General features: G+C 40.4%; 3 protein-coding genes across 5 annotated transcripts; all 3 read right to left on the reverse strand.

The window, feature by feature from the left end:
- Positions 1-2,000: 2,000 nt before the first annotated feature.
- LOC131976750 (uncharacterized) lies at positions 2,001-5,109 on the reverse strand. The gene is made up of 5 exons (XM_059339904.1): positions 4,984-5,109; positions 3,963-4,088; positions 3,497-3,768; positions 3,156-3,352; positions 2,001-2,338 (listed from the first exon to the last, which is right to left on the reverse strand). Exons 1-5 carry the CDS (start codon positions 4,990-4,992, stop codon positions 2,001-2,003), a joined length of 942 nt encoding a protein of 313 aa, XP_059195887.1. The 5' UTR covers positions 4,993-5,109.
- Positions 5,110-12,394: 7,285 nt separating this feature from the next.
- On the reverse strand, positions 12,395-16,633 carry LOC131976619 (uncharacterized). 3 transcript variants are annotated; one of them, XR_009394813.1, is made up of 5 exons: positions 15,085-15,398; positions 14,062-14,187; positions 13,593-13,864; positions 12,941-13,448; positions 12,395-12,877 (listed from the first exon to the last, which is right to left on the reverse strand). XR_009394813.1 is itself a non-coding variant. In XM_059339729.1 (4 exons), the coding sequence occupies exons 1-4, from the start codon at positions 16,514-16,516 to the stop codon at positions 13,232-13,234; spliced, it is 624 nt and encodes a 207-aa protein (XP_059195712.1). In that variant the 5' UTR covers positions 16,517-16,633; the 3' UTR covers positions 12,395-13,231. The 3 variants fall into 3 exon arrangements, 2 of the variants coding, with proteins under 2 accessions (XP_059195712.1, XP_059195711.1); XM_059339729.1 differs by lacking the exon at positions 15,085-15,398 and adding an exon at positions 16,508-16,633 and having other exon boundaries at positions 12,395-13,448; XM_059339728.1 differs by having other exon boundaries at positions 12,395-13,448.
- Positions 16,634-30,502: 13,869 nt separating this feature from the next.
- On the reverse strand, positions 30,503-99,738 carry LOC131976564 (nuclear factor of activated T-cells, cytoplasmic 1-like). Its single transcript, XM_059339660.1, has 10 exons — positions 99,605-99,738; positions 95,011-96,109; positions 92,469-92,628; positions 80,627-80,829; positions 76,171-76,343; positions 75,032-75,172; positions 64,710-64,765; positions 61,891-62,023; positions 52,446-53,111; positions 30,503-30,558 (listed from the first exon to the last, which is right to left on the reverse strand). Exons 1-10 carry the CDS (start codon positions 99,723-99,725, stop codon positions 30,503-30,505), a joined length of 2,808 nt encoding a protein of 935 aa, XP_059195643.1. The 5' UTR covers positions 99,726-99,738.
- Positions 99,739-144,179: the final 44,441 nt, after the last annotated feature.

The raw sequence follows: 144,179 nt of genomic DNA on the forward strand, positions 1-144,179 counted from the left end.
ACCCTGATATAGTCATGGACCCCAATGAGAGCGGATGCATCCCTGAGTTGATTAATTATTTGAGTGGTAGAACCCTTTAATTTCATGAGTTTTATATCTGTACGCCTGGTGGCTCATTGTAAAGTGACTAGTTTTTGATGTGAACAGCACCACTGTGTGGCCATTTATAATGTTAACTCCATGAGATTTAACATCAGATTTATTGATGAATCAGTTCAGACCCTAAATGTTTCATTTTCAATTATTAATATTGTGTTGTATCTTTAAATTCTACGGATGGCTTGGGCTTTTCTGCAACACTTGAATTCAGGATTTTTTATTCCTAATGGTTGATAATTTATAAATACTTTACTTGTGTGTTAAAGATTATTAATAAGCCATCTTTTAGGTTGTGGAAAATCCTCCAAAATCAAAGATTGTTTGTACTTTTTAGCTTGCTCCCTATTTATCAGGAAGTTTTTGAAAAACTTCAGTCTTGATCATAACTCCCAAATGTTTATTCATTTTCAAAAATGTAACCCTTAAAATGTTTGTTTAGACAATGCTGCTGTTGTTTCTTTTCTTTTTTTTGGACTTTATTAAGCAAAACAAAATAAAAGATTGAGCTGGCTGGTCGTCTTGTTCAGGGAGCATGTTTGGAAGTGTAAGGCACTAAAATATCAGGTGGAGCGTCTTGGTGGTGAATGCAGAGAGAGGAGGAGATCAGCTCCTGGTGTGTAAGTCTGGGAAGTCCAATAGGGCCTGAAGGAAACACAAATAAAAGTGTTGTTTTAAATATCCATGCATCACCAAATCTGTTTTAAAAATCCCATTGACCTTTATTTAAAGAACATTCAGAACAGAACCAGAACTCATATATCATGAGAAGAAGAGGATGATATAAGTTATATAAACAGAATGGCAGCTATTATTTGTTGTTTTCTATTTGAAAGGTGTATCTCTGGATCCTGCTGTTTCACTGATTTACTCACATGGAAAAAGACGGTAGGAGGAAGTGCAGGTTGCTAGAAGAGGCTGGAGGTGGAGCTGCATTGGCAGGGCAGAATCATCAGGTGGAGGCAGCGGTCCTGATGGCTGTGGGAAGAAGTTCAACTGGCAGCTGTCTGCCAGATACTGCAGGTGGAGGCGGCTGCAAGTATCTGGCAGAGGCTGCGGGTGGAGGTCATAAGGCAGCAGTCTGCCAGATCCTGCAGGTGGAGGTGCCGGCTGCAGGATCTGGCAGAGGCTGCGGGGGGAGGTCATAAGGCAGCAGTCTGCCAGATCCTGCAGGTGAGGCCCCGGCTGCAGGTGTCTGGCTGCAGGTGGAGGCCCCGGCTGCAGGATCTGGCAGAGGCTGCGGGGGGAGGTCATAAGGCAGCAGTCTGCCAGATCCTGCAGGTGGAGACCCCGGCTGCAGGATCTGGCAGAGGCTGCGGGGGGAGGTCATAAGGCAGCAGTCTGCCTGATCCTGCAGGTGGAGGCCCCGGCTGCAGGATCTGGCAGAGGCTGCGGGGGGAGGTCATAAGGCAGCAGTCTGCCAGATCCTGCAGGTGGAGACCCCGGCTGCAGGTGTCTGGCTGCAGGTGGAGGCGCTGGCTGCAGGATCTGGCAGAGGCTGCGGGGGGAGGTCATAAGGCAGCAGTCTGCCAGATCCTGCAGGTGGAGGCGCAGGCTGCAGGATCTGGTAGAGGCTGCGGGGGTAGGTCATAAGGCAGCAGTCTGCCACCTGCAGGTGGAGGCCCTGGCTGCAGCCAGACACCTGCAGCCGGGGCCTCAGGTATCTGGCAGAGGCTGCGGGTGGAGGTCATAAGGCAGCAGTCTGCCAGATCCTGCAGGTGGAGGCCCCGGCTGCAGGTGTCTGGCTGCAGGTGGAGGCCCCGGCTGCAGGATCTGGCAGAGGCTGCGGGGGAGGTCATAAGGCAGCAGTCTGCCAGATCCTGCAGGTGGAGGCCCCGGCTGCAGGTGTCTGGCTGCAGGTGGAGGCCCCGGCTGCAGGATCTGGCAGAGGCTGCGGGGGGAGGTCATAAGGCAGCAGTCTGCCAGATCCTGCAGGTGGAGACCCCGGCTGCAGGTGTCTGGCTGCAGGTGGAGGCGCCGGCTGCAGGATCTGGCAGAGGCTGCGGGGGGAGGTCATAAGGCAGCAGTCTGCCAGATCCTGCAGGTGGAGGCACCGGCTGCAGGATCTGGCAGAGGCTGCGGGGGTAGGTCATAAGGCAGTAGTCTGCCAGATCCTGCAGGTGGAGGCCCCGGCTGCAGGTATCTGGCAGAGGCTGCGGGTGGAAGGTGGAGCAGAGCACTTCAGAGGCTGTAGGTTGTGACGGGCTGAGTTTGTATGTGAATTGGAGGACGGAGGGTGGAGCTGATTTTCAGGGAGGGTGGAGGCTGTTCTGGCAGGTGTATGTTCAAACTGAAGGTGGAGGCTGCATTTCCTGAAACTCAAAAACTGGACAACTCTTTAGTGTGACACTTAAAACTACAAATATTAAAGTAATAACTACAAATCCTAAACTCACCACTAAACTCAACACTATCTAAACTTAAACTAAACAATATTTAACTAAACCTAAACAACATTTCATTAAACCTTAACACAACTAGACTAAACCTTAACAACACTAAACTAAACCTAAGCAATATTAAATTAAACCTTAACACAACTAGACTAAACCTTAACAACACTAAACTAAACCTAAGCAATATTAAATTAAACCTTAACACAACTAGACTAAACCTTAACAACACTAAACTAAACCTAAACAATATTTCGTTAAACCTTAACACAATTAGACTAAACCTTAACAACACTAAACTAAACCTAAACAATATTAAATTAAACCTTAACACAACTAAACTAAACCTTAACACTACTAAACTAAATCTAAACAATATTCAACTAAACATTAACAATACTAAACTAAAACTAAACACAACTAGACTAAACCTTAACACTACTAAACAATATTCAACTAAGCCTTAACAATACTAAACTAAACTAAAACTAAACACAACTAAACTAAACCTTAACAATACTAAACTAAACCTTAACAATACTAAACTAAAACTAAACACAACTAAACTAAACCTTAACAATACTAAACTTAAACTAAACACAACTAGACTAAACCTTAAGAGAACTAAGAATGATAATAAATCATTTTAGTGCTTAGCTCGTTTACTGGGCCCCGGTTCTTCTGATGTGTCCACATCATACTGGGGAGGGTGGTCACCAACCCCGTATGATGTGTCCACATGCACCCGGCCGTCTGCGTCCACTGTCTCGGTGAAGGTCGGACGGTTCAGCCTCTCCCACAGCTTCTGCTTGATGCGGCGACCCAGGGCCAAAGTATATGGACGCTGCCGGCTATTCGTGAACCTTTGATGAGCAGAAGAAACAGAAATTAATATTCATAAAAAGCATGTGACTCAGAAACTAAATATGTAAAAAAACAACAACTGCATGATAGTTTTGAAATGATTGGAAAATGTGATAACTGCTTGATTTTAGACACCAACATACCTCAGCATGTCGTCGACAACTTCATGGTAGAGCTGTTGGTACTCTTCCACGGGGAGGCCGCATATCATCAGGGGCTCGTCTGGGAGAGGTGGAGCAGTGGGCTGGGGGCTAGAGGGCACAGAAGAGACCAAAGGTAAGTCAGCAGGTGAAATTGGAGCGCGAGGCTTCAGGACCTGATTAGATGAAGCTGGAGTATCAGCAGGAGGTGTTGAAGGCTGAGCAGCAGAGGTGCGCCTCCTTTTTTTGGGTGGGTTTGCAGGAGCTTCAGAGTGCTGTAAGCCAAAGACAGAAACCTTCACATATTCTGTTCATTTTATAAGATTTTACAGTCAAAATCTTCATTGTATAGTCACGAGAAGAATTTCAATTCAAGGAAGATACAAATTCTTCTTGAGAATTGCATTGTGAATAATTTGGGACATAAACAGTTTTTTTCTGTCCTTAATAAGAGACTCTAATGTCTCACCTGGTTGTCTCTGCAGCAGGAGCAGTCTCTGCAGGCTGCTGCTCTCTTTGTAGCCTGTGCCAGGCGTGCTGAGACTCTAATAACTTTGTTGTAGGTATGGTCCAACAGGTGGCTCGGAATATTACTCTGCAATAATACACACTCATGTTTGAATCACATGTACAGTAAACAACATGAGGCACAGAATAAAAAGTATTTAATTTCCCTATTTTCAACAAAAAATGTAAGTTTCCTTTAAAAAAAAGAGAAAACATTTCTCTTCACAAGCATGAATGACCAGTTTCTACTCCTGAACTTTATGGAGGCCGGATTCATTTTCAGGGGCCTCCAATACTAAAAATAAGCTGCTGGGCCCCTTTAACCTGTGTTCCTCACACACTGTGTGGAGTGTGGAAAGTTTTTTTCTGTGTTTAGGAGCTGTTCTGTATAATGAGTAGGCCTACTTTTAGTTTTGATACATTAAGTAGTCCACATTTTGGTGATAATGTACTTGATTTGACTTTTTGATTTTTACTGTATATTGGAGCACTTCTACTCTGTGTTATTTCTTCTTTAACTTAAGTAAAGTGTCTGAGTACTTCCTCCACCACTATACTGCATATATTATATTACACATGTTGCTAGAAAGTATATGAAAATGCAAATAATGATAAGTTCAAGTACTTCTAGTACTGCTAGCTTATGGCTACATTTTATTGACAATATCAGTATATGCAGGCTGACAGTTAGGAGATAAATATGTTTTATTCATATTTAAAAAATCCTATACCTATATAAATAGCTATATCTTATAATTTTTGTATTGATTTAATGAATAAATGCGCAGTTTTGTGCATAATTACGGTAAAACGAGCGTCTCCTTTATTATTTATTAATTTCCACGTTAATATATTTCCTGTATGAGACCCCGGGCTGGAGGAGGCTTTAAACAGAGCAGATTAAACATCAATGATCTTTGAGGATCTGTAGTCTCAAAGGTAAAATACATAGAAAACAATTTTAAACAGAGTTCAAATCTCACATTTTCCATGATGGAAGTCAGTTTTCTCGCTGTGACTTTTAACTTTGGGTCTTTAACTCTGGACAGGATGTAAGAAGTGCAGAGTTGAGACGATAATTTCAGAGAAATCGTCGAATGAAAGTTCGAAAATTAACTTTTTTCTAAGAAATTGTTTTTGTTTAAATTCTGATCTGTTATGGTGGAGACAAACGTAGCAACCATGGAATCTAAACGGCCGTTTTATACAACTGTTTTACAGACACATTTCACCTCTGTAAACTGATGTTTTATTATTATATTTAATTATTATTATCCTGAGATTAAGTCCATATAAAAATGTATCCGTCTCATTCCTCAGCTGTCTTGTATAAGTTTTGTTTTAGCTGTTATATTATTAATATTTAAATATACTAGTGTTATTCTGATTTCATTTGTGAGCAATAAATCGAAGCTTTAATTTGTTTTTGTGTTGCTGAATGGTTATCTATAATCATTTGTCATTATAATATTTTGCCTAATTTGTCATTTTTCTAGTCAAACCAGTCAGAACCTTCCTTCATATGAATTGGATATGCAAGCTGCTGGTTCATAGTGCTATTTTTTTATTACTACTCTGCATCATTGCATTGAATAACATGATATAAATAAAACATAATTAAATAAATCAACCAATAAATACATACATATATAACTAAAGAAATGTATGTTTGCAGCTTGCCTGGAATCCCATGGCAATCTATAGATTGAGATAGTGACTACTATGTTCATTTTATTACTTAATCATATATATGCATATACGCTATATATGTTTGTATATCTATATGTCAAATATGAAATTGCACATAATGATATGTACTTCTAGTGCTGCTAGCTTATGGCTACATTATAATTAACAATGTACCATGTAGCTACTTTTACTTGAATTATATTTTGAATTCAGGACTTTTACGGTATAATGGAGCACTTTTACTCTGTGTTATTTCTTCTTTAATTTCAGTAAAGCGTCTGAGTACTTCCTCCTCCACTATACTAAATATACTGCAAGAAACTCTATGAAATTGCAAATAATGATAAGTTCAATTACTTCTAGTACTGCTAGCTTAGGGCTACATTTTAATTGACAATATCAGTATATGCAGGCTGACAGTTAGGAGATAAATATGTTTTATTCATATTTTAAAAATCATATACCTATATGAATTGCTATATCTTATATTTTTTATATTGATGTAATGAATAAATGCGCAGTTTTGTGCATAATTACGGTAAAACGAGCGTCTCCTTTATTATTTTTTAATTTCCATGTTAATATATTTCCTGTATGAGAGCCCGGGCTGGAGGAGGCTTTAAACAGAGCAGATTAAACATCAATGATCTTTGAGGATCTGTAGTCTCAAAGGTAAAATACATAGAAAACAATTTTAAACAGAGTTCAAATCTCACATTTTCCATGATGGAAGTCAGTTTCCTCGCTGTGACTTTTAACTTTGGGTCTTTAACTCTGGACAGGATGTAAGAAGTGCAGAGTTGAGGCGATAATTTCAGAGAAATCATCGATTGAAAGTTCGAAAATTAAGTTTTTGACCGTCTGAGTAATTGTTTTTGTTTAAATTCTGATCTGTTATGGTGGAGACAAACGTAGCAACCATGGAATCTATCTAAACGTTCTATACAACTGTTTTGGCAAATTTGTCATTATAATAAAACCAGTGACAATCCTCCATCATATCAATTGCATGGTGTGTAAACTGCTGGTTCATAGTGCTGATATATTTTTTCTCATTGTTCAGCCATCACTTTTTATTATCCTAAAGCGATCTATGAATTGAGCTAGGGGTGATGTTTTCATGAAGATATATATACACACAGTAATTTTTATTCTTGTTATCTTGGAGGCAGAAGGTAAATAAACCAGCACAGAGGGCAGGATCAGGGATGATCAGTCTGGCCCTTCCCCAGGGGTCCTTAACAACTTAATCTGCCCTTGACTGTATGTGCTTTATACAGATCCTATGAAAAAGAAAGGATCCTAGTAGAATAGAACAAGGTGGGCTTTCATAGTGGATCATAACCATTGATAGTATAATGTACATATCACTGTATTGTTATATCTGGTAAAATGGGGGCTAATTCAATTCCCATTTTATATTCCTAGGTAGCTTAATCTATAAACTATATATATGCATATATACATATGGTGATAGTGATATGTATTTGTTGATAATTTTTGTATTTTTTTCTGCAGTTTACTCCATCTGAGTAGAGTGTAGCGCTTCTTGCATGCCACATTTGATACATAATATAAGCATTAAAGGGCTGCTATAGCAAACATTGTAATACAGAATTTAATGTCAGTAATTTTACCTTCATCTCATAGTTGTAATGTAAACATATTTGTGTTGTCTTTATGCTGTTGTTTTATATTTCTTATATATATATATATATATATATATATATATATATATATATATATATATATTATGGTACACAGCAGGCTCAGCTCCAATGCTAAAGCCCATCAAGGGAACATTGCAGACCAGGGCCTGGATCTCACAGACTCACACACTGTTAAATAATCTGTTTGTGTCAATAGGCCTGGTATCTTTGTGTAATTTAATGTCATGCTAAATAATTTCCGGCTTGTATCTCCCAGATCCTGAAGTGTTTTTTATGAGATAAACAAATCATTATTGAATCAACACCTGAGTTTTCTGTGTTTTTTTGTGTCAGCTGGTAGACCACAGCCATCATCAAAACATCACAACGGTATTGCAGAGCACTCATATACATTTTTTAAAATATTTTTATTGACATGACGTTATTTTGTAGAAGCAATCAGCATTGTGAAAATTTGGACAAAAAGAAAAAATAATTGTTAATAAAAAAATGTTACTGAGGTTAAATAGGATGATAGGCTAACCCACTCTTCAAACTGATCTACATTCAACATGACATCATAACATAGGTTAAATGTAACATTGTAACTTAATAGAAAACATAGGACTAAAACCTAAATGATGAAAAGAAACACAGTAGCATTCTGAATATATGAACACATTTCTCAATTTTTCACATTTTGTATGGACTCAAAATACTTTTTAATTCAGTCCTGAATGGCTCAAACGATGGATGAGACCTTGAGAACTGGAAGTGAAATTTCCCCAGTTGACAGTCCAATTAACTTTCTGTTTTTGTTTTATTACATCCTTGTCTTCCAGCTTAATTAGATATATAGTATAGTATAGTATAGTATAGTATCGTATAGTATAGCAATATCATTTCAGTGTTTTTTCCAGAATCCTAATAAAACTAGATGTGCAGTTTATATCATGTCATCACACTGTTAAAATAATCGCCTAAGTCATTTGGAATTTCTGTCATTTAATTCAAATTGTTTTTCCGGAGCCACAACATCTGGTAAGAGGCGATCTTCGATTAGGAATCTTCAATTAGGAACAAGAACAATTGCCAATAAAGTGATGTTATTTTGAGTAAGTCCAGTTGTAGACGGTACGTTTCTATATGAAACTGGGCCAGGATTGGGTGCACAAGGCATGGGTGCTGGTAGAATGTGAGAAACCATGGGTAGAGAGGGTTTACAGAATCTGAATGTAAAAAAACACCAACAGTGGAAATTACAGTAATTTTAAGAGACATTTTCTTTTCAACAAAACATGAGTTTATCCATTTTTCATGAATAGTTAACTTACATCAATGAATAAAGTGATATTTTAAAAACTAACAGGTTGCATAAATATTTTGTAATATTTTAACAAATACATTTAAAGTGTCTCCAGAAAACAATATTCAAAGTCTCTTCCATGCACATAATCTACACTGTAAAAAAAAAAAAAAAGTTATAGAGAAATTTACTGTTTTATTTTACTGGGTTTTCTCTACATTAAGTGCAAATGCCAATTTAAAAAAAGTAAAATGCTTTTATCACAAATCTCATAAAATAAAAGTTGTAATCTGTAAATGAATGTAATTGGATTTTTTTTTTTTTTTTTACAGTATTAATCAAATAGTTAATGGTTTTGAATGTTAACCCATTTAATCCCAAATTTTTCCCAGACTTGAAAATATCCAAATCATGTGTCATTAGTACTCCTTTGAAATAATCAACCATTAGTTTAAAAGACTTTCATGGAAAAATGGTGAAAAAGTGTGTTTTATGTCTGGACACAATAGTGAGTGGTGGGATAAGATGTTGTATCTACCATTTACCCATCAGGTTGTCTCATTCTTCAGAGTTACCAGACTAACTGAATTTCCCCTCGGGGATAAATAAAGTAATTTTGATTTTTTTAAATTTGATTTATAGACATAATTCTCCTATGCAGTCATAAAAATATGATATTTTTCATTTCCAGTTATTAACAAATGTAGAATTCCATTACTGGTAGTCTCCAACATTGACACTAGAATAACATGACTTTGGTCTACATGATCAAATATACAACTATACCAATATGAATACTGAGAGGACAATACATAGAGCAAACAACAACAAAAAAGCAGTTATCGGTCATTGTTGTTTGACATATTCTACAGGAACAGAGCCTTATAACTAAGAAATATTTTTACTGTCACTATTGTGACCTGTGGGATTAAATGGGTTAAATTACATTGGATTATACGTAAATACAAACAAAAAATACACATCCAGTCGTTTTTGTTTTTTACAGACTTTTTAATGTAAGACAATGTAAGACCAAATTGTGTGTCTAATTATCTAAGGAGAATGAATGAATGAACTTTGTTTGAAAAATGCCATTCTCACATTTTTACACCAGTGTGTATTAGGTCTGAATGCTCCCAGGTGGTCAGTAGATAACTCAAAATATCCACCAGGAGGAGCTCACAGCCCAACTGTTGATTCCCTTCTGTCAGTCTCTGGTCGTCTTTGGGCAGTCCTAAGCATGATGTGTTCACTGGCGTGTCAAAGGGGTGGGTTAAATGCAGAGGTTGAATTTCCCCATTGTGGGACTAATAAGGGAATCTTAATATTTTCTCTTCATAGTTGAGTTTGTGTTTTAAGTCTTATAAAAACACAAATGAGAGCAGCAATACAATTTCATCCTCATTACAAAGTAGTGTGTGTATGTAAACATTTTTCATCTGTGTGTGCTCAGTATGTCAGTGCCCTGTGTTGGCCTACAGAAAATCCTTGGAGAGCTATAGTTGGAACAGAAAATTTGAGTCTATTCTAATACGATATAACACACGGCTTTGTGATGAATAGTGGTATTCTGCAATAAAAGAGTCCATGAAAAAATGTCATCATGAAATAATAATTTAAAAAAACATTTGTTTTTTACATTAAAAACTGCTGGACTGAAATAAAGGAATGTTACTGTGAAAATAAAAAAGAAGCTGAAATAACATTCAATAATACTGAGATGAGATTTTAAAATGTACTGGATTATTTCACTATTTGTGGTTGTATTAAATATTTTGTGTGTATTCATATATTTTATAGTGTTGTATTTATTTAATAGAAACCACTGTGGGGTTTAGTCTCATTGTGCCACCTGGTGGTTTGTGTCTCAGTCTAAATAAAAACAACATCCACCACCTGAGGGTGCAGCAGAACAAATATGGCAGAGAGAATCATGTGTTGGGAGTTGAATACGGAAAAGCAGAGTAAAACACTGATATAGTCATGGACCCCAATGAGAGCGGATGCATCCCTGAGTTGATTAATTATTTGAGTGGTAGAACCCTTTAATTTCATGAGTTTTATATCTGTACGCCTGGTGGCTCATTGTAAAGTGACTAGTTTTTGATGTGAACAGCACCACTGTGTGGCCATTTATAATGTTAACTCCATGAGATTTAACATCAGATTTATTGATGAATCAGTTCAGACCCTAACTGTTTCATTTTCAATTATTAATATTGTGTTGTATCTTTAAATTCTACGGATGGCTTGGGCTTTTCTGCAACACTTGAATTCAGGATTTTTTATTCCTAATGGTTGATCATTTATAAATACTTTACTTGTGTGTTAAAGATTATTAATTAGACATCTTTTAGGTTGTGGAAAATCCTCCAAAATCAAAGATTGTTTGTATTTTTTAGCTTGCTCCCTATTTATCAGGAAGTTTTTGAAAAACTTCAGTCTTGATCATAACTCCCAAATGTTTATTCATTTTCAAAAATGTAACCCTTAAAATGTGTGTTTAGACAATGCTGCTGTTGTTTCTTTTCTTTTTTTTTTTGGACTTTATTAAGCAAAACAAAGTAAAAGATTGAGCTGGCTGGTTGTCTTGTTCAGGAAGCATGTTTGGAAGTGTAAGGCACTAAAATATCAGGTGGAGCGTCTTGGTGGTGAATGCAGAGAGAGGAGGAGATCAGCTCCTGGTGTGTAAGTCTGGGAAGTCCAATAGGGCCTGAAGGAAACAGAAATAAAAGTGTTGTTTTAAATATCCATGCATCACCAAATCTGTTTTAAAAATCCCATTGACCTTTATTTAAAGAACATTCAGAACAGAACCAGAACTCATACATCATGAGAAGAAGAAGATGATATAAGCAATATAAACAGAATGCCAGCTATTATTTGTTGTTTTCTATTTGAAAGGTGTATCTCTGGATCCTGCTGTTTCACTGATTTACTCACATAGAAAAAGACGGTAGGAGGAAGTGCAGGTTGCTAGAAGAGGCTGGAGGTGGAGCTGCATTGGCAGGGCAGAATCATCAGGTGGAGGCAGCGGTCCTGATGGCTGTGGGAAGAAGTTCAACTGGCAGCTGTCTGCCAGATACTGCAGGTAGAGGCGGCTGCAAGTATCTGGCAGAGGCTGCGGGTGGAGGTCATAAGGCAGCAGTCTGCCAGATCCTGCAGGTGGAGGTGCAGGCTGCAGGATCTGGCAGAGGCTGCGGTGGGAGGTCATAAGGCAGCAGTCTGCCAGATCCTGCAGGTGAGGCCCCCGCTGCAGGTGTCTGGCTGCAGGTGGAGGCCCCGGCTGCAGGATCTGGCAGAGGCTGCGGGGGGAGGTCATAAGGCAGCAGTCTGCCAGAACCTGCAGGTGGAGGCACCGACTGCAGGTGTCTGGCTGCAGGTGGAGGTGCCAGCTGCAGGATCTGGCAGAGGCTGCGGGGGGAGGTCATAAGGCAGCAGTCTGCCAGATCCTGCAGGTGGAGGCCCCGGCTGCAGGATCTGGCAGAGGCTGCGGGGGGAGGTCATAAGGCAGCAGTCTGCCAGAACCTGCAGGTGGAGGCCCCGGCTGCAGGTGTCTGGCTGCAGGTGGAGGCGCCAGCTGCAGGATCTGGCAGAGGCTGCGGGGGGAGGTCATAAGGCAGCAGTCTGCCAGATCCTGCAGGTGGAGGCGCCGGCTGCAGGATCTGGCAGAGGCTGCGGGGGGAGGTCATAAGGCAGCAGTCTGCCAGATCCTGCAGGTGGAGGCCCCCGCTGCAGGTATCTGGCAGAGGCTGCGGGTGGAAGGTGGTGGTGGTGACGGGCTGAGTTTTAGTGTGAATTGGAGGACGGAGGGTGGAGCTGGTTTTCAGGGAAGGTGGAGGCTGTTCTGGCAGGTGTATGTTCAAACTGAAGGTGGAGGCTGCATTTCCTGAAACTCAAAAACTGGACAACTCTTTAGTGTGACACTTAAAACTACAAATATTAAAGTTATAACAACAAATCCTAAACTCCCCACTAAACTCAACACTATCTAAACTTAAACTAAACAATATTTAACTAAACCTAAACAATATTTCATTAAACCTTAACACAACTAGACTAAACCTTAACAACACTAAACTAAACCTAAACAATATTAAGTTAAACCTTAACACAACTAAACCAAACCTTAACACTACTAAACTAAATCTAAACAATACTAAACTAAACCTTAACAATACTAAACTAAAACTAAACACAACTAGACTAAACCTTAACAACACTAAACTAAACCTTAACACTACTGAACTAAATCCAAACAATATTCAACTAAACCTTAACAATACTAAACTAAACCTTAACAATACTAAACTAAAACTAAACACAACTAAACTAAACCTTAACACTAATAAACTAAATCTAAACAATATTCAACTAAACCTTAATACTAAACTAAACTAAACTAAAACTAAACACAACTAAACTAAACCTTAACAATACTAAACTAAACCTTAACAATACTAAACTAAAACTAAACACAACTAAACTAAACCTTAACAATACTAAACTAAACCTTAACAATACTAAACTAAAACTAAACACAATTAGACTAAACCTTAAGAGAACTAAGAATGATAATAAATCATTTTAGTGCTTAGCTCGTTTACTGGGCCCCGGTTCTTCTGATGTGTCCACATCATACTGGGGAGGGTGGTCACCAACCCCGTATGATGTGCCCACATGCACCCGGCCGTCTGCGTCGACTGTCTCGGTGAAGGTCGGACGGTTCAGCCTCTCCCACAGCTTCTGCTTGATGCGGCGACCCAGGGCCAAAGTATATGGACGCTGCCGGCTATTCGTGAACCTTTGATGAGCAGAAGAAACAGAAATTAATATTCATAAAAAGCATGTGACTCAGACACTAAATATGTAAAAAAACAACAACTGCATGATAGTTTTGAAATGATTGAAAAATGTGATAACTGCTTGATTTTAGACACCAACATACCTCAGCATGTCGTCGACAACTTCATGGTAGAGCTGTTGGTACTCTTCCACGGGGAGGCCGCATATCATCAGGGGCTCGTCTGGGAGAGGTGGAGCAGTGGGCTGGGGGCTAGAGGGCACAGAAGAGACCAAAGGTAAGTCAGCAGGTGAAATTGGAGCGCGAGGCTTCAGGACCTGATTAGATGAAGCTGGAGTATCAGCAGGAGGTGTTGAAGGCTGAGCAGCAGAGGTGCGCCTCCTTTTTTTGGGTGGGTTTGCAGGAGCTTCAGAGTGCTGTAAGCCAAAGACAGAAACCTTCACATATTCTGTTCATTTTATAAGATTTTACAGTCAAAATCTTCATTGTATTGTAGTCACGAAAATAATTTTAATTCAAGGAAGATACAAATTCTTCTTGAGAATTGCATTGTGAATAATTTGGGACATAAACAGTTTTTTTCTGTCCTTAATAAGAGACTCTAATGTCTCACCTGGTTGTCTCTGCAGCAGGAGCAGTCTCTGCAGGCTGCTGCTCTCTTGGTAGCCTGTGCCTGGCGTGCTGAGACTCTAATAACTTTGTTGTAGGTATGGTCCAACAGGTGGCTCGGAATATTACTCTGCAATAATACACAGTCATGTTTGAATCACATGTACAGTAAACAACATGAGGCACAGAATAAAAAGTATTTAATTTCCCTATTTTCAACAAAAAATGTAAGTTTCCTTTAAAAAAAAAGAGAAAACATTTCTCTTCACAAGCATGAATGACCAGTTTCTACTCCTGAAGTTTATGGAGGCCGGATTCATTTTCAGGGGCCTCCAAGACTAAAATTAAGCTGCTGGGCCCCTTTAACCTGTGTTCCTCACACACTGTGTGGAGTGTGGAAAGTTTTTTTCTGTGTTTAGGAGCTGTTCTGTATAATGAGTACTTTTAGTTTTGATACATTAAGTAGTCCACATTTTGGTTATAATGTACTTGATTTGACTTTTTGATTTTTACTGTATATTGGAGCACTTCTACTCTGTGTTATTTCTTCTTTAACTTAAGTAAAGTGTCTGAGTACTTCCTCCACCACTATACTGCGTATATTAGCCTATATTACACATGTTGCTAGAAACTATATGAAAATGCAAATAATGACAAGTTCAAGTACTTCTAGTACTGCTAGCTTAGGGCTACATTTTAATTGACAATATCAGTATATGCAGGCTGACAGTTAGGAGATAAATATGTTTTATTCATATTTTTAAAATCATATACCTATATAAATAGCTATATCTTATATTTTTTTATATTGATTTAATGAATAAATGCGCAGTTTTGTGCACAATTGCGGTAAAATGAGCGTCTCCTTTATTATTTATTAATTTCCATGTTAATATATTTCCTGTATGAGACCCCGGGCTGGAGGAGGCTTTAAACAGAGCAGATTAAACATCAATGATCTTTGAGGATCTGTAGTCTCAAAGGTAAAATACATAGAAAACAATTTTAAACAGAGTTCAAATCTCACATTTTCCATGATGGAAGTCAGTTTTCTCGCTGTGACTTTTAACTTTGGGTCTTTAACTCTGGACAGGATGTAAGAAGTGCAGAGTCGAGGCGATAATTTCAGAGAAATTGTCGAGTGAAAGTTAGACAATTAAGTTTTTGACCGTCTGAGTTTTGATTGTTTTTGTTTAAATTCTGATCTGTTATGGTGGAGACAAACGTAGCAACCATGGAATCTAAACGGCCGTTTTATACAACTGTTTTACAGACACATTTCACCTCTGTAAACTGATGTTTTATTATTATATTTAATTATTATTATCCTGAGATTAAGTCCATATATCCGTCTCATTCCTCAGCTGTCTTGTATAAGTTTGGTTTTAGCTGTTATATTATTCATATTTAAGTGTTCTGATTTCATTTGTGAGCAAGAAATCGAAACTTTAATTTATTTTTGTGTTGCTGAATGGTTATCTATAATCATTTGTCATTATAATATTTTGCCTGATTTGTCATTTTTCTAGTCAAACCAGTCAGAACCTTCCATATGAATTGGATATGCAAGCTGCTGGTTCATAGTGCTATTTTTTATTACTACTCTACATCATTGCATTGAATAAAATGATATAAATAAAACATAATTAAATAAATCAACCAATAAATACATACATATATAACTAAAGAAAAGTATGTTTGCAGCTTGCCTGGAATCCCATGGCAATCTATAGGCTAGATTGAGATAGTGACTACTATGTTCATTTTATTACTTAATCATATGTATGCATACACTATATATGTTTGTATATCTATATGTCAAATATGAAATTGCACATAATGATATGTACTTCTAGTGCTGCTAACTTATGGCTACATTATAATTAACAATGTACCATGTAGCTACTTTTATTTGAATTATATTTTGAATTCAGGACTTTTACGATATAATGGAGCACTTTTACTCTGTGTAGCCTATTTCTTCTTTAATTTCAGTAAAGCGTCTGAGTACTTCCTCCTCCACTATACTAAATATACTGCAAGAAACTCTATGAAATTGCAAATAATGATAAGTTCAATTACTTCTAGTACTGCTACCTTAGGGCTACATTTTAATTGACAATATCAGTATATGCAGGCTGACAGTTAGGAGATAAATATGTTTTATTCATATTTTTTTTATTTTTTAAATCATATACCTATATAAATAGCTATATCTTATATTTTTTATATTGATTTAATGAATAAATGCGCAGTTTTGTGCATAATTACGGTAAAACGAGCGTCTCCTTTATTATTTTTTAATTTCCACGTTAATATATTTCCTGTATGAGACCCCGGGCTGGAGGAGGCTTTAAACAGAGTAGATTAAACATCAATGATCTTTGAGGATCTGTAGTCTCAAAGGTAAAATACATAGAAAACAATTTTAAACAGAGTTCAAATCTCACATTTTCCATGATGGAAGTCAGTTTCCTCGCTGTGACTTTTAACTTTGGGTCTTTAACTCTGGACAGGATGTAAGAAGTGCAGAGTTGAGGCGATAATTTCAGAGAAATCGTTGAGTGAAAGTTCGAAAATTAAGTATTTGACCGTCTGAGTAATTGTTTTTGTTTAAATTCTGATCTGTTATGGTGGAGACAAACGTAGCAACCATGGAATCTATCTAAACGGCCGTTTTATACAACTGTTTTGGCAAATTTGTCATTCTAATAAAACCAGTGACAATCCTCCATCATATGAATTGAATGTTGTGTAAGCTGCTGGTTAATAGAGCTGATATATTTTTTCTCATTGTTCAGCCATCACTTTTTTATTATCCTATAGCGATCCATGAATTGAGCTAGGGGTGATGTTTTCATGAAGATATACACACAGTAATTTTTATTCTTGTTGAACTTGGAGGCAGAAGGTAAATAGACCAGCACAGAGGGCAGGATCAGGGATGATCAGTCTGGCCCTTCCCCAGGGGTCCTTAACAACTTAATCTGCCCTTGACTGTATGTGCTTTATACAGATCCTATGAAAAAGAAAGGATCCTAGTAGAATAGAACAAGGTGGGCTTTCATAGTGGATCATAACCATTGATAGTATAATGTACATATCACTGTATTGTTATATGTGGTAAAATGGGGGCTAATTCAATTCCCATTTTATATTCCGAGGTAGCTTAATCTATAAACTATTAATATGGCGATAGTGATATTTATTTGTTGATAATTTTTGTATTTTTTTCTGCAGTTTACTCCATCTGAGTGGAGTGTAGCGCTTCTTGCATGTCACATTTGATACATAATATAAGCATCAAAGGGCTGCTATAGCAAACATTGTAATATAGAATTTAATGTCAGTAATTTTACCTTCATCTCATAGTTGTAATGTAAACATATTTGTGTTGTCTTTATGCTGTTGTTTTATATTTCTTATATATATATATATATATTATGGTACACAGCAGGCTCAGCTCCAATGCTAAAGCCCATCAAGGGAACATTGCAGACCAGGGCCTGGATCTCACAGACTCACACACTGTTAAATAATCTGTTTGCGTCAATAGGCCTGGTATCTTTGTGTAATTTAATGTCATGCTAAATAATTTCAGTCTTGTATTTCCCAGATCCTGAAGTGTTTTTATGAGATAAACAAATCATTATTGAATCAACACCTGAGCTTTCTGTGTTTTTTTGTGTCAGCTGGTAGACCACAGCCATCATCAAAAAATCAGAACGGTATTGCAGAGCACTCATATACATTTTAAAAAATATTTTTATTGACATGACGTTATTTTGTGGAAGCAATCAGCATTGTGAACATTTGGACAAAAAGAAAAAATAATTGTTAATAAAAAATTGTTGTTACTGAGGTTAAATAGGATGATAGGCTAACCCACTCTTAAAACTGAACTACATTCAACATGACATCAGAACATAGGTTACATGTAACATTTTAACTTAATAGAAAACATAGGAATAAAACCTAAATGATGAAAAGAAACACAGTAGCATTCTGAATATATGAACACAGGTGGTCTGTAGATAACTCAAAATATCCACCAGGGGGAGCTCACGGCCCAACTGTTGATTCCCTTCTGTCAGTCTCTGGTCGTCTTTGGGCAGTCCTAAGCATGATGTGTTCACTGGCGTGTCAAAGGGATGGGTTAAATGCATAGGTTGAATTTCCCCATTGTTGGACTAATAAGGGAATCTTAATCTTTTCTCTTCAGAGTTGAGTTTGTGTTTTAAGTCTTATAAAAACACTTCAAATGAGAGCAGCAATACAATTTCATCCTCATTACAAAGTAGTGTGTGTATGTAAACATTTTTCATCTGTGTGTGCTCAGTATGTCAGTGCCCTGTGTTGGCTGACAGAAAATCCTTGGAGAGCTACAGTTGGGACAGAAAATTTGAGTCTATTCTAATATGATATAATCTTTATCAAGAAATTAACCTCTGCCCTTTTCATTTGCACCCTAAAGATATAAATCACCAAGCTGCTGGCTGCAGCAGTGACTTGCTAATTGCTGTATAGTTTTAATAACGTCTGACCACAGAGCTGATGTCTAAACTGGTACCTGATCATCTTAAAATGATCTGTTTAATTAAGATTAAGATGGCCACCATGCAGCTCAGTATAGAGTAGACATGTAATCTCTTGTTTTTGCAATACTACTCTACTGCCTAGATGGACAAATGATGCCCTTTACTGTGTTGACTGTTACAAATGTACTAAAATAATGCAATGGCAGATTCTAGATTTTTTTTTCACAGTGAAAATCCACCCTGACACATAAAACAAATCTTTCATATATGTATATCCATATCCATATGTGCTATATGTTTTTATGATGTTTCATATGTGCTCAATTACCTTGTGCACCAGTAAACCCTGCCTCATTTACACTATGAGCTGCCAGGATTCAAGGAGTCCAGTTAAGACAAAACATGTGTGTGTGCATCACAAAATAAAGCTTCTCCTTGACATAGTCGAGGACACCATCTGTTAACGCCTGTGCCTGGGTTTATTTATGTCGGTGAAATGTAAAGAAATGAAGTGGGATCATATAGGGGAAATTCTACGGTGGCCCTGAGAGCTCACAGCACTGCAACTTAAGAAAACACATGCAAATACACAAAACACAAGCAAATTAAGAAAACATCTTCATCAATTTGACAACACAAGCACGGCATTTAGAATACGTGCTGCAAAGACCACAACACAACGTTATTTCAAGATAATGGTAATTTCATGTCATAATGTGAAATGATCACCTTATTTCAAGATAATTATATTTTCATGTTATAACGTGATATATTGTGTTAGCCTGCTAGCGTTAGCTAGCAATCACATTGCAGTTAAACAAATCAAATAAATGAATGATACATGTTTTAGTTGGTCTCTCTCAACGGCACCGAGGTTGTATTGGTCTTGTTAGCCCACTAACGCTAGCACGGTATCGATCGCAGGCTAACGTTAGCATGTCCAGACGTGTGCATCACTTTTAAGGGTCCTCTGACACTTCTGTTGTGTTATGGTCTCTGCAGCGCATTTTCTAAATGCTGCGCTTGTGTTGTCAAATTGATGAAAATGTTTTCTCAATTTCCTTGTGTTTAGTGTATTTGCATGTGTTTTCTCAAGTTGCAGTTGCTGTGAGCTCACAGAGCCACCGTATAATTCAGTTTGTGAATGAGTAAAAAAAATGCAGCCGAAAAAAATATTTTGTGAATGTATGAAAAAAACTTGCACACATACAATTTTCTCGTGTAAAGAAAAAAAGACAGCACCAGTTGTTTTGAAGGATTTAGTTCTTTGCAGGATTTTTTTTCTTCTTTGGGTTGTAATATGTATTTATTTGTAACCAGAACTGATCACGTCTGGCTTGATCAGCGATATCTTGCATTTCCGTAAACGGAAACCTCACCTTCAGATGAAAGGTGAGGTTAACTTATTTGAAAGTCAGTAATGATAGTGGGTGATCCAAGTATGTCATAGGTTGGCATGGCAGTGCAAATTAGTAAATAAAAATACAAAGATGAGACAGGTAAATTATAGAAAACTGATTAAAAAAAATGTTTACTCCGGTTTGTCATTTGGGGAAATTGATTGCTTTATTTCCAATATATAACATTAATCATGAAATAAACCAGTACGTTGTTATGCTAATTTCACTTATGTTGTCATTACATTTCTTTTGGTTCACCTCTTTACACTGTTTTACACATCATAATCAAATGAATGCTTCACAACTATACACACGGTCTGCATATGGTGTGAAACAGCTGAATAACAATGGCTGCATGCACGTCTTTGAAACCAACACTAGATGTCACTGTATGATTAAAAGATCCTAATGAGGAACTGAAGTTGACTCTACATCTGAGCTGCAGTTAAGTTTTGAGATTCTAGTGGTGCTACAGTTTAGATCTGCAGGAGTAGAGTATGAAAAATAAATAAACCAAATATATTGAATAATATTTGCTAAATTAGTCTATTAGAAACATAATTTTGGATGTACTTTAAAGTAAAACTTAACTTCGAATGCAGTTGAAAAACTGAACATAAACATCAACTTCTCTGTTCTAGCTGCCCTCATTTTGTTTTTTTTCACAAAGAGTAATTGCTCAACATCACCGGAGGAGTGATGCATTTCTCTGTGGACTCTGTCCAGGTCACCAGAGTCACGTCTGCATCACATCCTCCTCACACTAAATCAGAGAGAGAGAGTGTCTTATCTGTGTGTTTCTGTGTGTGTGTTTATCCCTCCTCCACGGGGACAAATAGGAATGAGGAACTCATGGCCAGTCAGAGTCTGATTCAGAGCCCAGTGGTTCCTCAGAGACCATCTGGGGTCATCATCTCCTGGTGTCTCACACTTCACCTATTCTCTTTATCTTCCCGTTTTTTTTTTTAAATGACTTATGGTGTGTTGCATTTAAACTCTGCATACCCGATCATAGCTTAAGTTTTGGGGAGACATTCAAAATTAGGTCAGCTTTTAATATGTTTTCTGAAATAGCGTAGTAAACAGGTGTTACAAAATGATCAAAATGCACTTAGATTCCGACAGGTGGACAGTGAGTCCAATATGAATATGGGTGGCAGGATGACAAAAGCCAGATAATGAGAGAAAGTGGGAGACTTCCTTATCTTTCTTCCTGCCTCTGTCTTCCTCCGCTCCAGTCCAACTATTCTGCTATCTCCTTTTCCTCTGAGCTCCTTGTCTTCCTCGATTCATGCATATGGCAGACTTTGTGACCGTAATTTCAATTTAAAACACATGAGGGGAAATCCTAGCCCTCGCTGCTCTTTAATGGGCCGTCATGGGATTGGAGTATGCAGAGAATGATTGAATTTTGTGAGAAGGCCAGGAACGATCACGTCTCGCCTTCCGTTATGCAATCGACCATTCCCCTCTCACAACGCGACGTCTGGTAAAACCTAGAGGAGGAGGAGGGGGGGAGGGGGGCTTAGGGCTGGAAACGTCAACGTCTAGACCGAATGACAAAAAAATATTTTTTCTTCTAAATGACTCAAGACTATATAAAAGACAAAGTCAGCTATCATATATATAAAAAGAGCCAAATAAGATGTGATCCACCACATCAAACGCTGATATGCTGAATCGGGCTGCTTTTAATGCTTGTAAATGAGTCTTTTTACGCTGTAATGCATGACATCCTATATTTCCTCACAGACGGAAACATATGGATCCCATACAACCCTGGCCATATTGTTTTATTTATATGATTGTGTCATGTCTGTTTTCTCTCTTGACTCACTCCACCTGCTTTGACAATGTCAACATTAAAAAACTCACTTCAAGGCACTGAAATTAGCACTTTGTGCAAACTTTTTCACACCCACTGTGTTGGATTACACCACGGCGATATATATCCTTTCAATGAAGCAAGAGAGACTACCTTTCCCGTTAAGTCCATTATATTCAAATGGGCCGGGGCGTTTTTCTTTTTTTTCTTCTTCGCAACAAGACATAAAGTAATCAAAAGTTAAAAGCAAACACTCAAGGAGGCACTTAGCAAAAAAGAAAAGCTTTTATGATAAAACATTCATATACAGTGCAGGAGACAGGTAATCTTCGAGGATGATAGGGTTGTCTTGTGGTCAGTTTCAGTATAGTATGGCTTGGGGAGCTTTGTAGATGAATGCTCCTAATAACATCCCCGCCCACCCATCATCCAGCGGAGCATCGAGGCAGAAGAACTAATACCTGAGTGTATTTCTTCAGTGGTGTGAAGTAGGCCTTAAAGAGCTGTTGGAGGCTGCAGTAAAGTAGGGTTCATTACCTTGACAGACTGATGACAGCTAAGACTGGCTGAGATGCACACATATACATAAATACTAACATAAAGGCTAAATAATTTGCAATCAGTGCTTCTTTTACTATGCACGCACAGTAGGATATTTTCTATATAACAAAAAAACCCTTAGCTACAGTTATAAATGCAATAATGTTTTCTGAAGATGTTCTTACAAGTCCTTTGAAAGTTATTTGCTGAAGGCGTGTAAATCAATATGTGATAAACATGCTGCAGGTGCAGAAAACATATCTGTAAGTGTAGTGGGAAAAGGTTTGAAAAGAATGCCTCAATATTTTGGGAAATGCTTTCTTGTTTGCTGTCTAACCAAGAGTTGTATGACAAGACTAATACTTAGCTCATGTCTGGCTTAGCATAAAGGCTAAGAGTAAAAAAAAAAACACCTAACAGAACCGAGTTAGAGTCGAAGTCACAAAACAAGGCATTTCTGTTGTTTTGGTTCAACTGGTAACCGTGTTAACTGGTGACATTCAGGTTTCAACAGCTGCTGTCACACTGAAACTGGAACACTGGTTGTTAGCTCGGCTAAAAACAAGCCTTACCTGGTCTGTCGGAGGCCACTTCGGCTTGGCTCAAAAACTGACATCCAATGAAAAGTTTGGTCTCATTTTGAACCAGAGCATCTGCAGATTAATTATGTATCTAATATGTTCTGATTCACTAAAGCTAGGCACAAAACCAGATGAATAAATAACTGTTTTTGTTATCTTTGCTGCCATCTTGACTGTATGGAAGTCTGGTGGGACAATTGAGTGAAATTCAAATCTGCTTTGTTTGGTAAGGGAGATATGGAGTTTTGTGAGTTTAACTATATAACTTACATTAGAAACCATCTTGCAATAGTATTACACCAGCCCTCAACGCCAAAGACCAGGGGCATAAAGTAATTCAGTGACATGCCGTGCTAAATCAATATTTATAGATCACATGGAATTTGTGGTTCAACATGTTTTATCCTCCTATTTGGACAAATCATAACCAACCCACTAAAAAGAGCCAAATAACTAAAGCAGCAAACTCTCACTCCTTTATGTCGGGAAGTCAGTTCACATGGGTTGCGTGTGGGGTCATCTTTAGGTCACGCTGGGCATCCATTAGTGGCCTTATTTAGAGTTTTATTCCTTTAAGAGGAGTGATTGGCCAGCAAAGACAAAGAATCATTACCTTTGCCCGCCCCCTCCCTGCCAGCAGTCAATAATGAGGGATCATTAAAATGAATAGATGGACATTCCCCTTTTCTCCGGATCCTTATTGCAAAATCAGTGTCAGGGGAAATGAAGATTGAGCTTGGAGAAGGCGTCTAAAAGCCTTACAGTGATTGTCGTGAACTCATCTTCAGTGCCAGGCTCCTTTATCTACTGTAAGAGTCTGCACCTGCCTGAACTCTTGACTAGCAAGGGCTTTTACTGTAGCCCATTAAGAGCATCCCTAATGTGCGCTACAATGTACTTCAACATAAACATTCTGCGTATGTACCGAAACGTTTACAGCAAACAATGGAAGAATGATTGCTTGGGATGTCTTGGAATTTTTTTTTTCTTGTTGAAGAAATAGAGCTCTCAGAGTGAACGAGAAAGGGATATCGACTTTGATGTGGAGAATAGAGAACTCACGTGTTGTGATCATATAAACAGACTCTTAAAGATAATTCTCACTTTTCACATTTCCTAAGCTCAAACATCTGTCCCGCCGCTACAATTTTATAAATCCTTGCACAACATTTCACGCATCACAAAAGAGCGAGCGAATCAAGCTGAATGATTGCAGATGGAGAATAAAAAGACAGCACAAGATTTTCCAGACCCCATCTGGTTGCCTCTCTTAAAGTGTCTTTTAAAAAGGTGATTTGTCTGTGGCTCCACAAACGATGTGACCATGTCAGCGTGTCAGAGGGTCATCTGCTGGGGCCTGTCACATGTGGAACGGTCCCATGAAAGGGGTCCGTGTACACCTGTGCAGCCCCCCAAAAAGCCCATCCTAAACAGATTTTAAAAACACATGTAAACACATGCTCGTATCCACACACATATGGTCCTCATCTTCTTTCTTTATCATCCAAAAGGAAATTGATAAGACGGTCTGTTTATAGACATCTGAAGAAAAAAAATACAAAAACTGACTCAAGGGACCGAAAAAGATCAAATGTAGAACTGGCTCATGGGACAGAACTATCAAAGGTCCCTTGGTATGGCTAAGCAATTATCTCTTAAAGCATCTCTTAAAGCCACCCCCATGGTTCTCTCAACATGCCCTTCATAACAGAGGTATATTGAGGATTTACTGCTCGCAGATGGCCGATGAGAGACGAGGGCAGCAGCTCCAGCACTGTGCCTATGCACTCACTTTATAAAAGCCCAAATCAAGGGCTCTGTGGGAATTCAATGGGGGAGGAAGCAGAGCCGTAAAGACGCAATAAATCCGTACAATGAAACTTCTGAGTCGTGCCCTCTGCCAGGTGCTGCGAGCATGTGGACCCTAGGGAGAAAATGGCACGCGCTGCAATCATTATGATCAGGGAATGATTTTTGCATGTTTGTCCTGTTGTGTTCACTGCTGTTGAGTCAGATCACCAGTCTGTCATGTTATTTGATCATTTGATCGTCATTGGAATCTTTATCTGAGTTCAGTCACAGCTCCTATGTGCATCAGACAGCTGTATATAAAGAAATCATTTGTACACTATACGAGTAGCTGAAGCCAAAGAGGCCCAAAGTCCAAATAGGAAGAGTAAGCATGACTATTTTTTATTAAAATTTCTGTTCAGTATCAGATAAGAAGTGCAATAATAGTGCAATGTTTTCTTGGAAAACTGAAAGAATAGAGGTACACATACAGTCATTTTCAGTCTTAAAATGAAAAGAATATTGAATCCTACTCTCAAACTCTTATTGTCGTACAATTCTTCAAGCTCTTGTTTATACAGCACCTTAAAGGGAGTAAATTGATATTTTGGAGGATAAGGTTATTCACTTTTCTTGGCAAAAGTTAGATGAGAAGATTAATATCGCTTTTATATGGGTCTTTTCAATATGAAGCTACAGACAGGAGTGTATTACGTTGATTCTGAGTCGGACTTCCTGTCTGGTGCGATCTGCTCTGTTGAGATTTACGAGGTTTAGCAGCGGCTCGCGGAGAAAATAGAAATGCTACCTAATGCTTGCGCTGCAGGGCGGAGAGCCGCGGCTGGGATATTGCTGAAACGTTCCGCATTGCGCCCGGTGGAAATGCTCTCATTGATTAGAGTGGCAACGATCAGCAACGGCGACCGCGGCACAGCCTTTCCGCGGCTGTAACGCTCCCGGTGGAAATCAGGCTTAAATGTCGTAGTTTATGGATCCAACTGCTATTTTCTAAGAAGACACACCCCTGCAGCATGAGGAGCAGCGGTGCCAGAAATCCTGCGTTACACAGTGTTGTGTCGCCGCATTGGGTGTGCTTGTGCTAAACTATTAAAACCACCGTAAACCACCTAAAATTACCATTATCTGTTAGTCGTTAGTTTTGCTAACTAGCGTTACCATTAAGCAGCAGGGACGTAAGGCAGTGTTGGTATTGTTAGGAAATGCAGTTGGATCCATTATAACACACAGTTTACATGTTGTTGGTATAAACTGTACATAGAGATGGATGACAAGACAGTGCCCCAAAAGTAAAAGAAAAATCTTGATCACCCCCTGGTGGCAGTATAGTTGATAAACCCCACACCCTCCATGTTAGCGGATGGAACATGTGCCAACCACATGTCAAATATATTTTCACCCAACACTGGTGTAGGTGTTTGTTTTTAATTAGTTATCTCATGCTAAAAAAAGGGGAGTGTCAGGTCCTGATTGACAGCTGAAGATGGAAGCGTGAGTATCCAGGATATTTTAGTTTTACTTTTGTACAGTGGGAGGGAGTATCTTCTTCTTTATAAACAGCCTATGGTTACGGGCCACCGGCTGTTGTTAGTGGTATTGAAGAGTGAAAACCACATCGGCATCTAACCGGACCCAAGTGATTTTTGCAGGTATGTTTATATGCTGTTTAATGTGCTGCAGCTGAGCAGCTAATGAGCCTGCAAACTGATGTTAGCCGCATATTTTTCCCTGCTGAATGTTTGTAAAACACAAAAAGTGATATTAGTCTACACAGCATATATGTTATGTGCTATAAAAAAATTATAATTTAATTTGGAATTTAATAGAAGTTAGATGTACTGGTAGGCACAAATGGTTACTTTCAAACATGTTGCCTCTGTTTCAAGAGCTGGCATTATTAATTAACATACTGTATAAGTGGTATCAGTCTTCTCATATGACTGTTGGCAAGATTGCAAATTAGAAAAAAAATAAAATGTGCAAATGTTAGCCTAGATACTCTCCTACATATTTCAAGCAGAAAAAACTATTGAGTATTCATTGTTGAAGCATGCATAATTCAGTTTTACCCTTACAAATGAAAGATTATAAACAAAATATAATGCAATGATGCAAAATGCTGAAATTCCACAAAGTATTTCAAAAATGCACTCCTGTGTGCAGGTTCTGTATTATTCATTATCAGAAAATAAATGCAGGCCTTTCAACAGATGTCAATAGATTGTGCAGCTCCATTTGCTTTCATATCATGGATATTCCACTGGTTTAGTTAGTGTCGCTGCTTGACTGACTGCTGCTTCGGTGGAAACTATTGCCCGGAGTCATCTCTCCACTGTGTCAAAGGGTACGGCGCCGTCAGAGGAAGACTAAGGTAAGAAGGACAGGCTGCCAGGAAAAAGGGGCGTGACTGCATCTGTAAATAGTGGGGCTATTTTGGGCTTACCACGTTCGTACAGGGGAGCACCGCCTAGGCCTGCCTTCTGTCACTATGGGGATGGGCGCTTCATAACTTTGCTGGATGGAAAAAGTCTGGAGGACTGGCAGGTGGTACACAGGAGCGTGGCACAGCTCCCATGGCGAGGAGCTGTTTCACTCATAACTACCCACCACTAACAATACTCACCGGAAAACACACAGGCCTCTGCTTGTACTTGGCATATCAGCGGCTTGGTGCATTTTATCCTGCTAAAGTACAGTGGTTTGTTTGTATTTCACTTTGAAACAAAAGTGGAAAACCAAATACCATCTCATGATTGATTTAAGTGCACTCTTTGCTGGCAGTTGTAAAGGAAAATGGTGTAATAATGTAGGATGTAAAACACAGAGTAGCTACAACTATTTTATACCAATTTGAATAGCAATAAAATGTAATAATTGAATGCATGTCAATGTTCAGTCCAAAAACTGTGTGATACTCTATTTTGGGGGATAATAACAAACAAAAAGCAGAAAAATAAAACAATATTTTTCCTACTCTTGTGAGTGTCTGTCTCCATTTCAGGTTTTATGAGGGGTATAGATACAGGTTGGACCAGTCCGAGGTTTAGTAAGGTCAAACCATATAACACAAGAAAATCAAAGTGAAGGCCTTAAAACTAAAGCATAGCCATATGGACCATACGTGTAATTGTCAAAGAATGCTTTTAGAGGGAAAAAGTGAAGAAAAATGACTGAATCTCTGACCAGCTGATTTTGAGTTGAATCATAAAAAACGTCTTTCTACAGAATGTTGGGAAGTCACAGGTTTGACGTTATGGCAAATAAATCTATGCATTGTGTTGCAGATGTCACTGAAATTAGCCTGCTAACCAGCTAGCCCCAACCTGTCCTGTCTTTTAATACCACTTGTGCCTTGAGAGGCAGTAGTGTAGCGTTCATTTTGCCCTCAAAGAGAAAGAAGATAGATGCTGCTACATCGTTACCTTTACAACTAAAACTTGACTGTATGTTACACACAAACTGAAATTCCGCATTTAATAAACTGTCAGAATGGTAAAGTCCCTGGACTGTTTAGCTCCATTTCGGTGCAGACTGCTTGCTCAGAGAAGTGTAGTTCCTAATTTTAGTTTTGAAATTTCGCAATACATATTTGAGGATATTGCAGGTTTATTGCATGTCTAACTGTACACAATCTTTGCAGTTGTCATTGCTGCATTTAGGAAATTGTGGAAAAAGTTGTCAGAAAAAAATCTTATCCCCTATTGTTTTAGAGCATGTGGCCAATAATTACAAATTGCATCAAATAAATTGTATAATCTCAGATACATGCTCCAATACATTAATAAATCAATTATCTTAACCGTTTATCTGAACTCAGGTGGACTGGAGTTGATCCCAGCTGACACTGGGCAAGGTAGACCTTGTACAGGTAGCCAGACTATCCCAGGGCCAATAAAAAAAATAAAAAAAAAACCCTAAAAAGTCTTGCTTTAACATTGATACAACACCAAAATAAATAAGAACTTAGGTTATATATGGTCACCATTATGCCATTTATTAATTCATTGTTGAGAACACATTAAATGCACTTAAAACACATTTCATTTTTCATAAATATTTCATATTAAAGAGAAATATGTTTCACCTTGTGCCTACACAGAAAAGCATTATAGAGTTGCAACCATCTTGTAGCCAAGAAAGAGAGTAAGGCACAAAATGGAAACCTTATTCATACAGTTTAGTCATGCTATTAATTATACTATATATCCAAAAATGTATTAGGAAGCTATATTGTAAGCTACTGTCAGCTAAATGATCCCCAACATTAGTACGATGTGCATGCTCCAAAAGACAGATAACATGGTAAAGACTGCAGCTGTGTGAAGGAAGAGTGGACGTAGGTACGTTTATGATGGTGGAAATCTACAATATTTGGTCTGGAAGCAAGGAAACCTGTCTACGGTAAAGTGCATAATGTTTTTTTTGTACTGGGGAACCGCTATACGCTAAAGTCTCCGACAGAAAAAGGAAACTTGGACAATAATTTCACCAAAGATAAAATCCTTTGGTTAACTCACATCAATTATTGCCAGCTGTAAGTAACAGTCCTGCCAACTCCTCTGTGGAATCACCCAAATGACGAGGAAAAACTGCTGCAGACTTCGGTCATTGTGCCTATTTACATGCAAACCTGCAGTGCAAGAAGTAACAGACAAATATATATTGTCATCTAAATTCAGCAGGTAGGCATACCATTGTTCAACTATCTAATAGCTGGGGGAGAAGAAAACTCTGATACCTGCCTTTAAAAGCCCCTGCAGCCAGGAGCTGTTGTCATAGGATATGTACTATATATTTCTCTGATTGTCTGTGCATCTCATGGTTTGGGTGGGAGAGGGTTGGAAGACCGTGGCAGGATGATTAAAAAATAGGCACTAAGGTGAAAAGCATAATGCAGGGTAGTAGAAATGGTACAAATCATATCAGGGGAAGACAAATGGAACAAAAAGCTAAATAGCAAACTGCATGATATAAGCATAAGGCATACATAAGTACATTTTCAAATACATGTTTATACAAAAGAATATCATACAGTAACATTCAGTATAAATGAACAATGACATAATAATGAGGAAGCAAGAAAAAATACAATTCTAATCTATTCACATACTCCCTACATATTTTCCAGCCTTTTATTCTGTTTCCCTGTAAACAAATCATTGAAATGATACAAAACTGTCATATAAAAAACTTCCACTTTGGGTTACAATGAACCATTTGCATTTGCTGCTGTTGTTTGCTGTCAATATCACTGCTGTAAGGCACCGATTCGGTTGTTGCGGACTGACTGCACAAACAAATGAACCAAAGTGATGAAGCGTGACACTTATTGTCCCATTAGCTTGTCCATGCATTAACATACAGATCACACTCGAAAATGAAGATTGTCATTTGTCAACGATAGAAGTAATTCAGTCTCATTGAGCTGTTTGGTCCACTAAAGAACATCTGGTGTGAATTAAGGCAAGTGTAGCTGTATACTTTGCCCCTGATATCACTTCCCTTTTTTGTAAATATAACATTCATCTGTTTATTCAAATGGAGCTTGCCAGTGATTGTCAATGTGAATCTGCAGCGAGTCTTTGAGTAAGAAGGAGCTGATGGTCAGGTGGAAGATCCTGGTTGTAACTTTATTCTTCATCATCTGGATCTCTGTTTTTTTTTGTCCTCTTTGTTGTTGATGCTGCTGCTGTTTGCGTGTGTGTGTGTGTGTGTGTGTGTGTGTGTGCTGCTGCAGAACACTTCTGGACGTCTATGCATGAGTGTGCACGGAAATGCTGGAGAGGTCGTTCCTGATGATCTCGTTAACTGTGGAAAGAAAAGAAAAGTGGATCATTATTAACTAGTCACTGTGAATAGCATTTCAGATCATTAAAACACTATTACATTTAATGAAGAGAGGTTGTCTTGATGTTTTAGGCTCATGATAGGTAGGTTGTCATTTTCAGGTGAGACTAATATCTGAGTTTCTTCGAGGACATGTTTAAAAGCTTTAATGTTCAGAAATACATTATTTTTCTCAAACTGTGTGTGAATAAACCTGTATTCACCTCCTGCTTGACTCTTTAGGCCCATGTTTACTGGCATGCAATCAAAGCACGTTGATTGGTCAATACTACTCAAACTACAAACAGCCTACCAGAATGCTTCTGATACTCAAATCTTGTCCTATTGCCAACAGATTCTGCATTCATATGCAGATATCTGTTTATAGTGATAAGGGAGTGTTGAACGAAAGTTGCTGCCAAATTGCATGATGGGATATGTAGGAGCTAGGGTTGTGGGGGTGTGTGTAATAGGGACTAAATGTCATTAACCTCTGCTGCTCAATTTTGACCTTTTTTTTTATCTCTCTCTCTCTCTCTCTCTCTCTCTCTCTCTTTATTCAAGTACCATATTGAATTGACTGAGGTACCTCCTTAATCAAAATTGCTTTTGAATATGCAACACAAAAATACAATGAATGATATGATAAGGGCCCTGCTTTATTACCTATTCTTGACAGGGCCTCACTGTGTCTATATCTGGTTTTAAGGCCTTTTTGGATTTCAGTTTTTTTGCTTGAATGTTGCAGTCTTAAATGATTGTCATGAATCAAAATACCATGAACAGCAGGAAATATGGGAGATGGTAGTATTGTAGTGTAGACAAGCTTTTGCATAGTGGGACTGAGAGATATTCATCCATCCAGTGGCATCACATCAAATACAGCATTATTTTTCCTAACAGACAGCACTAGACTTTGACTGAAGACGATGCAACTCTTTCAACTCTAAAACAAATAATGTCACATGAGGCTATGCTGCTCTGAATTCTGGGCATAGATGTGGTCGAGTTGAAAAAATAGTGGATATCAGTCGCTGCAATCCAAACATATCACTGTCATTAGCAGCCTTTAAAACTCGTATCGGCCCCACACACACATCTCAGTTTTGAAGTCATCGTCTTGTCTTTCCTGCACTAGTTCCTGTGCCCGCGCCTTTCCCACAGTCGGGCAGACACACATCAGTCCCCTGCCTTTATCTCCTCTGTGTTCTTTGGCAAAACAGAGGGAAGTGACTGGGAAGATGGCGAGGACTCCGAGCCCTTTAGCTCAACACAAACAAGAAGCTCCTCAGTCACAGAGCATGCCGTGATAAAGTGGGCTGATGTAGACAGAGAGAGTGAGAGAGAGAGAGAAAGTCTGGTGAAACCACCACCCGCAGTAAGGAGCTGAGACAGGAAGTCCACCCACTCTGAGGCCCCGAGTAGACCTGCAGTTTGTTATCACTAGATACTGTGTCGTGAATGGTGAAGCATCTGCACTGATCAAGACGAAAACATCACAGAGAGAAAACAAGATGGAGATATTTAAAAACCCAACCGTTACAATGCTTTGAAATGTTATCGCTAAAATGTCATACTGATAAATGGTGCTGATAAAAATGAATGAAATATACTTTTTCTTGTAGCACATCCAAATGTAGACTTTTAAGCAAAAATGGGGAAAAATACATAAACAAATAAATAAATAATGCATCATATAGTGCACTTTTTTATAGAAGTAGGCCACACACCTATAATAGCATGCCCTGCTTTCTATATGCAGGCAAACACCCACCTATCCACACTCACTCACACACACATACACACATACACACACACACACACACACACACACACACACACACACACACACACACAAACACACACACACACACGCACACACATTGGTTGGGACTCACCTCCCTAAACAGGAGGAACTCCCATTGGAAAAATCCCACCTGTGCCAACACTGCTGGCTGTTTTCAACTCTATTCCGCTCCGGGCTAAACAGGCATTTACACGCCGAGATTATTTTTAGCTCTGCCATCAGCAGGACATAAAGGAAGTTGCATGCACATGTAATAATTACATGATCAAACTTTAAAGTTGCTGCTCTTCTGTGTTAGCCGAGGTGAGACACAGCTCCAGGTAATTTTTTTAAAGAAAGGAACGGGAAAACCCAACAGCCACAAATGTACTCTTCTGTTTTTCTCAGAGGGAAAGCAGTGGCTTCCTTTCTTCTTTTCAGTCACTGTTAAAAAAAAGATAGTGACGTCTCCTCCGCCCACATATCAACTGTGGTGTTATTTTGCGCTTTATCAACTAATATTTTCCATCGGCATGCCCGGTGATGTTCCATTCTGAGGAAACAATAGAGTGATAGAGAGAAGAAAAGGTAAAAACTCTGGCCGCTGTGTTTTCATCTATGTACTCTGTCAGCGATGTGAGAATCTCAGAAGCAGGATGTGGCCAACTGTTACACCACAAGACAACACCAAGCTGCTATTTATAGCTGTTTAATGGGGTAGCTATTTAGTTTGCAACAACTTCTGGGAAACACAGACATTTTTAAAGAATAGTTGATGACACCTGAATGACACAGGTAATGACTGTGAAAGATGTGAACTATTGTGGGCTGATTTTGGCAGCAGCTCTTAGAATGCATTTAACTTCATTTTGTAAAACTATGTTGTTTATTTAATTGATTTGAAGATTGCTGTTCTGCCAGTGCATATTTTTCTGTTTTTCCTTTTAAAAAGTCAAACTGTCCCACATGACAGCTTTTCTTTTTTGAGTCCGTCTCACCTTCCATGAAGAGACTAGATAACCACAAATATGCAGAATAAGCGAAGACATTAAGACATGGGGAACATTTTGTCCCGAGTGGAATTTGGCTCAAAAAAATCAACCACTTGCATAATATGAGCAGACAGGGGTATAGTACACCATCTCCTCTGTAAATTATGCCTTGTAAAGCTAGTTCCAGTCTTTTAAAAAACATGCCAGGCGATTATTTTCCTCTTTCCAGGTCTCTACATACTATTGTAAAAGAACGCTCGGTTATGTTACACAATAATATGTTTGTTGTTTGTTGATGTGTTCATAAATGAACTCTCTGTGGCCTGGCATCCCTCGCAACAGCACTGGAAACTTATTTTGTTATTTCTTTTTTCAGTTGCCCAGGTTAATAATGGAAAGCTGTAACTGGGAGGATACCCTCTCATGAATAAACAAAAACAGCGGAAAATTAAACTCCAAATATTCCCCTGTTGAAAAAAAAAACCCTGTGCCCTGCTAGTCTTAGTTAAACAGAGTGACATCCTTTATTAGCAGTAGTGCCAGTGCAATCAGTGAACCGCAGTCCGGACCTGTCAGGACTTATAGTTAGGGCTGGGCGGCTGGGAGATCTATTTCAGGCAGGTGTGAGAGTGACACAGAAATATGACTTTACTCTGATGCCAGCTCTGTTCAACAGTTCAATGGACAATTCAGCTCCTTTGTATAGGCCTACCAGTGTTTCTTGGCAGTGAACCCTCCCACCCCGTCTCCATCGGGTGTGACTGCTGGCTCAATGAATGTTGACATCGCTAAAATAATGTCTGTATCAACTGTGATGGGAAATGATTTGCTTCTACCTGCCAGAGGGAGTGGTGCACATGCTGCCCGTGTGGTACATACTGTACATCAACATTACAGTACAGGTCAGCTTTTATAAACTGCATAAACAACCTTACATGCAGAGATGGGGCAAGAAATTGCTCAATGTGTGACAGGTTGTCTTAGTCCAACCATAGCAGAAGGCTCAGACTAAGCGGGTTCTCTGACCAAAAATAGCACAGCTTTAAAAAAACAAAAAAAACATGTAGGTGTGGGCATGTTGCTACAGGTACTGGTGAGAAGACACAGTCTAAGCCAGGGACTCCAGTTGGAGTAGTATATGACTTAAAGTATAATATGTAATATTCCCACATTAAACTACAACTATGTAAATTTAAAATAATAAAAATCTGTAATTGTATTCAAGGTAATTTGTTAATTTGGGTATTTGTCTGCCAATGTGCCATATCCCCTTTACCCCCTAGAACTACTTGTTCTAACCTGAGTAGACATGGAAACACCGGATATGTCAGAATAATTATAGAATTATACTAATTATACTACTTTTTTTGCCAAAGCATAATTTTCCATTACTGCCTGTCTTTTTGCAATAAAGTAACCCAGCAGGGACTGAATTTACAGATATTATATTTATTTACTAGAATCCTTGCTCATGCCAGCAGCCAAGTTAATTTGTATTGTAATATTTTAATAACATTCAACAGGCTTGAAAAGTTACTTTTAGTATGATTGTTTAGTTAAGTTCATCACATAACGTTAGCTACAGTTGCTATGTTGGTAGTCAACTCATCTAATGCTAAGCTAGCAAGTTGTTAGCTGACAGATTTTCATCGGCAATGCTGGTTGTTTAACAATGAAGACAACAAATCCCATGATCCCACTCTACTTCACAAAATCATTGAGGTTCGTCTTTGTTATTGTTTTGACTGAGAGAACTCTAGTGGCAGAAATTACATACTGTGTGTTTAACAGACAGCAAAACACTGCACAGCACCTTATAATGCTATGGAACCAGGATGTTACAACTACAGAAAGTTACCACAGGGACATTTTCAGGCTTAAAAACACTACGTCTGGACATAACTTCCAAAAGGTAAGGTGAGATATGTGGATGTGCATTACCTTTAGTAGGACATCATACAAACCAACGCTTCTTTATCTTACATGAGAAGATAAAGAAATGTTGCACACTGTATAGCTTGGTAGTTTTGACTGAAGGAACAAGAACTTATGGTGCTGGCCTCCTATTTAAGTAATCCAAGCATGGGCTTGATGGGCTGATGACTTCATTTGGCTACTCTGAGAGTTCAGTGTGAACCTGACCTGCACTGGGGATTTAGTTAGCATTGTTAGAGGAGAGCGCTGTGCATTGGGGTTCGATAACAGCCGGGCTTCCTCCGAGAACAGAGGATGCCCTATGGTGTGGTGAGAAGCGGAGCCTCGAGGCCTTCTGAGGTTCCTGCTGCCGTAACATAATCTCCTTCGGTCAAACCAGGCCTGACTGGCAATGACCTGGCAGAGAGTGACTTCACCTTCCCCCGGCATCCCTCAGCTGACTATCCAAAACACAACCTCTGAACTCAAGGTTGTACGGGAGGCTTCCTGCCAAGGACTTCTGTTCTCACTTGAAGTCTCTTGATACCAAAGAAGCGGAGGGCACCTTCCTGAACTTCTCTCACTTTCACTACATGAATAAGCTGCAGCTGTGTTAGGGTCAAGGACCTTCACGCTGTAGCAAAGAGGGGATGTTTCCTATGCTGAATCCTGTAGTAGCACATCAGGTTTGTGAGAAAGAGGAGGCAGCTTCCTTCAATTGTAGCACTCAGACTCTTTGAGGAAGTAAGTCTGAGTCATAGAAGGTCTTTCATATAAACACAGATAAACACTGGCATCAAATCTGTGCATAGAGTAAAAAGGGAGGGTGGCTGCAAGACAGACTTAGAGTTCAACCTCATCTGAACTGCTTTCATGTGATTTGGTAGAGAAGCCAAACTAAAGCTCAAACTTGCTGGAGAGAGACAATTGAATTTCCTGGTACATATTACTTTTGTTTCCCCACTATATCAAATCTTCTCTCGGCCTCAGCAGAAACACTTAATGGACAATTTGCTGCCTCCTACGCACGGCTCAAACGGCTGGACGGAGAGAGAGGCTCCGACAATGTCACTTATCTTGCACTGATAACCAGCGTCAGAGGGGGTCAAAGGTCAGAACACACACATAAACGACATAGAGAAATAAAGATGGAGAGACTGGAAGAGAATAAGTGAAATGGAGGGAGACACCATCATTATTCCCACAGATAAACACAAATGGAAAGAGACAAAGTGTTCCACTAATGCTTCATCATGATAAAGTGCTTCATAAATTCATCTGAGCCTTGCAGGTAGACAGCTTCTAATCCATCGCAGGGATCCCTTTGGGCCTAATGATGTGATGATATGTACAGACAGCATATTTCATCCCCACAGCTAGGCTGATGTGTGAAGCTCTGGGCTTTCCCATGTGGAACCACTCAGTCTCTACAACTGACAGAGGGGATGTGGAGAAGAAAAAAGAGCGTGAAAGAGATAGGGCTGCAGAGCCACAGTTTACCCCGAGAGCTGAGGTTTTACAACTGCCCCTCAGCAGCAGCAGCAGCAGCAGCTGTGTGGTACTGTGAAAACACTGCTGTGCCACAGGCTGCAGCCAGTCATCTCCTCACACTGCTGAGGTGAACAATGACGCCACAATATATATGATTTAGACGTGGAGCCAAGGGTGTAATTTCCACTGGGGAAATCCTACTTGTCACTTTTTTACTCACTTTCATAGTTTAAGCTTGATTTCTTCTTTTTTTTTTTTAACACTGTCCTGTTCTTACTGTGCTGCTGCCACAGACCACATGAGAGGTCTGAGTTCATAAGATCATAAGATAATTAAAAATGATAAAAAGACGAACATTAATAAAATAATATAAATAACAGCATATGCAGAGGAGGCTAAAAGCCTATACGGCTTAATATGGGACTCCCCTTGATTAGAAAAAATACATATAATAAACATACAAATTACACAAATATGAATACAACGGATTACTTTCAAGATATGAAGTCCTTATCATGTAACAAAAAGTCGCACAGGAATCAGAAAAGTAATATGAATGCAAATAATCATAATACGATACACCAATATCTTCTAGGAAATGAACCCTTTATGAGAGACCACTTTATACCTAAATGCCAGTTAAAAGAGTATCTCTAAAAGTTTTTTGTTTTATGTTTTATAACATGTCCACATACTTCCATGTGTCCTTTATATTGGAGGCAGTGCAGCTCAGACAAAACCTCCTGTTAACAAACATGGTGGCGGTGGATGAAGGTGTTATAATATGCCTCTTTAGGCTAAACTCAAGGAAGCATACAGACAAAGACTATTTATTACTAATATCTGCTCAAAAAGTTCCGCCATTTTTAGAATTTCTTTGTCGTCTTTGGGTTGTGTCGTTCTTGACTATTTGCTACAGCCCCCATGTTTTCCAGTGATGTCTGTACGCTTTGGGAAAAATATGGATGAAATGAACAGTATACTCCATCTGTATATGTATCCATCTGTATATGTATCTAACACTGAGTGATACTGTCCTTCCCCTGAATCCCCCCACAAGTTGGTTGTACTGTAGTTTATTAGGACCCGTAGTTACATTTGTAGCCCTCTAGTGGCTGTAGTAATTATAAAGGACACAAAGGCTGGAGGGACATCACAAGTGTTAAGGCAAAGTGGGAAGCAAGGATACAGAGTATAAAGAATGATAAGGGCCACTTAGGAAGGGTGTGAGGGGTGGTGGATGGGTCAAATAAACACTGGACTTTCACCCAGGAGACGAGTTCTGGTGTCTCCAGTGTACAAGCAAGAGTGAACTAAAGCAACTTAACTTACATGCCTCACATTTTTTTCATCACTACCTCACTTTGGACAGTTTTGAGCATTTATTTTACCCTTTTGTCTGTTGTTTGTAACGCCTTACCATGTATTTTTTGGGAATTTGGTAGCCTAAACAAAACTGCGACTGAAAATATAACCTAGTTTTTTTCATCTTGGGTCTAGCCTCTTAGGCAACATACAGAGTCAGAGTCATGGAAAGCAAGAATGCTAGGCAGTTGAAGAAAAATGAGAGGGAAGAAAAAAGGTAAGACAGTTGAGACACAGAGGGACAATGAAATATATTGAAGCAAAAACTGTGTGGAACTGTGTTTTTGTAAAGCAGCGGCAAATCTTACACCTGATTCAATGGCACAATAGGGGGCCTGAGCGGGGATGCCAAAATATAAGTGATACCATCCCTCTTTTAGAGAGCTGAAGAGAAAAGAAGAAATAAAGTACGGAGTGTAAACAGTAAGTGCTCTGATGTCACTGAAGAGATTTCCAATCAATATGTCTGCTGCTGTTTTTAGACAAGGGCTCCTGGCTCAGTTGGGTAAGAGAGCTGGAGCAGCCTTGAGAAATAACGATGACATACTCTCTGTGCCTCGTGTGGAGAGTCTGGGTCTAATCTGCACCTGCGAGTCTCTAATGTGCCTTACTTTTTAGAGGACATGCTTCATGGCTGTCTATAGTCAGCTGAATCTGACATGTTGCCAAAGTAAATACGAATACGAATACGAATACGAATACGAATACGAATACGAATACGAAAACTTTATTATCCACTGAGTGGAAATTCCTCTTTGGTTTCACCATAGACATGTCTCAAAACAAACAGAATAATAGTAAAACAATAAAGAAAAAAAAACATTTCAAGGACAAAAAAAATAAAATAGCCTACAGCAATAACTGTACTTCACACATCACCCATTCAAGTACAAAATTTCATAAAAGCACACCATAGCACAAGTGGCCTAACCCGGGAGATTTAAAGTGTCTGCTTAGCCCAAATTAAAATAATTTTAAAAACAGCCAAATTAAGTAGAAATGCTGTGATCCAGGCTTGAGTACAATAAAACAGCAGTATCCCAAATTAGAAATCTAAAGACAACAACTTTTACTGAAAGCCCCACCAATGATGTGCTTATTTTGGCCGCAGCGGTGCACAACCTTTTGTCTTTGATCTTGCATGGTGTGCTGCGCCTCTCCCTATCTCACCTCACTCTGTCTCTCTTTGTGAGCCTGCCACTTCCCTCTCCTCCTCCTCCTCTCATTTCCTCCCGGGCCCAAGAGGCCGCGGGTGTGCTCGCTCGAGGTCGGTCTCAGGGGAGGATGAGGGGGAGGTGTTTACATGGTTGGAGCTGCTCTCCAGTGCCCTCATCACTGACTTCTCTGTAATCATTGTGCAGTGGGTTCAGACTGCACTGCAAACAATAACAAAATAACAAAATATATTTTAACAGTCCAGAAAAAATGAACTTCATCTTGTTTTGTTTGAGCGACTGATATGTTTACTTTAATTATCCTTTTAATAATCTTGTAACTGTTGTATATTGGGAACTTTTAGGGAAGGTTGGGAACCACTGATCTAGTACTTGCACTTGCACATTAAATATTTATGAGATTATTTTGCATCTTTATTATGCAAATAGAATAGATTAAAATGTATTTAAAAATGTTTTATTGCAAGTAAAATTAATTTGTAATGGCTTTGGTAGTAAACTACTACCAAAGCTAGGTTACTAGGTTTTTGAATGGAAAACCTTTGTGTGCAAAGCCAACACTGTTTTGATTGCAATGTCAATAGTTTTGCTCTTAAATCTATTTTTTGACAGCAGAGTGTGAAGTTTTGCTTTCAATCTTACTCTGTTTCGCTCCATAATACAGAGACAAAAGTAACTCGATACCTATAGCATGTACTTTTTCAACAGGAAAAGAGGAGGCCACAGTACCGCCCCCGCTGTTTGATTGACATGTGATGTCAACAACTGCAGTGCAGATGCTAAAACGCTAAGCAGCAAAATAGTGCTTTCAGTTATTCTGATTACACAGTTGAGTTTGATTGCATTGAGTTGTATTTATTTAGCTGCAGTGGAGGAAAAACACAACAAAACTCAACAATCAAAGTGTTTATAAAAAAGCAAACATAAAAGTAAGAAGCTGAAGAGCTTCTGACAGAAAGTGTGCATGGATGATTCAAGACTGTGAGAAAATCAAAAGCTCCGTTTGACACAACTCGTGAAGCGTAACCGCAAAAAGCAAACACCAAACACCAAAGGCTGAAAATATACAGAACTGAGTGAAGCACACACATCTCTGTGATTGAGATATGAAAGGAGACAGATTAAAACCCTTTGTAAGGCTCATTACCAATGGGTTTATGGTAAAATAACTCAGCCATCTGATAAACTCACTGTGATTGATTCAGAATTAGAAACGTATGCTCCTGTGGAGGCTGTTGCAGACAGCTCGAGATTTCACTGGTTTTGAAAATGGCACACAGTGAAAAAACATATGAGCATATTGAAATAATCATACTTCAGTGGGTTGCAGCCGACTGAGTGAGAATTTGGCTGCGTACCTGCATATAATACGATTTATAACTGCATTTGTGTTGTGCTTCTTTAAATCACCTGTTGCCTGTCAGTGGTTACGTGGGATCGCAGAATTGTTTTCTTTTATTTATACGTAGAGGAACTGTGTTCACTGTGTCCAAAAAGCTTTGCCTCAGTGCAAATTTTATTGTTCACTATCCATCACAGATAGATGGCTCAGAGAGGCTCCTTCCTGTTTTTAAATGTGCACGTCTGCTTGTGAGTGTGTATCTGCACACCATGGCCCTTGGTTAACCTGTCTGTTTTGCCATCCGAGCATTAGCTCTGCTTGCTGTCATCTGCTAGCAAGAGTTTTTCTCTGTAAGTATTCCAAGACCTGTCAGTTGTTCACTCGGTTGGTCGGTTATTTTAAAACAAATTGGTTGCGAGGGCTCTGGGGGGCCCTGGCATGGTTTTAAGCATAGACTCTTTAAAAGAAGTGGACGTAGCCACAGCAGTTCATTGACTACTGTTTTGAGGCCTTGAATTTGGCATTTCAGCTGTCTCTATCTTGGATTTTGGAATCAGAAGTGACTATGATTTGACCAGATGGTGGATCTGACTGAAAACGAAAGGACACAATGCAAATCAACCGAAATACCGGAAACCTCACTGCACATTACTCCTGCTCCTATACCTATACCTTACAAACCCCCGCCACTTCCGGCCCGCCAAAGCAGTTGGAGTGGCCCACTTAACTATCCCAAACAATCCCTCTAAACACGGACAGTTTTTTTAAAATTGCATTTATTATATATTTATTTATAAAATATCCACATGTAATGATTAAGGTAGGCGTTCTAATTAAAATTGACCTTAGTTGTGAATTATTTACAGTAGTAGCTAATTTTCACCCCCTCACACAATGGTATATTCCGATCTACGTGATGCCAAGCCGTAAGCGTCAAGTTTTCGCGGGCAAGGCAAGCTAACGGAAGAGAGTCGGTCAACAAAATGTGGGAACGGAAAATAGATTCTGAATGCAGAATCTATTTTCAACTGTACCTGTTACAAAATCATTGTTAACTGGCATCAGCTTGTGTTTTCATTTTCTACAAAATAAAAGGAATATCTGTGGTACTTCAAATAAACATGTGAATACTTTTTATTACTTTTCTGCAAACCAACAGGTGGTGTCAAGGTCAACAAATGATCGTTATATTTACACAATAACACTGGTGGTCACTTTGGCCCATATCATTTCCTGTTATAGACTGACCCCGGCCCCCCATCACAGAAAGAAAAGTTGATGTGGCCCCCACCGAAAAAAGTTTGGGGACCCCTGTTCTAAATGAACATCATGCTGTATTGAAGAAGACTAGAAGCTAGTCACTTTCTTTCCTTTCCCTTTCTTCTTTTTCTCCTCTAAGTAGAAGAACTACAAGGCACCGGACACTGCAGTACAGTCATGTTGCTGAAACTGGCGCTCCAAGTGTCTTTGGGTTGTTTTACAGCTTTGGAATGTGTGCTATGATGAAAGTAACATTTCCAAGGAACCAGCACCTTGGCGGGCTGGACAGAGGCTTTTTGCACGTTTCACCCTGAAGTCACAGAAAAGGCATTGCATAGTACACTAAAGGTAACTAAATCTTAAAAAGTTCCTGCTGCGCACACAGACATGGCCTCTTTCTTTTCAACATCCCCGCTGAGCTGTACTACTCTGTACTGAGGCAGAGTGTGATCTGATTAACACTGTGTCTGCTGACCCCAGAGCTGACCTACTACTTGAAATCCTGTGGGGATTCAAATACACCAAAGAGGAGGTCGCCTGAGGGCACATTGTGGACCTAATCGAGTAGACCAGCCTGGATGGAGGCAGGACAGAGGCGATCTTGGAACTCATCTCCTTTCCATCAACCTCGCTTTGATTTTCATAGACGGACACACTTTCATCCATCTGGAAACTGTAGAGTATTCAAGAAACTCTGAAGGCCGGGCAACTCTTCCAGGGATAGAAGGTAAGACAGACACGTTTGCTGTCACCTGTAAATCATAGAACCACATTTTCACCTGCTCCTGTTCGTGCTGTTTCGAATCAGTCACATTTTACAGTTGCTGGGGCTGAGGGAAAGAACCTGCCACTTAAATACCTTAACAGAAACAAGAGCCTGTTATTTTACTCTATGATGCAGTAAATCTAACTGATTTAATTAAAATGCACATGACATTTTCATTCACACAGTGGTTAGAGGGCGAGCTTTCCAACTCGAGCTCTCTGCAGATTTGACGTGGCTGATTTACAACATGAGCAGAAAGAATTGTCTTTTCTTCTAGCACTAGAAGGTCCAATTGAGTCAAACAGAATAGTAAGTTGTCAATTTCAGCATATAAAAACAATGGTGCCACTTCCTAACAAGGCTTCCTTTACAAACTGGAGTTTTCTGGAATATTGCACGGGTGAAGAAAAAATATAAAATGTATAAAACAGGTCCTAAACGATTATAAATTGTGTTATAAATATTTTATACAATTTTTCTCCATGTACAGAATACCATGTTTCAGTGCTAATGCAGCACAGCAGTTAAAGCCCCCTGGCCTGTACTGAACTAAAGACTTTAATGGTGAGGTTAGCGTTGCGCCACTGTAGCTTTTCATCAGTTAATCTCTCAATGCTTCACACAATAAAAAAGGCTTACTGTGGTGGAAGGATTTCCCTGTTTGTTAGCACGTTGTTTTGAGAGGAACTGAGCTCAGCTGAGTACAATCAGGAGAGTCAGGGGACCCGTTGAGGTTTATAACTGCCATGGGTCATATGTCAACAGTAGGACACTTACAGTTCAGCGGTTATGATCATTCCCTCACCTGAAGTAAACCCATTCACCCACTGCTTGGTAAGTCTCTGCACTGCGAGCGGCCACTGGTGGGAGAGGAAGAAAATGTGATCTTTAACTTCGCTGGTGTTTATCTTTCTTTGACTTTTAGTGTTTTAGTTTGAACAGTTTTAGCAGTGAAAAAAGCATGCAGTGTGTTCGTATGTGTGTATGTGTATGTGAAGAACAGGGGCAGTGTGAGAAGCTGCCAGGGAAAATCACCAAGATCGCACGCTACTTTCTTCCACCTCAGATTTTCCCCTCTTTCTCTTAGTCTGTCTGTGTGTCTGTGTCTCCTTTATTCCTATGGCTGACCTGATTCTTCTAATGCTGGCTGAATATTCCTGGATGTGAGGACATGATCAGAATCTCCTGACCCCAAAATCTCCTGACTTATGGCTGTCTTTTTATTTTTAACAGATAGCACGCTAAAAAAGAACAAGTAGAATATCTCTTTATATCTCAGAAGGATTGATAATGCCATGATTATGATCTCTTAAAACAAATTCCTTATTTTGTCAGTTGCATTTTACATTAACCTGCTTGTCTTTAGAATGATTTGTCAATGGACTGTAACACTAAAACAGGGGACATGCATTTGTTTTATAGTCTTGTGACAGATTCTAGTTTATATCTGCGTCTGTATTTCACTTTGCATCTTCATCCTCCTCTGTCTCTTTATGACCAGCTCTCCCACCTTCTTCTTTCTGAGGTATCTGCACATGGACGAGACGGCATACTCTGCCAAAAGTTGCAAAACCCAACGGCTTTCCCCAACCCCCCCAGCTGGATCAGACTTCTCTGTTGACATCCGTCGCTACAGGATACTATTTCACTGAGCTAACAGATTTCAGATGGGGAGCTGTTATTAAGTGGTCTGGGATGGAGACCTGCTCCTGTTTACTGATGCCGCAGGTATTTACATCCCTTAAATGCAAAGCCAAAACACTGGAACTGCTAGGGGCCGAGTATCTCAGTGTGGTTATTATGTTCTTTGAAACACATTCAACTGTCCGTGACTGCTTAAGTGTCCTTGAGCAAGACACAATATCTAGATCGTGTCCAGAAGCTAACCCTAACCCCTGACCTCTCCTGGTGTGTCTGTCTGCAAATACATTCAGCTTGTTTGGTGTTGATCCCTGGACTGGAAGAAGAGTTTTCCATGTGCTCATATTTTAATGCCAGCAGGAAATATCCAAGATTCAAGGCAAATTTATGGTTTCTGTGACTGCACAGTGTTTGTGGTGTTCTCAGTTATCTCCACAGAGGAACAGTGTTTTATGGTAAATGCAGTACTGGTGTAATCTTTGTGGGGATTACAGAATGTTCTTTATAATCATAAACAAACCAAGATAGTAAACCATCATCTCCGAGATGACAGTGATCCTCAAAATGGGGCCAGGGTTCTGTGGCACTCTGCCAGGGGGGTCAATAAAAAAGTAAAAAAATATTTTTTATTATTATTATTTTTTTTTTAACAAAATGTTTCATTGCTCAACAAATACATTTTTTTTTTTACATCTAAAATAGTTTGTAGCTCCAATTCTTAATTATTATTTCAGATTTGTCAATTTAAATTAAAATGGATCTTTGTTAAATGGCTTCATAGTTCAACAAATAATATTTTAGTTGTTTAAAATTGTAAATAGATCATGTCCTAATCCACCAAAAACTGTATTATTTTATCATGTTTTAAAGCATCTGTGTTGTTTACCTGTTTCTTGCGTTCAATTGAATTTATGTCAGTTGTATTGCTTTATTGATATTATGTATTAAAATATTTGCACCATCTCGACACATAACAGCGTGTTCTCTATCTTGAAAAGGAAGAATACAGTGTAAACTGATTGAATGAAACAAAGACAGCAGATACATGCTTACTTAAATACAAGGTTCACAAAAGCAAAGCAACAACCTCACAGAGGAAGGAGACTCTCTCTGTCCTCATCCTGTCCACCACACTGACATTTGTCATTTTATGATTCAGTAATGAGAGTGTCTGGCGTGAGGTGGGAGCTCCATGATCACAGATGTACATAGGGAGATCCCAGCCAAGCCACAGGCCCCTGTCTGAGTCCTGACCCGCTGTGATCCGTGTGGCTCGGTGGCTTTTCAATGCGTGTTTTCTAAACCTCAGAATGCGAGCCACATAAACTGAGCCTCTGAACTGCTGTGTCAGGAGAAACTATAAGAAATACATGACGTACGATGAACTGAAGTAATAGAACTTTAATGAATAGACTCAAACTTGTTTGGAGAAGGAAGCCCTGTGGCTTTACTCTGCTTTATTTGATTGTATACTTCACTGAAGTCCATTTTGCTACTGATGCCAGGTAACTGACTTTCATACAAAGTTAACATATTGTGCCCATTTTATACATGGCTTGGAATAGTAAAAGATTATAGGAATCTTTACAGTAGAAAATCTGTGTTACCCATTTCTGAAATTTGGGCAAATTTGACCCGGAACCCATTAAAAAAAAAATCAAAAGTCTCCCATCTAAATGAGTGCGTGTATCAGATCCCAGACACAAAAGAAACCCAATTTGTTTAGATAATTTAGCTGCAGTTTTTCAGCAGACACATTCTTTCTCAGTGACTGTGGATATTATGACGGAGCGACTGAAAGCAGACCAGATCCTCTGGCTCACACACGCACATATAAAAGCCAGCGCGCTGCGGTAATGAATGGGCTGAATTCTTACAGATTCATCTTGCTGTGCTTATCATATTTAAATAGTATTCCCAATGGTTTTACAAAGAGCTAAAATCAAAGTGTTAATACTGTGACCCCATTGCCACTGTCATATGTAACCACTTAGATCCAATTATTTGCTGAACTGCAAGCAATCTTGGACAATAGTGTCTATAGTGAGTTTCATAATATGAGTTGCTAAAAAAAAACCCTGATCACAACCAGGAATCTAAAGGCTCTTATGTTCAGCCAATGGGACAGAGATAAAAGAGATGTAAGAGGAAACAGAGGGTGCTAAGGTAAGCCAGAGGACTTCCACTCAACTGCAAAGGTATTCCTCTTCTATTGTGAAGGTGCAATGGTATTCTCTGAGATCCATTTCTGTGCTTCCATTGTAACTTCCATGCTTTATATTTAACTGGTGCTTAAGCCAACTGTTATCTGCTTTATCACTTTAAGTTTCCAACTGTGTGCTGCTACTGGATATATAAAAATACTGGACATAGGCAGTTAACCATTGGCATCATCTTTTTTTTTTTTTTTTTTAACTATAAATGACCATATTTGGACAAGAGGGCAAAGCTTGGGAGTGTGCTAACTTACCAGCTAGCTCTAGCTAGATTGGATATTTTCAAGGTATTTTTTAAGTGAATACAATTTCACGAAGGAAAAACTGACCTGAAAGGATCTTAAAAGATAAAATATGAAAACACACCGTGGTAGCAACTTATTAATCACAAGATCGACACGCCCTTAAGCATACTCTGCTGTATCGTCTATTTCACTTCAAATGGGCCATAATTTAATAAATGAAGACAGCAGACATGAAATAAAGGATTGAGACCATGAATTCATTAGGGACATTTTTGCTGAAGTAATATATCCAGTGACAAATTGGGTCATTTTCTCATTCACTTTTATACAATTTGGACTTGTTTTTTCTGTCAGTAGAGTCGCCCCCTGATGGCCAAAAAAAAAAGCATGCAGGTTTTAGGCAATTCTGCATTGGCTTTTTTCAGACCTGGAGGTTGCCATTTGGTACATTTTTTTAAAACACCAATTTTGGCTACCACAACTACTTTGTTAGGGTTAGGACAACAGAACTGTCTGGCGTTATAAGACAATTATAAAAAAGCTTAAATTTCCAGTAGATTACTTTTTGTAGAAAATCATATGCAGCAGCCTTAACCTCTACTACAACCAGATCAACATAGATATCAACATTTGCTACTAAATGAGCACACCCCTTTAAGTACTTAGGGAGGTCTGCAATATCTGATAATGGGCAAGAAGCGCCATAACTGCTATAATTGCACAGTAAAAGTAATGGATTTTGATCCTAATGAGAAGAAATTGAATCAAATCTATTGCTGATCCCAAAAGTGTAGTTGTTAATCCATAGCTTAGGCGGTCAATGACTCTTAAAGGCCAATCCTAGAGTGCAGCCACCTATTCATTTTTCCTATGACTATAAAACTTCTCCAGCAGGCCCAAACTTTCACTTATACTTCACTGTGACAAGAGCTGCCAGGAAAACACGATCACTAATATGAGAATGCAAGCAATGACAACAAGAGTAAAAAACCACATCCTCTTTGCAGTCATAAATAATAAAAAAGCCATCACCCTTCTTCTTGCACCCGTCAATATCACTACGTCTAGAAGGAGACTATGTTCTTGGCATTGCACTTAACCACAAGACGGCCTTTCTTTCTGTGCACTATTAGCTTGAGCTTGACCTGCTTCAGACAGGCCAAAGGATCAGAGGTGGAGTGTTGTGAAAGCACCGGCTGTCACTGGCTCTTACAGCACTTCCACATCTCACTGATTCTACTAACTGAAAGACACACACACACAAATACATACCATCTAAACATACAGGAGCAGCTCTGCTTTAGTGGGTCCCATTAGACACTTCAACCTCCACTTTAATGAACACCCCCTCCCACCTAAATCCTCCCTCTCTTCTGCCCCCCCTCCCATCCCAGAGCCAGCCTTGCGGCACACTCCAATGTTAGCGACTCAGCATGTTTTGAGCGTGGTGCGGACGCGCTCTCAATCATCATTAGGGGTTTTGCGGAGTCCTGGGGTCTGGGCAACCTGCCAGGATGTGTAAAAGTTTCCATGAGGAAAGCCTTCAGTTGCCTTCAGAAGCATTGTGGTGGACGGAGATCCTCAGGAAGGTTAGAATGCCTTTTTTTTTTTTTTTTGGTAGCCGGAGGGTGGGGAAGGAGGAAAGGAGCACCGACAACAATTCTGTTTTCATTTTGGGAAAACAAGCCTAGTAGAGTTTCAAATGCACCAACCTTGAATTGAGGAGGAAACAATCACAAGGAAAACTACCCTGGCAATCAGAGCACATATGTCAAATGTCAGAAATCCACAGAGGCTGCGTTGCACTCTGTGTTTTTCTTATTTTGGGGAATAAGGGCCCTCTGTTTCCCTGAGAGGCAGCTGGTAGAAATCTGTCTCTCTGATTAGCACTAGTTCATTTGCTGTGTGCTGCATTCAGCTGCACTTCATGATATCACCCATCACAGCAGTGGCTAATGAGACAGGACACACGGCAGCAGCCTCACAGGACCAAACTCTGAGCCCTGCCAGAACACAACTTCTGCTCCAAACACACACGCTCACATCCACAGCAAAATACCTATAAACACCAGGAATAGAGGTCTGAGGGAAAGGCAACAAGTGTGTGGGTGATTTTCCAAAATTGTTCGTGTGAAAAAAACCAGGCCTGAGATCAAAAGTATACGTGTGTGTGTGTGTGTGTGTGTGTGTGTGTGTGTGTGTGTGTGTGTGTGATTGTTTGAGAGAGGGGGTATGATGTCATCAGAATTGCTCCTTCAGACGTGTGACAAAGCATTCGGTCATTAAGCTTTCTATTTTTGGCCTAATTAGTACGGCTAACACCGCAAACTCGAATGCTTTAGACCTTGTTTTTCATAAATTCTATTGTTACATACAGTGATGTCATTTGACTGGCGTTTGGCTCACTGTCATGCACCTTGTAAAGTACAGATAGTGGGCTGTGAGTAACGAAAAGTCTGAAAACTTTGGTTTTATGTGAGTCCCACCGCGCATTGTTTACGATGGTGAGTCAACAATTCAATAAGGCAACGATGCGTGTTTCATCCTCTGTTTGCTTATATTTCTAAACCAGTGGTTCTCAACTAGGGGGGCTGGGACACACAGGGGTCCTTGAAGGAGCTCCAGGGGATGCCCAGAAATGGTTTATTTTTGGAATTTATTTCACTATAAAAGTGAGCTGAATGTGGATAAGATTAATCAGAGTGACTTTAGTCATAGGTTTCACTCCTCCATCTGCTTGAGGGTGATATTCCTGATCTCAGTGCAGAGGTTTCTTTCCCCATCTCCAATAGTATTCATGGTTATTTGAGTTACTGTTGCCTTTCTATCATCTCCAACCAGTCTGGCTATTCTCCTCTGAACTCTGGCATCAACAAGGCATTTTGGCTCACTATATTTTCAGACCATTCTCTGTAAACCCTTGAGATGGTTGTATGTGAAAACCCCAGTAGATTAGCAGTTTGTATATGTAAATACTCAGACCAGCCCATCTGGCACCAACAACCATGCCATGTTCAAACACTTAAATCACCTTTCTCTACATACCCAAATGCATTAAGTTGCTGCCATGAGATTGACTCATTAGATATTTGTGTAAGTGCAGTTGGACAGGTCTACTAATAAAGTGGCCGGTGAGTGTACATAATTGTGGTTGTAATCATATCTTATAATCGAAATCTTTTCACATGGAAGTCTGGAAGCCAAATTGTATCAAATGACTGTCTGTGACCTTATTTGCATCAATTTAGGGCCCTTTCAAATGAAAAAGGCAAAAGTGAAATGACACATGGGAGCGAAGCAGGTGAGAGTCAACATGCCACTGAGTGAAAATGGCTGCTCTAACAAAGTTCTGACAGCCAACTGGATTCTTTCCCTTAAACCTCACTGCAGACCCCAGAATCAGCACCTCATGTCTCACACTATAGTTAGTGAGTTTCTATCACAGCAGAGGGAAGAGTTTAGCAGATTACAATGGAGACTGTGTATGGCAGTCAGGGGGGTTTACATCTCAGACTCCCTCCATACAAACCAAGCTCCTTGCGGTACAGTAGCTCACCGTTGATAAGTTGAGTGATTTCTCAGGGGCTGCGTAAAATCTGGGCCTGGCCAGAGAGACACATTTCCTCTGGCTGATGAGAGCCGGAGGCCTCAGCGTTTGAGTGTGGGAGGCGCTCCACTCTTGGGGAAGATCAAGTGTGCTCCAGCAGACTCCAAATCACCGGCCCCCCAATTGCTGGGGAGGAACGCTACTCTACATGGCTGGCGTTAAATCACCACCGCTGTGGTGAGGTCATCCGCTTGTCTTGCCTCTCTAATGGAGCGCTCAGCTTGCTAACATACGGTGGTAATGCGTGCGGACGGGGAGCAGGACGCCCTGTGAGCCGCCTTCCGATCTTATTTATTTTAGCTTAGGGCTCATTTGAGGGGTTTGGGAGAGGGCCGGGCCTGGGAGCAGCAGATGCCTACGGAGTATGTTGTTACCACCGCACACTTACAGGGACTCCAGGAGCTCACCACAGATGCTTGCACAGACGTTAGGTGATGCAAAACGGCAGCACATTGAGGCTTTTCAAGGGGCTGCCTCATTGTCCTCGGTCAATCAATACACATTCCTGTGCGTCACTAATGCAACTGTAATCACTGGCTGAATACATTTGGCCACCGGGTTGGAGAGAGATCGAGCCTGCTAAAGTGACAGTGGATGGAGTAGTGGGGAGGAGAAACAAGATTACATGATTTCACCTTAGCACTGCTGTGTAAATGTAGTATATCTCTATACTGTTGGTGTAAAAGGACCCCTTGCCAACCTTATTATAAAATGCAAAATAAAGCTTCAGTTTCACTTTATTCAATTAATCCTGAAATGAAAGCTCCTGCCTGTCCTAACTTTTGAAAACAGTCAGAGGGAATTTCAAATGAGCAGTTTTGTTTCAAATTAGATTTCCAGAGCATTGCTACGAACTCAAGAAAATATGGAGAGAAAAGAAAAAGAGAGGAAAAAAGAAACAGGAAAGAAAAAGTTGGAAATCAGTTTATAGAGCTGATAACAGACAGACATCCCCCTGTCTCTGTATTGTCTGTTTATGAGGTGAGGACTAATGGGACTCATCAGGACTGACAGATATGCTGACAACTGCATTTCAACTCAATTACAGTTCCACAGCAAAACTCCCCTGGTCCCCTCATGCCTATCACCCCTGTACTCCCAGAGCTGTTGATTGAAGTGTGCGTACACACACACACACACACACACACACACACACACACACGCACTGAACAAAAGGTGCACAGGAAGGGTGATATTCCTGATCTCGGTGAAGAGGTTTCTTTCCCCATCTCCAATAGTATTCAGGGGGATTTTAACATTTCACACTGGCAAAATGCCATATGCTCTATGAATATATATCTCTAAAAACAACAAGTGGAGCCTCTGGTAACACAGATAACAGGTTGGTGACCTGAGAGACATAATGTGTGATGGACACAGGAGGCAATAAAGTCGACCATATGGTCCCTTGGGTGTGCCTCGTTTCATTGCCAGAGGGAGACCAGTGACCCCACAGCCTCCCCTGATGACGACAGCCGCATGGTGTCGACCCCACGGGGAAAAGACGGGAAAACAAAGCCTCTGCCTTCCGCCTCCCGACATCCCTCCCAGAAAGATGGGGGAAAAAAATGGCTTGGTTCAGGAAACCCCTACCCATTGTTTTGCTTCCTTCATTAGTCGTTGTGTCAACAGTTTGGTTCGCTACGCGTGTGCCACTGTTTTTGTTCTGCTGCACCCCGGCTGACCTCACCGCTCTGATGTTTTGACAGATTGTTTCAAAATCCCATCAAGGCAATTTACTGTTTGAAAGTAAAGCAGCCACTTGGACAACATAAGCCGGACCACGAAAAGCAAATAAATCTGCCGGGGTCTAAAATTAAACAAATGTGACGTAAATGTGCTGCCAGAATTTCATCAGGAAATACTGAGAGGTGCAGCAGGGTGCGGCTATGTGTGGGCGCTTGCAGATAAGCAAAAGGTGTTAAATAAATGCAATGTGCTACGTAAACAGCCATTTTTGGCATGGACAGAGAAGCTTTCATCTTGAAAAAACAAAATGCCTCCCGTTATTCTAATTGCTATCAAATGGAAACTTGCAGACAACGTATAGCTTGTTTCTCATAACTCACCATCATCTAGGTACATCTGGTCCAGTTCCTGGGGCTCCTGTTTGACGGTGATGGCCATCGAAGGGGGGCTGGCATCCTCAGGTAACAGGCTGGGTGAGCTCCCTCCGGCCTGGGCCGAGCCGGCTGCTGCCTGAGCCTGACTGGGGCTGTAGGCCTGAATGAACGGGCTGTCCGCAGTGCCACCAGGTGTGGAAGGGTGGGACACCGGGGAGGATGAGGGGCTGCTGTTGGCATAGATTGGGTGGTAACCATGGGGGCCTGGGCTGTTGAGGTGGATGGGGCTGCCCTGGGAATGAAGCATCCCTAGGGGAGAGTTGTGGTCTGGCGATGCTGGGTGGGCGAGGGCGGGGTGGCCAGGGGTCTCCTGGATGGGGGGCACCACGGGGCCTGGCGGTGCCGCATGGGTGGGGCTGTTGGAGAGGCACTTGCTGTATGCCACGGGGGACAGGTCATGCAGGGTGGGGCTGGAGCTGGGGGACGACGATGGCATGGCAGCATGGCGAGGCGGGCAGGGAGGGTAACCACCAACCAGGCAGGCATCAGGATCAGCTACAGGCATGATGGGAGTGAGCCTGGGCCGGCTGTAATAGGGCTTTGAATGCATTGGCAGTCTTGCAGTCCCCAGAGAATCATATTCATCATTGGGTTCTGTCTTTATTATCGGCACTGGGGGGAAAAAAAGTAGAAAGAAAGGTGGAGATATTAAAAAACGTGCAGGGAATCCACGTGGCGCAATGAGTGCACGAGTGAGGCTGAGTAAAGCAGTGAGCGGGCACAATTGTGGCCGCGATACCCTCCATAATCCAAACAAACAACCACCAGTGGATCTGGGCTCGGTGTCAACTTGGCTCTAACAGAGAAAACCCTCACGCCTCCCAACCGCCACCCCTCTTTACCACACCATGAAAAAAAGCAAAAGAATAGGGGGGAAAGAAAAATGGATGAGTCATCAGTGTGGAAAGCCACAGCTGGCTCTAATAATGAATAAGACCTATTTTCTTTGGACTCTCCTCCAGCTCTGATATCCAATAAAAGCCTACTTTAAAGCACTGGGCTGCTGCTGCTGTTGCTGCTGCTGCTCAAGGAGCCCAGGACCCCAAGGTTTCCTCCACACTCTAGAAGTAATTGTTTCTCTCAGGACCAAAAGATAGAGGGAGAGTGAAAAAAAGGAGATGATTTGATTTTGATTAGGCCGCCTGAGCTCTTTAAGAGCCTGTAGAGTTGCGCCTGTGGTTTCAGGAGCTTCAGGCCTCAGCTAATGCAGGAGAGTGCAGTGACCCCACTTGATCATACTGCCTCCTCTCTTCTAATTTCTAATCCAGTGCAGACCGTCTGCACTGTTTCCTGATTAGTTCTGATGGACAGGTATCACATGCTTCCTGTGCTGTCAAGAGCAGTTACTGAAAACAACTTTCAATTAATTGAAAATTTCAAAACAGAACTATATGGCATGGGTTGAGAGATGGAGAGGGATCCACATTAACAAGCTCACTGGTGAGTTATTATATTAGTACATATGCAAACACTGTGCCAACACAAAACTAATAGGGCAATGTTAAGATACCCAGATGCATAGCAAAGCTTCTGAGTCACAATGGAGACACTGTTTCTATTTCTACACATTGTTAAAATGCGTTAATGGTTGTGGTAAGCGTTTGATGCCAACCATTAAAGTGTTTTTGGCTAAACTTGCTCCAAGTGACATTTACTCAAAGGCATACATGTCAATAAGAATAAGATGTTTGCGTTTGTACACAAAAGGACCTTGGAGCCGTAGTGAAAGCAAAGGCTGCATATGAAATGCATGAAGCTGTTTTTCAGTGTGTTATTATTTTTGTGGGAGTTGGATTTGAAAAAACATTAATCGCGGCTGTAGCCTCTGGGGTGCTGAGATGTGGTGTAGTGATAACGCAGTAGGGAGCACATTTACGTCAGCCCTGTCTGCTTTCAGAGCCCAGGGACCAGGCCTGGTGTCTTGGGGAGCATCGTAAGGCGAGTCCCATGATGCACGGGCCTCCTCTCTACAGCCTTGGGAATAATGAACAAGTCACATGGTTCACACTACATCCACAGCCACTTCCCTCACTGATTCTGTGTCTCTTCCCTGCCTTCTCTTGAGTCTGAAAAGATGGCACTGTGCCATGAGTGTGATGCCAGAGGTGTTATTATGTGGAAATGTCATAACAAAATTTGATTATTTGTACATTTACGCTTTAATTTCAGAACTGCATTGACCTTTTGTCTTGTGAAATATTTTCCACAGTCCTGTTAAAGGTGATGTATATTTAATTCAGAACAAAAGTCTAGGCCGGCATTGGCTGCACATGGCTCTCACCTTATGTCACAAGCAAACATGAAAGTCACTGGGACGTAATGATGGCGGCTTGGATTGAAACACAGACAGACGCTCAGTACGCCGTTACTCTACTGTATCTGATACAGCAAATATTTGTGTACTGCTAAATTACCATTTTGAATGTCACATACGTAAAATAAAATAGTCAGAACATTCAAGAATCACCATGCTTAATGGATCCTAAAAAAACTGATAATGTAGCCTCCATGTATGCAATTACAACATTTTGAAAAAGTTTTTTTTTTCTATTTTAAATGCTGTGGTTCTGAAGTTCTACTTGAAATCCCAAAGTAAGACGTTTTATCTGAGTACAGCACGCATATTTACCAGTCCTTCTGGTTAGCGATGATTTACACCAAAGAAAAAAGAGGGATTAATGAGGCAAACTGCCTTACGTTGGTGACTGCAGTTTATGCTGAATGTCCTCCTCAAGATTAAACAAATGTGATGTACCAAGTCACAAGATTCTTTGCCTGTAACCAAAACCAACAACTGGAATTTAATTTAGGAAAATAGGGTGAATCAGCAGTATCTCAAAAGGGATGGGATGCTTTTGTCCTTTGCAGTGCCACTTTGTAATCCAGTTAGAGTTTATTTTTAAAGAGGAGTTTGGTTTATTGCAGCTTAAAGTTTTCATTCCCAGTGAGCTAATTTGTCAACATTACTTTACCGTATGCCTTCTGACTATGAGCAAGACTGGCGAAACAGGAAATCAAATCAAGTTGGGCTAATGGACTTTCTTTTAACTTTCATTTTTTCCCCCCAAGATTCTCCCTGCTCTGCTACAGATATAAACAGAGGTCTCCCTCCAGCTCGATCCATCTGTGTGTCTCCTTTCCACTTTGTATGAGAGCTGAGAAAACAGATTCACCAGGCGAGTCCCGACTTCAGCTGGCTTCTATTTCCTCCCAACCTGTGGGTTATGGCCCACAGACAGTTGATGTTCTGCACATGGTTTTCTCTCCATCTCTGGCAGTTTCCCTCTGTCTACTCGTATTAAACTGATCAGGTCTGATCTGGGTATTTTATTGAGCACTTGTTTCCTCTGAAGGGAATGGGAATCGTGACATAGATGTGTATGTGCCTGGATCAGTCTATTTGATCAAGAAAGGGCAAGCAAAAAGGGCTTATGTAGAATTAGAAACTACCCCCCAAAGGAGACCCTCTGTACTCGTAGCCATTGGGCAAGGGGATTATAGGATGCAAAATCTTCCGATTCTCATTTCCGATGTGTGTCGGCTGTGATATGACATTGTCGTGCCACTGGGAAAAAAATCAGGAAAAATCGTGTTGCAGAAATGCTGAACTCGCCAAACAATGTGAATCTGCAGTGACATTTAACATGGAGCAGGTGGTGGTTCATTAGCTCAAAAGGTACCTGGTGCACCATGTCCCACTGTGTAGGCAATCTGGTCACCCAGTATACTGTTGGCCTTAGTGTGCTGTAGGTGAGTCTGAGTAAACCCCAAGCTGTAGACCCGACAGAAACAGTTCAGTCTTTGTCCGATTTTTGGAAAAAAAAAACATGACTGTGCAAATATTTACAAAAAGAGAACAATGTGTGGTTCATTAACTTTTCCTGTATGTGTCATCGAACATGTTTCTGACTTTCCCCCTTCCAGCTCCAACCACAAACCAATGCAGCGGAGGGAGTCGGCACCCGTTTGCGTTAAGAATAGAACTTGATATTACAGAGGAATCTCCAAACGGCCTGTAAAAATAAAGGGGTTCCGAGAAGTTCTTCGCTCAAGCTTTGGTCATTGCCAGGACTTTTTTGCCATTTGTTGTTTAATGTGGTTGGTAAAAACTGTTTCTTATTTGAAGAGCGACACGTCACATCTTTACTCACGAAAGAATGATTGGAAGGGAGCTTGGAAAAGCGGGGCTCATTCCGGGAGCCAGACAAGGACACTTGTACTGTGTGCATCTCGACATCACAGACGAGCAAACCACAAATACTGCCGATGGAATATATTAACAGCATATGTCTTCTCGATCCATTGGCTGCAGGCAAAATCATATTCAATAAGTAAAAGCAAAACCTTGACATAATTAGCCTTACTGTTTGTTATGTATTTAAAGTCATAAATCTTACTGTCTGTCGCCGAATGAGGTCACTCAATGGTGATTGAGCCCATAGCAAACTGATGAAAGCCCTTGCATTTGCAAAATTATGAGCTGGGTGTCTATGGCGACATTCCCAAGACAAATCACAAGTTGCCCCCAGATTTTCCATTAGCCAGCAATGGTTGATGGGCAAGGGAGAGGTAGGCGGAGCTAATGCAACAGACTCAGCTCATTTGTAAAGTGGCTAGTACTGTTTTTTTTCTGGTCTGTTAATTACCGCTTTTTGCAAAAGGTGCCACCAAAGAGCACAAAACAGAGATATTTTGAACTGTAGATTAAATTAATTAGAATCACAACTAGATATTTTGTATTAGACAATAGAAAGCACTATGTCACTCTTTTTGTTGATGTATCGAAAGCTACATGATACAAAATCAACTGTATCTCCCTCCTCCTGCAAAGATGATCAAAAATGTGATTTTATCAAAATCAGAATCAGATGCTTCAACAGTTACCTCTCTGACATACAGCAGTGTGTAAAAAAGTGAATAACGTTAGATTTCAATAGGCTTTCCACAAGGTTCAATCTTTGGACCAATCCTGTTCACTATTTATCTAGATAATATAGTCTTATCTTTGCACATCTGTAATATCCACCTTTTGCACTATTTTACTGTTGGGCTGACTATAAAATCTCCCACTGCAAACCTGCTGCTTTCTTTCTATGCAAGGTGCACTTCTAGATCTCAGACTTGTATTGAATGCATAAAAAGCAAAATGCTTGCTCCAGAGCCAAAGGCATTGACTACAGTACTAAATCTGCACTTTAAATGTAAAGCCATTCAGAGTCGCTTTTTATCAATATTTAGGCATCTAGATTGACAATAAATATACCTTTAAATTAAATATTGATGCACTAATAGAAAAAAGCAGTTTTATATGTAGTCTTGTTTGTAGGCTTATGGAGGCAATCTTTCTCTCAGTGTTGTCTACCATTCAGCCCTTAGATTTATATCTAGAGACATTGATAGCGCTCATCACTGTATTCTTGATTAAAAAGTGGGTCGTCCTTCTTTTTACAATAGAAGACACCATCATTTTGTTTTATTATTCTATTTATCACTTTTGTATGTTTTTTATTAATTATTTTTTTCATTTAATTAGTAAGTATCACTGGTATTATGAATTTTAGTTTAAATTTAACTTTCTGGAAAGCTTAAGGTCAGGCTGTTTTGTTCACTAAAGCCAAACCGAAGGATTGGTTTGCTCATAAAAACATTTGACTTTTGTGCTCTCTGACATACTGTACAGTGTTGATGGCAAAAGGATGTTTGTGACTGACTCAAATCCTGTTGTAACATCACAATGGCAATGTTTCAACAGGTCTGCCACTGAGGTTTATCTTTAGCTGTCAGCTAGTAAGAGTGAGAGCAGCTATGACTGGAGACTGCATCTGATAATATGTTATAATTTCACGTCGGAGACAGGGCGAGTCACGGAGAAGATAAGAATCTGCTTACATATTATTGAAATAATATTGATTTTCCTTTGAGCTGAGAGGAATACAGCATTTTGAAACTAGCTATCATTGTTTCAGCATCAGTATGTGCCCACTGCATTTGCATTAAAGAATAACACATGACCTGAATGGAAAATAAAGGTGGTTTTCACTCGCATCTGTGTCCCAGAGTGTTTGCTTCATCCTTCCGCTGTTTCAAACAAGTCAGGCTATTTAAAGGGTTGGGTTTGCCTTTTTATAGATGAGCAGACACCAGAGTGTGAAAGAAATGTTCTCTCTAAACAACGTCAGTGACCACAACTGTGCTTGAAGTGGGACAGCGGGCCGGAAGAGTCTTTTCATACAAGCGAGCAAAAAAAGTGTTGACAACAGTGTGTGTGTATGTGTGTGTGTGGGTGTTCTCCGCCCCAGCCCACCCCGAGTACCTGGCCACAGTGTTGGTTGTTTCTCTCAGTGTTGACACACACACACACACACACACACACACACACACACACACACACAGACTGAAACCCTCAAAAGCAAACAGCTTCACTAGGATTTCCTCATTCTTTGTTATTGAAACCATGCATGTATTACTGTCATCATTGTCACAGAGGGTCTGTTTACACTCATTATAACCTTTATACAGTTTTCTTTGTAAATGCATTTCAGTCAGTGTGTACTAATTAGTCACAATGTTGGCATCATGAGAAAATATATTTTATTGCATTGATATTTGTATTTATATCTCTAATAATCAGTTTGTCAGTCTTTGAACTGTTGTTTAAATGGACTGCACTTTTTTTTTTACCATCCTTCCTGACAAAAACTGAGCCCGCCACAGCTTCTGATATACGTTTTGTGGATGGAATGCATAGCAAGTGGTGAATGGTGAAATACTATTATTTCTGTACCCATAAGTTGTCTCAGCTGTTATCCAGGACAGTTTTAATGTTACACTTTTCTTTGATTAAAAATACCCATTATTTGTTGTTAGACATCTTGTGTATCTTAATGTGTGTAATCAAAAGTGTGGTATGTCTCAAAATAAAACTCAATAACTTGTGATTCGTGGTCTGTTTGGCTGTAACACTTGTGAGTTAATTATGCTCCTCTGCGAAGACATTGGCCCCGCTTGTGTGGTCCACACTGTACTTGTGGTTTACTTGGCAACAAAAGAGAGAACACAACAAGTCATCTTTTAATTAGAGCTGTGTTTATGCTCAGGGAAATGACTTCGAGATGCATAGTGGAAGCTGATAAGGTACTATATCTCCCTTTCTCTGTCTCCCTCCCTTCTTTGCGGAAGTCCTGTATATGAAATGGATCTGCTATATATGGACACGGTTTGTCAGCCCTACACTGGTCCAGTTACCCACAATGAACTCGTTCATCATATAATCAGACATCTCCAAATAGGGCTTTGCTCTACTTTCTCTCAGAGCCTCGTCCAAAATCCCAATCACTTATCTCCTGTTCCCATAAATACATCTGCTGATAATCTAAATGTCACATCTTATTAACAGCGGTAGACATAAAACACAATACTGCTCACCCAACAGCATTAGACCCATTTGACACTGATCAATGAATACAAGATACCATTGTTTTGATCCAATGGATTTTCACTGGTTATCACCAAAGGGTCTGGGGTCTTATAAATTGAAGGAAACTGGTTGGAATCCCTGAAACAGCTGATTACAATCAAATTTTTATTATACATTCTCTTTGTGTTTACGCCACATATGAACAAAAAATGCACATATGAGGAAAAATTGTTTCCCAGTTTTTATTGATTTGAGGTCAGCCTCTTTTCTCTTCTCTCCTTTGATCTCCATGTTTCGCTTAGGGCGGTTAGCTCACCGCTAACTGCTACTAACTGTTGCTGCAGTCAGTTAGCGTATTGATGTTTACACCGCTAGTACTTGTGGAGATTGGTGTGGCATTGTGCCTGAACCAGAGCTGGCTAAGCAGGCAATGCAACCTGGTGCTTCAGCCCCATTGTAGAGGTGAAGAGACTAAAGATGATGTTTTGAGAAAAATAAGAAGAGAGTGACCAAGCAAGAGGATGCCAGACAAGATTCAATCTTGACTGGCTTTTAGAGAGCTTTGTGAAACAAAACACTGCAAAACTGATGCTAAGCTAGTCTTCTTGCTGTTGGACTAGTGAGTGATATTAGCTGACTTTCTCTGCCTTATGTTGTTGCACCTGCTTGATGGTTGAATGAGTTGTTGTCTGGTTTTTGATCATAAGAAACATAACTAATCATTACAAATGCATGTGTCATGCACCCACATCCTCCTCACTCTTCAGCTGTCAGATTCAGCAGTGACAAAGTATGAGGACAAACATCACTTGGTTGTTGCTAATGGCAGAATTTTTTTTTAGAAAAATCGATAGTTGTCCAAATGGATGATAGTAAGCAAAGGTCTGATGCTAGTATGTCATATAATGGTGATTAGAGAGCTGAGATGTTGTCAAGATAATGTCATAAAAACCAAAGCAGATAAAGCACTCCTCAGCACTGTGTCAGTGCTTTTCTGCCAGAGTTAGAGCTATATGGACAATAGGCAACAAGCCTGAGCTTCTGTGCTTTGATAACGTACTATGAAGCAACATTAACCTCTTCCTTTATACAATGCCTAGCTGTAATACATTTAATCTACACATACAGTAATATTGTAAGGTAACTTTGTACTTAAAAATAGTTAAAAGGCACTGAACTCCTGACTGCTGATCAACAGCCAACAGGAACGGACTATGGCACTTTAAATGGGAAGCATTGATTGGTTTAAAGAAGAGCAAGCATAGTCATAGCTTAGTCAACCTTCTCTGAATACATAAAGATAAAAAAAATTGTATACCAGCCAGATGGTTGAAAGTCATACCAAAGCTGATATCTCACCTGCGTCCATTGTGAAAAGTCAATAGCTCACAATGTAATTTTGAAGCTGAACTCTTCTCTAAACTCTCAGCAATACATTCTTCAAATTCCAATGTGAAAGCCATCTATAAACACTGAGGCCAGGGACATATGATAAACACAGAGAGAGGTATTCCAGGGTTTTCAGGTTGCTACATGAATGACAGGGCAGAGCACTAGTTGCATATGTGTGTAGATGTGTATTTGTGTGTTGGTGAACCAGGGGGGGCATTGTGTGAGGTGGGGTGTGAAAGTCAGGTCGCCAGGGGATTGACTTCTCTTCATCAACAGCGCTCGGAGGCTCTGTCACTCAGCAGGTACACCTCATCGCTGGGGAACGTGGTCTCACTACAGAATAAACACACCTCACATCTTGTGCTCTCACTCACAGGCAACAGCCAAGCAGTGCCAGACATAACATAAAAAAACGGCCAAAAACTGGCTGCAAATTTCAAATGGCATGTTGACGGCTGCGGTAAACTACAGTGGACGGATGTCAAGACCTGGAGAAATATTCTACTTGAGCTTGCGAAAAGCATACATGTCTTTCAGTGTCACTTGCGATAAAAAAAGGTGGGAAATATTTATGATGATTACCGTTAGGAGGCAGGTAGGTGAAGCGCTGGTACTGGCTCCTCTTCCTCTTGCCGTTGCAGACGTAGAAGTTAACGTGCACCGGGCTGGATATTCTCTGGTTCCTGTACGGCGGGATCTCCACAACAACAGTGCTCTGAAATACAAATAAGGTACAATAAAATATTTCATCTTTATCAGATATTAAGGCTGCTTATATCATCAAAAAGAATAGTGCATTAGCTGAATTTACTCGTCTGATGTCATGGCACTCTTACAGCAAATGCAAGTTTGTAGTACAACTCACAACCAGCAGCATATTAATCAACAGCTATGTTTATTTAACAGCTGGCCTATATTTAGGATATTGTTTCCAAGAGAGTGGTCTGGGAACTGGTCTAAATGAGCTTGTCTGGACTGTGTAGACGCAGTAGTTGAGCCCATGAGGTTGGTCCAGTGCCCGTGTTCGTCTCTGAGGAAAACCCCAGGGCTGCAGCTTTGTCCCTGTACAGCACGAGAGGAGAGAGGTAGCCGGCTTATTTGTTTGCAAAGCCATGCCTCCCTGTGGAGAGTCTCGCCTGTCCCCCTCCCCCCTCCCCCCTCAGGCCAGACCTCGGCAAGTCTGGACGGATGTGAACTTTCGACTGCTTTCTTTTTGACAAGGGAACATAGAGGGAATTTGTCTCAGTGTGTCTAATTTCTGGGATGGCTGTCTTGTCTTTTGTGGGGGTCTAAACCACCAGACTGCATAAAAATAATGGACGTAGCCACCATGACGTCACCTATTTGTTTGGTTTCCTTTTCACCTTCACCATCTTGTTTTTACAAGATGTTCTTTTTTTTACAACCAACGTATGCACAGGATGGATCGGGAAGTTTCTGGCCACTTGTACTTTCGGTGACCACCAGGATCATATAGACCACAATTTCCATGTCATAAATTAGGTGAAATTTTCTATTTTGCTAAACAAAGCACACTGAGCACACACTTAACATCTACACATTATTTATTACAAAAAACATTCTACTCATGATTTTGGGTTCTGCACTTATGGTAATACAGTAGGACGGGAGGATAGGGAGAATGAGCAATGCATAGGAGATTGGTGCTGCCAGTCATAAACACAGCCTCTGATTAGTCAACAGACCTAACAAGAAAGATACTCTATATGGGATCATAATTTTCCAACTGAAGATCATGATGTTTGGGAAAACACTTTAAACTAGAAAAATCTGAAGAAGAAGAATTTTCCTATTGACTTTCATATAATCAGGCTTGCAACCAATGGAGTCATGGTTTCAAGTTCGAGAGTCTCAATGAGAAAATGAGAAATATTCCAGGTTTAGGGCACTTCTGTATTGGCTGGTTGCTGCTTGGTTTAAACAGGTCAGAATAGGACACTTTGACAGGAAGCAGGTTTTTGTTGGTCATCACTGTGGATGGGGGGAGCCATGGGGTAGGTGGGTGGGGGGGTTGGAGGTGAGGGGCCTGAATCCTCCGCCCCAGTCTGCCCTCCAGATGACGACAAAAAAAACATGCAGGTGGCTGATTGAGTGTGTTAAATGTGTGTGTGTGTGTGTGTGTGTGCACATGGCTTTCCCCTCTCTATTCTAACCAATGAAAGTTAGCACGCTCTGGATGGCAATAAAAACACAGTCCGACAGGCAGTCTGGAGCACTTTAGGGTAGTCTGGTGACATAAGAGCAAGGCCAGGGCTCTCTTTCTGTCTCTCCCTACTTGTTTGTTAGATCTACAAATAAACACACTGTAGTATTTGTCTTTCATCGACCTCGCCTCCCCACACTGCTGCCCCCGGCCGAGCCTTGCACGCCCGCTAATTTTCCAGCATCTGGGACTCCAGCCATAGCAAATCAGCCAGCCCTACAGGCCAATTAGACATCAGAGTCCATATTTACCCTCCTGATGCAACCGAGTCATTTACCTGAGTCAAATAGAAGCAACAACAAGGAGAAAAACACCCTCAAGTTGCAGCATTTAGATGCATGTGTTTTATTTTAGACCCTGTGCAAGTGTGAATTGCCTCAGTTAGTTTACACAAAAAAGGGGGAAGCGGGGAGGGGGATGAGACGCCGCTGATGAAAGGCATCAGCAATTCAAAACATACTGTCATCAGACACAAGCAAACAGGTTTTCGCAGATCCTGTGCTCGACTTTCCTCATTGAAAGCAGACCTAACGAACCTCAGTGAAGTCTTAATTAACTCCAGAGCCCCAGCAGCTTTCTGTGACACGTAGAACAACATTTGCTTCATTCCCTCTCCTGACGATTCCTTTTTATATTAACACAATCAAAATGTGTGGCTGGGCGTCAGTAAAAATGAGTGTGCTGGTTTATTTTCTCATTACGGCTCTCATGAAAAGCAGCAGGTAAGAGCAGGGGTGTAATCCACTCTTGGCTGCATGATCCCAGCACAGACGAGGTGTTTAAGTCCAATTCATCACACCACAACACTCTGCTGTGAACTAAACGTCTGGCTATGCTGGAAGGACTGTGGCGTGAGTGTGTGTGTGTGTGTGTGTGTGTTTATGCTTCTATTTTGTAATCCGTGTGTGTGTGTTTTTCTGCATATTAGGGGCAAAAACAATATGACAGGCAGTGTTTACTCCGTTAGGGCACAGAGATTTTGTGAAAATTCCATTCAGGATTGCATGGGCTAATCATCATTGTCTATGTTGCAACTTGTAATGCCTTAGCAAAGGTTACATCATTACAGGGGACAGATGAGGAGGAGACAGAGAGGAGAGGAGAAAGTGTCAAGGGAGGGTGGGACTGAAGACAGCGGGAGCATATTCAATGAGTCACATCAGTGGGGTGCACTTACATTTTTGACGGAGTCCTTGTCAACTTTGGCTTCTGTCTCCCACAGATGATGCCCATCTGTTGGCAAAAGAAGAAATACAATATTTAATATATGATAGAAACAAGATGGATTTTCGGTGTCGGGTGGCTATACTCTATAGATGTTTTGTGTATCAGTAAAGAGGAAGATGTGTGTGCTTGGGGAGTGGGTTAGGATTTTAGGGCTTTAATCATCCTGTTCAGTGTAGCGCTGAAACAATTAGTTGATTAAACAACTTTTCAAAGTGTTTGATTGACAATGTAATCCATTGCATTTATTATGTGTGATAATGTTGAATGTTATTCTATGTAATTGTTTAAGAGCACGCTTTTGAGTACCTTTGTATAGTTATATTGGTGCACAATCCACATAATAACGGTCTATTTTTGTTCTATCTTAAAAAGTCACTATACCGGTAATCTGCAAATTTCCCTCTCTAAAATCAGCATTAGCATTGGTCTCAGAAATCCAAAATCGGTCAGGCTTTAAAAACCGCAAAACAATACAAAGAGAAGATTTAGTCATTTTATGATTTGGACAACTTCATACAAAAAATCATGAAGTTTATCTCTGTTTAATCTTCAACTGGGACTGGCCACTCTCTTATTCTGTCTTTCTCCGTTAAATTCTTCACTATTTTAATCACTTCATTAAATCCTTGATTAGATACTTTATTTCTTCTCCTCCCTTATTTCTATTCTTAACTCTGCTCTGAGAAATAAAGAAAAAAAAAACAGCAGCTTTTTTTATTCTCTCTTTCTTCTCATCTCCATCTTGTTGTGGTAAGGAGGTTTCCCTTGCTGCCATGCAATAAAAAGGCCTGAGTTACTGCAGCTGTTGGGAGCCTGCAGAAGCTCAGCTCACATTCTTTGGGTTTTCTCTGTGATTTCATGCCACACCTTAGCGAACAGACTCTATGTGCTCTGCTAGGGCAATCAGCACCGACCACAGTGCAGCCAACCCCCCCCTCCCCCCATTTTTTTTTTTTCAGAAGCGATGATTCATTAAGGCTGTCAGAAATAGAAGTGACACAGAACAGTCTTTGTGTCACTGGCACACCATGTGAGCCAATAGCATGGGCACTGTGGCACTGCTACTGTATGTTAGCTGGGGTGAGCAGCAGCTGTGCCTTTATGGACAGAAACTCTGGGACAGGAAGCCATCAGATAAGATAATCAGAGCCAGTTTCCAAATAACTGATAGCAGAAGTCCAGCAGCTCTGGAAGATGTAAAACTCTCGTCTTTTTCCAAAGCTTTATGTTTTTCACATCATGCAGCAAGTGAAAGAATAAAGGATCTCAGTCACGGTTGGCTTATTATTGGTGATCTGTGGTAGTGGGGGCGGTGGTCAGCTTTATTATTCAGAGCGAACATCAGTAGATATCTCTTTCCAAAACGGCCATATTAAAACCGAGGGAAAGAGAAAAACAGACGGTGGACAGATCAGATAAGGCTTTTCTATTTGAACTGGGGGAAATAAGAGTTGCATATGGAGAAATGTGACTCGCTGTAATGGAGATGATGACCGGGGGAATAGAAGCAGGGCCCTATAGGACTGCCGTGGGGCGCAGCAAAGATATTCTGAATGTGGCAGGTTGATTGAGACACACAGTGCTGTGAAGTGTCTCGGAGAATGGAAGGGCAATTAGAGTGAGCAGAGACAGGGAGAAGGTCAGAGAAAGGGAGAGAGACAGAGACAAACAGAGATGAGCGTTCCTCATGTTACGTCTAGGGGAACCAAGAGGGAATCTCACCCGCCTCCGCTCTGGGAGACACTCCAAGAGGGAAACCTTAGACTACGACGTCAACCCCAACCTCCACTAGTAAACATGTTTTTCAAACTTTTCTTCTTCTTTTTCTCCCTCTATCTTTCTCAGTCTCTCACATTTTACACCTCTCTGTCACAACTTTACCTCATCAGAATTAAAGAATTGGGATGGGGCCACATGTGGCATACCTATGCGAGTAAGAGAGCGCTGTACGACTGATAACCACAGAACTTTCCGTTCACTCCTTCTTCCCTGCAACATCTGCAAAATGCTTCTGTTCCCGACAACACCTCCTCCTTCACGCAGCCTCCGCCCACGCGTAATGCACACACACTCACACACACAGATGCAGGCGCATGCACGCACGCAGCCACAGTATCCTCTACCTTTTGTTCATGGCCTTCAACTTGAATGATAAGAGGGGGAAGCACGGAACAATAGGTGGTATAGGAGCTGGGTCTGGAGAAGTCTTGCTATAATCCAGTCACGTTTAAATGAATGGAAGCCCACGGACAAATAGAAACACTATTTCTCTACATGACTCACTTGTGCAAATGATATCCACAAAGACTAACACCAACACAGACAACCAGGACAACACGCTCATTCATCAGTCAAGCAGACCACATGTAGGGTGAGGCTTCTTGGAGTCTATTCTTGACAACAAATACTGTAATGTTGTGTAAATGGTGATAACGCAGCAACAGTGTTGTTGTTGTATCACAAACAAATACTCTCATTTGTCATATTTTTGTGCAGTCAAGTTTGGAGAGTGACAAAGATGTAAAGACCTCCATCTGTTCAACAAAAGGCAAAGTACCACTGCAGACACCAAATATATATAAATAAGCCACACAAAGCTGAGTAATGGCATCTTTGTCCTCATAATGACCCTGCAGGTTTTAGCTTCCTAGAGGTGATTTTTTTTCGCATTCTTAAAAATTTTGTGTAGTGAACAACAACCTCCACTGACCAAAGAGAAAATTTTTGAGAATGGAAAATATGATTCACGTGTCTAATTGCAGAGGTTGTCTTGTGAAACAACCCAGACATATTTTGCAGCTAGGTCTCTTTTCCAGCGAGAATTTTCAGAAGTGTTTTTCACTCTTTCCTGTTTACATACGTCACATTTATTTTCCGTTTTAGTGCCGTTCTGCTGCTGCTGCTGCTGCTACTGAAAATGCTTCAGTAATTTTACACATATTTCCACAGCAATTACCTTGTTGTCCACTGAGGAGCACAGCCAAAAGGCCAAAGGGGTTCCCCCATGACTGATTCCAGAGGTGCAGCTGCTTTCTACTCTGTAGTACCTGACCTTGCCAATCTCAGGAGTGGTGAAACTGGAGAAAAATGGGTCTGCTTCAGATTGAGAGGCTTTTGTATAAATTATGACTTGACAGTAGATTCCTGATGGGTTTATAGTCAGGAAGTGAGTTATTCTTGGTGTAAAACAGGGAACGCGTGAGCTGACTTGACCTGTGGGTGCAGGCTGAGGAGAAGGACGGCCAGTAGAGACGGATTTGATCCTTTTATCAAGACTCCAGATGTGTGGCATTGAAAATGATCTAAAGACTGAGAGGGATGGCGGGAAGGTCATCCAGATTTTTACATTTGTATAAAATGTGTGCTCATATGGAATACATCCATGTTGGTTGCTCTCCATGGTGTATCGCGCAGTATATCAAAGCAAAGGGAAGATTACTGCAGGACCCTGACTTAAAATCCCTCAGACTGAATATATGTTGAAGAGGAGTGCAGAGAGGTGCCGTTTTAGTTTTGTCCTGGATCTTTTAACCATGAAAAGCACGACTTTCAACCTTCTGACGGTTCTTGAGCAGATCATGTGGACTAACCAGATCCTCTGTGCAAATGGTAAGCCATGATTCATTTGGCTGAGACAAAGTTTTATTTTATTTAGTTTTAGTTTATTTGGTTGAGACCAAAAATAGTAGTAAAACAGTGAGTAAGTTGTGATAAAAATGCCCTGAAACTGCTTTTGCAGACAAGCAGGACCAAACATCCCATGCATTGAGCAATGTTCCAACAAGATATATCATTCTTCTTCTTCCAATTCCAAACGATCTCTCTCTAATTTAAACCACCTATCTTACTACATGTTCAGACTAGAAGGGCAGACCTCCATCAAGGCCATGCCCTGTCTCGCTGAACAAAAGTGAAGTTCATGTATTTGCCCTATGATTTGGATATGTTTCACAATTCTATGGTCTCTTCCTTGGTCCATACTACCATTTACCCAATAAGATACATGAAAATCGGGCACATAGTTTTTCTTGTAACCCTGCCAACAAATAAAAAAAACTAACAAACAGAAGGACTTAGTGGAGGACAATCTAGACATATTTCTGTTATAATACAGGTACAATTTATAGATGTGTCCAAAGCGGAGTGCACTGGCCTGCTGCTGATACAACTTTACATAACAAAAGAAATACATTTGATTGAGGCAAAGGCTTTGAAGGTAAGTGGCAAACTTTCAGTTCTATTTTACATAAGCTTCACACTATAATAGGACACTATAAGTTTGACTTTGTATCCCCACAATGAAGATCTGTATAATACGGCTTGCCTCAGCTTGCCAAATGAATCTCATTAAAGGGGGCAGAGATGTCTACCGCTCCAATACTGTATGTCGCGGTTGGCTCCATTGGGTGTACTGACCCATTAATTTCCCGTCGGTACAACCTTAGACCTGCAAGAGTTAATGCATGATTCATGGGGGATGGCAAAGGAGCATGGGAGGTTAAGCCCCTACAGCTCTGTTATAGGGCTCCACCTAGAACTACAATTATTATAAATAATCATTGATTTTGGTGCAGTACACCATCCTAATTAGACGGGATACTGTAACGCACACTTCTCTAATCTTTAGCCTGAAGCAGGGGTGGAGGCGGACCTTGGACTGCCATAGTGGCAAAATATGAGCCAAGATTATGCAGGTTTTACTAGCCTGAAGCCAAAAGGGCAGTCTAGACATACCGCTAGAAGTACAATACATCGACCGATTTGTCTGGTGTTTAGACTTGCCCAAGGTAGAAGTGTTCGATGAAGTATAAACAGTCCTATGAATGAACTCTTAACAGTACAGATCACAGTCTGTAAGGCCTGCGTTCCTCGAGTTATGAAGGTATGAGAATCCAAATATTCCAGCCTGTTGCCGAGGAGTTTTCACATGACAAGGGAAATAACCTCGGGGTATTGTTGTGGACTCTGCTGTCCTAATGTTACAGATTATACTGAAGCTGAGCGTTCTCTTAGTCTTGGCTGTGAGCTCGACCGGCCTGAAGCCGAGGTGGAGGAGACCAGACTTTTCCCTGCTGCAGCCCAGGCGTGTGTGGTGCTGCCGAGCTCCAGGCAACGCTCCAATCCGACCAGATGTAAAAACTATCCGGCTCACCAGGGAATTCCCTTACCTCCCCTCTGAGTCAGAGTGTAGGCTTTCCCCAGCTCTCTCTCTCCCTCTGTTTGTCTGTCTGTCTGTCTGTCTGTCTGTCTGTCTCTATTTTCCCTGCCTCTAGCACTCATTCCATCCATGGAAAGGAGGGCAAGCCAGAACGCACACTGCAATAGGTGCGCCAGGTATGTCCTCCAAATCCTGCGCCAAAAGAGTGGTTTGGGCAAACCGAATCACTGACACAACCTCAACACATACATATAATAACAATCTAGCAAAGCTATGCAAAAGAAGATGGAAAGTTTCATAAATGCCCACATTGCGGCTATGTGAGGGGTACAACTCTCCACTGCAGACAAAAAAAATGATAAGACCTATTAAAAATACATGTCAACAATAATTACCACTGAGAAGAATGTTTACATTAGAACAGGGAAAAAAAGTGGACTTCTGGTTGTGGTTTTCGAGTCTATCATTATCTAGCTGTATGTGTGGTCTGTGATGAACTAAAAAACTAGGAAAAGTAGTTATAATAATCGAGCCATTGAAGGCATAAATAAAGTGGATCCATAAAAGTCACATAAATACTTAAAAGCTTTTGTTGGGAGAGAAGTTGACCCTACACTTCATTCTTTATTCATTCACTAAACAAGAGTCGGGAAAATATATGATCACTTTTATCCTCCGATGTCTCAGTACACAAGGTCACAAGCAGGATTTCTAAGGAAGCCCTGTCTTCTTCTTCCTCTCCTCTTCCTCCCGTCTTTCTCTTCCCTCTCTCTACCCTCTTAGGGTCTCGTCTTTTCCGTTTCACCCCTCTACAGGGAATCCCTCGCGGATGACTCACTGAAAACACTTCCTACTGAACAACGCAAACAGGCCCGCGGGCTAACAGCGATAGTGTGCACACACGTACACAACAACAAACACACACACAGTGCAGTGGATACACACGGTTTGCATCAGTTATCCTGTGGGTGACGAAGTGGAGCAGTGGGGATGGACGTGGCATTTGAAAAGAAGAAGTAATTATTTTTTGAGGCGCATTAAGGTCTCCCGCAGTGGCAACAGCTATGAGCTCTGCTCATTTGATACTGAGGACATCTCAGGGGGTAACAGACAGACAATCAAAACAACAGAGTGCAGGAGAGGAGGCAGACAAAGGAAAAATATTATTTAACAGGACAACATCTTAAAATAATACACATCTAGAGATTTTTACAAGGGCTTCCCAAATATACTTCCTAAAAAGAGATATCACCATATCTGCCTTTCAAAGATCATTTGTACTGGTGCAACATTAACTTTTAAACTTTTTATTCACTTAAAAAAAATGTAAATTCAATCCCAGATTAAAAAAAAACGCACATATCTATTTTTCTTTTACCTGTAGTGCTTTTTTATCACTCAATATTGTTTTGGTGTGAGTTGCCTAGTTTTTGAAAGATATTGGCTGTAGAGATGTCTGCCTTTTCTTGAATATAATGCCACGATATGGCATTTCCCTTGCAGGCCTCTATGTGACAAAAATTACATTTGACTCAACAGTAATTTCTCTTTCCAGAAGTCTTGACCCAGTTACTCAAGATACTCCACAGATCTTGTTGTTAGCAGTTGTATTTTATTTCTAGTATAAATCCTGTTTATAACTGCTCAAAGCAAGGTCAGTTTGTTATCTTGAGTAACCGGTTCTGTAGTTTTTGGCGCTTTAAGCTCCATGAGCTCCAGGTGCCATAACATGCCATTATATCTGAGAGAAAGCAGACAACTCTACAGCTAATATCTCCAAAACTGGGAAAGCCACAGTGAAAAGACTCCGATTCCAGGGTGAACTGTCCCTTTAAGATTAAACCCTTGGCCCAGGTCCCTAAAACAAGTGTAAACGATTTGTCAAGGACTGATTGATGTTAATGGTGTCTCTGTTCTCATCAGTTAACATGACATTACTAATGGGACATTCTCTCAATTGTTGATGTCATCCATTATTTAAGATTTCAATAATGAATTCATATCTGCTCTTGTTGTTTTCGAAGCAGACAGTTCAAAAACAGACATCTGGTATATTTGTGCTAAAAGCAGCTCCATCCAGAAGTGTGTGAGCGCAAATGGAAACAGTTAAACAAATACATGCATTTATGATTTATAGCTGTCTCATTTGGGCTAATAGGCCTTTGTTCTGTGTGTGATTTCCCTCTGACTCAACGTGGATGATTTTAACTGTGCGTAATTATTCACACAAGTTGGATAGGGACACTGAAAAACCGTCTGTTGCTTTTTAGCATTTGTGGAATTTTCTGGAAGGTGTTTATTGGAGTCAATTTTGGAAAATGAGCAGCCGTCCTGACCTTTGATGGCAGGAACAGTAATGGCTGTCACCACTGTGGCGAAAGCCGTGATTGGTGTTGTGCTGTACAAAGAGCTCGGCTGTGCGTGCGCACGTGTGTGTCCCACTGTGTGTATAAGCACATGTCTGTGAGTAGTAATTATTGCGGTGCAATGCTCTGTATTTCATGGGTGCATTTAGTCATGAACTTTTCCAGAGGAAAATAAAACCAAAGTTATAGAATAAATCTGTAATATAATTATAATTTTATTGGTTTCTTTTTTTCCTTGTTCCAGTTCGGCCCTTCTAAATCAACAATCAGAGAAATTCAAAGTCTGAGAACCTTCATGAAACAGCAGGATTCTCTGATTAAAATGCCAAAAGACGATACTTTGCAGTATATTTGGGCCATAAGTACTTTTCCACACTCATACTTTCTCATAGATAGTCGCCATTAGTGAGTGATGTGTGTGTTCCTGTGTGTGCATATGTGTAGAGTGTGTCTGTAATGGGCTTTTTGACTTAGGAGACCCTGGAAGTGGTGGGTCATTAAAGTTTACATAAAAGCAGACTAAGTAGTAGACAGACAACCTCTCCTTCGATCTCTCTCTCTCTCCTTCTCAACACCACAGAGACGGAAAACAAACCACTGAAATGTCGATGGCAGGCGCGAGTGTGGGGATCCCGCTAGTGCAGAGCTCCACGCCGGCTAATGTCTTTAACGGGTATCGAGGATAGAGGTAAGAAGAATGGAGGATGAGGGAGTGAAAGAAGAGAATAAGAGGAAACAGAGAACCAGAGAGGAAAACAGAGAGGGGGTGAAAAAAGGGTAGCACAAGCGAGAAGGGGTCAGGAGTCTCAAATAGCAGGCAGTGGAGAGGCGAAGGTGTTGTGTATGTATGGGCTTTCCTCTCCAGGGGATCCCCCTCCATGACTAAGTAAAGCCAGGAGGAGGGAGACCCCATATTACCAAGTTCACCCCCCTCCCACCTCACCCCCCTGTCTACCTATCCCTTAACCCCTAAGGTGCTTAGGAGTACTCTCAGTGTTGAGACTCAATTCTGCGTGAGCTTTGTTTAAGCAGGGTTCAAGTATCAGTATTCTCCTGATTCAGGCAATGATTCAGTAGATTTCTAACCCTCTTGTCTCAATCACCTGGTGAGTTGACAAGTGAGATGTCATATGGAATTCCCATTTTCTTATAGGCCATCCCTAAAAATGCCAATTTCAGGGTTCTCATCCTTTTTAAGAAATCATCTAATTTACTGGTCTGCCTAGTATTGACACATTAAACCCCTAGTTTTATTCCTCCTTTTTTGATCATGCAGAGTATATATTAAGTGTAATTTTATTTTATTATTTTGGCATATTATTATTAATATATGTATTACAAATGATGGCTACACTTATCACTTCTAACTGTACAATAAGGTTTTCTAGCAATATATTGGAAAAGAAAGATTGCAATATTCAAGTGTCATGCTATTCTCTCATCTTTTAGTTGTATCCCAATCTAATATTGGTTGAGAAGGCTGAACTTGAACTTGTGCTATCAGCTATAGGATAGCTAGGTTTCCACAGATGAGCGAGGGGCTAAAATACAATTAAAATTTTCCAAGACAGCATAGATAATTTAAACAATATATGGTCATTTTAATCAATTTCTAGGTTTCCCATTACTGGAAAACTATCCTAAATGTCTAGTTTTTCCAAGACACGTGGGAATCCTTCAATTTTTTAATCACCCTACAACACTGAAATACATATGCAATGTATTTACTTTTTGGCTTTTTCTGTGGTATTGTTTAAGTATTCTTGATGTGGCTAAATGTATGTCTTGTGAGCCCATGCCAGTTGGACATGGTTGCATGACACAATAATACAAATTTAATCTGTTCATTCATTGGTGCATTCAATGAAGGTTATCTTCTATTATTAAGGGTATGTCTTGTCTATTTTATTTAACATTCACTCCCCTGATTAAAAGACTCCTGGTGACATTTGTCTAAAATGGGGGGAAAAACTGTTGATGGTTTTAGGGGTATCTTATGCAAAACCATCATAAAAGTGATAAAAGCAAAACCAACACAAATCATGAAATCTATGAATAATCAATGGATGGATACTATCAGAGATTTCTCCCTCCTCCTTCCTTTCTTGTTGCTCATCATCGTCATTAGCAGCAGCATCGTGTTTCACAGAGATATCACTGTGCCTGACCTTTGTTTTGATTTAGTGGATGCAATCAAGTAAATAATCATTCACTTGTAAACTTGATCAGGAGTGTTTTTACCATTGCTCCCTCCCACATAGAGAGGAAATGAACAGCCAAAAACTCCAGATAAAAAAAGGAAACAAATAGCCTTTTAACCATGAGTCAGTGACGCAGTGATGCAGCTGGTATCCGGTAGAATCGGGGGAAGAGGGAGCTGCAGTTGTGAAAGTAAGCGAGAGGGTTAAATGTCGAAAGAGAGGGAGTCAGGGAGGGAGAGACAGCAAGGAGAGAGGGAAAGTGAGAGAAAGAGACGTTGCACATGCCCTGGTTGTGATTCATTCCTTAACTTGTGGCGAGCACCAGTGAACAGGCAATGGAAACTTCAGCAAATGTAAATACGCTTTGGTTAAAAATATAGTGGCTTAATGCACACCACATGTGGCTTTCTGGCAGGGCCTGCTCTATTTTGACGGGAGGAGAGACTGAGGAAACGCAACAGAGGCAGAGAGGGAGAGATACATTTGAAAGAGATATTAAGAGGGGAAATTGAGAGGCAGTAAACATGGTGTGGTGACGGCAGCTTACCCTGGGCCTTCTCCACGAACACCACCTTGGAGTCAGGGAGGAAGTTGAGGCCACTCAGGAGCATCATTTTGCCTCCGGAGGCGGGGTAACTATCCACACTCTGCTTCTCCACCAAGGGAAGCTCCTGAGCTGAGCGCTGGGCTGTTGGAGGGAAACACACATGCATTTCAATACAGTGTGTGAGCCCACATAAACTCACAGCCTGATCTCCATGCACTCCAAGAAGCATGAGTCCGGCACAAAGCCAGTAAAACAGCAGTTCTTGGTTAAGAAAACAGGCTTATCAACTTTATTATGATGATTTCATGACCCCTAGCTAAGAGGTTTTCAGCCAACAGCTCTTTAAATGACATCGAAAATGGCGGACGACTGATCAAAACAATATTTTCATGATCAGATCCTTAGACAGTATTTTCCATCAAGAAGCCTTCAGCCAACCACCTGTCTCTGCTTTCTATAACTGTGGCCAGCACGTCTCCTTTAGCCTCTGGGATTTCACATTCACAGCCAGAGTCCCATGTATTTATTATCGCAAAAGTGTGCGTTTAATCTACAGTATTATCCCATTGTATAATTGTAGAATATGAACTCACTAAAGAAATCTGAAGTTCACTTAATAAACCTTCTCTGTAATGATGAACCAATTCGGATTAACATCCACTTTAGACCATAAACTATAATGCCAGCTCCGTCTCACCATCTAACTTTAATTGGCTTCCTTGGGTGCAAATAACATCACACCTATATACACAAATGAATGACAAAGAAACAGAGGTTCCTTTCAATGGGCTCATTCAACCGTGCCAAAACTAAGGCTGGCAAATGACCTTTGTGGTACCTGTGCTAATGGGGTAGTCTTACCACAATAACTTGTGCATTCAGTCATAAAATGTGAACTGAGATAGATAACACGTGTGTCTGGCATCATGTACAATGCATCTATTGCCTTGGCAAATTGCTTTGATCATATAAAGCTTATTGGCTGCAGAGGCACTGAATTTGCTCCAGCAGGTAATAAAATAGCAGCTCAGTTTATTGGCTTACAACAATAGATGCCACCTTTTGCTTAAATGGAAAGCCAAGAGAAAAGCCACGCCAGTTTGTGAGCTTATATCTGTGTGTTGGTGTGTGCGACTTACAGCATTCAATGGGGTTGGAAGAAGCCTGTAGGGACACTGTCCTGCCGTTGGGCTGGTTGATGTGCACTCGAAACACCAATCTCACACGTGTGTTTTTGCGTCCGATGTCTGTTTCTCCTTTGCGAAGCTCAATGTCTGAATTACGCAGCTTCAGGATCCCTGCACAATCAATTCTGGGAAGGGTGGGAGAGGGCAGAAGATGTCAACATATATTCAAGATCAAGGAATTTTTTTTTGCTTTCAAGGCAAACCTGTATGCTATTATAAAGCAGCTGTCATAGTAAAAGGAATGCATAGTGCAGGAATCAAATCTGCTTCCATTTCAACCATGGATGGATGGACAATGGACACTGGACCCAAAATTCAGCTTATTCAGTCCAGTGAGAGCTGCTCTGATTGGAAAGACACTTCTGCGTCTATGGGGTCCATACAGTAAGTGCACTAGAGACTTCCACCACCTGAGCCAGCTACTTCATGTTGAGCCCTCTGCTGACACGAATGTGAACAAAGAGATTTAATCATACGTCTCTCAGACTTTCTTTATATTTTACAAATGTTATTGGACCAATGTTTCAAATTTTGGTAGTAAAACAAGCCATTTCTGCTGGGTTAATGAAATTTATGAAAACTTATCCACTGATTTCACAACATAAGTCTATGGGAAAAAGTCTTTTTGGGCCTCATGGCATAAAGTGACGATCCGGGACTTGTTATTCCAATGTCCGGCCACAGGATGCTTCCTACAGAATATTTTTTAAAGAAAGCCCCAGTCATTGGACTGCAAAGGCGCAATATTTTGGTCCCGGATCTAGTGCTTCCAATACATCCATAGCAGATTTGATTATGGCTTTTTAAACTGAAACACTAAGCAGAGTGGCTGCACATTAGAGCAGTGAAGTCCCTGCTGGTGTTACAGATCATGCACTGGAAGTCCGCTGGAGTGTGACCGTGTCATTATTAATCCAGCATGTTATCAAAGACAGAGTTGGACATTAATGACTTCACATCACAGTTTTAAAGGGTCACGGTGGTCAAAGAATTAGCAGTTCTCTGGAGCAATCCACTGGAGTGAGCGCACCATGGCTTACCACCATCAAACACAGTCCCATCAGCTGCAGTCAGTATACACAAAGTCACTTTATTGCTATCTGAGTGCACCAAGCTTATCCAGTTCATTCACACCACTGAAGCTGAATATGTTTAGGGTTAAAACCTCTGTTAATCATTGCCACATGTAGCATTAGACTCTTTACTAAGCTGTCGGCCTTTATTTTTACAGTTTGGGAGGTAAAGGGGTGAATTTTCTTTCCCTTAGTGGAAAAAATGCATTCATTTTCAGACATGGCCTTTTATGAAATTAAATAAAACTAGTGTGGCTGGTAAAAAAGTGAGGGCATACGAATGGGACATGGTTTGGCATTTCAATTATTTTACATGGTAGGTTTTTTGGCGCTATTCCTGGAACATGGTAAATGTCAGGTTTTATATTAATCCATTTCTCCCCTTGACTTTAGTTTAAGACAATCTGAATAAATAATAAAAAAATAATAATATGCAATGCTCACTGCCCACTCCCTATCAGCCATGTGTGATAATATAAGTGTTGTGTGGTACTAATAATTTTAAAACAAAAACAGGATGAGTTTCCAGCATTGAAATGTGAGTACCCAAATAACATAGTATCTGTGGTGATAATAGTCGAAAACGTTTTCTAAGAATCACCTTACTGATTAGGTTACAGATAGCTATTTCTGATCATACTGTATGATATGAATTTGCAGAAGGGTATATATTACTTTAAATTAAGCTACCTTATGTGTAGGAGATTAATTTTCCTATAATAGAAAAGAAAGATGGATTGAAACTGTCTGCAAGTTTGATTGCAGTTCTCTACTGTCTGCATCCCACACAGCGAGCAAATGATTGCTGGCACGAGAGCAGAGATGGATGCCGTGTTATCAAGACGACTGTTAAACAGCTCAGTGGAAAGAGACAGTTAAAGGCTTTTCTTTGACCTTTTCAGATAGCCGGGGGAGAAAAAGAGAACTTTCACTCCTCTTCCTTTAGCGTGTGTGCTGACGACAAAGGGAAATAGAAACTTCCTTTTAAATATTTTTTTAATATCATTTTCATCCTAAGGGACACATTAAGTCAAATGGGTGAGGGGCGCCCCTAAATATGATACAGTATAAGGGATATTGTGGTATTGTTGGAAATGATATTGTAAGGCAGTACGAATGTTAAAATCATCCATGCTCAACTCAAAAAGGCCACTGTCCAATCAGGAAACTCTCATGTCCTATAAATATCTTCCCAATCTCCTGCATTTAAACAAACAGAAAAAATATGTCCTACCAGAAGAGAAATGCATTAAATCAATACTAATTTTTCTTTTACAAAAAAGTAAGTATTTTATAGTGTCAAGCGGAGAAGGACAAACTTGAAGTGCAGTAAGAGGTAACGGCCTTATGTAACCTGTGTTTGGATACAGCAGTTTTATCCATAACCCAGAGTTCTGGGCCCCAGTCCAAAAACATTCACTGCAGCCTAGTCTGAATGGAGCCCCAGGACGGGAGCTACTGCCTGGACACACTGCAGAGCACAGTCCCTTGGAATACTGCAAGTCCGGAGGAAGGACGAGAGAGGCCAAAGCTGATTTCCTTCAGCCTAGCAAACTCATGCTCATGTTTTTAAAGGTAAACTAAGGTTACCTTTATATAACTTCATGCAATTCTAACTACACTTTCACAAAGTAGAGTTGTAAATTTATGATTAACCTCCAAAAAACCTGGACTCAAAATGAGCAGAAATCATATCTAATTAGCTAGCTTGATAGCTAGCTCATCTAGTAGTAAACACTGACTTTAGCTAACATTATAGTGGCAAATTGAAGCAGGTAATGGCAAATTTTGGGTTAGCATAACCTTTAAGTGCTTTGGAAATAGCTCACAATACCCCTGTTTGTAAGCTGAAGTGGATAGGAATAAAACACAAGTGCTACTATATAATACAGCTTACAATAGGCTAAAAATAGAAGTTTTCAGACGTTTCCTCTTGTTAGTGTTATAGACTCTCACTGTTGTCTATCAGTTTTGGCCTTTTTCCCAAAAGACTATCACATTTCACAGCAGGAAAAACACAATGATAGCATGTCATGACTTACTATCACAATTAAATGTAACGTCCAATCATAGTGTTATTCCCAACACCTGTGTTTTTCCTACTATGACAAGTAAAAATCTGAGCTACGAAAAAGGCCAATATATATTTGAATATTACTAATATGTGTGTGTTGAAGACTTAAATCATACTCCAAGAGTAATTTGTGCACTTTCTATCCATTTCTACATTCTAAATGACATAATTATTGCTTAATGGCGTCCGCAATAGCTAATTATTTTCTTCATAAGGGCAAGTTTTCATTGCAGGTTGCTAGGCTGTGAGTAATTGTAAGCATCCCAAAATCTGGATCATAAATTTGGGGTGCAGTTATCTGTTAGTTCGTTAGTGGTTTTCTAATATGTTCACTTTTTAAATTTTTTTACACATGGTATGTTTAGTTGTAAAACTATGAAGTGAGTGCGGTTGCTGCAGTGTAACTGTTTCAAGGCATACTGTTGTAACAAAAAAATAAATTAACATACTGTATGCATTTGCTTATCTACAGTACAGAAAAAACACCCATAATTTTAACCGGAAGAAATAAAAATAATAATATTGATAATAACTGTCTAAGACTGATGTGTTTTGTTTGCATGCAATTTATTGTACTAAAGTATATATGTTTTGAGATGAATACCTTGAATTTCTGTAACTCTGAACACAGTGAATGGCTTGTGATTAATTGGCCTGTTGTTTAATTCCAGACTGATGTTTGCACATGTGTTCTTATTTAATGTGTTTTATTGTTTTGTCTGGTCTTGATGCAGCAATTTCCCTTTTTCCAAGACATGTTTCTCCCACGGGGTACAATAAAATAGCTTTAACATAAAATTTCTCGTAAATATTAGCCATCCAACTGGATGAGCATGGCTCTAGTCTAGTTGTTACGTTATAAGATATTATTTGTGAGGTCCACTAGACTTAAGAGCTTCTGGTTGGACATTTATTATACAAAAAAACAGCCCATAGCGCTTGGAGTCCCTGAACACATTGGCTAGAATTCAGTCACCCATGAACTCAGTATTTCGACACAGAGTAGGCCTACTTATTTCACTTCCTTAAAAGTCATGCATCTCATGGGGTGAAAGCACTGATCTCAGTTTTTAAGGTTTATTCCAAAGTGTGTGCTGCAAAGCACCTTTCATCAGGCATTCTGTTTGTAGAGCTTAAGCAAAGAGGAAGGTGCTGAGAGAAAGAAGAGTGTGTGTTTTTGTGGGTGTATTTTAAAGTAGGGGTTACCAGTGAAAAGTGTGGAAAGGAAAAGATTGATAGGCGACTTGTGAGGACCACTCACATGGCTCTCATGTTGTTTTCAGGCAGCAGAGGGATCTCCAGAACTTTGGTGTTGGATTGCATGACTTCATGGCTGGCGGTTGAGACGGTTTTGCCAGTGATGCGGTGAACCTGGTAGAAGGCATGTGGTCGCAGGAGGCGGTCGTCTGCGGTCCCTATGAACAGCTGCAGGGTGAGCGGCTCGCTTTCCATGTAGCCATAAAGCTGGCGGGAGAACAAAGGGACCCAGGTGAGAGGCAACATCAGGTTTTAAGACCCCCATCTCAGGCAACCCCTCATTTAGGAAATAGAAATTGAATGCACATCAGCTACTGATAGTTAAAGGGGCCTTTAATGATAGCTTTGCCATGGTAGAGGGGCTGCGAAAATAAGCCCCTATTCTTTGTTTGTTTTTTGGTTGGGTTGGAGACCCTTTTCAGTGGTCTTTGCTGCTCTTTTTTGAGCTACTTCTACATTCCTTTAGGGTAGGGTAAATAAAATGGATGTCTCTCAGTCTGTCTGGGTTAAAGATCGTCTCGCTGCAGAGACATGGAGGCTGATGGAGAGGCTGGCTTCCCATCACTTCACTGTTCATTAAAATCTCACTGCTTCTATTAAAAAAGTGCCTACAGTGAGACAAGCAGTCAAAAGTCACTCAGTGAAAGGTGACCTTACAGAGACAAAATAAAAACCAGGGCTTTCATTTCAAAGTAAGGTGCTCACACTGTTTAAAGTTTAAATTCAATGAAACTAATGATTGGGATAATACCAATATTCCTTTATAAATATGAGTTTCAGCTACAGGATTGAATGAAAATTGAGATATTGACAAAATGTACTTTAATATCAGTGAGCACTGTGTCCAGATATACGTCTTTCTATGACAAATATCAACATACATTTAGACTGGAATATTTTTTTCTATATGGAGAAGTTGCAAATTCAGCAAACTTCACACCTAAATATAATAACATGAAAACACTTCGTGGAGCTTGGCATGCAGACAGGATCCAGCCCCCTTTACCTTTGGGCAGTTATGAACATGCATTATGATTTCCATTAAAGCTCAGAGACTTGTGTCCCACTGTGATGAAAGAGACTCCTGTATCAGAACCACCACTTCAAACAACTACCACTTCCTCTTGAAGGGCTCCATTAGCTGCTACTGCACAAGTAATAAAAAGATCAAATCTTTTAAAAAAGAGAAGAAAAGCTCCATAGCCATGCATAGTTTAAAGAAGTACTGTTGACTTTTGGGGTCAACGGCTCTTCAAATATAAACTGTAACTGCCAATTTGCATTCAGCCTCCTTGGATGGTTTTCTGACAGTGTCTAAAGTAACACTATGTGATGATTTACCCAAGTGTGTAATGGCTCAAATATATGAACGCACAGGCAGGACTGCAAATTCCAAAGTGTGGTGAAGGACAACTGATACTTTGTGAGTGATTTCTGACCAGAATAATTTACCAACCAAATGTGGATTTCTGGTGAAACTGAGTGTTACACTGCAGACCTCCCAGGTTATGCTTGCTCCTTTCAGTGCAAAGTGGTCATAATGGCCATATGGGCGGATGTTAGTGTGGAAATCTCTCCAAAGCTAAGCCCTTAGTGTTCTGAAGGCCAGACAGTGGGCCTGGGCCACCTTTTTTATTTCAGAGGCCGCAGCAGACTGAATACTGCACTCTGAAATCTTAGGAATCTATTTGGTACCAACCATTGCATGATATCTTATTTGGAAATAACACTCCAAAGTAGGGCTGTATTTTTGGGAGGGAAAAACTGACATGGCCCTTTTCCAAAGGGTCTCCTGACCTCTGACCTCAAGATATCTGAATGAAAATGGGTTCCATCGGTACCCACAAGTCTCCCCTTTGAAGACATCCCCATTTTATACTCATCCCATGCAGTTTTGGGCATTCAGAGGATGCTTGTATGGTATATTGACCATGAGAAGGTTTCTCTGTAGTTTCCTGAACAGAACCACTTGCCATTACCATTACCAAAACATGTAGAAACCTGCAAAATATCAAAAGTATTTGACGCAAAAAATACCCCAATGTGGACTTTTTATATAGTGTTCCTTAAGGTCTTGCTGTCTTAATGTGGGATTTTGGGGGGATTTTTGACCCCTGTCCCCCACCCCTACCCCTTTAAAAGAGGGGGCAGAACATTAAAGGAAGAAAAACTGTCAGAAAACTGCAGAATCATCTGGTCCAAACCTAAAGAAAACCAAGAGGAGTAACTTCTCATTGAGTTGACCTCCGTGGACCCACCCAGGTGGCTACTTGACCGCATGTGACATTTACTGTGAGGGATCACTAACTGTAGACCAGGGCTCGCCAAGCCGTGGCCATCTGAAAAATCCCACAAATTGGTCAATTACCCCAGTGCATCGCTTCAGACCAATTTTCTTTGAGCTCCATCCGAGTGAAAACAGTGGTACCATCGAAATGGAATAAAAGACCCTTGTTGTTTATCTAAGACACTGAGTCATATAACAAAATGCAGACCACATGTAACCTATGACATAATCTGATTAATGGGTTTATAATCACCTGTGTGAGGGCGGTCAGAGACGGGGGTGTGAGGGTCGGCTGCTGGAGGACGGGAGAGCTACATCATTAGTAATCTGTGGAAATTAGCGCTGCGCTGTCATGGACACCTAATGTCTTTGGTCTGAGAACAAATTTGTCTGGATACTGTATTCAGCGTTGTCTGGCCTGATAATAAACTTGAAGATTAAAAGCCTTTGGTCTGTACTTGATGACAGGTCTTTTGGATTTGGGACAAGGCACAGGATGTGTCCTTTTTCTTCCAAGTCGAACAATTTTCAGTATTAATTATGTTGAATAAAAATAGAATATAACAAGTCACTGGAGTAGAGCGTATATCCATATGTCTCAATAATCTCAGCACCAGTGGTTAGCTTTTCTTTGATTCAGATATCAAGGAAGTGCAAAGGGAGTGGTAAAGCTAAGGCTGTCATTCATCTCCAGTTCCAACCGTCCTATTTTTCTCTTCTGCTCCACATAGTGTCTCTAGCAGCTGTCTTGACCTGTGAGCTAGTCACACATGCTAGTCATCAGTGAGTTAGGCCGAGGTCAGGAGCTTCTTGAAGTCTTGGCATCCCAAGGGACCACTTCATCTATGCGGTGATCTCACCGGCAGACCCCGCTCTTCTTGTTATATTTTACTTATGGTGTCACCAGAGGTAATTATCCATAGCCACACATGCTACCAGTTACTTGTGTATTGACTCGTGAGAGAGCGCTATGGTGAAGCATGAGGGACAAATCTGAAACTCTGGAGCGTTAAATTGCATGACGTTCCCTTATGATTTAATAAAACGCAGGCAGCCGCGCTACAAAGCCGTGTCGTCTGTCACTTTTGCCTTGCTAGACTTCTTTGGATTTCTCTGTGACCTCCAACCATTACCTCAGCTGCCACGTGGCTGTGAGGAGGCCCACAAGAGAGGCAGAAGGCAGGGGGTTGGGGGGTTGGGGGGGGGGTCTTTATGCCTTCACTCGTCTTGCGGTAGCGCACGAGGACGGTGGCGTCCACACTCAAATCCGTCGTGACCTCATGGAGTAGAGGAAGTGATTAATGAGGTCAGGTAGTCCTCTTGGTGACGCTGGTCTTCCCAGAAGCAAAGGAAGGCGGTCTAGTCCCCCCTGGGCGACCTCCCCCGATTCCTTTACCATATGTGCTCCTCTGACCCTCTTCCTAAGACCCCCCCTGCTTCTTCTGCTCCCTCGAATGCACACAACGCAAAACTTGCTTCTTTATTTTATTCTCAAAAGGCGAATTAGATGGGAAAAAAGTCAAAATAGGGTCGTAAACTTTAAGTGTGGGCCGACGACAGTCTTTACACACCTGTGACCTCAGCTTTGTATTTGTGTTTAATGCTGCCTGTGAGGTTGGGCTAATTTTGACCAGATGAGCTTTTTTAGCCGTAACTGCAGCCTATCTGGCACATGCACTGTATATTTATTTTGAGATAATCTAAACTGAATTTAAATCCAGGCTTGATTTGCAGCTGTTTCAGGGTGCCAACTTCTGCCACTGTCAGCTAGATCCCTTTACACCTCCCACCGCAAGCCGCTGCTGCACGAGCCATTTCTGATAGCTGAGGCTCAAGTAAAACATTGTGGATATGGCAGCTGATGCATTAATTGTGTAATTGTGTGCAGCTGTATTGTCTGGGTCAGTTGTGATGATGTGGAGGGGTGTCAAAAAGCTAAAAAGGGAGAGGAGGCTGAATCCCATCCACTTTCCACAATTCATCTCCCAGTTCCTTTGGACCATTACAGATTTATCATCTGTATCAAGAGTTTCAGCCCTTGGGATACGGCCCGCAGATTTTTTGGGGGGGATAAATAACTGTGGGTGTGTTTAAAAAAAATGTATTCAGTTTATTTCAGCTGCCCAGTTCTGATTCAAGCATAGCGTATTTTGGTCAAAATTTATTTTTTAATTTATTTTTTTTAAGTAGAAAAGTGGATTTTAAATTCAACTCAAAAACAAATAAATGTACAAATTAAGAAAAAATAAAATAAATGATTGAATGCATACATTTAAATAAATCATAATAGAAAATACGTCAAAATAAACAAGATAAACTATTTTGTAATGTTACTTACTGACTTTGGAAAAGTAAAAAAAAAAAGTTCTGGGGGTGGGGGGTATTCATGAATTTTAAATGCAAGTTAAATGAAAAACACATGAAAATAAATGTCAAATATTTGACAAATTAAAAAAAAACTGTCACTGTAAAACCGCTGATTTATAGCACAAGACAAAATGATAGAAGTATTTCAAAACAGAATGTGGCAAAAATAATAATTTCTAATCTCCTTTTCACAATTGTTGGCAGCCAAAATATTTGATTTGATTAATTGCCTATCCCCCACTGATTAATATACATATTTTTATAGCACATTTTATCACTCAGTTTCTTTAGTAATTGTGACATTCTCAATGCTGGCCTCAATAGATCAAAGAAAGGATTTGACCATGTAATGTTTAAAAATGACTTGCTGGTAAATTAGAAGTGTCTGGCCTGGCTTGAAATTGAGTGTGAATACAGTCTACAGGCCTGCAGTGGGCTGCCTTCTATCCCTCCGCAGTGATTTCATCACCGCCTGGAGAAATGTCATGACTCGTAGAGGTCCACGTGGCGCAGAGAATTGGGGAGAGGAGAAGCAGAAGACGACTGGAAGCAGCAGAGGAGGAGGAGGAGGAGGAGGAGGAGGGGGGAACTGAAGCAGGGGAGGAGAAATACAACAGCAGATTCAGGCTTTTTCCCATTATCACGCTCCCCTCTCTCTGTCAAGTGCTGACAGTCACACAGCCAGCCTTTGCTGTATCCAATTAAATGTACACTCATCCAAGTTGTCTCTCCTTCCAGACTTTACTCCATCACCCTCGTGCTCTCTTAATGTCTCCAGTGCCTCATATTGAATGCATAAGGCAACATATGCAATCCTTTAATGCGCTGCATATCCACAGCTCTGAAAGCGGCTCTTTTTTTATAAGCAACCAAACAGCTATATCCCTTAAAGTTTCTGTTGAACTGAGCACTTTAGAGTTATGTCATTGAGGGCATAGATTCAAGCACTAGCCCATGTCTAGACCAATGAGGGTCCAAATTCCATATAAAATAAATGGCTATGTTACCGGCACAGCTTGCCATAAGAAATATCATCCAAACCTACAGAAAATTTGAGCAAAATGATGCATGGATGACTGCTTTGCCCCCAATAGCACAACTACCCACCAGTGTCTTACCTCATAAATTTGTGGGCTATCTGGTTATCACCTCAAACCAGTGAAAACGATGCACATTTCGCTCCATTTTTTCCACTTTGCTATTAACTGGTAATTAGTGGTAGCCCAATACCAGTGTAAGGGAAGCCCCGCAGATGGAGAACCACAATTTAAGAGTGGCATAAATACCCCTTTGGGCAACGAATAACAGCCCTGACTAAGCTCTAACAGCACTACAGGGTACACCAAGCTTTCTGAATATCAAACAAGAGGCGGCAGTAGATTTAATGAGCAATTAGCAGCTACAGTATCGGATGCTGTAGATCAGGGGGTTTTCTTTGAGACATTATGCAGCCAGCAAGCACCGGATCCCAAGGTGAAACTGCACATGCGAAGAAGCGAGCACATGTTTGCCAGGGTCTTTCATGTTGTCGTGGCGGAAACATACTGCAAATTTGATGTGCATTACATATAGTTGCAGAGGAAGGGAGATGGGTATTAAGTCACGCACACGTTAATAGGGATGATGGCCACATCCTGCTGAAATTACACCATGTCTGTTGCTGCTTTAGACTTAATGAGAGACTGAGTGTGTGTGTGCGTGAGGGGGAAAGCCCTATAGGCCAGTCATTATCCTATATGAACTAGCCATATGCAGGACTGTGCTGTGCACTGTGTGATGGGTTTAATACTCCACAGGTGTTGCTGTCTGCTTTTGCTAAGGGCCTGGTGGAAGTCTGTGAGTTTCCTGACTGAGGTTGAACCTGAAAGCCTTTGTAACATCTTCAGCTAAACCCACATTTTAAATTCGAGCCAGGTCATGTCCTCGGTCACAGCATTCACAATAAAAAGAATTTGGAGCAATTCTGCCTTTTTATCACCATTCTTCTATGGAAAAAACATATCGATCAATGTTGTGGTGACAGGGCTTTAGTCAAGACCGGGGAGGGGCAGGCGGGGCAACTGCTCCTCTTGGTTCTATTATGTCTGAAACCCCCCAGAAAAGTGGCGTCTTGGTGGATAAGTGTGCTCTGGGGGCACTTCTAGTGGAGAAAACATAAAGTAACTTTTAGGGGGCCTTTAAATAGAAAAACGTGAAAAATACTTTCATGGGGGCCCATCCAGTAGAGAAAATGTTAAGTGCCCTCTCAGGCGGCCTTAAAATTAAGAAGCTGCAATGGAGTGCTATCAAGGCTGATAGATTTTTGCCCCTGCTCCTCAGGAAACACGAGTCTACCACTTGTCAAGACAAACTTAATCGAGTCCAAGACTATCCAAAGACAGTTGAGACCATGTCAAGAACAGGTCCAGAGCAAATCAAGTCCAGTTTAAAACTCTAAAAGGCTACCGTGTCTCTCCAATGCTAATATAGTGATTATAAAGTTGGAATGGACAGAAATGGTCGATATATAAATAAGATTGACCTACCTTTCGGCATCACACTAATTTAATAAATCATGTTGACAGAATTAGACAAAGTCCTGGACAACTTATCCAGAATCAACAGCTAGGAACAACTTGACCAAACTGAGTCCAACAAGGCCCAAGACACAAGTACTGTACAACAGCCCTGCATGGTGAAGGTAGACCAGGATTTTTTTTTTATTCCTGAGCACAGCTTCAAAAGTCATCCTGTAGACGTTTGGCATAGCTGTGGTGAGAGAGGGGAGAGTCTGGAACTGTGTGAGAGGAGCCGATAGAGTACCCTAGATCCCCTTAATGGTGCTGTGGTCTGCTGCAGTAAATAAAGTGGAAAAGCAGCCGCGGGGGTCACAGAGTGGACCAATCGGGAGAGAGGAGGTTAAAAGGCTGCGGATGCGAAGGGAGGGGTGGAAGGACGGAGTGCGAGTTCAGAATAAATGACTTGAGATTTGGAACAGGAAGCACAGAGAGCCGGTGTAAGCAGCAGAGGGGTAATGAGTCGAGGTAACCCATAATCTAGAGGTTTTCATCGGTGTGTGGCTGGAGTACAGACACTCCATCCTCCCACCCACCCATCCCACAGTGGGTGTGTGGGGACAGCACTGAGTCGAGTGTGGTTGATCTGCTACAGTTCAGGATGATGTCAGACCTTAAGGATGCTAAACTTTCCTGCTCGTTTGTCAAGAAAACACCTCTGCCTGTTATTGAATAACAAGACCACAGCAGTAATTGAGCATCTTGGTCTTACTATTTGTCAGTTGCTGTGTCTCCGGGGAACTATAAGCTGTCGAAACAGTGTGTCCCTTCATGCTGTTCTTCTTGCTGTTTTTGCATCCGTTGTCGCTTTCCAACACACATGTCACCATCACTCACAGTGCATGTGTCTGATCATCCATGAGCCTAAAAAACAATAGAGCCGTGGATGACTGGGCTTTAACCGAGGGAGGCCTGCTGGTGCGAGTTTGGGAGATGGTTGAAGGATGAACGGTTCACAAGGTGTGACATCCTAAGGCTCTCTGGGGAGGGAGGGAGGCACTGGAGCATGGAAAGGGTGAGGTGGCGTCCGATGGGTGCCGGGACTCCTATCCACCAACACCCCCACCGCCGCTATGCTCAACCAACCTCAGTGCCAACGAGGCCCTAATCAGCAGGATACAGAGCATCTCCAGGGGTAGCCAAGCCAAGCCCCAGCTGCCTGGTGACTCCCTCTGCCCCTTCTCTCTCTCTTTTCCCTTTACTTGCTCCAGTCTTAAGCGCAAACACACATACACACACTTCCTTAGCTGCTTCCTACACCCGTGTCCCTGTGTCATTATTGACTCATTCTCCTTGACTGCACCTCAACCATCCAACGCCTGCCACTCATTACCACAGGGCACCAGGGAATACAGCATGCTCTATCCTCCAAGACAACACAATTTCACCTACAACAAAGACTATGAGAACGACAGAGTAAGGCAGTCAGATTTATGATTTGTATTCAAGTTGTGAAAAACCTCCCTGAAGATACAACACATTGTAACTCTTCTTCTACAGTTTACCCTCTAGCGTGTACACATGATTGCGTAATCCTTATAGATTTATCTTTCTAGCATGCTTTTTTTGCAGTGCTTCCAGTGGTTTCCAACCCTCAAGATATTCCAATTGACTGCACATGCAATATCAGGCGCATAAATCACTCCTCACCAAAAAGTAAGAGTAAAGTGTGAGCTATGCAAGTAAGGGGGAGGTGTGACGGTAAAGCAGCTGTCATCATATTTTCTCCATGACTACTACTTAGTAATAATTGCTCGACATACACAGTGAGACTTGAAAACATCCTTGCGAACTTGGCAATAAACTGTTTTCTTCAAAGTATGAAATAAACAACCCAAGTCATCGATCTAAATCTGGATAAAACTGTGTATGTGAAGAGACACAGAATGCTTACTCATGATCTTCTTTTACTCCGGCCGCCAGAGTGAGTCAGAAAGTGGTGCAAACTAAATCAAAACCAGCCTCACCTGCCCCAGCTGTGCATGGGATGGCAGGCTGATGCTGGTCAGCCTTACATGGCGGTGCAAGGGTAAAATGTTGATTCACCCGCATGTGGATGTACAAAGGTTTGTAATGAAGGGGAATAATTACCTGTATTTACAGAGAAAACCTGAGGGTTGACAGGCCTGTTTATAACTCCACATTGGCCAACAGCTGTCAAGTGTGTTTGACATTGAGCAGAACAGCGTGTGCTGACAACATCTATTTACAAAACAGCTGTGGTGCTAACAACGTCTAATGTTGAATGTGTGACGATGATGGACCACCAACCTGTAACTGTAGCGGGCCAAAAAAATGTTTTCTCAGGTGCAGTATTTGCTTTGGCCATATAATAGAACATCAGCTACCTGAAATCAGAATTCTTAGGCAGAATACTTTAGAGCAGCACATACAGGTACTTTGTACAAAGTCAAGGCAGTGCTCTCTTTCCAGGGATAGAAAACAGAAGATTCTGTTGATGTTAATACAGTTTGACAGTTTATATGGATTAATCTCTTGTTAAACATATGTTTGTTGCATAGACATGTACAATAATTATATTACCCGAGAACCTGAACCTGTCTGTTCGTGGTCCCTTAATAATCATGCCCCTTCACCCGACCAACACAGTGGCTGGATATTGCTTATGTGGATGGACATCTTTATTTGATTAAATCATATTAAGAGTAATCAACGTGTTAACAGCCCACTGTTTGATCAAATCTAGGCTGAGATATCGTTTGAGAAAGTCTGATTCTGCTGTATAACTGGAAGGTTACTGTAGTAGTCTTCTCAAGCTAATGTTAGCTAGCTATCAATCATTACTAACTCTCTGTCACCAGAACCACTTAGCATTTTAAAACTGACAATGAATATTCATGTATCTTTTGTGCCCGATATCACTGTGTAAAAGCCTCGGTTAATCTGCTACACAACAACTTCTCTTAACGTGGTGGCTAACATTAGCTTGACTCACTGTTCCAGGGCTACAGTGTTGGACAGGAGAAGACTGAAGCTATCGCAATCAAATCAGGAGAGGTCACAAAATAATTATTTAACATGTCTATATGACAGTCATAGAAACTTGTCAAAATTATAATCCAAAAACATGTCAAACTGCATTGACATCAATGCCGATGAAGACTGACGGTATGATGAGAACATTTGTCTTTTTTATGGCACTGTGTCCGCAATTTTCCGAGCTTGTTCTTAGAAGCATGCTTCCGATCTGCCACCTTGGCACTACTGTTTTATAATTAAATAAAATAACTTTTTAGAAATTCTATTGATTTAGCTCAATATCAAAGATCACAAATTTGCCTCTGAGGGCTTTATTATCTGTATAACAGCCTTTGGTGACCTCAGCATTGGACAAGGAAAAACTCCCTTAAAAAAAAAACCTTTTAATGGGGAATATATGGAAGAAACCTCAGTGACAGAAACTCAAGAGCAATAGACGTGCAATAGTAGATAATATTTTCATTATAGAGTCCAGCCCTCATTTTGCAGGCTGTGGCTGGAGGCTACACACCCAGAGACATCTCAAACGCTCTAAGGAAAGAGAAACATAGGAAGAGTGCAGGATATAGACATCACCACATACCTCTAGTGGTTCTGTTTTTTGTTGTTGTTTTTTTTAGCAAAATCCTATTCACTCTACATTTAAATCCAGTTTGTAACAAAATCACCGTCAGTGAACGCTCCTGTATATTATTGGGTTAAATGCAGTTTCATTTTGAATTGACGACATCAAAGGTAAATTGACGCTCAACCTCACTGACACACGCACACACTGCTTGATCCCCACCTTGAGTAAACCAAGAAGTCAGCGCAGTGTGATGACAGTGAAGCAGAGAAAGGAGCTCTGTGCTGAGGCTGACGTGTGCTCTTTAAGTGTTCGCCAAGCACAATAGTGAGAGGCGATGGTCCTGCTCTATACTAATTGAGTCAGCATGCACTGCTCTTGGTCAGGGCGACCTTTTGCAGCAGTAGATTGACTCCCGGCTTTAGGGAACATTAATAAAACAGCATTGAAGCACACAGAGAAGCTTATTGATAGTGGTGTGTGTATACAAATGTTACAGAAGTGGTTTGACAAGTTGAAATGACACACTGATTATACAGTAAGTCGTTATCTAGCTGTCTCTTTTTACAATAGTTTATAATCTCCTCATGCAGACTTTCATAGACAACGACAGGATGCTCAAATCTCCTTTTTTAGTCATATCCAATATGAGTCACATATGATTCTTCAGAATGAGCTGTAAGATTTTTTTGCAGATAATACTCAGTAGAAAGGAAGTCACATCATTTGGAATAAATGTCTGACCACAAATTTGATTTAAAGATTTCTTAGATGAAAAATAAGAAATAGTAAGAGAATGTCAGAGAGCAGAGTAATGAAACAAATATCATGGCTGCTCTGACTTTGCTCTGAGACTTCATGCTGTCATAAAGTCAACAACAGCCAAACGTCTGCTTGTTGTTGGACGGAAAAGAAGTGCCATTAATCAGCCAGCATGCTCTGCTCGTTACCGCTTATGCTGTAATGACAGCAAATTATTACACACACAGAGCTAACTTTGTCTCTGATAAAAACATGTGTGTTCAATGAATCTAAACAACATTTACTGGCCAACACAGTGCTGGGGACATACCTGTACTACAGGGTGGCTACCACACAGCGCCTTCACCGCCCCTCGGCTACCTTCGGTCTCATAGTGGGCCCTGTGGTGGGACTTTGGCTGCACCTCGATCTGTAGGTTGTAGGGGCCGGAGCAGGATGGGAGCTGCCAGTCGAGAGCTGGCAGAGATGGGCTGCAATCACATGACACATTTTTATTAGAATAAAAAAATATGTATACAAAAGATGTGTGTTTCAAACTCACCACTGATTGGTATAACACAAGAGTGAAAATGATAGACACTTTCTATGCCAAACATATGTGTGTGGTTATTCTCCTGTGATTTCATCTTATGATTTTTTTTCTTTATTGTAGTCTATTCTTAAAACTGTAGTCACATTTGATTTGCCAAAGAAGAGACAGCGAGGTTGCAATTTTTCCACGCTTCCATCACTGGAGTCAAAAAGTTCTAAACCTTCTTTAAATTAGCCTCAAATTAGGACACTTTAGTGTAATCCAACTGGCTTGATCCTTCTCCATTTCATCATGGTCTGTAATCTAATCAATTGAAGTCATTCGTTGACATGCGTAATTGTCGGGCCTGGGTAATAATTAGTGGCCTTTTTTTGATGAAAATTAAATGAGAGACGAATGTGCCCTGGTTAGAGAGTGGTGTGTTTTATATTATGGTGTGACAGGTGGAAACAGACACAGGGGAAGTTAAGAAATTGACAGAGCGAGAAAAGACATTTCTAGGGCATGAAAACAAATGTCACACAACCTGGCAATCAGCCTGTCCTTTGATACATTTATTACCCGTTCCAAATTGATAACTGTATAATTCTAAATAAGAGGCACACTTGTAATAAAGACAATGGAGTTATACCATGGAATCAGGTCAGCTGCACACCCTGCCTTAGAGCATGATATCTCTTTCTCAAAGCTACAGCTGGCCTCTGTTAACATCATTGTTCTCGAGATGGAGAGTCAGAGCTTCCCATGTGAACACCGTGGTGATATCTAAACCAAAACAAACATGTGCAAGACAATATTTCGCTATGCCGGATGCCTGGTAAAGGCAAACCCCTGACCTGAAGGGTGGCTCAACTGAAAACAATCTCTGGCATCTTTGTGGAACTTGCGGGCTGTTTGTTGACCCAAAACGAACTGATTTCCCCCCGCGGGGCTTTATCTGCCCAGTCAGTGCATGACATCAGGTTAGCTACACAGAAAGAGATGGGCTGATGGCGCGGCAGACCACAGCAGCGAGCCGGCTGATTAACCCACAGACTGCTTCCCCTTCAGTCAGGCCTGTCACCATTACTTCCTGTTGCTCACTATCTTAATCAAACACTTGATTTCCGACAGGAGAGTGTGTTATTGGCTTGGGGGGAAAAAGAGGCCAGGATGGACACAATAGAAAAAGAAAAAGCTTGTTTTTCTCAAAAGTCAAAATCAATGATATAGTCGAGTGAATGTGTGTATTTGTTTGATTGTGTCTATATGCGTTCTTATGTTTGTGTGATGGTTGCTATAGCAACAGTACCACACACATGCTGGGCAACTCCACCCTGTGAAATATGATTTATGAAACAGTTTTGATCTTCAAAGGGAACTCCTTTGAAAATGAAAAGCATGCAACTTTTGGATTTCTGCCTTTTGATATGGCCTTTGAAGATTAAAAACTGAAATCTTGTCCTAGCAATAAATTAACAACACTAAATGGAAACAATAAAACAACAACGTGGCAAAGTAATGGATGGATGAATTGTTTTTCCTTTGTGATGACTGAAAACTATTGAAGTATTCCTGAAGCAGAGTGTTAGAAACCATAATTCTATCTAAATAAGTAAACACTTGTGTGTGCTTCATTGTAGGAATGCACCGATATATTGGCCCAACAAGAGTATCAGCTGATATTCATCTTGGCTGTTATCAACTTATTGGCAAATAGAATGACATTTTTTTTCACTGGGATAAAAGTGGTTATAAATAAAAAAAAACAACAAAATAAACACGATCAACAAAAAAATATTGGCAATGGCTACCAGCCAAATTGTTATTTAAAAATTGGCATCATATTGATACTGGTATTGGCTTGGGCTAGACAATTTATAGACACATTTTTTTAATTCAATTTTTGTGAAATCACAATATTAAGAATGTAAGAGGTGCAAAAAAAGAAAAAAACAAATATGTGTCAAAATACCATTATAAATTAAGTATGTGGTGCTGCAAAATGCTCCAGCCTACAGAATCAAAGAAAAAAATCTTCGGCAGTTCGGCACAAATCCTTGCAAGAAATCCCACCATGCTCATTTCAATATTTTTTTTCCATTGAAAATGCTAATAATGTTACAAAAATGATCATTCTTTCTAATATATTCAATTATATCGTAATTGCAATATCAGTCAAAATAATAGCAGTTACATTTTTTTTTGCAGCCCTAGTATCAGCAAAGAATTTCCCAATCAGTGCATCCCCACTTAATTGTCTTGTCATGGCAATTTAAAGACAGGACTACTGGGTAAAAAATTTGACTGAATGCTGAGTTGATGGAGCAGCTCTACGTACCTGAGGTAAGGCTTGGGTTTAGACCAGGAGTAGGGATGCTGGGGCACATCCAGGAACCCTCCACAGTAGTTCTCCTTCTTGAGGGCCAAGCGGGAAGGGTAGTCCTCATGGAGGAGCTCCCCATCGACACCGAGCATTTCATCACCAGGCTCCACCTTCAGGCTCATGGAGGCTGAGTGGTCCAGCATCGTCTTCCGCGTCTTGATTGGGATTCCCTCCCCCATGTCTACAATTCCATCTGTGGTTAGCGCATTGATGGCGGCCACAATGGCAGAGTTGGTGTACTGGTTGGTGTTGGCGAGCCAGTTCTCGTCTGTCACGCTGACCCTGGGGGAGCCATGTGGGGACGGGACGGGCGACTGGTTGGGTGAGCAGGATGTCTGACGGTAGGTGGTGCCATTGAAGCTGTACTTTCTTTTCCCCATGCCGCCGCCATTGACTCCACCGACTCCACTGCAGGAAGGGGAGTTAGGCCTTGAGCCACGAGGTTGTGCCGGCCAGCCTTCCTCGGCCACAGCTCCGATCTGAGGGGAAGTGGAGGGGGAATGGTGAGGGGAAGCTACAGGGCCGCTGGCATGTGGGCAAGACATGAGTGAAGATGTGCCTTTGGGAGAAACGCAGGGAGACTGCCAGGGGGAATTTTGTGGGGAGTTGTCATAGTTGTAGAAGCCGGATTCGTAAGACGATGCATCTGAGTTACAGCTACGTGAGGAAATGCTACTCGCGGGGCTGAGGCAGCTTGGGTCACGGTAGCCGTCTGCGTTGGGCAGCGTCAGCGTCACAATGGAGTTAACGCCCCGTTTGATGATGTGGTCCTCGCTGCTGCTCTCTTCTACCTCATCCTCGGGATACTGGCTGTAGGCAGTGATCTCAATACGGGGGCTTTCCAAAGCTGGGGCCCCATTGGGTCTCAGGCCATGGGGCAGGTAATAGCCTGATGCTGCATGGTTGTCATTTTGGGGGCTGTAGCCCATCTGGTGACAGGAGGAAACTGAGATGATCGGGCTGGTCTGTAAGGTGTGGTACTGGGTGGCCAGACAGGGGTTGCCCATGCCCACTGGAAGGGACAAGCTGACGTTTGGTGTGTAGCTGTATGCATCTGAAAAAAAAAAGTATATTATAAATATATGGAAGCAAAACATATGACAACATACCAATGCAAATACTCTGAAACCATTACATTAAGGCAGTAATTAACTCTGATTACATTTTAGAACAATACCCCTACACAAATCTTAACAATATGTCCAGCAGCAAATGCCTCTGCCTTCCTTCTTTATAAACATCTGGAGAAGCTTAGCAATCATCTCAAAGCAGTTACTGTATGTGGTTGCTGTGTAGTCGCAAGTTGCACAGCCACTCTGTTTGTTTGATCAGTTCATCTAAGGCTCTATTTGGCACTCCCTGCTGTCATATGTACTCTACACGAATTCCTCCAGCAGCGCTGATGGATGCTTTATTTGATTGATTGCATCACTCACTGAGTGAATTAGGCCCTCCCCTGTGGAAAACTGACAGCACTCTCGCATCGCTCTGAGCTTGTGATTAAGTCAAAGAGAGTTTGCTGCAGCGTTACACACAGATGCGCCGCGATACACACACAAACAAAGGGCACGCACAAGCAAGTGTGCAAGGAAATCACTGGAAGACAAGTGCAACTACGTACAAACTCAGTCATTGGAGGCACATGTAGCCTCAAAGGTACGCCACTTCACTCGTAGAGGCTGGCTGCTGTGTCATAAGTAGTAAACCTCATGCCTGCCTTTTATTGATAATGTCAATGAGGGTAAAATTGCTCTAAGAATGAATGTCATTCAGTCTGAAACCCCGGTGAAGGGCATTCCCCTTGATGCAGTGTGCTATATTTGTTAACCACAATGCTGTGCATCACATGAAATGATGAATCCGTCACACACCACATAATATGGGTGGGAAGGCAGTCTAAAATAAGTTTATGAGAGTCTATTTTCAGAGGTGATAATGTGATGTGCATCCGACAAGTTCAATATACCACAAGTTCAATGAAGCCGAGGACAACTCCCATCACGTTTGACACGTATTCACAAAACAGACTTCAGTAAGTAATTATAGAAAGCAAATAAAACTATTTGACATTTGTTTGGTCAGTAAAATGCTAAATGCAGACCATTTTATAGCTGTTCCACACAAAAACACACTGACTCTATCTTTCTAGTATTTGTAAAGAGAAGACACCCTTAACTGTACCAACCTTTCTCGGCTTCATTCTGGACACCTTGGCTGTACTCAAACACATAGCTGAAATCAAACTCCTGCTCTTCATGCTGAAAACTCATCTCTGCCCCAGTGAACGCACAAAAACTAGCTTGTGCCTTCAGCTCAGTCTCCTCTGATGCTTTTCTCCTCTGCTTTGCCTCTTCTAGTGCAGATCAGATGATAATCTCCTGCCCACTCCACCCGGTGTGACACACCTCCTTACTTCAGGCCTGACTGACTTTGCTTACAGTTGCAGCTGTTTTTCTTTTTCCCTTCTGAATGTGTGCATGATCAGTGCACTGCGCCGCAACATACTTGACTTTTTCTACCACCCACTCAAATGCACACTGGGGCTTTCACTCTTGTGTGCTGCATGATCTTGAAACTTGGCTTTTTCCCGGTCGCACGAGTCATGTCTGCTGAACTAACAGAATTATACCAGATCAAAAAATTGTGGGGTGAAACAAATGAAAAAAAAAAGAAAATGACTCACTCTTGCACTCAAGTCAGAGCCTCTACAATTGTTTGCAGTGCATTCAAAATGCGGTGTAAGCAGAGTTAATATGAAAACACTGTCTATCACACAGATTATAGCGTGCTCTTTTCTGCCCTCCACAATTTTTCTCAATTATGCTATCATGATCAAAACACTCTCTCCCCATAACCAAACCAGCGTGACTAAAGAATGGATGGGTTTATCCACGGGGATTGTGGTCTAGGCTGGGCTCAGACTGACGGGACCTCAGGGAGAGATAGGTGGTCGCCCACAGAAGTCATCTGCAGCCTCTGGAACTAAGAACCCAGGGGCCACTTATCACACATGGCTGACTATGGGCTATGGCAAAACACCAGTAAAGTGTGTGTGTTTGCGTGCTTGCATCTGCATGTCTCTGTCTGACTTTATGTATATGTGTGATAATAAAGCAGCCCTTGGCATACTGCTGAAGCTGTGTGTGGTTAAGCACGTCTCACTGTCAAGCAAGCTACCCCGGGATCCCTGAACGCACACATCACAGCTCTCTCTCTCTTTCACACACACATATACACACATAGTCTGTTACCAATTATAAGGCTTAGGACTGAGGGACTGAAATGAATAATAATACAGCCCGCACCCGTCCGCCTGAAACCTCAAAGACAAAATGAAATTACCAAAATCCACAAAAAGCCAGTTACATCAGCACTGGGAGACTCTGTGAATTATGACAAGACAGACTATGAATGACTTCTGATGGACCAAATCAAATTTCGCTACCATAAATGCCGAATCAAAGAGCTTTAAAATACAACAAGATTTTTTTCCTTTTAACGGTAAACCACAACTGAATCATCCTTCAAACTAAAGTATGTCTAAACAAGGCACAGAACCTTAAGCAACCCCTGATGCTACTCTTCTTTGGTTCACCTCTGACCTCTCTGTGCACTGGGAGAATAGATAATATGTCTGATTTATACAATTTTATAAGTATTCTAGCCTCTTATCAAGAGAAGAGGAAGTGACAGCACCAGTGGAACTTCTATCAACATTATTTGCACATGATGAGAAGCACCTGCAAAGACAGCTGGAGACACCTAATGGTGTGGATGTAAAGTGGGCGCATGCCACTCAATTGAGTCAGTGCTAATTTGAACAAAGATCAAGCAAAAGGTGTCTGCCATTAAATTAGTGATATCTTTAGAAAAGAAAATTGTCTCACCAGAGTATCATTCAAATATGTTCCCTCAAAACAAATACATTTGTAATAAGTAATAATTTGATTTAAATATTAAAGAATATTTTTTGACCAAATAGCTTGATATTGCGTTGATATTTTAGGGTTGACTGATGGTCACATAATAAATATGCAATATTTTTTATAAATCACCAGCAGTAATGTGGATATAATGACAAAGTATGAAGGCAAAAAATAAGTAATTTCAGAAAAGTACATAACTTTATTGTAATGGAGTGGTTAAAACCAAATTATGATCGCCTCTCATATAATGATATTGATATCATATCAATATATTGCCAAGTCCTACTACCAAAGTGACCAAATAACAACGCATTGTGAGTCAGCTCAAATATGTAGCTTGATAATGGCAGGTGGATTTATTATTATTATTATTGTAATTATTCTTAAAAAAGAATAATAATCCGATTAAATCGAAGTCAAGCACCACTGACAGCTCTGTCCCCTCTGTAATATGAGTTTACCAAAGCTTAACCCGGACTTTCAGTAGTGCACAGTAGTGTCAATATCATTTTGCATTACAGACACAGCAGCTGGTGTAAACACGTCTGAAAATCAAACGATCAGCAACTTCATATTTGAGCGCTGGATTGAAACATGAAATGGAACTACAAGCAAAATGTTACCTTCTTCTGCAGACTTCATATCGGCGGCGAGAGAGGTGAGAAAGTGGAGTCCCCGCTCCTTACCGGCTGCTGCTCCAAAGCTGAAGTTGGGATCAGCGCTCAAGCAGAAGGTATCCTGCATTCAACAAGCGATGGGCAACTTTCTCCGGCTGTTAGACTGTAATAAGCACCAACGACGACACTGTTGCAAGAGCAAGATCACTTCATACACCATCAAATAAAAGCATAATTCGCAGCGAACTTGGAACGACAAAAGCGGTGGACTGTGCGCACCGAATGAACGGGAAGAAATGTGGAACTGTTTGGTTTGGAGACCGGCGCAGGTAGAGGGGCTGTTCAGGGGACCGCGGCTGAGGTGAGTTTGACTCTCTTCAGCCCACTGAAGGTTTTCAAGAGTCTCCCCAGGTCGATGACGCAGCGCGGTTTGTCAGAGGGGCCGGCTCCGGTGCTTTTAAAGCTGGAAAACACCCTCCGTCCTCCAGTCAACGCGCCGCCCATCCACGGATGACGCGACCGGCTCCTGCAACCTCCTGGACCGCCTGATGATGTCTTCTGCCCTGGGATCCCATCGGTAGAGGTGGGAGGTGTGTGAGATGTGTGTGTGTGTGTGTGTGTGTGTGTGTGTGAGAGAGAGACCCTGCCCCAAAGTTTATTCTACAATCGCAATTTACTAATTATTTTTACATTGCAGCTGTTTATTCTATTGTTCACACACAACTGCCACTAAACCTTACTAATATTCAGTTTTAAATTCAATTTTTTTTGGCACGTGCTGAGGGTGTTTGAGCATTTGCCCCTTTATGTCCAAAGTGAAATTTTATCAAGTTTACATTATTACTACTTTTATTTATTTATTTTTCTTTTCGGAAGGCCTTACAGTCCCTTATCAAGAACAATATTTAAAAATGATTTTTCATTTAGCTAAAACAAAATGACCTGGCTGCCATCGGTTAGTTTACGTCACATGATCACCTGCAGCAGGTGAAAGGTCATCATGTGACGTGACCTCGGTTTAGCTCACGTGCAGCTGTGACCCAGGAAACTACAGACACACAGCAGGAACGTCTAAATGGTGAGTTTGTTTTTATTGATTATCGCGTTTAATTTACATTCTCAGCGTTATGTAGCGTCATTACGCATCATAATATCTGTCCAGACTGCTGGTTCTACTGATGAACAGTTGGACGCTCAGCTGTATTTACCTCCTCGCTGTGCAGCGGTTGATGTGCAGCGCTCGGTTTGTCTAAACATTAAAGCTGTTGTGTTGTTGCTGATGTTACAGACAATAGAAACACACAAAGACCCAGGAATCCTAAATCTTAAGCAGTTTTTGCAAGTCGTGGTTGTTCAGTCACCTGTTGGCTGTGAGCTGAATGAGTCTGTGCAGGTCTGCTGGTAGCTCTGAGGACTTTGGTCATCCTGGATTTAAGTTCAGTAATGCTTTATAAAGAGTCATTAGCTGTAATAAGACCATGTGGTTGATACATGCAGTAAAACTTGAAGTCTTTGCAGTATTCTGTACTGATCTGTAGCTTTGAGCTTTATAATAGGCTACTGTATTTCTGTATTCCGAAAAGTAAGTCATGTATCTAACATTTTTCTGTTTTCTGTTTTATCTATATTTGACGAGAGAGAATGTAGTTGGCTATATCTGACATCATGTTTTTACGTTCGGAATATCTTTTTAATTTTGACACATTGTATGAATGATTATTATTACATGTTTACATGTCACAAGATGATGGTATTTCTCAATCATCAACAAACTTGATTTCAGTGTGATTGCTCATTTTTCTGCCATATGAACATAATATATTCATTAGCAGCAACTGTATATTGTAGGATGCATGCAATACATATGATTTTTCCTCATGTTTCACTGTAGCGGGCCCTGACCAGTGTCTTCCCTACAGATTAAGGGGGAGGACGAGGGGGTTCTCCTCCACAAACAACAAAGTATCACATTGCACTTCTTCTACTGATACGACTATAATGTCCTCCCTCGTTAATGTTGGCAACGGTGTTATTATATCATCATTAACATTATTCAAACATCCAGCGTATCCCTATGATTAAAATCAAAACACACAAATCCTATCAAATATCATCTCCAAATGCTTTTTCCTCGTGTTGAGGGAAATACGGTTTCACAGATTGGCCCAAAATAACGAACCTGAACCGCTGAGAGCACAAACACACCGTGATCCTCATCTCTGCTTTCCACTACTTTATATCAAGTCTGTCCCCTGTGAATCTGCGGGCACAGTGCCCTATGCTTTGTTAAGGGAAAATACTGGAGTTCACTTTTCAGCCTATTTCTTCAATTGCACTCCTATTACCATTTATCAAAGTAATAGTTCCAATTATTTGGCTTTGTTGTTATAGTTTGGGGTCATAGACTGATACAGAAAGATGAAAACAGTGTGCACATTACATGTGTGTACATTTAAATATACATTAAGCATTAAAATGCTACATAATGCTACATATCCTTGGCAGCCAATTGCGAGGATCTCCTAATAGGAACCAATTGGCACAATAATGGACACTGTGAGTTTACACTGATAAATTTAGTTTTAATTTGTAACGATAATGTGTCATCATGATACTTGATGGGGCTTTTAAAATTAACAGAGTCTGATGAGTGGTAGCTTTGAATGCACGTCTTTTGGCAAGTGCAGAGTGTCCATTATGTGAGCTACAAATAGTATGGAAAGGATAATGACAAGCAAAAAAAGTCCATATAACAAGTAGAGCAGGAGTATCACTGAGTGCTGGTAGCTGCCATGAGTGCAATTAACAGTGGCTTAGACAAGCTACAATGTAATTCCTTTTGAACGGGGGCCAGATTTAAAGAGAAAAATGACTCCCGTGAGTCTGAAGTGTAGCTGGCAAGCTGGAGGATGATCACACATAATCAGAAGCAGACTGCCTTTTTGGGGGCAGGCGGGCTGTGGGGCAAGCGTAAGCAGACTGCACGGGAGGGAAAGTAATAGTACGCTGTGTTTTCTTTGCCTACGGTAGCTCTCTGGCGTCAGCTGCGGCTTGGCCGATGTGCACGTGTGAGCACGAAGATGAAAAAGCAGCATCACATACTTTAGGAGATGAATTATGATACAGACCGGCGGTAGGAAAAAAAAGGGAGCTGCAGAACTGATTGGCACTGTCAGTGGGATGGGGTTACCCCTAGTTGTTGAACAACTTTAAAACCCTGTGGTGTGGCATGGTTCAATGGTAGTCTGAAGGCTTATCTTGATGGATTCTGTGCTACTGACTAAAGTGCCATTAGCTGCAGTGTCTGTCAACAATAGTCAGACCATCTCTGCAGCGACAGACATTACAGCCATCAGGTCATTAAGCAGCTTATACTTCATTAAAAAGATATCTCAAAACCTGATGGTGTAATGCTTCTCATAATGTAGAGTAACTTTACCTTTTTCTCAGGATCAGTTCATAAGTCTTTGTCAGCAGTGTGATTCAGGCTCAGGTTCAAATCCCTGCTACGGTTTAACTACACATGAGGTAAGATTTTTATGTAAAAGACATCCATACTGAGAGTGTGTTGACTTGCCAAAATACACCCTACAGTGTTGGACGCTCATGCACTTGCATGAAGGGGCCAAATCATAACTTAACAGAGGTTCAAATCCAAAGTGTGTCCTAAACAGCAGTGAATAGGAAAGCTGTTAAGTGTTGCAAAGTCACCACAGATGGGCAGAGTGACATCAGTGTGCTGTATGTCATTTACTGAAGCCGCTTTATTGCCAGAGAGTGGAACTGAGAAAAATGACTTGAAAGTTGTTTTGCTGTCTAAATCAATTGTAGGCATAATATTGGAAATTGTGGTAACTCTTTGTTTTTTATGGAAGTTATTTATCCACATACAAATCTTGAGCTCATACTTGACTTTTGACCCTTTTTCGGAAGTTGAAGTACACTGCCTTTGCATTGTCAGCAGAAAAATTAGAGGTCATGCCGAGGCAAAAGACATTAACTTCTATTTGATCTCACACAGTCAGCAATGTCATATATTATAATAATTATGACCTAGATAGAGCCTAGAGATGTCATGAAACTATCCACTTTATATAACATAAAATAATAAATTAATTCTTGTATACTCCATGCCTTTTGATGGAACATAACTAACTTGCGTCATTATCCAAGTTGCTCTTTATTCAGTCTGCATGACATATTTGTGTGAATGCTTAAGTGTATGACATGGACTATTGAGGCAAAATAATGTAACTAAAGAACAGAAAAGTTACTTCATGCATGGGTTCACAAAAGCAAAACCAGAAAACCTTCATTGAAGTTTTGGGATTTTTGCTGTGGTTTCTCCTGAACTTTTTGTAGGCAAAAACAACTAAACAACTCAACAAAAGGTTGCTGTTCCTGCTTTATGTTTGTACGTTTTGATTATTTATTGTAATTGCAATCCTTTATCAATTTCATTTATCAAACAAACACACTATTAATGTGCTCGGGAACATGAACAATGAATTTACACATGATGGACTGGCAAACTGCTGCAGTGCTTGTAAGGGGTGGTAGAATCCTGGCGGTCCTAGATTTAAAAAGTTATCTGTGTATCAGTGGCAGACTTGAGCTGTCTGAGGGACCGGAGAGAAAAAAAAGTGCACTATCTGCATGCAGTAGGGCAATAGTGATTAGCATGTAGGACAGCACCGTCAAATCAGCCTTATCATTAGCATTTAAAAGTAGGGATGACGCCGATCGATCGGCAACTGATCGGATCGGCCCGATATGATAAAAAAAATGATCGATCGAAAAATCAGATCAAAGATTCAAATCACCGATCCAATCGCATTATACATACATGTGCTTCACAAGTGTTTGTTATGGTGTGATATAGTGATATTCATTCCGGATCCAAAGGTGGCGGTAGTGCGCCGAAACGCTGCCGCTTTAAAACGAAGAAGAAGTCTTGTGTTATGTTGTGGTCACGCAGCCTGCATGCACCCACACACACCGACAACATGTCTGCCATATGGAACTTTTTCGAAGTGAGTGAGTCCGATATCACACACACTAGCTGCAATTTATGCAAGTGTTTAGACATTTAGAGAAATGTTAGTGTGAGAGTGAGCAATAATAATATGTTACACTTTACTGTGTAACAATGTGCAATAATGCCACCAATGTTAAGACTGGCATTTTGAGTTTGGTTAGCCTGTTAAATAGGCTCAATTTTTATTTGAATTTTATTTTATACGATATATGCAACCATACAGCCGTTTAAAATGGATAGAATCAATAAATGAGTGAACTTTCAACATGAAGCTCTTGCCTGTTCTTGACTGCCCTATAGAGGCCATGTTGGCATATTGATTTCCACAGTGCCACTGCTGCTATGAAGGAATGTTAAAGTTACTGCTATGCAATAAATAAAGGTCAATCTAGGTAATCTAGTAGTATCTAGTAAATAAATGATTACAACGTTAACATAAATGAAAGACTATAGGCCGGTGCATGAGTGGATGAATTGATGGGGGGAAAACAACAGTAAAATATAAATATTAATATCGTCCCATGTGATTGATCGGTTCTGATTGGTAATCGGATCGGTGAGGCTTTAGGTGATCGGTATCAGTCCTAAAAAAACCTGATCGGACCATCTCTATTTAAAAGCCACTGTTGCCTCTGATGTTCTTGAATGGAACTCAGTTTGCTGCGGACTGAGTCTTGACTTGATCTTCACTGCCTTTGGACTTCGACTTGGCCTTGGACTCGACTGGACCTAGTCTGGACCTGCCTAACATTAAAGATGTACAAATTAATGCATCAATAATTAGAATCCAACAATATTATATTTTAAAAAACTCCTGAAGACCCATCTCTTCAGAGAGCATCTTCTCTCCTAGACCACACGATAATTCTACTCCTCAAATAATTGTCACTAGCACTTATTGATGCACTAATAGCTCTTATTGCAGTATACCTTGATTGTTTGCTTTTACTCTTCCTGTAAGTCGCTTCGGATAAAAGCGTCTGCTAAATGACTTAATGACTAAATGTAAATATTATATCTATTATTCTGAAATGGGCCATTTTGCATTATGAGTTTTACTTCTGGTACTTTAAATATATTTTAGGACTATTTGCAGGACTGATAGTTTTACTAAAGAGATCTGAGTACTTCTTTCACCACTGCCGGTGTCTTTTCTCTTGTTATGCCATTCTCTTTGGCAGCACTGAAGTTTGTTTTAAGGTCTAATACTTTGTTTCTAATTATCATGAAAGCTTCAGCTCCAAACAGGTTGTATGTAGCATCCAGAAAACACTTTGCCTTCACCTCGCATCTTTGGAAATGTCCGTTATAATTTATTGTGCTACTACATCTGGCCCTGTGACACTGCACGTACTGAGCAGCCACAACATGTCTGCGGAGAACATTAGAGACACACCACGTCTTGCGCTCAGATTTATGAGCGGCTTGCTTCTCGCTCGCGTGTTTCACAGAAAATGATCATTGCTCGTGGCTTGTAAACAGACACATGCTGCTTTTACATTATGCACAGATTGAGATGCTGCTGTCATGTTTTGTTTTCCTCTTTTTTCCTTATGTTCCATTCCATAAAGCAAGGCTATTTGTGATGCACACACATCATTATATGCCAAAACTGGATCAAGAGTGTCCAACACAGAGTTTCCTTCGGGTTGTCCTCCTGTTTTTTTGCTGTTAGTATATTGCTTCAGTGTCAAGAGACTGGAAATCTTTGCCAACAGTGCTGATGATATAATAAATGACACGAGTGGGTTTTTTCAAACCTAGTGCTGTACTTAATGCCAGTTTCTATAATGTTTACTACCAGTGGTTTGGCGGAGGAGTCGGGCTACATCTTGGCATGGCCAGAAAGCGTTTCTTAGAACTCTCCAAAAACGTAAATGACGGACCAAAAGCTGACAGGTATAAATAATCACAGCTAAAGCTCTCCAAGCTGTGGGCTTGTCATATTTGTTTGTCTAGACATCGGGAATGCCACCATTTGAAAAAGAAAAATAGCTTGTGGCAGTTATTAATATAGACACGGACACTAACAAGACGTTTAAACCAAAAGAAGTGTAGCTAACTCTGGGTGAATCCCTGTGATACATAAAATCCAAGGCTGCAAACCCAAGCTCTTGCCTCAAAGCTGCACAGTTAATCCTCTCTTTTTACAACATATAATTCATGTTTGACATATCCGGGGAAATGTGCACACTGGCATCTAGAGTTCCCTACACTATTATTATCTATTTTCTAAGTTTTTCTATGAGCCATAACTTGAATCCAGGCAGCTTTTAATAGCTGTAAACACTCATTTGTGTGCACTCTGTTGATACAAGTTTGTTACTCAGCCGCGTTTAACCCTGCAGCATCAGTGGCAGCAACTGCAGACGTGATTACTAGTCATCTCTCTTGATTGTAGTCTGATATGAGTGCTGATGGTGTCTGCGGTTAATGAAGGCAAGTTGTGAATGACTGTGGTCACTGTGGTCCGTCCTTGGCATGAGTGTAGCACACACAAACACGCACATCCAGTTGTACACACTTCCCCACTTCTGCTTTTCCCTTGTTAGCATTTAGACGAGTGGAGGTGCATACTTGAGCGCTCACAATGGAGAACTGCTCGGAGCTATCTTAGGCATGTCTGGACACTGCTGTATGTTTAGCTACTGTCTTTTTTCAGAGATTCCTCTTATGAACAGGAAGTAACGTACATGTCTGGCTTGTAAACCGAAGGAGCAGGGCTGTCATTGTCACACGGCCATTGACTAAGATTCTAGAAAATAGGGAAGGAACAGTGTGAGGGTGGCACTTTGTCATGGTTGTTTACATGATATACTCAAGACAGATCTTTTGTTTAACATGTGGGGCCTAGTCCCATTGATGTAAGTTTAGGAGAATAAGACAAATAAGCGATAATACTTAAAGGCGGCCTATTATTATTATTTTCTGTCATATATATATATATATATATATATATATGACATATATATTTATATTCATAAAAAACATAATGTGACACATTATAAGAACATTCAGAATGCAAAGCTTTGAATACAAACTAGCAGTGACTACAAGAGAAAACAAAATCATAAAAGTATGATAATGCTGTCTATTGTTTGTTATTGTCTAGATTAAATACAGCTCCACAGGGTTGAAATATGTGCACACTGTTTTTTTTAACTAATGACCTATTACTGCACCCTGTCAGTGTTGTTTTCTCTACAACTAGTTTTGCTGACAGTGTGAGATGTGATAACAGCTCCACCATGGGTACTGTATCTTACCCACATGTGTAGCTAATTCAAAACCTGTGGCCAATAACAGCTTCTATAGGTCAAAGACATATGACCTATGAGACAATTTTCCAACATCACTTCTAACGCAGATAATTACTCAGGCAAGACATCTGAGGAGGGCCATATTGTCAGTTTCAAACAAAACAGTATGATATAAGCTTTGTTTTTTTTCCCCTCCACCAAAATGTCTATCCATTCAGTTTTGTTGCAATCCCAGTAATGGTTATGGGATTATGAGGGCGGATGGTTTCATTTTTCTAGCCTATGACTGTCACATCCAGGTCCATTATGGTGATTTAAACCCAAGCATATATGCCAAGGCCATTTTTACTGCCGGGCTCTCCAGCTTGGCTGCTCTACATTAAAACACATTTATATAGTCCAGCACAGCTCAGGGTCTGCTTATGCGAATGGGTCACTCACAAATCTGAGCTCAATCTCCCTGCGTCTTGAATCATTTTGTCCACTAAATACTGAGAGGTGATTTGTCACAGGCAGTCATTGTTTCCATTGCTTTTGTATCTAACTAGAAGATGACAGGACAGGTGGTTTAGAGTTGTATATTTTATTTTTTTAAAAACCCAAGGCACTCAGTGAGTCCATCTACGCTTAGACATCTTCATCTTCTATTTCTACCTCTATTGAAACGTGTATAGTACTGACTAAAGGCTGAGATGAATTTGCATTATAATTTGCACATTTTTTTCTTATGCATTCGCCAAACCCTTTGCTGCTTCCCAATTGTTACGACATCACAGGGTCATTAATTGAACAGAAATTTTGTCTGATGATTTGAAGAAATATTTAAATGAAAAGTTTGGAGAAAAAATGAAGCTGGAGTCAGGAGAAAGTTAGCTAAGCTTAGTTGAAAGACTAACTGCAAGGGGAAATGGCTAGCTTGGCTCTGTCCAAAGGTGATATAGTGTAAAGAGCGACAAAGTCAACATTAGGAGGAGGTTGAGGTGGATGGATTGGTCATCAGTGTGTACAACATTATATTCCCTTATGAGACCTTTGTCAAGATGCTGCAGTGCCAACCTGGTCTCACAGGAAACCGTGAAATAGCCACGGATTTGCTTAACTCAAAATCCATGGAATAGTCACGGAATAACTCAAATTTCCGTGAAACTGACACGGATTTCACTACAATGCAAGTTAATGACAGTCATATCCCGTGGCTATTCCAACATGCAAAGTGATTATGTACATTCACTGAGTGAATATTTAGAAAATAAAACATATATTTCTGGCTAGAAATGTGATCAAAATCCATTTTTATGCAGAAACTAAGTCAAAATATAGATTTTTTCACTAAAAATGAGAGAACTGTCTGCCATGTTTTTTGTTCTGACCGCCGGGACCTTAAAAATCATGTGACTTGGAACAAACCAATAGGAAAAAATAGCCACGGGATATGACTGTCATTAACTTGCATTGTAGCGAAATCCGTGTCAGTTTCACGGAAATTTGAGTGATTCCAAGGCTATTCCACGGATTTTGAGTTAAGCGAATCCGTGGCTATTTCACGGATTCCTGTGAGACCAGGTTCTGCAGTGCATGTGTTTCTTAATTTGTCATTATTGAGCTGAAATGTGCTGTGTACACCCAGTGTCTCAAGAGGAGGAAAAGGAGACATTTTTGGTCACTTCATGACCTTTCTTTTATTGGCACCATTTCAAGCCAATCTTTCAGTTTTCAAAAGACTCTATATCTCCTGAGTCTTTGGTCATAAAACACAATATCGTGTGCACTGTGTGCTTTCCTGCTCCCAAGTGGAAGATACCTATTGATTTTGGTGACCTTTTTCCTATCGCAGTCAACAGGCCAAACTGTGGATACTAAAGTTGTTACTCAGTCATCTACACAATACAGTGCTGACTGTGAAAGTAATGACGAACTTGGCTGATTTTTGGGCTTTGTTTAAGATCTTTGCTCTTTATAGCAGCTGAGAAATGTCTTGTTTCTCCAGTCCAATAATTAATAGGCCCCATTCAATTCTTTATGGACCATGACATAATATTCTGCATTTCCTCCTGATTTGCTTAGATGGGATCCATCATTCCAGAAGACAACATATTCTCTCCTACCATGCTTCTACTTGAATTTTGACTGAAAATAGAGACTGGTTTTACAGTCGCACTAACTTATGCTTCTGTCCTATCAGTTTTGGATTGCTCCAAACTTTCAAATTTCAGAGGATCAGTTTGTGTTTGCACCCTGTTAAACTCTGCCAGACGAGAAGGACACTCATACAGCACCGCCAGATTTCCAGGGACAAGTTCAAACAACATCCCATCCATCAGGTTATTTTGCTGCATTCTTTACCACTTTAGTTCAACTTTAGCATGAGCAATATGAGTATATCACTCTTGGAATCTAAAGTGTGACAACTGATTGACAGGAGGAAGATGCCAATTGAAGTTAGTGCTCTTCAGTGGTGCTGCAGAGGTATGATTTACAGTGCCTTTCATGTACACACCCAGAGAAAGCTTAAGTCGGGCCACTTACACTGCTGTTACTGTGATTCTGTGACCTGTCCTTGGTGTTGGTATTGACATGTCATAAAAAGATTAAAAATAGCCCGATCCTGGCTTACAGTGCTGCAGCAAGTCACACTCTTGTCTAATATCGGCTGACAGTCATTCTTACTCAGGAGTTGAGAAAAATAACCCCCTGCAGGACTTTAATGTGGAGGGGGGTCAACTGAAGGACCAACCCATGTCTCCTTCCTATTTTTTTCTCCCCTTTTCCTGTCTCTGGTCGGTGCCTTCCTTTTTCACGGCCCCTCTGATGGGATCCCCTCTTCTGTTTCCTGCTGTTTGTGTGCGTTGCTTTGGAAACCATGGCAGCTGTCCAGTTGAGGGGATTTTTTTCTTTTTACTGGTGTGACTAGGGGGGTTGGGAGGTTACGAGGTCAGCATATGGGTGAGATGCTTTACAGTTTTTATGTTGGCATTTTGATGTATGGGCAAAAGTAATGCCCCGTTCCACTAAATTGATTTGTCCTCCTCTTTTACCTTAAGAGAATGACAGCTTTTATAAACATAATTTAGGCCTTGTTCAGACTGCCAGCCAAAATCCGATTTTTAGCCCATCCAGATTGGAACTGGATGGCTCTTTTGAAGTCTGAACAGTCACAAATCACATGAAATCCGATTTTTGCAGACCGGATCGAAATCACCTTCGGGAGGTAGTTTCAAATCGCATTTGGACAGATGCGTCTCAGTCTGAACCGCTCCAAACACTCGTCAATCGGTTTTGACTGCCGGTGTCGCACTATACGCGGCACGCGTAACGCGGGCAGCGCGGAGACGAGGTGTCCACCGGTAGCCGCGCCCGACTCATGCAGGCCCGACGGGGGCGTCCATCCGCCCGGTTTCTCCCCTGATGTTCTGCACCTCTACTGGACAGTTATAACGCCAATATACTGAGGTGACCTGCCTCCATCATGTTTGTTGTTGTTGTTGTTGTTGTCGCTGTCGCAATTATATGACGTCAGACGCTCTGACGTCCTTACTGCAGCAACCTGTCAGATCAGTCAATAATGTGGCCCAGTCTGAACAGAGCCATATCCGATTTGGACACTTGCTAAAAACAGTGTGTACAGTCAGCCCCAAAGATCGGATTTGAGTAGGAATCTGATTTGAATCAGATTCGCCTGCAGTCTGAATGCGGCCTTAGAGAACTGAACAAAATCATTTTGCAACTAATGAACATGCACAGAAGCTCCATGAACTTTGCTTTAGTGAACATCACCCAGAAAACCCATGTTTTGGGTTGAAGTTCGTTCCCCCTGCCAAAATTTTTTTTCTCAGTTTCCTCCTGACGACCAGTGTTACAGCTTGACAAGTTAACTGGTGAATGTGCCATGGCAGCTGAACAGAACATGCAAGTGTCTTCAATTTTACTTTTGGATTGGAAATCCATACTAATATGTGTTTATTATTAATGCCAACGGTAAATGTAAGTTATTATGAGCAACCACCGACGCTTTCAGCTTAAAGAGATCTTTAAAAAGAAATTGAGTCAGAACGTCTGCAGCCACATCAGCAACTTACTTGAAATGACACAAGTTGAAGCAAGTGTATGTGAAGTAGTTCATATTTTGGGAGGAGTTCAAAATTTAAATTGTGAGCAATGTGTGAACGTGCACAACACTTTTAGTAGTTGCTTATCTTATGATTAATATCAACTGTTCCAACTTTACCATACTTTTGTGTGCCTTTCTATCACACATACTTAATACTGTTTATTACCAACAGTGTGCCGTGTTGGTATAATCCATAATCTAAAGAAAATTACCTTCCAGTACAGCATTTACCATTAGAAATCAAAACTTTTATGATTTTCACAACAATTAATGTACAGCATGAACACTCTACATACATCACTAACATCACTTTCCCTGTGCTCATTTGTCCTCTGTGCTTGAAGCCGCCCTCATCAAGTGGCTTGATAGTAAAGTACTAAAACAAAACTTAAACTGCTATCTGAGCAATGATCCTTCTTGTGTTAAACTCACATTGTTCAGCACGTGCACACAGCAACAGCCCCCACAGACTTGTTAAAAATGTTGTGATTCACACTGTTTTATTAGTCAACCCTCTCCTTTGATTCACCTCCATCTGGCCGTGATACGACTGCGGTGAGAATGTATCACATGACGAGTAAGCCACACACTGTGATGCTGAATGGAAGACTCTGCCGAGGCCAAGGCTTGACCTTCAGGTCCCTCACACATCACCTGTGTGCTGATAGCACTGATAGATGTCAGGTTTACACCAGGCTGTGTTCTGCTTCTTAAGGCCTTTACAAGGTCTAACAGCAACCACACATGCATATAAAAACATGTGCTCAATGTGTCCCATCAGGTCAGAATGACTCATAAGTGAATTCCACAAACTAACACATTGATACACATTAACCAAAGTGGAGAAACTGTTTTCCTTTTCTCTCAGTCCATTTTACAGCATTAAAGCACTGTTGAGATGAAACCAGACATAATAAAGTGCTGCTCCGCAGGGAGAGAACATGCTGCCCTGCTGTGGATTCATCTGAAGTCATTCCCTTCAACCCTGCAGCCTTAAGCATCTCCCCAGTCTCTGGAAACCTGATCAGGCGGTGTGTTTTTCACATGAATCCTACAGCGGTGTTCCTGACCTCAGACAGTGATCCCAATCAGGAGGAATACCCTGATGCTGCAGTTTGGACCCTCTGTGCTGAAACCAAATAGTATAATCGTGTAATGAGGGATCCCTCCCAGGAAACATACTCAAGTAGGAAAACTGGCTGCTGCTCTTGCTGATAACTTGCATGGTTTATTATAAAAGCACAATTTCAGTAAGTAATAGTCTCAATTTACAAATTACCATTTGGTATTCAGTGACTGTTGGGATCTGGGATTCTTTTTTTTTTTGTTGTTTCTCAGTTGTGGCTGCCAGTATTACAGTCATATTTGCTACCCACAGTACAAATCAGCATTTTCAGTTAAAACATTGTCATATTTCTTGCAGAATGACTCAAAATGTGATGAATCATGAATTCCAATTGTTTTCCAACTGGGAAAACACTGACCAGAGCCTGATGTGGACTGTGCTGCGGTTGTGTGGATGTTGTGTAATTAATAAAACATTCAGTGAAGAGCTGAGGTGAACGGCAGTGTGCACTTCTGTGCATTCAGACAATAAACAGGATACTCTCCTCCTGGCCTGTGCAAGCAAGCGAGTGTATCCAGGATTAACCTCAACTGCAATGACTTTGAATGGGCAGGGCGGGAGGGCGTGCCCACCTGCATGGAGATGGGCGTTTTTTACTGTGCAGGTTATACTGTGGTGTTTTCTAACAGGGCATGGCTGCAGTGAACGTTGTGTGCTTAAAGATCACTAATTACACAGTGCGATGCTTGTTTTATGTATCCAGCATATTAGTCTGGATACACAGTTTATTCTGAGGCATCACATTTGTTTTTTCCTGCACATGTCGTATGGTGGACTAATCAGCCCTGCGTATGGTATCATATTTAACAGAGCACATGGTGTAATAATGCCTCCCTGTATAGAGGACCTACATGCATGATGGATTTTGGGATTATGACGCATCCCCCCCTACTGAAAGATAGGAGATTGCGAAAGCCTGCATGCCTTCATGGTTTGTTAGCTTGTCAGCTCTGGCAGCAGGAGGCAGTGTTACTCAGAAGCTCCCATGTGTCACGACCTTGCCACCATCTACGTAACTGCTATGGCTTCTGGGAAACCGTCTGGGCCCATAATCACCGTCCAGTAAAAGGAGATCAGGAGCTGCGACGCTGCCAAAGAAAAATACACAAGCATGCCGAGAAACGCACACATGTGCACGAGCGGTCGTACGTAGCTACACATACACATGGGCACACATGTCGAGAAAGGTTTGTTGCCAAATATAATGGCTCTCTCTACTCTTTCAATTGTGGCTATATGTTTAAATACATCTGGACAATATAATTTCACACATCATCACCTTCACACACCCACCCCGCATCCCCCCCGTTTCCTCCGTAAGAAAATAAAGCTCAGGTCTTGTCAGAGGGAATCCCTGCTACCCCAGCTGAGAACACACACTCCATACTGGCCCCCTCCCACATAATTCTCCTCCAACAGTCTGAAACCACCCTGACCCATCGTCTAGAGTGACTCAATCCCTCGGCTTCCCGCACTCCCCAGAAAGCCATGCCAGGCCACGAGTGAGGAGACCTCCAGACGAATGAGATTTCCCACTTTTGCATCAGTCGGACCTAGATCAGCTCTCCAATCGGAACACATTAGTACTGTGTCTGTGTATGTGTGTGTCCTCTTGGGGCTTTACAGAGATCCAAGTTCCTTAAGGTGGAAAATTAGCCCTGAAAGTATTTACATATCATCATATGAACCAGATCTGTGTCCTAGCTTCACATTCGGTATGGAGTGCAGACTGGCTGCCATGGTGGCTTTTTCTTTTTTTCTAAGCAGCCAGACAGTTACGAAACTCGCGGAGCAAATAGGTTATTATGTCTCCGTTATGGTTCCATGATGTGGCTTTGGAGGGCTACGTCTGCTGAAGTGCCATGTAGAACAGAGAGTTCCTCCGCGGCCCACCAGTGTAGGCAAACCCAGAATGACCACTTCAATGTAAAAGATGTTTTTTCGTACTGTGTAAACTATTGACTCAGCTATGATATCAATTATTAAGCCTATTAGAACTATAGTTCAGAGTAATATTGACCAGGAATCACTGCTTTTTTTCATTCATATATTAGTTTTCTTTTCAAAGTCTCTCTAAAGCAATATTGGTCATGTAGTGTTGAATAAGTTTTTTGTAATATTATTAGTAGTACTTCAGTCATCCTTGATTTTGATGCACACACCAATGTGTCTGTGACCTTGGGTGACATTAATGTCACACACATGCCCATTTTATGCTAATACCCTGCAGTTTTTTAGATGCAAGACAAATTTGTTATTTTTGTCTATTGATTTAAATATTTCTGCATACTGGGTTCCCAAAACAGTCTCAGTATTGCATAATTTGGGTCTGACTGGAAAGCTAAGACTCTTGTGGATTCAATTAGCCCAATTTTATTCATGTGTGATGATGCTAGTGCCCACAGTAGCATAGTAAACTTGACCTCACTGTATAAAATCACCTGCCGTGACCTCTAGGACCATGAAACTCTACAACATTTAACCAGAGACCTAGGGTATTCAGAGGATGTATGGCTTCCTTCGATAGTGACAGTAACTCACTTTCAGGACTATTTCCAAAACAGAAGTGCTCCCCATCAAAATGCTTGTTCTTGCAGGAATTTCTAAATGCCAAAAAGTTTGACACAAATCACCGCATAGAGTTTTTTTAAGGGTGTTTCTCAAGGTCGTGGTTGCTTAACGTGGTATCTTGAAGGGATTCCTGACCATTTTTATCAATTCTCAAGTGGTAAAAAGTTGTAGAATTTAAAAATTTTGCACCTTCTCTGTGTTACAAAAGGTGTCAATCTAAAATTGCTGCAGCATGAGAATGGCCTTCATAAACTTCCATCATAATGTTCTAAAGCCTTATTCACTTTATAGGCGTATAACTGAAGCACAATGTTCCCTGTAGGGAAAAAATAGCAAAGAGAAAAAAAAGACAAAAATGAGCGTGGATGATGTTAAGAAGCACAACATTAATGATGGAGTATTTTAATTGTACGCCGGCACTGACGGTAATTAATGTTTTCAGATTGCAGTTGTGGTTTGTGCTGTGATTCACACAGATTTTGGAGCAATCTATGGATCTGTGCAGTTCTTCACAGTGAGCTGTATATGCTGTAGGTAGAGCTGAAAGCATTTTGTAAATCTTCACAAAGATTTACTTGTCAGTGCAGGAAAGCTCTGTATCGGTTCTCAGAGGAAATCAGGGTATAAAACTCGCATCAATAAAGCTGTAGATGTTTTCTTTACTCCTCTTTTCCCGACTCAGTTTTAATTGACTCCTGGCTGTCCTGATATGAGTCTTTGAAAAGCATAAACAGGATTATGGAAAGACAAAATCCGATCTGTAATTATGATGTTGATATCTTTTAAACTTCTGAAAGAATCTCCCGAAATGAGCAAATCTGCTGCCTGCTTCCTTGCTGGCTGTAAGTAAACAGTTTAACCCTTCGAGGCAGCAGGATGTTGGCAATTGACTGGATGGGTCATCCGGACGATCAGAACACATCTGGATTTGACGTCAGTCCACCACGAGCAAGCAATCTGATGGCTATGTGAGAAATAGTGTTAGAAAACAGTATTTGTCCTTTAATACATGTCTTTTTAGTTGACTTAAACCAGTAAAAACCAGTTGTTATAATTATTAACACACCTTAGGTTGGCTCTTGACTAAAATGTATTATTACCTGCATACTTTAGAAGTACTTCATATACTGTTATAATTAAAATTTCTGTGTTCAAAAGATCAGAAAACAAGGGTAACACACTTTTTAAGAAGTAAAGATACGGATGTAATGATGCATCACGAGACAGTTAAAAATTGATTATAAATGTGTTAAAGTAGAGGACATATTCTACTTTTGATTTCACTTGTGTGAGCGCATACGTCACTGTCAGAGCGCATTTCAGCCCCGCCACCACCGAAGGGGAAAACAATCAGTGGCCTAAAAGCTGCAGTGTGGTTAAATGCACTTCCAACAAGTTAAAGAACCAGAACTACGTTTAAAAAATCTGACAAGCCGAAAATTGAACTTTTAATAGGACAAAATTGGATATTTGCTAACATCACCTTACCAATATATAGCTAACATTAGCCGGATAACATATTGCTAACATTTTCTTGATAACATATAGCTAACATTAGCTTGATAACTAATAGCTATCATTAACTTGCTAACATATAGCTAAAATAAGCTTGCTAAAATATAGCTAACATTTTCTTGATAACATATCGCTAATATTAGCTTGATAATATAGCTAACATTAGCTTGCTAAAAGCCAACGGGACATTGTGAATCTGCCTGAGAATGATGATATACTGATCTTCCTGGAAAAAAAAAATTTCAAACCAGGAACACATGCAAGTCTTTGTTTATTTTAAGACATTTTATTTATTTTTATTCGTCATTTAGTTATTTTGACATGGGATTTGTTTTAAACATCATTAAATTCTAAATTTAACTTTTAACTTTTTGTTTTTGAAAATAATATATAATTTCCATTGCAATTTTAAGAGGACATGGGTTGTTTTTCACACTTTACCCGCCTACCTCAGATAAATAAAAAGTGATTATCTTTAATTTGTTAAAAAATAAGACAAAATATATTTTGGAGAAAAAAATGTCATAATTTGCCTGCAGGCTCATTAGATTAAAAAAAAAACAAAGAAATTGTGAGAAGATCACATCGTTAACCCTGTATTGGAAATCGTATTGAAACATCCCTTATCACAGCACTAACAGGTAGAGTATACTGTAATATTTTCTGCAGTGTGCAGTCAGTGGGTTTATGGTGCCAGCAGCCTGAATCTCAACATACTTGATTCTCTTCAAAACATCCTTCAGACCTCCTTGAAATCAGTTTAGTGAATTATGACATCTGTTTCAATCTTTTACACACATGCAAACACTCTCTCTCACACACACCATTACATAACGAAATCTATCTATCTATCTCAGGAAACAAAATACTTTTTTGAGCAAAATATAGTATGTGTAATGGTAAACTGTTCCCTTCGCAAATGTTTATCTGGTATAAATCAGGGAAATCAGGGAAACTGGTATATATCACTTTTTATACACCTCATCACTGTTTGGAAAGCTGACGATCTGACTATTTCAGAATATTGAGTGTTATATAATCTATGGTCAGATGAAATCTGGAGTTTAAATGTTGGATTTGCATTGAAACACTTGCAATATACATCTCACCATCAATGAGTATATTGAAAAATTAATTATTTAGAGGAGCTGTCACTTTACAGATTGTGGCCTTGCATTGCACTGACAGAGCAGGTTAGTCTGAAATGAACCATGGCTAATCAAGTTGTCAGTCTGTAGATAGTATGGTTGAGTTAATGCATCATGGTCTTTATATTATTGAGGGTGCATCATTGCCAGTGACAGGTTGTGGGTATCTACAGAGCTTTATTTTCTCCTGTCAAATGCTGATGTTAGTTTATGGGCTGTTGCTGCCATCTGCTGGGCTGCTGATGTATTACACAATTTTTGCTCGATACTTTTCAAGCTTATTTGATCATGAAATAAAGGGGTGAAATAAAAGCAAATCACAGAATAAACAAACTGAACAAAACATCAAAAACAACTCAACATGTATCACATTACTTTAATACCCTGTGGGAATAGTAAAGGAAAAACACAAGACTAGACACAGAAACACAGTGGTTTGTGGTATTCAACTAAAATTTTGAGGCACATGTACTTTACTTGAATGCATTAATTTCATGCTACCTTATACTTCCACACTGTATTTTCTCTTTGTAGTTTCTTTGTGTCTCTTTATAGTGTTTTTGTGTCTCTTTGTCAATGTTTTGTCTCATTTTACATTTCTTTTGGTATTTGTCATTATTTTTTCTCTGTGGTTTTTTTGCTTATCTTGTGTAGTTGTTTTTAAGTCTCTTTGTAGTTGTTTCTTTGTGTATGTGGCCATTTTTGTGTCTTTTTGAGGTGAATTTATGTCTCTTTGTAGCATTTGTGTGTCATTGTGGTAATTTTTAGTCCCTCTGATCATTTTCTCTCTTTCTCATTGTTTGGTCACACTTGTAATTTTTGGTGTTTATGTGATTATGTTAGGTTATTCTCTGTGGTTGTTTTACTCCTTTTTTGTAGTTATTTTGAGTCTCGTTTCTTTGTTTCTCTTCGTGGTTGTTTTACCTCTTTCCATCGTCACCATGAGTCTTTTTGTCTCTTTGCAGTTGTTTTGGTGTCTTTGAAGTCATTTTTGTAGTCAGCCCTTCCTGGTTGGTCAACTCTTGAAGTGTCATTTTGTAGATGAAGGCCAGGGGATCCCCTGACATTTTGGGCCCCTGGGCCTATGCCCGTTTGGCCTGTTGAGTAATCCATCCATGCTGGTACATTATATCCAAGGGGCATCAAATGAAAAGGTCACCATCCCTGCACACTGAGCCCTCTTATATAAAAGTACCTGCTGCTACAGTCAGACTGTACAGGCCTCTCCTGTCTGCTCTGCTCCCAGGCCTAATGCTCAGTGACTGATCCCATCATTGGATATGCAGCAGTATGGCACATTCCACACATGCAGTGTGTGTGAAATAAGGGAAATGTAATAGCGATTGAAATTCAAATATTTTGCTCATATTTCCAGCAACTGCCAATTTGTGTCTTTTAATTAAAAGCAGACATGGTGATGTCATGCGTGGAAGGCGAGAGAGGGAGCAGGTCTCAGGCCTGCGTTTGTCACACTGCACTACTGCCAAAATATCAGATATCTCAATACAGAAAAAAAAACGTGTGGTATTTATGCAGATGCAAGGTAACCTAAGCTACTGAGAAAATACCTGGAGAGACGGGTAAAAGAGAGGACATTATTAGTAGTCAAAACTCTCATGGGAACATTCTGCACAATATACCTTTTTATACCGCATGCACACCGATCTGCCTTTTCAGTCAGTTATATATAATCTCTATTCAAATCCAACTCGTGCCCGTGTCAGGCCTGTTTGCGCCTGAGTGATGACCCTCACAGGGCACAGATTGGTCTCTTCTGAAGCAACACTAACTGGTAATGAGCATCCATGTCCATCAGCTGCTTGTCTGATACATGACTAATAAACATGCAGCAGGCTACGTGGGGCTATTTAAAGGCTCAGAGATGGAGGCGTTGGAGAGAAGAGGGTCTTTTTCTTGTCCCGGTGTCACTCGGTGTCAGCCACACCGGCAGCATTCATTAGCATGGGTCAGATCAGCGCTGTCAAACGTGTGATGCTATACACATGTGCATTCACAGACACACATACACAGATACACACATGTATGTGGACGCATGCAGATTTAGATATGTCTGTTGCTTTGCTGCCACCGTGTGGATAACATATGACATGTCTGCATCTGAAAGCAAATTCTACACATGTAACCCAGGAAATTTAAGTTGGAGCTACATTTATAAACTCATTTGTATTAGAGAAAGTATAACAACTTTTGTTTCTATGATCAAGACTTTTATTTTTTTAAGTAAGAGGTTAATATATGCAGAAAATAGCTAAGGGCAATATCTGGACATAAGCCTTACCTGTACGCTAAAATTATTTCTAAGACAGATCTCAGAATCAGATTAGTTTAATGGCCAAGTAGAACAAAGTACTGAATATAAATGTATGTTAAAACAAACAAAAAAACAGCAGCATGAATTGAAATATGAAGAATAGAAAAAGTCAGCATACAAACACTATTTAAAAAAAAATATTAACAGTAGAAACAGTATGAACAGTACAAATATGGCTGTTTTTAAATGAAGGAAGGAGCTGTGCAAACACGAATGTGCAAGTTTACAGTAAGATAGGTCAGGTGACTAAATCTAGTGAATTCATTTTTGTTTCCATATGTTTTTGCATATTGTCTTCATTATTTCATGCTCTGATTACGGTCAGTGTTAGAGTATTCAGATCCTATACTAAATTAAAAGTAGCAGCGCCATAAAGTAAAAATACTCAGTCACAAGTAAATGCCCTGCATATCAAATAACATTTATCTGATTAGTAAAAGTATTCCTGTATTATCAGCAAAATAGGTACTCAGAAAGTACTCAGTAAACACAAAACGGAGCATTAAATCCCCTCAGGTCCTAAAAGATTTTAAACTTATGTGCACACAATATTTTAATATAGGCAAACACAAGGTAATTTTGGGGGAAGTAAGGCTGAGCGATATGACGATATATCTTGTCAAAATGATATTCTTCTTTATTGTATGATTTGGGTTGTTGAAAAAATGTGGAGAACTTGTTGCAGCAATATTAAATGATATTTATAATACACTTTACGTTCTAAACCCTGAGTGTTTTTTATTTGTCAAACATTTATTTCACACAGTAGTATTAAAAAAATATGCTTGTCCATGTGTCATTTATATTTTTTTTATATATATTTACTTATTGAATCACCATAAAACATGCTTTATCATGATGTATGTCGAGAAAATAGAAGATTTTTACCATTTTGTCCACAAAAATAATTCTGATAGTTCTCCTGTAGTTTGTTGCTATTTAAAATGTATTATTCTTATTCGTGCTGGATGACCTCACCTCAGTCCCAGCAGAGCTTTGCACAGCTCCAACCTGAGCAGCTTTAATCAGCCACAGTGACTGGGAACACCTGTGAGGGTGGGCAGGGCCTTCATTTGTAGTATTACATCATAATGTAACAGGGTGACCATATGCTTTGTATGTAAATTAATGTAACCACAGAGATAGATATTATGTTTTGTAATGCAGTTAAAGTCAACCATGACTTGAGTGAATCTGAACAGCGACAGAAAAAAAAGTGAAATTTCAAAACAAAAGGTCAAGAAGAAATTGTTCTTGAATATAATCAGCATGTTTAACATTTTAATTGTAAATTTTAGTCTTGAGGGTGTCATTTATCACTATGGTGTATTTGTATTGTTTCTTTATTTTAATACAAAACACATTTATATGTAAATTATGTCTAAATAACATTCCCAAATTAATTATTTTGCTTTGCGATGGGTGCTAGGTTTGGGCCGTAATCCTTCATTTAAAACACAACACAAACATTAACCTTATTCATTTATTTATTTATTAATTTATTTATGTCTTTTAAGAAAGTGACTAAATGTCAAGTTTGCTTTGATTGGGATAGTTCATTAAGTCTTCCAATATTACAGAGAAAATCATTTAATTTTTTTTTTGTCCCAGCATGCATTCATGAGATATCTGAGCCTCAGGGTGCTTTTATTTACTGTCACAAATAAACACATTTTCTCTTCATCTTGAATAAGAAAAAAGGACACAATTAAAAGTGGTTAAACTGTGTTTAACGTGTTTTTTCCTATTTAATTTTTCAGATAAAACTGCATTTTTCATTCTCTTTATAATTTGTCAAAACCCAATAAAATCACCCCTGCAGGCGCAGCGTGAACACACATCAGCACACAATAATTTACCAGAATGATTAGCAGTGACAAAGCACACAGGGATATTACTCTGACCTGTTCATAATTTGCACCATTGTTATGATTATGACATAAAGTCTGTACTTACTCCAGGGAAAGCGGTCTAATCAGGCTCCTGGTGTAATTAAATCAACCTGCCCCGGGCTCTTATTGACTCGCTAATATGGCCGATACAATATGACTGTTATGACCTGCCACTCTCAGACATCCATCCATACATGTTAGCCGAGCAATAATTGCCTCAGTTGAATTAGACCGTAATGTATGGAGCAGCCTGATAATGATGAAGCAGTGGTTGGAAGGAAGTTCTATACACACACACACACACACACACACACACACACATGTTGTCATACATACAGTAATTAAATGGATTAAAGGGAAACGTTGCAAATGCATCACCTGTATTTAGCATCAGGAAAGAAGACAGTAATTACTGCATTTTTGCACGGTGTGTAATTTCAACCAGAGATCTCAACGCACAACAATGCTGAAAACTCATAATCCTTTTAGCAGCTTATTAAACATACACATGCTGGAAGTGTGCTATTGAGAAAAGCATGACTGCTGTTTACAACACGTGAAACCACTCCACTGTTTATGTTTGTATGATTCATTTCTGCGTGATTTTTAACAATTGACAATATGTGAAAATACACATAGTTGTTGTACACAGTGACGCACAGTTCAGGAACAAAACTGAGTGTTATTGTAAGACCTATGAGCAGAGAATCACAGAATCCACATTACTTACATTACAACATGCTTTACCATACGGCAACTGGTGACTTTGCTATAGCCAGTCATTATGGCTGAGTAACACTGAGGCTCTTATTTCACACACAAACACACTGTATGCTGTTACGGATATCTGCTGGACCAGACAATAGTCGTTATTCTGTGCGTCTCTCACTGGATATGGAGTTGAGGGGATGATTGTGCTGTGGAGTTCAACAGCTGCTTTGTAGCCTGATGCTGGTACAGAAAAAATATCTTGTTTTACATTATTTGGAAAATGTGATGGATTATGCAAAACGTGCATTTTGATGTTTATGTGCTAAAAATCTGTAGGAAGTTAACATGTGAAAGTGTGGATATAAAGCGTAAAGGATTAGGGTTTAAGGTTACTCTCACTATTGTATTTAATCAATCAATTATTACAAGATGATTTCATACACCGCTCCTTCCCCGAGGCGTCACAAATATAATGTTATCATGCACCTTGTAAGCTCTGACAGAGACACACTGTTGCAGAAACATCAGACAGTGGAATTAAAGTCTGTGTTGCTCATTCTGATTAGAATGTAACAAAACAAAAGCAGATATTTGCGTTAGATTTATTTTGCTGAATCCTTTTTTAAAATTATTTTTTTATTTCTTTGGTGTAGTCCAGGGAAAACACCCCCAACAGCTGGGGTTGATTTGATAAGACATCTCACTTATTAAACTTTTTTTTTTTATAAAAAGGGTTCATTTGCAAAAACAGATAAAAGCCCTTTTTAAATTGAATGAACCCAACAAAATTTTTCATAGATTCTTATCAAAATACCGGTAGTTTGACTGATATTCCCTGGACTGCATCCAAAATGTTATTACACATTTAGCTGACATTCAGTTTTAACTATTTAAATTTAAAGCCATTGTGTTTATAAAAAAAAAAAAAAAAGCAATTTTTCCCCTTTCCTTTTTCCAACAGTTTTTTGGAGATGATTGGCTCCCATCACTAAAGAATCAGGTCAGCATTTAAATTGAGAAATTACCTCATCTGAAAGTGTTACAGCTGGCCAATCAGGATCCATTATTGTGAGGACCTAATCTTTTAACAGATGAATCAATAACTTACAAAATAAAAAATGGTTATATATAAATAATAATCCGGCTTATCTTGAGCTATTTGATATCAAAATTATAAAGATGAAATAAAATTACTTTACGTTCAGACCAAACAATACTACCTCCATTTCCTTACAGGAAAAGAGTTATTTTCATTTTCAACTAATCTGTTGATTATTTTCTGAATTAATCGTTTAGTTATTTGGTCTATAAAATTAAAGAAAATAGTGAAAAATGTAGATGTTTTTTTCTCAAAGCTCACAGTGATGTCCCATGATTTTTTCACAACTCAGACATTCAGTTTACTTACCAGAAATGAAAAGAAAGCAGGAATCACATTTTTTTTATTTTTCTTCCTTTAAAAAATACTCAAAATGTATACTTGTTTCTCAAAATATTTGGCGATTAATATATTATCTCAAAACTAATCGATCTATAACACACACACACACACACACACACACACACAGACGAGGCGAGGATGATCCTCAGCTGGGATGATACTTCTGAGGAGCATGCCCTCGCTCTTGTTTTACACAATAGCCTCTCACAACTGTAAAAGAGCCCCTCTGTGTGGCGAACGGAGCACTTCTCTCCCTCATCACTGAGAGAATGACTGTGTGTCTGAGTGTGTGTATGTGTGTTGAGAGAGGGAGAGAAAATGCTCGTATTAGACAGATGGAAAGCAAAAGTGACAAAGAAGGAAAAAAAGCAGGAGAAAGAAAAGAGAGAGAAATAGACCTTCCAACGTTATTTTCTCTCGTCGACATGAGATCACCAGCGTGCAGCGGACATGCAGCTCAGTACAGTCAGTGCTTATTCATGTATTCAAAGCTAATCCCCAAATGATTTAATCTGTAGCATGATTAACCATGAAGCAATTTAGAAATAATCTGTTAGCATTCAGAAATAACACTACAGTCTTAATCATTATGGGAAAGGAAGCGGGGCTGCGTTCTCGTGTTCTTACTGCAATCATGACGTCACTTCTCCTCTTCTTTCTGGCCGCATCAGACCTTTATGTGACTGGACCTCTGAGTGGCCGCAGCCGGGGTCAAATGTCAAACTGCAATTGATGTCACGATGCTCACATGGCTCCGGCTGATGCATGATTAGTTAGATATATACATTTAGATAATGTGCTTGTCCCCTAATCTATTAGGAGCCGCTCTGATCTTCGCCCCAGGACCCTAATGCACTCCAATGTATTTATGGTCAATAATTAAAAGGGAAAAGCATGCATTAAAACCAGTCTCTACTTAACAGATCTTAACTAATGAGATTAGGATAATGAATAGGCCACTTTACCAGCTTGGCCCGGTACAGTGGTCATTTCGCTGACAGCTGCTGAATATGACAAGGTTAGCATCATAAGCCTTTTCTTGCAGAGGGGGTTTAGGGCATGGATTAATGCCCGAGGAACAGTGAAAAGAGGCCAGCCTATTTGTAAAAATGCATTAATCCAGGAGAAAAATACACTGGACCTTGACTCATTTGTTTTGGATTCCATAATTCGATGAAAAATGAGTGGCATTTTGTTTTGCAAACGTAATCATCTGGAAATGTAACCATACGTTATAGTCACACAGGAAAGGGCGGATTTCTGATCAGCAGGGCACAAAGCAGACTTTTTAAAAGTGATATGTGTCGGAAATAAAATGTGAGGACAGGACAGCTGCAGAACTCGAAGGCACACTTTTTCAGTTTCTTGGCTGTAATCAGTCAAACTTTAGTTGTATAGCACCTTTCATTCAGGTTATAGCAAGTGCTTTACAGATTACTGACATAATAAGACAGAACATGAAAAAATCATAAAAAATGGGGAAAAATAACAATATACTATGGATCAGAATAAAAATGAATAGAATACAGGATAAAAAAAATACAATAAAACAGATTTAAAAGCTATATATAAAATTGAAAAAATAAATAAAAGGAATAAAAGATAAATGCCAGACTCCAAAGTATAAAATGGACGAAGAAAAAATTGATAATAATAATACTAACAATACTACCACTACTGCTAATAATAATGGTTATAAAAAGGGTAAATTAAATAGATAAATAAAATAGAATAAAACTTTACAACATAAATAAAATATAGGTAAGTAAATAAAATAATGTAAATAGTGTCTATAAACCATTCTTAATCGAATGCCTGGCTGTGTAAATGTGAACTTAAGACCTACTTATTCAGAGGGTCCTGAGGAGTGGAGACAAATGAGAGAAAAACCCCAGAGTCATAAATATGATCTGACTTCATCACCACCAATTTCCCCCTTTTCCCCCTACAGCTTTTTCTGCCACAGCGCAAACGCCTGCCGTGCATGTACGACATCAGCTGTGAATGATTCAGTGCCACCAAAGGTTAATTTTCAATTTGCACAGTGAAGGGTTACCATTACATTTTGACCTGCAAATTGTATCTCCCCTTTAATACCCTATCATTTCATTTCGGGGGTCCCTTTGTAGTTTGAACTGGGGCTGGCTATATTTGGTAGTGGCCATCTGTTTATTATTTAGCTGCTGCTTGGATGTGCAGCCTGACTGCATTAGGGAGCGAGAGGGGTAGCAGGAGAATGGCACTACCTGGCCCTGGTAGGGTCTTTACCGGTCTCCCCGGACCCATTAAAATCCTGTTAACTTTGATAATCCCTGGCAAGAACTCGGCCTCTGTGGACCACTGAGCGGGAGAGGAATACTTTAAAGTGCCACTGTTTAAGAGGTCATAACATCTTGTAAAGCTGCGTGTGGTTGCTGCTGGGTCACATGATGATAAAGGGCAAGTCGTGCAGCATTGAATATGATTTAATGTACCTTTTTTCCAATGGGAAGATTCTCCTTTCTCCATGTGGAGGGTTGTGAGTGAACTGTGTGTAACCCTGTGTTAAATTTCTTTCATTGGCCCTCATTCTCACAGTCAGATAAACCATAGGGAGCTGTCCCACCCCACTACATGGGAATCTCACACTTTTTGCTGGATTTCTACAAATTGAGGGCAACTTAAAAACAATATTAAAGGGATAAATATAGTTTTTTTTTTTAAGTGAGGTTGTATGAGGTACTTACCCACAGGCAATGTATTACCTGCAGTAGATGATGGTCTGCACTTTCCCAGTTTGGAAAACCAGACGTGCACTCCAGGCAGGAAACGAAGGAATGTATTGCTGCGGACAGGGACTGCTACAAAACACATTCTAACTACCTTAACAATGGTCAACCCTAAAAATGGTCCTACCTATTTATGTGTATGCTATATTCAGAATATGTCCACCGAGTTTAGCTGCTATCCAAAGCAGTTTCATTAGGCACTACTTTTCTCAACCGTAGTACTTCCATGTTCCAAGCATAAGAGCGCTTATATGCTTTGCGCGCTGCCGCAGATCAGCTGAGTTCTATGGTTGAGAAAAAGGAGTTCTCCAAACTGGGAACGTGCGGACCATCATCTACTGCAGGTAATACTTTGAATGTGCTTAAGTACCTCAAACAACCTCACTTTAAAAAAATCGGAACTATCCCTTTAAGGGGGACAACTAGGACAAGTGTAGTGTCTCATGTTGTCTTGCGTCTCCAACCAACTCCAGACCCCACCGCTCTGCAATGTATTCAATTCATTTAGGTGAACTTGGAGAAAAATAGTTGAGTGGTAATATTCACTGTCCATCACATTCTTAACAGTCTCTCCATATCTGAGGAACTAAATTTCTAAAGTTTCCTTCATTCTCTCTCTCTCTCTCTCTCTCTCTCTCTCTCTCTCTCTCTCTCTCTCTCTCTCTCTCTCTCTCCTCTCTCTTTTCATTCTCCCCATGATGTTTGCACTGACAGGCTCATATTAAATGAGACCCACCTACTTGACATTTGTCTGACCAATCAATAGGACAAATGATAACCTGTGACCATGACATTTGCTAAACGCTACTTTATATGAAAGAAAAACAGCAAGATCAAGTGAGACTGTCTTTACGAGAAAACACCCACACTAGTACTGAAAATGAAATTGGAAAATGAGATTTGGAAAAGGGACAGGTAAGTTGGGTGCTGACATATTTTTAAAAAGACATGAATTATCATTAGCCAGAAAAAGCTCATGATTATGTTCTTTATTTTGTGTAATATATGCCGCCCAGGAGAAATTTTGAGTTTTTATTTATTTGGATGTACACAATGGCTAGCATCCAATGGGAAAAGTACTGCAGTTCTTGCTGTTAGCTTATTATAGCTACATTACCTGCTGCCAGGAAACTTTCTGACACTATCCAACACACTGCATCACCTGGCTTAACAGCTGAAGCCTGTTCCCCCATCAAATAGTGTTTCCCTTGTGTAAAGATGATGCTTCCTGTAGTGCCACTGTCAATGGTTAGGGTAAGGGCTAAGGTTTGGTTCAGATTTTTGTAGGGGAAACACTTTTCTACACAACATCTGCACTGCAATGTTTCTTTTTGTCAAGCTTTTCCTACCTAGCAACATTAGGTAGGGAAACCTTGGCAAAAAGAAAAAACTAAGACTGAGAGTAAGCTAGTAAGTGTTAGTAAGTGGACCATTGAGTTAAGATTTATTTATTTATTTATTTATTATTAAACTACAGTTGAATTTCAGAAGGTAATGACAATCTTTGAGGACTCTAGTGTCCAAAGGATCAAGCGATGGCCTTCAGGTCATACCACTACTCTAGCCTGGGTATACCCATGCTGCCTTGCACGCTCGATTTCGTTTCGAACTCCAAGGTGGCATGGTGTCCATGGCCGATTCTTAGCCCTGCCTTTTGGTATCCAATCACAGAACGTGGAGGGATGGCGAGACGATGACACATACTTTGCGACAGACGGATGCTTGTAGTTTGCTTATGGATCCAACATGGCTAAAGCGGACGCAAAGCTCACTTTCGATCTAGCTGTAGACAGTGTTCATATAGTTTTGAGCTAAAGTTTATTTTAAAAGAAGAACAACATTTGGCTTTACACTCCTTTATCACCACCAAAAACGATGTTTTAGCCTTGCTTCCAACAGGATTTGGCAAAAGCCTAATCTACCAACTAGCCCTGTCAGTGGCTAAGCTAATGGGGTTTAGCGAGAATGCGACGATTGGCTAAGAGCTACGTACAGACGCTTAGGATAGACATTCGTATCACCCAATAAACTGCTCTGGACGATCGTAAACCACATCTCCTCTACAGAAAAATGAAATGGTGGTCTCAAGACTATATCTCATTTGTGATATAGTCTGGTCTTGGGCAGGCTACCACTACTCGTACTTGGTACTTCATATTTTTTTAAATTCTATTCTAAACTAGCCAATGAAGTAAACTGACCATGTTACTCCAGGAAATTAAACAAATTTCTTCTCAGATTTAATAAAACAAATTGTTTTCAATCTGCAATATGGCTTAATGATTTCTGGATGACTAAATTTGTCAGTGAGAGTAAGTCAGGTTGGTTAAGCAGGGTAACCAGAGCAGACGTCTATATGGATGCTCAAGCTGGCCTTAACAGGTGTTGTGAGGGCTCCAGCATTAACACCAACACCTGGCCTGAAGCCCCAGAGACCACATGCTGCACAACACTATTAGTCAGCTATGTGGATCACAGATAGACAGAGCTAAAACTGGCTGCTGCCACTTCACAGAGACTGAGAGACCTATAAAAGAGTAGTTCCCCCCTTTATTTTTGCCCTCCTGATAACATTTTATCACCCGATTTCAAAGTCTTTAGAGGGGATATTTCAAAGCGAGCCAGACATTCTGAGACAGGAACAACTTTGCGAGAGTAATTTCTCCTAGCTGTGTATGAAAATTTAAATTCCTCACCACTCAATGGGAAGCAGAGGTTGAAACGAGCCAGAAACCACCAGCATGTGCTGAGAAATTCCTTCATCCTTATGGTGGCGATTACCAAGAGGGGCAAAGTGAAGGGGGGTATAATGAGAGCCGCGGTGGCACTGCCCTCTATCTAGCCAGAGCCTAGATGGCCTGCAGTCAAAACTATCAGCTCCCTTTCATGATCATCTACTGCACAACTGTACTGATAATGCAAGCAGCAAAATGAGGATGCTTCGTCTTTTTTTTAGCAAGAATGTGTTCAATCCAAAAAGAGCCATTTAACATTCTTCTGTAAAATGGCATCAGAATGGAAAGCAATGCCCTTCTTTTCCGCAACACGTGTTCACTCCTTTGATGCCTAAAGCAAACTTAAACTCTGATTCGTATCAAAGATTTAAAGCCATTTAACACAGGGCTGTAGTCAAGACCAACATAATCATGTACAAGGAACGTCCAAGACCAAGTCCAGATGAGTCCGAGTCAAGAAGTCCAAAGGCAGTCAAGACCGAGACCAGAGCAAAACAAGTCCTGTTTAAGACCATAAAAAGCAATTGCGTCTTTCCAATGGAGTTAGAATGCGCAGAAATAATCAGTCTACAAGACTGCTCTATCTGTCTACAAAAAACAAGTCTGATCTATCTTCTATTGTAACATGTAACTAATTCAAAGCATCATGTTGGTAGAATCATCCAAGTTTGCAATGTTCTGTACAACTGATAAAACCTGAATAACAGCCAGGAAACACTTGGCCAATAGCCAAAACCGAGACCGAGGAAGTCCACAAGGCCCAAGACCAAGACAAGTACTTATCAAGACAAAATAGTGCTCTCAAAGACTGTACTTAGGCAAAGACCGGACCCAAATCCTCCAGCCCTAAAAATCCTGGTTTTACATTTTTGATACTTTCCATTGTGCAACATCTGTATGTCCGAAAAAAAGGAAGAGAAAGATTCCCTTTAGTCAGTATTAGATCAAATGTATTGGTTAATTAAACAGGGCTCAAGGGTCAAGATAATAATAGCTTATGTCACTGACGACAACTCGCTCGTTTCAAATACATCGACAAAAACACATGATTAGTTGAACCTGACTAAGCAGTTGTCTCAAGGCTTTATTGGCAGGGCCAGGCCTCCAATTTCTCATTTTCAAACCGAAGCAATGCAGCGTTCTTGCTCTGTCACTGCTCATCCTTTACTTTGACAGATGCAACTGCAGGCTTTTGCCAAGTGGCTTTAGCACATCAAAGTGTCAGCATCCTCTAAGACTGCCACCAGATACAGATGGAGACATAGAAAAAGACAATTTTGCTTTTATTTCTGCCCTCTTTTCAGTCATGCTTTTGCCTCTGCTTATGGTATAAGGCTAGACCTCCCAGTCTCCAAAGTGAAAAATGATCCATTGATTAGACTGCTAAGTCATTAAAGGGCACATCCAAGCACTGGGCAATGACCATATGGGATCAAAGGTCACCAAAGGGTCCTGTTCATAGCAAGGCCTTCTTACAAGAGGGCACAGCAAGTCCCTTTATGATCCTTCATTACATTAGAGGTTAACCTCAGCCCTTTTTTTCTATCAAGGGGACGATCGCAACCAGCAGTCGCTTTTGTTCAGCTTGGGGAAACAGTGGTTAACAGAGTAACAGAAAGAAGGTGTGAAAGAGAAGATGTCAGGGAGATAGAGGAATGGGATGAGACAAGAGATGAGGGAAGGATGAGGAAGAATGCAGCCGCTATGTGGAGGAAGATTTCCTGAGTGTCACTGCAGCCCCGATTCCTCCCCACTCCTTCTCCCAGAAAATTAAATATTGATCAATCTCACAGGCCTACTAACAACGGAGGAGATAAAGAAGAGTATTAAAGGAAATAAATAAATATACACTTGTATCACCTGTCCAAGCTGTGGGGAGAGGGAGAGGGGCAGGCTGGGGGATGGGTGGGGTTTTATGGAGGGCGATTCTGAACCCTGGGAAATGGAGAACCATCCATCAGCCACACCCCGAACACAAGAAAGGTTTGGCTTGGAAGGTCTACAGGCAGACTGACACAAGACCGGGGGGCCTTCTTTATCGTGCTTCTTCCCTGACAGTGAGCAAACAACCCCTCATCTCTGATCGCCGTTATCGGTAAAGCTTCTGAGCCTGCACAGCCTTTTAAATAATTAACAAGGCGTACATTTCTATAGGCCTCCTGATGAGGGATCTGCATCTCAGAGCTGTCCTTTAGACCCAGAGCTGTTGTTTCTGTCCTCCCAGGAACAGGAGCATAAACAACAGGCTTTAATAAGTGGGCAGCTTCAGCCAGGCCTTACTCACATTACTTCTGCACAGGAACATCACACTTTTTCCAAAATAAATGTATTATGGTAAATGTACTGCACTTACATAGCACTTTTATCCAAAGCGATTTACACTACAGACTGCGCTCATTCATCCGTTCACACACACATTCATACTGGTGGCAGAGTCTATCCTACAACGGGGCCACCTGCCACCATTGGGAATTCATTCACACACCGATGAACGCAGCATCGGGAGCCATTTTGGGTTCAGTATCTTGCCCAAGGATACTTAAACATATAGGCTGCCATGGTCAGGGATCAAACCACCGGCCTTCCGATCAGTGGGCGGTCGCTCTACCAATCGAGCCACAGCCACCCCATGATAAGACACACAGCTTCATACGTCAAATAAAATCATGATAATTATGACTAAGTTAAGTTAATTTGATCATTTTATCAGTGAAACTACTATAGGAGAACAGTTTTGATCATTGGCATTACAAATGGCAAAAAGAAAGCCTAATTTAATTTCATGATGGTCTTTGAAGACAATTTGTTCAGTGATGCTTTGGCACACAAAGTGGTAAATTCCCTCTATTTTACATTTAAAAGTATTTTATTATAACATTTACTTAAATTTGAAACAGATGCAACATTTAACTGTTTATTAATATTTATCGACCCCTATAAACACATATAGGTAGTACTTATAGGGGGTGTTCCGGATATTTTTTTCACTTCCTTTTGATTTGTAAAACTACACTGTTGCCCATAATGCTGGAATAATTTAGTTTTCAGACACAATCCTCTGTCTATTCCTATTTAAATGCACCTGTAATTACTTTTGACCAGGTGCAATGATTGTATTATGTGTCCCAATTACTTTATCTGTTAAAAATAAATCACATTGTCACAATCATTACATGGAAAGAGGTAGAGAAATGTATTTTTTTTTTCCAACTTTATGAGTGACAGTGTATTATGTATGGTTTTGTTGCCGTCTTGTGAAAACCATATCACTTTCTCATGAAATAAGAAAAGGAAATCTGTTTTCAGGTAATCAATTTTAAATGGTTTATGTAGCTTCAGATAATTCCATTTTGTATTTTAGCAATGCTAGGTGCAAAATTAAACCTATACCGTTTAATCTCTCTTGACCATAATTCATCATTTTGAACTGAAAAGCTGAAATCGCTGAGAATGTCAAATTCATACTGAGGATATCCAAAAAGAAAACCATCAAACACAATAATGCTTTCAGACTAAATTGAAACCTTAAAGTGGATTACCTTTTGAATTTACTACATGCATTTTTTTCACAGAAGCCCACAAGGCAAAAGTTAGACTTAACTGAGTTTATGGGGTTTGCCCTCTATAATTGATTTCCACTGTATTTAATAAGATAAACATCACCAATCATCAGAAATGTGCTGCTCCCAGTAAGGATTTTTTAACCCAGTTTATATGGCAGTGTCACTGGGAGCTCTTACGGCTGTGACTGATCTAAACAAAAGCCCATTTCACTTCACCAAATAATGAACTGTTTGCATTTAACCCCCTCCTCCTCACACACACACTCACACACACACACACACACACACACACACACACACACACACACACACACACACACACACACAACATTGACAATCCCCAAAACAGCTATTGGATGCAGGTCCTTAAACAAATTATGACAGGGGATCTTCCTCGGCGATCGACCTTTGCTGACCTCTTATACTGCAGATATTTATTAGTGTCCATTCTCCAGATAACACTATGCCTACATTGCCAGTTGTGTGTGTATGTGTGTGTGTGTGTGTGTGTGAGAGGGTTTGTAAATCCTGGAGTGGAAGCAGCCAGGCAGCTGGTCATAAACGCCAGCACTATAGGATTTCCACATAAAGAAAAGAAGTGCAACAGCCTCTCTATCCTTTCCCACCTCCCCTGTCGCTCCACTCTCAACCCCTCCTCCCTCTCCTTCCTCTACCATAGACCCCCCCCCCCCCCCCCCCCCCCCCACCACCACCACCACCACCACCTCCCCCTCCTCTCCTCCTCTCCCCCCCTGCTGTCGTTCCACTCATGATCCGGAGAGATGTTATCGCTCCATTTAAGAAAGGAACAAACAAGATTATACTGTAAGTTATCCACGATTATGGCCACAAATCTGGTGCTGGAGCGAGGGCAGAGGGGGAGGAGGGAGAGTGAAAGATGATAAAGTAAACTGAGTTGCTTTTCCTTTCCTCTCAGTCCATCTCCTTTTATCCGCCACACAAACAGATTTATGGGATAAAGAAGAAGAGGCTTTTGTGGACAGTATATCTTTCAAAAACAGTCAGGCCTTCTGGGAGGAGGAGAAAAAATGTGACAATGACATATGTCTTCAACAGCTTGTGCCTTTTTCTGTCTTATTGTGTGTGTGTGACTATGACATAATCCCTCACGCGGAGTGTGGCGAGCATTTCTTAAACACACACATCCTGACTGAAAGGGAAAAAATAATGAATAAAAATGTCAACCTCTCAGATTGTAAATTGAAAGGGCCGTTGTAAAGGCACTCCGTCGGTTCAGCTGCGGCACGCTCCCACGTCTCGGGCTTGACACGCACTTTACATCTGTGCCTCCCCGGCTTCTGACTGCGGCTCATCACAAAAACGGCAGAGCAGGAAAAAAAAAGCGACACCTAGAAGTCTATTCATGTCATACAGTAAAGAGCGAGGGGGCTTTTTCCCCGTCTCCTCTGCTGCTACAACCATCAATTTAGCTCTGTGGTGGCCAGTCAGCCCCTCTCTGTCCCAGCTGTGTTTGACACTATTTATCTGCTCTAGTGAAGCAGATCATTTTTGATTATTAACCTCCCACCCAAAAACAGAAAAGCTCCCCCGAAAAGGTTAAGACGCAAAATGACAACCTCACGCGATTCCCGCCCGGGCAATCAAACACTTGACTGTTACAGCTGCAGAGCCACTCCATCAAATCTTCCTTTGAACACACACACACACACACACACACTTGAACCCATTCTTTCTCACCCCATCCCTCAATATGTTTTCACCCCAGTCTTTCCAACCTTTTATTTCACCCCTTTCCAATCTGACTCCCTCTCCATCTCCATTCTTGCTATCTTTTCATTTGTCTCTCAATCTTATCTTTGTCTTCCTCTCTCTCTTCCTCTCTCTCTTCCTCCCTCGCCACCCTCTGTCTTCATCTCTTGCTCAGCTCTCTCAGTCCATGTGTGCACCCTGCCCATTAAATTACAGTCCTCTCTAATAAAAGGTTGAACTTTCTTTACCCACTCATGTGGATGAAGAATCTGCCAGTTTCCTGCTGTTCCAAATTCCTGCCTCAGAATATTGGACACACACACACACACACACACACACACACACACATGAACACACACTCACAGAAGAGTAAGAACAGTGAAGACCCTGCTATGCCACATCGTTAACATTTATCCTTCACACTTAAAGTGTCACACATGCTAACATACTCACACACACGTGCACGCAAACGCACCGATGATGTATTTGTCAACCACTTTCACCCCGCTGTTTCCAACCTGTCTCCCTGACATCTTCATTCTATACACACCGGTGCCATTACGCCTGCCCATCCAATAAATTAAGCCCATTTACTCTTCTGAATTATGTTATGTTTATTGATGCTCGTATAATTTAATTTCACACAAATTCCATTAAAGATTATGCTCTCTGTCACAGAGCAGCACTTCCAGGAGAGGGGGGGAATCTAATCGGGTTATAATGGATCTGAGACATGCATTACAGTTGGGACACACACAGCGCACGCCCACGCACACAATTGTCATCTTAATAATGCAGAGTCAAGCAAATGGATCAATGGTCGCCGCGATGATGCCGTCAAACCGCACTAAGTGACAGGAAGCTTTCAGAGCTCGCTATCAAAAGGAAGTCATCTCTGGGGGATTATACTGTCCTGTAGCCCTGCAGGGGATAAAATATGTCACCTCAGTTCCACAGCTGTGTCAATAATAACAGGACTACACTCTGGAATACAACATGTGAGGACCTTGTTTGACAGTTTGGAATTTTATTGCAAATTTTAAAACTGTGAGCCTCATATTTGTTTGAAATTCCATCATGGATGCCCATTTTGCTGATTTGATAGAGATAACTTCACATCATATTTGTCAGCCTTCCTGTCCGGTCCTTCTTAGTTCCCTTTTTACTATTACTAATATTATAATTAATATTACTATTTTTGTGAAATATTATAGTTACAGATTTGCTTTCTGACTTTAGATCACTATCTTCACCCACACAGACATGTAAATAATTACTCTATTTAGTGTCTTGGTTGATGACTACATCACACAATTTTTCACTTTAGCTTTATAAGTTACAGTACACTATAATACACTAAATACGCTAGCAGGGTTATTTCCAGATCATCCTCACCCAAAAAAATGGATGTATAGGTTGACTGTGCAATCCGCTTATAAAAGACCATATTTCATAAGTCAGTTAACACAGTATAGTGACAAAAGTAAGAGTGACAAAGTCCGTGGAAGGGAGGGGTTGGGGGGATAGATGGGTCAAACAAAGATAGGGCCTTCACCCAGGAGCTCAGTGTTCATGTCCCTTTTGAAATCAAAATGTTAACCACATCACCTACTACACTTCATTGACAGATAAGCTAAAATGTCAACATTCAGTTATTACATTCCATGTGATGCCATGATTATTTTTAACCCAACCTGCAAGGCAAGGCAAGGCAAGGCAAGGCAAGTTTATTTGTATAGCACAATTCAACACAAGGTAATTCAAAGTGCTTTACATAAACATTAAAAACAGCAAGAAACAATTGAAAACATTAAAAACAGGGAACATTTAAAACAGGGAAATGGAAATAAAAATACAAATAAGATAAAATAAGATACAGCAGGATAAGAAAATAGATAAAATAATAAAAAGCACAAGTCAAACATTGCACAGTTGAAAAGTAAGGGCAGTAGGACCTACTGGTACTATAAACCACATCAGGACATCCAACTTTTTCCAAACCTAGTTTTGGTCCCTAAATCCAAACGGCAAACACTTCACGTTTACCATGTCTTTCAAACTGCAACCATTGCATTTATGTATGAGGCCGTGTTGATCTCCTGCAGGTTGTATTAGAGGGTAGGAACAAATGACCCATGTGGTTGTATGATTTGGAAGACCAACAACCAAAATGATTGAGGGAAGGCCTTTGCCATTTTGGAAACATTAAGTGTAAGGGCAGGGTTCAGGTCTTGGTCTAAGGCCCGTGCAGGATGGTTGCTCAATGGCAGCTATTCATATATAAATTAATATTTGGAATTTCACTGTCAATTCACCTTCTTTAACTATATCTATAGTATATAGTATATATCTATAATATCTATTAGAACGTCCTTCACAATAAGAGACTTTTTGCCTGTTAACGGTTTTATACACTTTTTGGAAATGTTAGTATAATAAGAAAAGTTACACAAACTTGTTAACATTAGGCTCCTTTTGTCAACTGTCAAAAATAAGAGAAACATTAGAACTGTTTTAATGAATTTTAGCTTAATTGGGTGCTCAAAATGTTTGTTTTAAAAGTGAAGCCGTTGAGACATTTTCATATTCTATTTAAAAAAAAATTATGCATATGTATCTTTTACAGTATGAGTTGTAGATGAGATAATAATTCTAAAACCTCTCCTTTGTTTGTTGTAGCATTAAATGTGGGTTGCACATCCCTTATTAGAGGACTAACTACTGATCCACATCATGCAACAATTAAAACTGAATAATAACTGCAATTAGGAGCTGGTTGACAATTCTGACGTCCTGGAGCTTCACGTCAGCCACTCCTGAGTCATTGCTCCAAACCATAATCTTCCACAACACTTCATGGTCTCGCCTTTCTTTGTCATGACAATGAGTAAGGGCTTAGTCACAGTGAGAACGGAGACTAATAATGAGGATTTATGTTGGCATTATTTAGATGGCTAAGTGGCAAATGATTGGAGCCCATTACATGTTTTGGCACCAGTGATGCCTTCTTTATCTTTTCTTGTTTAAACTACTTGTATGGCACATTTTTCTTCCTTTCATGATATATATTTTAGTTTCAGAAGATACCGTATACATGAAACACCAGTATGTGCAGAGACTGTCTTTGTGTTCTTAACCCCATTTTTCTCTTGCTTACACTTCCCTTGTAAAGTGACAGGCTTATTAAGAATAAGTTTCTCCCACACCTCCCAATAAGCCATTTGTAAGGCTTGAGGTGGAGTTTATCAACGGGCTGTAATAAGAGGCATGTAGCCTAGGTCCACTGTGGCTTTGTCTTCATTTACCTGCCTGTACATGTGTTGTATTCAGGATTAATTTGCTGCTTTGATGTATTAAAAAGAGCCAGAGGATTTCCAGTGGCATGCTCCCCAAGGTGGACGGCTTTAAAAGGAGCTTTTTCTTCATTCCTGCACTTAGGTTTATTACAGATCCCCAGACTGTCCAATTTTAAAGAAATATGCCTCCAAAATAGCAGGATAATTGTTTTTACTTTTTCAGGGCGATTCCTGCAAAGGAAAATCACACGTGGCAACCAAGGTAGATTTTATAGGACCTGAGCAGTGGTGATACATCATGAGAAAAGGATAGAACTAGTTTGTTTTTTTTTAGTTAACAACTGTTTTTAAGGATTCTACAGCACAGTATCCCAATCAGTTGTGTCATCAGGATTACCGTCATTGCTTAACATCGCACGCTAGCATCCCATATATTCCTCATCTGTGTAGCTCCCATCATGAAAATGATATTTGCAATTATTGCCCGTCATTATGACTGCAATAACAGACGCACGGATGACTAAACAAGCAGCAATCCAAACATCCACTCATCTGTGTACATCTCTGGCAAAAAAGTTTACACAATTTCAAAACAAAAACAAGAGCAGAAACATCCATAAACCGAATGTGATGACACATCAAACCGTACACCAAACAGAGCTGTGCTGTCATACACTTCCTGTTGTTTTATTTGTCCTCCTCTGTGTTTATAAGAAGCAGACACAAAGACGAGGGGGTTCACAGCACTTCAGACAATATGTGGATAACCATGTACTGAAAGTGAAGATCTTCTAGGATTTTGCAACTTTAAGTGACAGATGCATTAACAAGAAATCCATGTTTCCAGAGTTCCATCTATCTTCATATTAGCCCTGCTAGAAACAGTAGCACCTTGAAACCTTCACCCCCCTGTGGGCAGTTAAGTTGAAACACTCCCACTTGCTAATGCACTTCCCTGTCCTCCACTTCCCACAGGAGAAGACAATTGTGCAAGACCTTAGAGCTAATTTCTCGTCTTTAATGCTCCTGTGTGGACACATGTTCAGTGAGCGCGTACTTTCAGGTTTCTGCTGTCCTTTAAAAAACATCAGTTGTTGGAATTACATTAATTAGACATGGCTGTAAATCGTCTCATCCTCCGTCACACCTATCAATCTCTGCTGTTCAGTACAAGGGTTACATGTCAGTGAAATATAATTTACTTTGATGAACCCACTTTTCCTCACCCTGCTGTGTTAACGTGTCGTGTTCAGCTGTGGGTTTCATGAGTGGGTGCGGGTAGCAATAATGATGATGATAGTGGAGCAACAGTTTTTCCTGTCAACAACCAAGTCCTGTCACTCCCGCTGAATGTACAGAGCAGGCTGCATTGCATTCTGGTCTACAGAGGCTGAAAGAACTTGTGCTGGCCATTTCGGTACTGTAGGACTCTCTTGTGGTTAACCCTTATTAGGACACATTGAAATACCTGCAAATTCCAAATTTCAACCCTAGAAAATATTGGAGGATATTACATACAGCCAGAATGTGTATAAAACAACAACAAACAAACACATTGAGATTAAAGTTTATGAGAATGTGCAGATTTATGAGATTTAAAGTGGTGCATCTGCGAGAAAAAGGTTGCTTTTTTCACTTTTTTCTTGTAAATCCGTGACTTTTTTCGCACAGATTTGCCACTTTAAATCTCTAAAATCTGCGACTTTTTTTCTTGTAGATTCGCTAATTTAATCTAGTAAATTTGCATCTTTTTTTCTCAAAATATTAGCTGATTAGCTGGAAGAAATCCGTGTGGTTCTACGACCTCACAGAGAGACATGGGGACCCAGTTTTGGATATCCGCTGAAGTTACCAAATACAGTTCTTCGCCTGATAAAGGGTTAAGCAGCGCAGGCTGTCCCCATGAACAGTTTGTTTGATTTTCTATGAAAAGTATTGTATGTATGCCACAAAATTTTGACCAGTGGCGAGGCAACGTAATATGAAAACCCACATTCTAGCCTGATGAGTGAATGAGATTGGTAGTGGATGGGTTAAACCCCTGGTCTTTCAACCAGGGGAATGGTGTTTGTGTGTCCTTGTTGGAAGTTATGTCCAGATGTTGAGGTTTTTTGGCTTAACCTTGATCTAGTTCCCTAATGTTAGGGTAGTGGTTTTGGTGCCTCAACGAAACTGTTATAGCATTTACACAATGTTTAAAACAGTAATTGTACAACAGCAGTTGTTACATGTCACGTTGGGATAGAATATCATATAAAACCCACTTAAAAAGCTTTTTGTAGGAAATCATACAAACCCCTAAACAATGACAGACTATCCATCCTTTCATTTAATTGTCAAGTGATTTTTAGGCAGATTTTCAAATGTTGCAAAACAAAATCTGAGTTTGAAGTGAATTAATTAGGCCAGGCAAAGCTAATTTTGCCAGAAGTTGGTGGTACAAGCTTTATACTTGGCTGTAAACCACCAGTTACTCAAGTGGAAGAAGTGGATTGCAAACCAGAAACAAAACATGTTTGAGAAAAGTGGAAAGTGGTTTTCAGGAATTTATTTCAACTGGTCAAGATTTAATGATTCTTTCATGGTAGCTAGTATTGGTCGTGTCTCATTGGAATATGTGGGAAAATGCTGACAGTGGAAACATCACATCATGTGAGGTAAATGTTTGTTAGAACTTATTCAGCAATTTCCATATAACATTTAGCACGGAAACTGCTTTTCAACAAGAGAAAAAAACACTTCAAGTAAGCGAAAAACTTTTTATGGAATCTGTCTGTTTACGTACAGATTTTCTAATGCAATACTTAAAAATGTGCACTAAAAATGTGATGGAAAACACTGTCTACTCTCCATAGAAATAGGAGGAATACACCTTTAAACTACATTACATGCCACATAGGAAGAATAAAGGTCATTTTCAAAGGTAAGAATGAAGTAATTTTGTCCCCTTCACTTTTCACTTCAGAGTTTCACTTTGATTTACTGACTAAAATATCTCAGAACACTGTCCTCTTACTGTCCAGCTGCCAAAATCCAGATAAGAGCTGAGGGAAGCTGATAAAAATGTTGATAAGCTCATCTGAGAGGCCTTTAGTTATTACTGTGACCTCACAGCAATAAGCTTTATGGACAGCAGTGAGTGACTTTGGGTAAGTTTACAGGCTGCCCTATCTTCTTGATGGAGGTTATTCGGGGCTAAGGAAAGTACTTCCATCTCCTCTGAATGTTTTCTGGTGTATAAAAAATAATTAAATATATATTTAGTTTTATTTGCAGTTGATATTTTGCTACAAAAATGCTTAAATTGAACATGAATCAGAGATAATTGTTAAGTGTCAATTTGAGTAAAGATGCAACGTGTTTATGCCATTAAATGAGTGTTATCAGTGGTTATAAGCATCAAAGATATAGGTAAGAAGGGACCTGCTCCACCTATTAGTAGGTCCAGAAAGCAGTTATCAGCCCATTAAATAGCCTGATATATTATTGTTCATTGTTAGGCGCCAACCTCTAATGGTAATTCTGCCAAAAAAAGCTGGAACATCCAGACAAGGAGGAAGCTTTGGGTTTTGGATGGCTGCTACCTCACAGAACAGAAGAAGTCACTTCTGTAAATAATTTTTACATACGACGTACGATCATTCAGTAATAGAACAAATTGAATTCAAACCTTAATCTGTATTCCTAAACCTAACCATGTAGTTTCACCAGTTTTTTAAGTTAAGTTTATAAGTCATTTTTAAAATATCCTAACCAAAACATGAATTTGTTTCCTAAACTTAACTATGTTGTTTTTTTTCTCGCTAAATTGTATTTATGAGAATGATAATAATGGCCATGTATTGGGCTGATAACATTTTAAATAGGTAAAATATGCATATACATATGATTTTTTTTTTCAGATTTTTTTTTTTGTCTGATAGCAATCATAATTTACTATTTGCTGGATATGTCACAGCCACCATCATAAAAGAAAACCTATGTACTTTTATTTTTAGTCAAATATATTGCTAAACTAGCGGGTCACTCAGAGCGCAGACCTCCACCAAGGCTAAATGGGCGATCTCGCATTATTAACGCAGTCGGAAAAAAATGTTTGTATCCGTGGTTTAGATCTGCTCCAAAATTGAACGGATTCTTCCTTAGCCCATGCTTCACTCCTACACCACGTTTCATGAAAATCAGGCTTTTTTTCTGTAATCCTGCTGACAGTCAGACAGAACAAAAACCAAAACCTAAGGTCCTTATAAACCTTTATACATCAGGCAGTCTCCAGCTCACCAGGATGCTGGGAAAGGGTTAAACCCAACAAATAAAAAATACTTTGTGCTGCCATGTTTTTACCCAACATGCACAGGTGAAACACTGTACATAATCAGTCCAGCAGGTCATCTATAACTGGTACACATCTGCATTTAGGCACCATTAGTTCATCCATCACAGCAGGTCAGTGTCAATACACCTGGTGTGCTCTCAGTTAACAGATGTTATGTGTGGTCCTACGTGCCTCGCTTTATGCTTTGCGCACTAGTGGATACAGATGCGCGTCGCTATGGTAACTTCATTCATCTGCAAATCTCACCGGAAACCCCCCCTTCTTTTCCACCACCATCCCAATCAAACCTAATTATACCATATTGCTTTTCTTGTCCAACAATAAGGAAGGTTGCTGGGGGTGGGTGAGAGGGAGAGATTTAATGTAATTATTGAGACACTTCTTTCTCTGCTCGCCGTGGCAAGAGTGAGATGCGCCGTGATGGACGCTGCTTGTCAAAATGCCTATTGATGAAGCGCAAAAACCCAATTTGCAGTCATAAGGCAACTACCTTCCAATTATGTTAGTGCCAGAGCATTCCTCAAGCCCAGCAACTCCAATCCTTCTCTCTTTTCTGAGTGGCTAGACCATTGCCCTTGGCAGACAGGTACCAAATGGGCTGCTCTCTGCATGCTGCCTTTAATGTTTTATTGATTTGCTTAGCATACGCCCCGATTCAACTCACACACTCCAACACTATTGCCCTTTGTACTCGGAGCCTGACCTGCCCCACATGAAAATTACGTTATTGAAATATGTTAAATGTGTCGCCCCCCTCTCCGCGAGAAAATATCTCACCTATTGATGGATCTTTCAGGGGCTAGCAGATTGGTAATATTAGATCCCCACCAGCTTAATGACTTCTATTACTACAATTCCATCACCCCCCTCAACCAATCAATCATATGAACTAGGTAACATATCAAAGCCATGAATAAAATCAAAAAGGGATTAGAAGATATATTTTCCAATTTTCATGTCAAGTACAAAAAAAAGAGTATGAAAAGTGGGAGACATGGAGTAGCTGGAGT

This window comes from Centropristis striata, chromosome 8, assembly GCF_030273125.1.
Source record: "Centropristis striata isolate RG_2023a ecotype Rhode Island chromosome 8, C.striata_1.0, whole genome shotgun sequence".
Taxonomy (NCBI): domain Eukaryota; kingdom Metazoa; phylum Chordata; class Actinopteri; order Perciformes; family Serranidae; genus Centropristis; species Centropristis striata.

What these genes read in the sequence shown, in the direction of transcription:
- LOC131976750 (XM_059339904.1), bottom strand. An exon ending in GTTGTCGACGACATGCTGAG is followed by an intron (nt 3,353 to 3,496) that starts GTATGTTGGTGT and finishes TGCTCATCAAAG; the next exon opens with GTTCACGAATAGCCGGCAGC. An exon ending in ATCAGAAGAACCGGGGCCCA is followed by an intron (nt 2,339 to 3,155) that starts GTAAACGAGCTA and finishes CCTGAAAATCAG; the next exon opens with CTCCACCCTCCGTCCTCCAA.
- LOC131976619 (XM_059339729.1), bottom strand. An exon ending in CCTGCTGCAGAGACAACCAG is followed by an intron (nt 13,865 to 14,061) that starts GTGAGACATTAG and finishes TTTGGCTTACAG; the next exon opens with CACTCTGAAGCTCCTGCAAA. An exon ending in GTTGTCGACGACATGCTGAG is followed by an intron (nt 13,449 to 13,592) that starts GTATGTTGGTGT and finishes TGCTCATCAAAG; the next exon opens with GTTCACGAATAGCCGGCAGC.
- LOC131976564 (XM_059339660.1), bottom strand. Translation starts at nt 99,725, where the DNA reads ATGCAGGATACCTTCTGCTTGAGCGCTGATCCCAACTTCAGCTTTGGA. An exon ending in GAAAACAACATGAGAGCCAT is followed by an intron (nt 76,344 to 80,626) that starts GTGAGTGGTCCT and finishes CACCCTTCCCAG; the next exon opens with AATTGATTGTGCAGGGATCC. An exon ending in TTCCAACCCCATTGAATGCT is followed by an intron (nt 75,173 to 76,170) that starts GTAAGTCGCACA and finishes TCCCTCCAACAG; the next exon opens with CCCAGCGCTCAGCTCAGGAG.